Source organism: Durio zibethinus, chromosome 14, assembly GCF_047325235.1.
Source record: "Durio zibethinus cultivar Kanyao isolate XHJ-2024 chromosome 14, ASM4732523v1, whole genome shotgun sequence".
In the NCBI taxonomy this organism is placed as follows: domain Eukaryota; kingdom Viridiplantae; phylum Streptophyta; class Magnoliopsida; order Malvales; family Malvaceae; genus Durio; species Durio zibethinus.
Window position 1 is genome coordinate 20089577 of NC_143175.1, and position 144179 is coordinate 20233755.

Below are 144179 nucleotides of genomic sequence, written 5' to 3' on the forward strand. Positions count from 1 at the left end.
GTAGACCTTTCAATGTTATAAAGCATTCGACAAACTCAAAAAGTTCTTATATTCTTCACCTATCATCTCTAACCTAAGGTCCAGTGAGACTTTGTATTTATATCTGGCTACCATAGATCGACTATCAGCTCAGTCTTAGTTTATGAAAAAGAAAAGAGATAAAGATTGATCTACTTTATGAGTATGGTACAGACGGAGGTAAAAATGAATTACAAAAAGATAAAAAATTAGCTTATGCAGTTATCACATCAGTAAGAAAACTAAGATCATATTTTTAGTTCACACAATTCACTGTTGACTGATCAACCACTGAGACAGGTTTTGTAGAAGCTAAAATTATCAAGGAGATTAATTAAATGGGTAGTAAAACTTAGTGAATTTGACTTGCATATATTTCCCAAATCGACCCTGAAGTCCTAAGCACTAGCAAACTTCATTATAGAGCTCACGTTAGCCCATCCTAATAAATAGCCCAAGAAGAATAAGAAAGTTACAAAAAAATAAAACTGGAAACTTTTTATTAATGAATTAGCCACAAACCATGGCATTGGGGCCGACCTCATTTTGATTAGCCCAGAAAGACTACAGTATCAGTACAACTTGAGGTTTAGATTCAAGACATCCAATAATAAAGTATAATATGAGGTACTAATAGTTGGTTTAAGATTAACATCCAAGCTAAATGTTTAGCATATAACTATGTATATCAATTTTAAATTAATGGTTGGTCAGATAAATGGTGAGTTCGAAGCTCGAAAAGAAAGCATCCAAAGATACTTGGATAAAGCACTAGCACTCATCATCAGTCTCTAAAAAGCCAAGGTAAAGAAAATACCAAGGTTTGAAAACTCATTAACAAACCCCCTATCCAAACCAACCTCAGAAAATAATGACAAAAAATTCAAACTAAGTCCTAGTAAAAGAAATGGTACAAAAAAATTGAGAAAAAGCTCATAGGACAAATTAAGGAAAAAAATTGGATGACCTTGATCAAGACGTACTTGACAACGAAAGAGCTGCCCAATGATATGGTCTGAGCTAAAGCATTAATAAGAAAAGCTCATCAATAAATTATGATAAATGAAAAATTGAATAAAAAATCTTTTAACCTGCTTTATCTGAAATGTATGGGTAACGAAAAAGCAAACTACGTCATGAGAAAAATTCATGAAAGAATATATGAAAATCACCTTGACCTCGACCACTTGCCTACAAAGCACTCAGGCAAGGTTATTATTAAGCCACCATCAAAAGAGATACGAGTGACCTGGTAAAAAGATATGACAAATTTTAGAGGTTCATCTACGTACAACGCCTCCCATCGACCAAGCTCATTCTCATTATTAGCCCTTTGATGTCATTGGACAATTCACCCCAGCTACAGGCCAGAGGAGATTTGTCCTAGTAGCACTAAACTACTTTACGAAGTAGCCTAAAATTGAGGTCTTAGCAATAACAACGAAGGCTCAAGTCAAAAAATTTGTGTAGGAAAACATAGTTTGCATGTTTGGCCTACTTCGGTCCATAATAACGAATAATAGTAAACAATTCAAAAATATGAGTTTTAAAGAATGATGTTCAAATATTCACATTGACCTAAGATTTACATCGATCGTCCACCTTTAATCCAACATACAAGCCTAGGTCATGAATAAGACAATATTAGAGGCCTTGAAAAAAAGATTAAATGAGGCGAAGGAAATTGAGTCGATGAACTCCTCGAGGTACTATAGGCCTTGAAGATGACCACCAAAATTTTCACAAGAGAAACCTCTTTCCACTTAGCATTTGGAACAAAAGTTATAGTACCCATCAAGATCGATCTTTCAAGCTTAAGAGTTGAGTTAGAGTTAGAAAAAGAAAATGAAAAGGCTTTAAAGTCGACCTAGATCTAGTTGAAAAAAAAGAAAAACATGGCTTTAACATGAATAGTAGCTTACCAACAGAGGGTATCCTATTATTACAACAAAAAGGTTTGATGTAAGAACATTAAAAATGATTGCATGGTACTAAAAAAGGTTAAAGCCTCAAGAGTTGATAATTGAGATAAAAAGCTAGCCCGATCGGGTAAGGATCATGTATGGTTAAAAAGGTCATCCATAATGCAAATTACAAATTATAGGATATGAACGACAATCGCCTGTCAAGGATATAGAACACGAACAATTTGAAAATATATGATCAGTAGCTCATATTAAATCAAGCTCGTACTTGTAATCCAAAAGTTAATAAAGTTATGATGATCTCATTCATTAATCAGCCCAAAAATAATGTTTTTGACTTGACGTGTCTGACCTAAAACTTAAGGCTCGAACATGATAAAATCCATCTTAGTTTTTGAACTAAAGAATAAACTGACCTGATAAAACCTAACCTAAGACTTTAGGTTAATTCTAAACTCATACAAGTTGGGCTATCTGAGTTTAATCTTGTATTACTCCAATTAAATCAATTATCTTAAATTATCTTAGATAATCTTAAAATACTTAAGTCATTAAGTCATCTTGTAAATAGCTATCCAAGTTCAAACTTGAAAAAATTTAGACTAAATAAAACTGAACTAAAACTTTGGAACAAAATGTTATAAATTTCTCATTAGTAATCTCAAATTAATACAAAAAGAATTGCCATTGACAAAAATTGATTAGAGTGATTCTTTTAAGGTCACATCAAAAATTCGACCTCATACTTCAAAAAAAATTCATAAAAGTTAATAAAAAAAAATAGCAAAGCATCAACAACATCAACAATAGTAGTAGTGATATCAATATCCCCAATAGCAATAGCAATAACATCGACTTGTTCTCCTTCAGCTATGCCCCCTTAGCTTTAGCACTCAAAATAACCTTGAGCTCAGCATCTAGTACATTACTTTCATCCTCTCCCTCTCTTTTTTCCTCTCAGATTGATTTGAAAAAGGTTTAAAAAATCACTATCAGAGAGATCAAGGTTGAAGTTAGTAAATTTGAACCGCACTTTATCCTTCATCAGCTCAAAGGCACCAATTACATTCTTCTTTGAGAACTTCACCTAGAGCTTGAGAAATTCGCTGAAGGCTTTAAACTTCGTAATGGTTTTTTCTTTTCAACTTTTCTTTATCTTTCTCTCCAACCTTCAATTCGAACCTCAACTTGGCTATCTCAACCTAAGCATCACCAAGCTTCAACTCAACATATTCTTTCATGGACTCTGTTAAGGCCTTCTTAATGTGGATGCTTTCTAGCCTGGCCATCAGCTTATCAATCTTTTTTCTTTACTCGACTTTTTTTTTTATGAGATGCGCTAAGATTGAACCTTATGCTGCCTAAAGCGTCTGAGCTTTTTTAGTGTTTTTCACTCAATATGGTCATATCATTCTTGACCTTGAGTAGGTAAGCCATGGCTAGATAGGCATGATGTAAGGTTTGGGTAGTGTTGTCCACTAGTACAAAAGGGAGTTTTTGAAAGACTGCATAGGATAAAATCAAACTTAGTAAAATAAAAAATAGAATAATGATGAGCTAAGCTAAAGTTAAATAACATTTATTGCTAAAAAGAACCATGATCTTGCAAAACCTGCTGGCCACGTCAAAATTCTTGATGGGTTATCAGTTGAAGTGTATTTCAACCTCGTATAGATTTTTTTTTTAACTAGGCTTTAATACCCTGGACTTTAAATTCTTCAGGGTATTAAAAGAAGTCTCGATCTTCGACTTTTTCATAGGATAAAAAATTATCGAGGTGAGCTCCCAATGTATAGTGGTATTGTGCTTTTGCTGACAAAAGAGTGTTGAGCTGAAAAGCTCAATCACTTACCCATTATGGGGTTGATGACCTTATTCTCTCATAAAAGAGGGCTTGAAACTGAATATTTTTGCTCTAGACCTTCTTGGGCCTAGGTTTTTATTAAGAAATGGAGAAGTTGAAATCTTTTTTGAAAGATATCTCTGTAAAACTAAGCTAAAAGTTAGATAAAAATTAAATGAAACAAAGATCCTACAAGGTTACCTCACACCTACCTCAGTATTTCATCTTATTTATTACTTTGAAAGAAGTCAGTTTGTGAAAATTTATGATGAGCTCCCTTTATGAGTGTATTTCATTATTTTGTCCCAATCTGATAGGTATAGAACGAAGAAAGCAATAGGCACGTCTACAAATTGGTTAGGCTCATTTATTATCTTCTAGGCCTCAACCTCAATATCGACTTTAACCTCGACCTCAATCTCATCATCTTTATTTTGTTTTTATTTTTATTTTTGGAAGCAGAAGAAAAGTAACTTCCAATTTTTAATAGAGCTCCGACAATCAGCAAACAACTTCTTATTGGGGCAAGCTGTAACGTAGTACCACCTCTTATTACTGGATGCTTTTTAATAGAAAAAAATTTTTTTAATAAAAAGAGATCGGGAAAAATATCTAGTGTTTACAAATAATAATAAAGCATATTATGTACCGTATAGAGTTAAAGATGAGATGAGTGATAGTTAAATTATAAGAATTAAAAATTGATACAAATAAAGAATGAAGTGAGAACCTCAGACCAGCCACAAATGAATCTCAATATACCTTAAGCTGATATGGCTCTAGTTTATCAGTGACCTAATCTGAGAAATTTGGCATTAATATGCTATACCCCTATTTTGGAAAACAAAAGTTCATCATTAAAGCATAGATGTGATAAGCTAAACACATATTAGGGCAATCTTTGAGATTGGCTATGCCTTTCAATTCCCTCATCACTTCCTTGAGGGTCATACCGAAGTCGTAGGGAATATATATAGAAACCTCGACCAATTCATCCTACTCTGAGGAACTCCTCTTCTCATCACCATCTTCTTTATCAGGGGCATCTTATTTCTTCTATTCCTCTTTAGAACCATCTTCGTTGTTAGAATCTTCACTATCAAAAGACTCAGACTTCTAAGCAAAAGTAAGATTCCAAGATAGAACAATGCCTGAAAAAAACACAACTTCAGGGGAAGAAAAGACCTTTTAGGAGAAAAAGTGATGTCAACAAAAGTTAACTGAGGAGGAATAGAATAAACAATGGAAGCATTTATGAGTAAGAGAGCAAAAGAAGAAAAAAGTTAATGAGACTAGACCCTAAAAGAGGGAGCAATCGAAAATGAGGAAAAGTTGGCCATAAAAGATAAACATACTTAAAAGACAATGAAAAAAGGTGAATTCTCCAAATCAAAATCTATTTAAGCACATGGCTCTTCCGCGCTTAAGACCCACTCTCCTCTTGCCCAAACATTATTATCATTATGTCACTATTTTTTCTTGGTCATGAGGTTAAGCTAGTAAACGCTCTTGTGATAATCCCAACCAACGATAATTAGTGGGACTAGGTCATCATCATTTTACCAGAGCTAACCTTCTAAGCTTTACCCTAAAACTTTTGATCTCCTTAGAGCTAAAACTAGAAGACATAATAAAGAGAGAACGTACTAAGGAAATGAAGAGAATGAATAAAAAGAAAAAAACAGTAAGGTCAAAAATAAGAAAAGCTTTTGACGTTAAAAATTTGGATTGGATGGAAAGCAAGAAAGTAGAAAAGTGAAAAATGAAAGCCCCAACAACCCTTTATATAGTCGCGTCTCAGATCAAATAAACAACCCAAATTATGCCACGTGTTAAAGTATTGTTGGAGGACATCTTTTCACTTTTCTCACTTTAAATTTTACCATCCAAACTATTTTTCTCCTCATTTAATGCAACCTCAACTGCTAAACCCGATCAGATCGAAAAGCTCCTCATGGTGAACTGGTTGTCAATTCATCACTAGAATTCAAAACAATGACTCAAATCTAAACTTCTAAAAAAATGTTTAAGTCTCACATCAACCAAACGAACTCTCATCTTAATCTCAAATTATCCTAGATAAATGACATTTCAACAACCTTTAAATAACCCATGCACTCAACCTAAAGCACATGTGCAAGATTAGACTCACACCAAGTCGACCCATACCACATTACCTCAAACTGTAGTAAAAGGCCAATTGTCTCTTAATACTGACCTCCGTATCAACCTCGACCATAGGAAATCGAATCTCTTGTGGCTTTCTTTAAACTAGTCGACCTCTATGAAATGAACTAACTACACACCCAACAGTCAAATATTCAGACTACTTGGTGGGAGGATAGAATGATTGAGGTATTTAGTAGTCCAAAAGGCATAATGACTTTTTTCTTCATTAGAGGCCCCTAGCATATCAGACATTTGTGCCGACCTAACATAATAGATTCAGTATCACATCAGCTCAATCATGTCATTATTGTCTCTCATTGGCCCACTATCTCTCATCTATAAATATAAGCTTTCAAGCATTATCACTCTAGATTCCATCTTATCTTAACCATTTATCTTTCTCTCCTTCCTACCTTTTTCATCCTCATTTCTAATTTACACGTCAAAGTACAAATATAAAAAACGCTCCCTGCTTTTGCATATGATCGCTCTCTTCGAACTTTTTGTTCTTTCAAGAATATATTTGCATCAAAACTCAACACAAAAAGTTATGTGTGATATAATAAAAAGTTTTGATTCTTTTTTTTTTTTAAGCTAAAGGGCAATTTTGGAGCTACCAAAAATGATTTACAGAGTTTAATATTTATATTCATCTGGTTAGGGTAATTTGAAACAAAGTTTCTATGAAAGTTCTTGTACATTAATTTATGATTGTTAACTTTTTCTGTGATGTTGAAATTAAGTTGGTTCAGAGGAGCAAATGATGGTTCTAAGATTTTTTTATTTTTTTTTTTGGGTAATTGAGGCTACCAGGATTCAATTTGAACCATGAACACTTAAACTAGGAGTCCAGCAAGGTCGTTGGCCTGCCGTTAAGATGTTACTATATGAAACTGACAGCTGCAGCAGGAGGATCAAGTAAGAATGGTAAATAGAGTTGTAGTTCATGTTTATATTGCTACAATGGTGACTAAAGAGGGAGATGACTTCCTCGTTTATTGCAGTCTATGACAGGGCATGCATGTGACTTTAGTTCAAGGTACTCTGCGTATCTTTTTAATTGTTTCCCATGAGAAAAAATGGCATACGATGACATTTTCAGTGAGTGTATATTGAAAGAAGGAAAAATGTTTGCTACGGAAGACATTGACATTTTCACACAACCACATATATATATATATATATTTTTTTTTTCATTGTCTAAAGCCCAATCTCTAAATGTCTCTGCATACAGTAATAATTTAAATACTTTGAAAACATACTACGATGAAATATATCAATTACTGAATACAAAACATAATCGATGTAATGAGTACAACTTGATTCCAATTCAGCAGTTGTTGCCTCTGTTCCTGTTTTCTGTCCCCTTTATAAACCCGTCCGAAGCAACCTTGCCTTAGTTGCATTTAGTTCTATGATAGCATCTTTTATGCTCATTCTATCACCAGGTACTTCTGCAGAGCATGCCAGTCCAACTGTAGTGAAAGAAACAAGGCACTCCCATATCTGTCCTTCCAAGTTTGGTCGACTTCTAAGTCTCTGGCCGTATTGATCAATTTCTTCAAGCAGGCGAAAATCAAGAATCTCCTTCAACCCTTCTTGCAGTGCCATTTTACAGAAATTATGACGGATTAAGCCATCATGAAAGATATCATCTGTTGGTCTCCTTCCTGTGAAAATCTCCAAGAGTAGAATACCATAGCTGTAAATATCACCTTCTGGAGATACCATACCACCCATGCCATATTCTGTAATAATTTGTTATAAACTCAAAAATCTTTGAATAGAAACCATGTGCATTCACCCCACCCGTAATACTACAGAATGTTCTAATTAAAAGCCAATTAATTTAACCAACTATAATAATTTGATGGAGATATTTTGCGAATTGATAAACTACATACGGACAAAAAAACTTACCAGGAGGAACGTAACCAATTGTTCCTTTCATCATTGAGGAACTTGTTTGATCGGTACCCAGATTGCCGATGTCACTAGACAGAAGCTTAGCCAATCCAAAATCACCAACATGTGCGACCATGTCATCATCAAGGACATTAGTAGGCTTTAAATCACAATGAACAATCGGCCTCTCACAATCATAATGAAGGTAATCTATTCCATTGGCCACATCTGTAGCAATGCCTAACCTTTGAACAAGGTTCAAATACCTTGACTCATGTTGCTCATATAACCAGCTTTCTAAACTTCCATTAGGCATGAATTCAAAAACTAAAGCCTTGCAATCATTGCCCTGGCAATCAATGCTTGAGCAAGAAGTTATAATCTTGAGAAGATTTCGACGTCGAACTTTTCTTAAAGCCATACATTCTGCCATGAAATTCCACGCAGCCCCACGGTTTTGAAGGTTAAATACTTTCACTGCAACAGGCTTTTCTTGTTGATGAAGAACTCCTTTATAAACAGAGCCGAAACTTCCACTGCCAACCAAGTTTGAAGAAGCGGAACCTTGGGTGGCTTGAAGAAGCTCCTTGTAGGATAGACGCAGGAAGCCATCATCGAACAGAGCTACGGGGATAAGTGCACTTCCACACTTCCTTCTCCAGGAAAGATAAACAAGAAGCACAGCCAAAATAGAGCCAAGTAGAATGCTGAATATCATAGCAATAATGACTTTGGTTGACAAAACCTTTGCCTTTCCTTTGTGAAGCAATTTGGAAGCTCTATTTCTGGAATCCCCCCACAAAGTTTTTCATTTCCGACAAATGAAAATCCACTAACATTTTTAAAAACCCCTACTTTTGGCACTTCACCCTCTAGTTTGTTGAAATAAAGGTTTAAACTCACTAAAAATGGAAGTTTTGAAGTTCAGGTGGTATGGTGCCAGACAAATTGTTATTGGAGAGATCTAAGTATTCAAGAGATCTCAAGGAGGCAAAAGATTGAGGAATGTTACCTGGGAATGAGTTTTTCTGCATGAGAGGATTGTTAGTCATGAACTCTCACCAGGTGCCTTGGGAATTTCACCAAAGAAACTGTTATTATCAACGTATAATTCTACGAGATTCTTTAAATTACTCAAATCTGATGGCAGGAGGCCAGTGAAAGAGTTGTGAGAGACATTAAGATAAATCAAACTTTCAAAAGCACCCAATAGCTGATTTGAAATACTCCCATTGAGTTTATTTTGGGCAAGGTCTAACTTCTGCAATTTTTTTGCAATCCCTGAGTGATAAAGGAATTGCTCCTTCAAATTTGTTATTGGATAAATAAAGCTCAGATATTCTAGAGAGATTGCCAATGGAGAATAGTATTTTACCAGTTATGCGATTCGAAGCAAGATACAATCCTTCAAGATTTTGAAGATTTCCAATGGAAATAGGAATTTCTCCAACAAGAAAGTTTCCCTCCATATCCATCCTGTCGAGGTTGACGAGATTGCCAATTCCTTCAGGAATACTTCCAGTGATCTGATTTCCTCCCAATAAAAGATCTTCGAGCCAGGTTGAAAAATTAGCTATAGAGTTCGGAATCACCCCCCAAATCTATTGAAATCTATAGCCAAAGATTGCAAGCTGCTGCAGTTGCTTAAAGAAGAGAGAAAGTTACGGTCTCCTGCTTTCCCACTTCCAAGGACGTTGGCAGAAATGGTCAGCACCAGAAGATTCTTAAGGTTTCCCATATTATCAGGAACTGATCCACTGATACCATTTAAGGCAATGTCAAATACTTGCAAGCTAGAGATATTGGATATTGACCTTGGAATTGCTCCAGTGAGCTGGTTAATTCCGATTAATAGTGCTTCAAGCTTTTGACAAGAAAGGCCGATTTCGGGTGGAAGCCTCCCAGATAATTTGTTGTCTGACGCATCAATAACCGTCATGGAAGAAAGATTATAAATTGAAGGAATTGAACCGAACAGGTTATTTCCACCAATATAAAGGTATTTCAAGTTAGAGAATCTGCCCAGAGCATTACGTATAGTTCCCTCCAAATTATTACCTTCAAAAGAGAGGACAAACAAGGATGAAAGATTTCCAAAAGAAGATGGAATACCCCCAATCAAATTATTGAAAGAAAGCTGAAGTTCAATGAGATTCTTCATATTCCCTAAGAGGAAAGGAATATCTCCTGTAAGGTTATTGTAATTTAAATTAATCACTTTGAGATTTGAGCAATTGGAAGCTCTACAGGTATTATGCCTTGGAGATTATTATGCTTTAAAGCAAGAAACGAAGCCCCTCAAATGACCAAGTTCCTTGGGTACACTTCCTTGCAACCTATTATGAGAAAAGTTAACTTCTCTAAGGAAGGTTAAATTTTCGATTGAAGGAGATATGATGCCGACTAAGTTCAAGTTACTCACGTTAAAGCTGATTACTCTTTGGTGCCGACGACCACATCGAACACCTTCCCACTCACAAAAGTGGAGTGAAGTGTTCCATGAACTTAGAGGTCCAGAAGAACCACCAACGAGCTGTTTCTTCAAAGCAAGCAAAGCTAGTTTGTCATTTTCGTTACTCCTCAAGGCCAAAGCACATTTGGAGAGCAAGGTGAATAGAACAGGGCAAAGCAGAAAGTACTTAACATGAATTATCCATTGGTTTTTCAAGCAGGATATATCCGTCACTAAAGGAAAATGAAGAGATTGGAAAGGGAACTGATTTAGATGAGCAACAAAACTGGTTTGATGAGAAAACAAAAACAAAATAAAATAAAATAAAGAAGGCCAAGCAAAAATAGAGAAAAAATTGATCTCTGATTCTTGTACAAGCTTAATTTGCACTTCATTTAAGTCATTAAAGTAATTGTGCACAAGCAACAAAACAAATTAAAAAAAAAAAAATCAGTCTAGTTAAAGATACTTTGATCCCAGCTAGTATGAACTAGGAAGTTATTTCTCCATGATCTCGTAAAGGTGATTGTATAGAAGTTTAATCGAGTAGCAAAAGCAGTTTTCTTCATTTTATTATAAGAGTGATTGTGGACAACAACAAAGTTAAAAGGAAGAGAAAGAAATTTGAACAGTGCAGTTAAAGCCACTTTAATTTCATCAAGCTAGTAGTGAATTTCTCCATATAGTTTCATGACCATCTAATTACTAAGTCACTCTACAAATATGTAAGTTCAAATAATCAAGCCAGTAAAATACTTTGATATATAGAAGTTACTATTATAATTCGATGAACTACCTAATTTATTTTTTTTATTTACGAATATTCGAACTCATTCTTTGAGTGGAGTACATATATACCATTGAGTCAAATACTTAAGTTTTGAAAATTAAATTTACACAATCGATGAAATTTCTCATGAAATTATAAATCTAATTATGCAATAGTAGTAGAAAAAAAAGTATATAGTTAACCATTTCTGAATTAATTGTATCATTAATATTCAGAATAGATCTAACAATTTATATATTTCTATCATATAAAGTATTGATAGTATAAAGTACTAATAGTTCATGTATTTATATTATATTATATAAAAATTATATATCATAATTTATGTCAACATAAAAATAATTTTTTTTTATTTTGTCGTAGTTGTATATGATTTTATTAAAATTTTAAATCATATCACTTTTATATCTTTTTTTATATTTTTTTCGTATCATATTTTAAATTATCAAATCTAATTTAGAATTGTAAAAATAAAAATATTTTATCAAACTTGAAAAGAGATGCTCCTATCCAACTCTAAAAAACTTCTTTCTCATTACAGGCATAAAAGGCTTTCACTTTGTCAAGTACAAAATCAAATTCCAAAATTTATAAAGAAAAAACATTACAAATAATAAATACAAAAGAAAAGAGATGATTGAAACAAAGATGTTGATGAACACAATAAAGAAATTAAAGATAAGATAAAGAATTAATTAATACAGAAGAATCATAACTTCAATGGAACATATTTAAAGAGGTATACGGACATATAAAAAGACTATACAAATTCCATGTGAAATGGAGACTACTCTTAGTAGAAAGAGAAGAAAGTCAAAAAAGAGGTGAATAAAAAACAAATAAGACATTACTATTTGAAAAAAAAAATGGGTTTCTTAAAGAATATTAAAGAAAGTAATTTGAATGTGATACGTTATGCTAATGGAAAAAAAAAAGATTATATTATTGTAAAATATGGAAACAGTATTTTCTTTTTTTTTATCTATTATCTATTTTTTTAATCAGTTAAAAAAAAAAGCTTTTTGTGTTTTTGGTTAAAAAAATTGCTTTTCAGCATGATAAAATATTTTTCTCGTCAAAAAAATTGAATGGAAAAAAAAAAAATCAGAGTTCATGACTATGAAAGTCTTCACTCAAAAAGGAAGGGTTTACGCTACAATTCAAATCTTGACTATGAAACTTTATGTAAACTAAGATTTGTAATTGAGTTGTTAATTAGAAGAAACGTTGGAAGATCGTCATAAGAAATAGGAGCAAAGCAGGAGGGATTGCTACTGAGACAAAACGATGTTAGATTAACATAAGGCTAATTTGAGAGGATCATGGTTGAGGTGAGAGCATGATTAAAGCCTATTAAGCTCAAATGATAAAGAGGACATTTAGATTTATATTGAGATTGGTTTTGATGAAATTTAAAATAATAATAATAATAATGAGATTAATTAATTTAATGGTAAGATTGGAGTGATGTAATTGCTATAACGATTTTTCAAACCACTAGATGAATTTGAAAATAAAAAAAATCATCATCATTTTTTTTTTTTTTGTTATATGTAATTGATCGCCTATTAAAATTTATGTTTTTAATAAATTTTAAAATTAATTAAAATTTATTAAAAAATAATTTTTTAGATCTGTGTAAACAATTTTGATTTGGGAATCGATTACACGTGAAAAAAATTAGCACCCTCACGACATTAGTTTAAAAAGATATCAATTAATTATGTTTAATAGTCTTAATTTTGGTATTTAAAAATTAATTTTTTTATATTTTTATTGTAAAAAAATATTTTTCTTTTGTATCCTAGTTGGAAGAAATAAATAAAAACATTATTTATTGAAAAATTTTTGAAAATATTTTAATATTTTAATAATATTAATAGGAACTTTTTCATCTAAAGAATTTTTAAGACTCTCTACTCGAAATTTTTAAAAATTTTGTTATCAATTATTCATATTTATCATCAAAACTTATATTTAATAAATAGATTGTAGAATATCAAATAATATTTTTTATACTTTATTTTTTATACAAAAACGAGAAATCATTATCAAAAATTATTCTAAATGCTTAAATACATTTATAATATTTTAGATAACTTTTTTACCTATCATTACTCAAATTTTTTAAGATTTCATCTTCGAAAATTTTTCGTTTACTTTTATAATCGATATAAAAATAATGTACATAAATTAATTCGTGATACTATTATGTGAAAGTTCATTTTTAAAAATTAAAAAGATAAACAAAAATTTGTTCATATTGAGAATCATTCTAAATATTTCAATTTTTTGACAATATTTTAAAAAATTATCTCACTTAAGATATTCTTAGAAATCATTACTCGAATTATCCATAATCTCATCATAAAAAATTCTCATTTAATTAATTTTATTATTAATTTTTAAAAATTATATAATAATATAATTATCTATAAATTAATTTTTTAAAAATATATACTCTTATAAATATTTATATATTATTTTCATCTTTTTAAGAAAATTATTTAAATTAAAAAAATAAAAATCTTTATATTGAAAAAAAATTTTAAATATTTTAATATTTTAATAATTTTTTAAAAAAAATTTCACTTAAAGAATTTTTAAGAATCACTATTTGAAGTCCCTAAAATCCTTTCATTGAAAAATTTATAATAATAATTTTTTTTTATTTTCATTATATTTATAAACATAATTTCATAAAAAATATAACATTATTTATTATTTATTGTTTATCAACAATATGAAATAATTAAATATATATCTAAATAAAAAATCAAAAAATAAATAAATAAATGAATAAGTTAAATTAAAATAAATTTACCGTTAGTTGATCCAATTCAACAAAAGAACCTAAAGAGGTGGGCTGACTTGGATCTTATCTGTGGGTTGCTAAAAAGAGGAGTCCAGTAAGGGGAGGTGAGATGGATCTGGGTCGCAGGTTGGACCCTGTCAAGAACGGGTCGGGTTGTATCTTGGTCATGGGCCGGGCTGACCCCCCGGGTTCCCTCATTGCCCTTTGTTTTTTTTTTTTAAATTCATTTCAGCTTCCCTATTGAAAAAAACATTGCTTCTTTCCTTCAAAAGAAACCACGAGGCAGGTGCCCCACCCCAGCCGTGCCCATTCTGGCGTCAGCGAGCCTCGCTGCCACCCTTCTCGCCGCCAGCCGCCGATACCAGGCTTGGCCGTCATCACTTCTCTCTTTCTCCTCTCTTTTTTTTCTGATTTGATTTTTTTTTTGTTTTAAAAGAAAATGAAACTGAATTTTTCTTTTTTTGTTTCTTTGTTTGCAAGATGGCTTTAGCTCTGGTGGTTATGGCGCTGGGTTCCTCCTACGGTGAGGACTGTGTTTTGTTTTGTGATATTTTTTCGTTGTTTTTTTAGGTATGATTTTGGAAGTGGAAACGGGTGTTTGGCCTTTTGATTTGGTGGGATGCGTGGCTGTGGGTTCTTTTTCTTTTTTTTTTAATATTTGGCGATGCTATTGGTAAGATTTGGGTGGTGATGGCGAAAAGATACTGATCATTTGATATCTAGTCACTAAATTTTACTGTTAACCACAGGTTTTCATATTTCATTTTAATTTTTTACTGAATTAAAATGATCTGATTTGAATTAAAGTGAATATATTAATTTGAACTAATTATTTTATGCCACTTTTTTACGAACATGCGTGATTATGAGAGGTTGTAGATGAAGACCAACGGATAAAGATTAAAAGTTAATAATAGATTAGAAATAAAAAAAATCTGTTAAAAGGAGAAAATTCAACCATAGGCCGAATAAATTTTTTAAAGAAAAAAATGTTAAAAAGAAAATATACATCACGATATTATTTAAGACAAAATCATTGCAAAGATCAAGCGCGTAAATATTTGATAACAAGAAAGAAAATTTTTATGGATGAAAAATTTTTTATGATTAAATATTATAATTATTTTTTTATTTAGTAAAGTCTAAATTTTTTTCGTTATTATCCATTTTCATCTTTCTTCACAGCCAAGATTGCATTTAACTAAAACAAATATATATCTTTTACTCGGAAAAAAACAAGATTGAAAAGGTGTAATATGATAACTTTTTTTTCTTGCTATCATTGCAGGACATACCTGAAGAAAAAAGGAGAGATAGAGGGCAGGCCCACAGATCACAGAACAGCTAGCAGAACAACTGCCACCATTATTTTATCACTGTCCCAAACGGAATTTTTCGTGATGCTTTGGGAATTGCTTTATACAAAGGAGTATTCAATTGGAAAACTATCAGAGAATTAATTGGAAACCCTGCTTTTAGCCTTTACTAAAAAATTATACTTTCCAAAATTATTCAAAACATGTATAGAAAATCAAAGCAGCAAAGCAATTTGGCTTATTCCCTGGTTAGCATAAATTATAATGAATTTGTAGAAGTATGAAAACAAGGGATACTAATGTGGATAAATAAATATGGAACATGGAAAATGATTTTCACCAAATAGTAGATTACTGATACAAACTGATACTGATAATAGGGGATCAAGCGTGGCAGCTGAGCTGACAATAATGCTTCAAAACACTGAAAGACTAAACACTAAAGACTCTAACCAGCTAGCAAGAGACCATTTTTTGGCAGATTTAACACTTATATACGCATGAAGCAGATTAGAGGAGATTATAATGATCATCTAAGTCTTTTTAAAGACAATCAAAGGCCTGAAATCTTCAGATTTAGAGAAGCAAACTTCAAGAATTCAGGATTTTTTTCCAGGACAGACATTCCCTTTTCATCTAAGGTTATCCAAGCCTCAATTCCTTTGCCACATTTTGTTTCAACAAAAACAGTGAGGTTTCTAAACTCATGACCAACTTTTCCAATTAGAGCAAGTGAACAAGGAGGGCCCCATCCGAAATCTACTTTGTAAAAGCCAGTATTTAGTCAGCTTGTGAAGGCCAAAATATCGGGTTTTTCCAAGGAAAACATCATTTCCAGCTGGTTAAAGTATTCATGTATGGCTTGAAACCCTTCTTCACCTTGTAAAGAACTCACGGATTCATCATCAAAAACTGCAATGGATTCTTTCATCAAGGTAGCCAATTCGGATAACTTGGTGCCTGTCTGAGCTGGATTCGAAAGTGCACTTGCCCACCAAAACACATATGCAATGGAACCATCCAATGAATTAGACTTCCCTCTAGGCGTCATGTTCACAGCTTGGACTACTATAGATGGTTTCAAGGATTCTGATATCACCCTAGACGCAGCATAGAACATTTTCAGACGAAACCTGAAACAGCTTCAGTTCGTGTCGGTATAGCAGCATCACCTTCCTCTTTAACTGTAGCCTTTAGTTTGACTATTGCTTGCGCATCAAATGTAAATCTCTTTGTAATGCAATTAGCTTCCATGAATCACAAGTTTTACATCAGCGACAATTAATTTTGGGGCATTCGATTTTTTTGGTGAAAACATAAAGGATGCCTCAGCTAAACTAGGATGACCAACAAATTTATGATGGGATCCACGAGAGATTCTACTCCAAACATTGCAGACAATCAAGCCTGTTTTTGCATCAGTGATTTTGTGAGATAGGCAGAGGCCTAATGCTATCCCACCACGAGCAAAAATTGTCACTCGACAAACCAAGAGGGGAACCTCATTTTTTGCTTCCTTGGAGAAAGGCTGGCATGGAAGCAATTTGTTCAATGACTCAATTTCATGATGCTTGAGAAATTAGGATAATCGACATTTGATTCCAGATGATAATTAAAAATGGAACACCCATATATAATTGATGGATGAACATGTTATCAGTAAATCTTCCGGAGAATGGATATAAGATATTGAGGGTTTCTGAAAGAGATACCTTTAGCTGAGTCAAAATATCGGTGGTGTTACGAAATTGTATCACTCAAGGAGTAGAATGCCATGGCTGAAACATAAGTAGTGGGAGTGAGCTGATAAAAAGGACGGATTTTGAAGGGTTTTCTTTGATGAATAATTTCTTGTGAAGATGGTTTGATAATTTATCTTGGAAGGATCTGAGTTTTCAAGTTCAACAGTGTTTTTTCAGATAAAATAATGCTTCGCAAGAATTGTTTTTTCTCACCAATACGCTGAAGCTACATTGAAAATTGATTATTTAAGGAGGAAAAATAATGAATTGGAATCCTTGATGAGTTAATTTGGGATTTGACCCTCCAAAAATCTTTTACTTTTTTTATTTATTACTTTTTAATATATTTATTAATACTGTTGATGAGTTAATTTGGGATTTGACGCTCCAAAAATCTTTTACTTTTTTTATTATTACTTTTTAATATATTTATTAATACTGTTGCATGTGTAACATTCAATCATAAATTATAAAATTTATACCGTGATTAAAATTATATTTTACTTTCAGTCATGAATTATAAAATTTATATCCTGATTAAAATTATATTAAAAATAATGTAAAAATTAATCATAAACATGAGATAAGATTTAAAATATTTATTTTTTTTATATTTAATATGGTCAAATTTCGAGTTTTAATTATTGAAGTTAAAATTTTTTTTTGAAATGTTTCGTTTCACTGTATATCCTACAGGCAAAATAAAATATTATAAAAAATTTTGACGAATAGTACTTTAAATTTTACATGCCCAATATGTATTATTTGAAGTTATTGTGCCACCTACTTACCATTTTTTTTTTCTTAAGATACTATAGTTTTATACATTTGCCTACACCTGATAATATATTATTTTATAAGATTACAATACAAGTATAAATTACAGTCATTGTCGATTATTAACTTTTAGTAATATGCTTAAATATTGTATTAACTAGGATGTAAGTGCAACAAATATAATAATTTTAAAATTATTAGCAATTTAATTTTAATATTTCGTTAATAAAGTACATTGTTGTTATCGTAACTTATAATATATTTATAATAACATTTGAATAAAAATTTTGTTAAACAAATAGATTTAAGATTGATTAATTTGACGTTGCAATTGCAATAAAATGTAATCACAACAGCAATAGCAAAAAACAAGCAAAGATTTCACGAAAGCAATTAGATAGCATGCAACTTTACGCTAGAGAACAAATCACACGATCATCGTTTTTTTTTTTTTTTTATCACAAATATTATCTTATTTGATATTGCGTTCATGGTCAAATTAATTTGACACTGTCCATGCAACGTGCTCTGTTTTCGTTTAAATTTTACTGTTGCTCTTAAAATCAACTTGAAAGTTCTCGTTACTTCTGTCTTACCCAATTATAGATTCAGTCTTTAAAATGTTTTGAGTAAATTACACCGCATTTTTGTGATTTTTTATAATATTTTTCAATAATATTTGAAACTCAAGTTTTGGATAAGACAAAATATTATGCAAACTTGAACTATTTCATCAATTTTCATCAACTATAGTTAAAATATACTGGAATTTTCTACTTTAACATCATGTGAACATTTCACATGACAAGGAAATGTACACGTTTGATTTTTGGATTTAAATTTATATAAGTTGAATGTTCATGTAATATTAACATGATATATTTTATTGAATTTTTAACAGTGACGAAATTTATGAATTTTTAAAACATTTTAAAAGGTCAATAATCCTAAAATTAAATTTTAAAAGTCGTGGGTGAGAATAAAATTATTGTACAAAAATCATGAATGTTTGATGTATTTTACTAATATATATATAAGTGAGCTGTAATGTTTGTCAGTTGGAAACTGGTTCATGAGGTCTTTTGCTGATATGTATATATATATTCCCATGTTCTGTAATTTTCATTTTCCCTAGAGGAATTGTTTGATATGAAAGTGTTCATTCTCATTTGGGAAGAATGGCCAGTAGAGAGATGATGATGATGAGTTTCTTGCAAATACACTGGTATTCCTACATCGAGGTCATCGATTACCAAGGCAGGGCTATCCTCTCAGGTACTGCTGATATAATCATCAATTCATCGTATTGACGTTGCTTTATGATCAACCTTATTTTAGCGTTCATCATCAACATTGTTTACATGGTCAGCTCTTTTACTTTCTAAATGCCAGGTTGACAACAGTTTCTTCTTACTCTGCACCTGAAATACTTTGCTTCCGTTCCTGCAAGCCCTCCTGCTCTGAAACAGTTTCTTCACATTGTGCATAAGTCAAAAGTTGTAGTATCATACTGAAAACGTTTTGATTTTCTTTATAAATGTGATATATATATATATATATATATGTATATCCATATCAGTTGTTTTAGTATATTATTTTAAATTTTTTAATTTAATATAAATATATTTATGAATATACATAAATTTGTATATTATAATATTATGAATAATTTACAAAATAAATATATAATATCTTAAAAAATTAAATAAATAAGTTTTAAATATAAAGAATAATATCACAAACTTTTTATAATATTTTTAAACTCTTAATTTGGTCATATAATATTTAAATAAATATTTTTTATATAAATATTAAGATAAAAACAACAAAAATGAAAAATTAAACTTGATTTTATAATTGTTAAACTTTAGAAAAAAAGCACAATTGCTTTCTTGAAAGATATTAAAATATTTTATGAACTTTGATTTGAAAAAATAAAGTATAAAAGAAAATAAATTATAATAAAAAATAGAAAAATTCAATTTTTAATAGTTATTTTATTAATTAATTTTATTTTTATTAAGTTAAAAATAATCAAACAATAAAAGATAAGTTAAAAATTACAAAATATATTTCATATTCACGTATCAATCAAAATAAGCTAATCCACAAAAATTTACCAAAATCAAACCAAACCAATGAAAATAACTAATATTACTCGATATCAAATTTGATACGAAATTTTTAAAAAAATATATATCATATTTTGATATAATGAAAAGATATTAAAACGAAATTAAAAATTATGGTTTCACTTAAAATTTGCTAGAGAGCCAACCACTCTAAATTAATATCGGCAAATTTGTAAGTGCTGAATCTGTTGGCAACCTTGGTTAGATCTGATAATTTTTAATATAATATGATAACGTAATATAAAAATGATACTAAAAAAATTATGTATAAATTTAGTGTAATTGTATTTTATGTCTTACTAATGTTAGCATGATTAATATAAGACATTATTTATATCATGTTCATGTCAAACTATATTGATATGCTTAAGACATGGTATTGTTCATAACATATAAAATTTTTTAAAATTATTTTAATTTATTTAAAAAATAAATTAATAATTATATTTATTGTAACATTTTGATATTTAAATATATTATAAATATTCAAAATTTAAATAAATTTTATTTAAATATTAATTTAAAGAATATTTTTATTTAAATTAATTAATTAATCATATTTAATTATGTTATTTGTAAATAATTGTATTAATCGTATCATATTGTGTTATTTTGATATAAATTAATTTTAAATCTATTAATTATGTGTGTTACATATAACACATAATAATTATATTATATTTTATTTATATTATTTATATCATTTAAATATTCACATCATATTTATATTAAAATTATTCATAATGCATCCAAAATTATATTTAAAATAAAACATGACAAAGCCTTACGTTCATACAAGAGTTGTAAATGATATATCAGTATTCACAAGTTATTAAAATTTCACTGAAATAAAATTTAAATTTGACTAAATTATTATCGAATAGAACTCGTGCTCAAATAGCTCAACTTATCGATTAAATTAAATTCGAGTATTATTATATTATATTCGAATAACTCACAAGTTTAATCAAATTTTTATATTTTAATTATTTTAATTAACAAAATATCTTGAATTCGAGTTTAAGATCGAGTACAAATAATCAAATTTTTATCAAATATAAGAATCAAATTTATTTTTATATTAATCAACTTTAATCGAATAAATTCGAATAATTTAATTTTTATCTAAAATTAAACTTTAATTAAAAAAACTAATCAAATTCAAGCTAAATTTTGAATCTCAAATTTAAAATCAAATTAAAACTTAAACTTAATATTATATTTATTCAAACTCAATCAATTACACATTTAATTCAGACAAATCAAATTTAAACTTAGGTCATAGCGCGGTTAACCAAATCTATATGTCTGAATTTAAAAAATAAAAATAAAGAAGCTACAGGCCTGCATTAATAGTGACAACTTTAGATACTAGCTGAATAATTGATAAGACACGTGTAGAAACAAAAACTCATTTTCTTCAATATTTTCTTTTTTCAAGAAAAAGGAAAGTAAAGAAAATGCTGCAAATGACATCTGAAGCCGGTGATAAAAAGCAGTACTAAATCGTCCCAAACCTTCGATTTAGTGATTAAAAATACTTAAAAAATATTAAAATTTTGATTTTAAATTAATTTTTTTATTTGTATTAAAATTTTATTATTTTAATATAATAAAAAAATAAAAAGTAGTACTAAATCTAATAAAGTTATTTGTATTCTTTTTATCTATTGCCTATAAAAAAAAGAAAAAAAAAAAGAAAAAGAGCGGATAAAATAGGATTCAAAGTTTAAAGTTCCGTGTTTTATTTAGTAAGATAAAGAGTAAGATTCGAGATTTACAGTCAAAAAGGTTTGTCTTTTTATCGTAAAAAATGAAACATAATCAGTTTTTTATTATAAAGATTCGGCCAAGTTTTCCTTTTACTTAATTATTTGTCGATCTTAAAGATATCAGTGAAGTGTCATGAAGATATACATCTTATCTAAAACTAATTATTATTCTTATTATTTAAAAATATTAAAAAATAACTTTTTATATTATTATTATTATTATTATTTTACTATTTATATTGACGGAATTGACATGTCGTTTTGAGTGTGACAACTGACAAAGTCCAATTGTAACGTTATAAATTAGAATTATGAAAAGTAACTTTCCAAGTGAATCCTTCTTTTCTTAGTTTAACGGTTAAGAAAAGGTGGTTCCAAGTCTCCGAAGGCAGAAGTAACTGGCTCTCATTTCACTTTGACTTTTCTTTAATTTAATGCGCAAATTTGACTATTCCAATTTTCTTTTTTTAATCATTTTAATTGCACCATAATACACCAGTTTTAGCTTTCAGTAAAATGTTTATGTAATATATAACATATATAATCGTATATTTTGAGTTTTTTTAATAGTTTTTTATTTGATTTAATTTCTTATAACAGTATTTTTAGACATTAAAAATACATTTAATTAATTCATATCATTATTTTAAAAAATAATATAATTTTAAATTGAAACCCCAAAATTTATAATTTTTTTAATTTTAAATTACCAATTTTTGGATAAAAAACACAAAAAAAATAGTTTTGTGACATTTAAGTGAAGAAAATATAAAAAGAAAAAGTTAAACCCCTATTTTTATTGATGGAGTTTAAATTTTTACTGACAGTAATTAAGAGATAGATAAAGTTTTTTTATTTCAATTTTATTTTTTTGCATATAAAATAATAATAATAATAATAATGTAGATATTTCATTGCAAGAATTGGTTTAGGGTTGTGACCAGTGTATCAAGTCTTATGTTGTATTGCCTTTGCTGTTGTTGTGGAATACGACTTGATGCAATTTGTTTTATTATTAGTAGATAAGAAATAATATGACCAAGTTCAAGACGGCACATAAAGGTGATTAGATAATTGATGATTTGACAATGTCCAAAACTACATCTGCATAATTTATGTGATTTGACAACTTTTTTCAAACGATAATAGTGATGGATAAGATTGTCTGCAATGCTAGATTTTTGGCAAAAAAAATATCAGTTGGGATTGGATTTGCTAGAAATATTTAGAGCGAAAAGAATTTATATTTTACTAATAATTAAAGAAATGGATTAGTATTTTAACAAAATAAATTGTTTTGCTCAATTAAAACATGGTTCTTCTCTAGTTTTATTTTTATAATTTTTTAAAATGGGTAATTTTATATAACAAATTAAATAAAACTTAATTGTTTTATCAATTTGGTTGAGTTTAATTGCATTGATTAATAATTTTCTATCTCAAATTATAGTATATTTTTTAAAATAATTAATTTTATGCTTAGAATATTTCGTTCAATAAGACATGCATGAATCTTTTAATTTTTTAAAAATTAATCAATTCATATTATAAATAAAAATTATGTAATAATATTTAACATGACTTGAAATTTTAAAAAATTTTATTATAAAATATTAATCCTTATTTGTATGATGAATATAATATATATACATAATTTTTTAAGTATATATAAAGCATAAATATGCATATAAATATATACATACATATATATATACATATATAAATATAAATGTATGTATATATGAATTTAATGCAAAATAAGAAAAAAAATAAATCAAATTGAGAACATCAAAACTTGATTATAATAGCTAAAATCTTTCTTTCAAAAAGTTAGACAAAATATGATTAAACTATTACAAATTACTATGAAAATTTCAAATAATGCTGCCAACATTTGACTACAACTGAGCCTACCCTAGGCCTTGGTAGCCCCTCTAATAATTAAACTATCTCAAATGTCTGTGCAGACAAATTAAAAAATGGTCAATACGAGTTTGACGTGGCAGATTTTGATTGCCAGTGCGCAATAAGAAAATTGAGGCTGATGCACCGAATATTCTCTCGATTGCCTAGAAAAGCACGTGCTGGGGGAGCATATCATGATTTCCCACTTGGCGAAATCTTAGAAAAGCTTTAGTGGGGGAGAAAATTAGGTGATCAGACTTACCAAACTAACCGTCAATTTATCGCGATAATTTTTAAATTTATCGGGAAACACTAATATCATGGTATTTTATTGCACGATTTTTGAAAGTAATATCCGTTTTAACGAAAGCTTTCCACAGCTTGCCGTTTCGCGCCGTCTAGATTGTCTTGATCGTTGAATTTTTTTTTATAATTTATAAAATTTGTTAAAAGTTTTTAAAATTTTTAATTTATAATTAATTTATGATTTTATAAAAATTGGTTTGATTTTAAAATTTTAAAAAATAATTTGATTTAATTTTAAATTTAACAATTAAAATTTAATTGTAATTCAAGAGTTTGTGGGCCGTTTATTTTGTCTTGATTGCTGACAATATCTTTTATGAAATTAATTGTTAGCAAGTACTTGTATGAGACAAAGAAAAAGGTTAAACAAAATTATAGAGGTAACATGCACTTGAAATAAATCTAATGCAATTTGTCACTAAAGTAATTATGTAGCCCTACTTAGTGCCAATGTCATAATGCAATCCTAGAAACCAAAGAAGGGTTGGTTTAATTAATTAATTCATTCATTCACCTTGGTAGTAAAATCTCTTAAGTAAAAAATAACAATTGATGGGTTCAATTGTTTCGATTAAAATATGATATATTAAAATTATAAAATTTGATTAAATTTTAAATTAATTTTTTAAATCGAAATTATTCAAATTAAATTTTACTAGTTAAGTTGATTTATTGAATTTTAAAAATTATTTTTTAAAATTTGCTATTATTTCATATTATTTTTAATATTTAAATAAATATATATAATAATTATTTTATTTTAAAAATTTTTTAAATTGATATAAAAATTAATAAAAAATATATAATTTGATTTAATTCAAAATTTTTTTATTTTTTCACTTCATGATTCAAAAATTGATTTGATCTAAATTGAATTCTAATTATTAAAATTAAAAATTTAACATTCTACTTATCATTTATAACAACATTAACTCCTTATATTTCACTTATAAAAGAAAAAGATTAATCCAAGAAGAAAGTGTTTTGTCACATGTACGATTAACAAGTTAGCGGTTAATGTCCTCGATTATATGTCGTGAAAATTTGTCTCAAAGCCAATGTTTAACACTCCTCAACTTGATAATTGCTTGCTGTTCAAAAGCCAGATTCCTAATTGTGAAATATCACTAGTTAAAATCTAATTTCTTTATAACTTTGTAACTTCCCATATTGATTGCTCTGTTTAAAAATAATTTAATTTGACAACCATATGCTATTGCCCTTATTGCTGGAGTTTAATTAAGTTATTAAAAGCTTGTCCATAATTGGAAGCTTATCATCTAAAATAAAAAGAAGCATCCATCTATTTATACTAAGATAGTCCTTCAAATGCAAGAATCAGAAAAATTAAATTGGATGATTCCCACATCTCATCCTAAATCTTTATTATTTTTAATTACAAAGATTCAATATTTTTCCCCCAATTATAGCATAAAGATCACTCAAACTAGAAAAAAAAAATCAGAAATTAACATAATTAATTTATACAATTATTCTTAAAATATGACATTCAATATGTTTATGATTTAAATTTTAACACTTATAACTCTCTCTAGATCGTGATTTTTTTATAAAAAAATAAATTGAAAAATATATTACGCATGTATAAGTTATAATTATTCTAAAAACTTTGTTCTCTCTTTATTTTTCTTATAATTGAAACTAAATCCAATTGAATGCAAACTCATATCCATCTTTGTATTCTCTTCTATTTATTCCTCAAGGAAGGATGAATCCCTTTGGCAAGGTTTGACATTTTGGAAAAAAAAAGAAAAAAAAGTGATGAATTGTGGAAAAATTGGACTAATTGAACGTGGAATGTTAAAACTTACAAGATGGGGAAAAGGACAAAGAAAATTAACAGCGTAAGCATAAATGTAAGAAGAAAAGAAAGAAAGCTAGTTAATAAAAAATGCATTTTTATTTTTGCTAAAAAAAAAAAAAAAAACCCACCTACCATCACCCAATTACCAAGCCAAGCAAAGCTCCCATTCTTTTTGAGTGATACCAGAACCACAAGCAAAGAATTTTGTTCTATTGGCTGCCTTTGAACTCCTTTAAAAAAATAAATCACTTCCGAAAATTTTCCTTCATGTCTTTTTCCGAAAAAAAAAAAAAAGCTTTTATCAAAATTTTCCTTCTAATAAACTTTTCTTTTTTCGAGTTAAATTAATTTTTATCCTAAATATTTATACTTTTTAAAAAGACATGTAATTATTGAATAAACTTAATGATAAAATCTATAAATTTATAAATAAATTAATTTATTCATAGATAAGATATTAAAATCAAATTAATAAATTTTTGTAAGTGCATCAAAATTATTGAAATAAAAGTAGGTCGAATAGTATATTTTTATTTTTTTGATTTTAAGACATCCAAGATTTTGACTTGAATGACAATGATCAAAACCAAACAAGCAAAGCTATAATTATTACCACTGGTGATGATTTTTTTTTTTTTTTATGAATATTTCTAACGCTCTAAATTAACATCCAAAAGACAAATTTTTAGGATATAAAATTAAAACAAACGTAAATTTTTTGTGATTCGGCATGGAGTATCTTCAGTTTTTTTTAATATCCTTCAATAAAATTAGTTTCTCTTTTATTTTAAATTATGGACTGAAAAAAAAAAAAACTCAAAAGTTGAAGAAATTGCATTGATTTTTGAAAGTTCAGAATCAAAAAACAAAAAGCCCCAAGATTCAGCTGGAGCAGATCACACTTAACCAATAAAATTAAAGCCTAACATAATAATTATCATTTGGACAAAAAATAATTATTACCCCTTTCATCTCAAATTATTTGAATTTGATTGACTTTCATAAAAATTTAAAAAACTTTTGATTTTGATATATTTAATATTAAAATTAAAAATTTTTATAAAATTAAAATTTCAAAATTTTTAATGTTAAAAAGTAAAAAAATTATTAAAATATAATTTTAAAATATAAAAAATAAAAATTTTAGATATTAAAAAAATATAATTTTGAGATATAAAAAAGGACAAAAAAAAAAAAAAGACAGTGGGAATAAAAAAGAGACAAATTTCCTTGTTTTTTCTCAGCGTCTCAACTCTCAACAACAAATAAATACCTAACAAAAGGGCGAGAATTTGAAAATCCCATGCAAAGAAAAGAACAAGAGAAACAGAGGAAGAGAAAATATCTCTTCTCTTTTCTCAGTTGACAGTTCTGTCTTGTGTTTTGTTTCTGTTCACTGTTTCGGACGGAAACCCCAATCCATTTGTCTCAAAACTAAACAAGAACATAAGTGAGAAGGCAAAGGCTAAAAGAAAGAAAATTGGAAAGAGAGAGTGAGGAAAAAAAACCCATTTTTGGGAGCAAAAAATTAGAGGAAACAGGGCAAAAACAGAGCAAAAGTGGAGAGAAAGTGAAGGAAAAAGAAGAAAAGGGGAAAGATGGGCATTTTAAGAGAAGATGTTGTAGTGATAAGTCCGGCAGAGAAAGCAGGGGATCCCACTGTTATAACAGTGAATTGCCCTGATAAAACCGGGTTAGGCTGTGATTTGTGTAGGATTATTTTACTCTTTGGGTTAAGCATTGCTAGAGGAGGTAAGCTTCATTTACTCACCATTTTTTAAAATTTTTTGGGGGTTTTTTGGAGTTGTAGCAAAAATATAAATGATGTGTCATTGTGATTTTCTTTGTTTTTGTTTTTTTAATCTTCATGGGAAGTTTTAACTGGTTGAATATTAGTCCTTTGGTTTTTTTTTTTTTTTGTAATTTTTTGGGATATGAAAAATGAATCAAACTGGTTACTGTTTCTTTTGTTTTAATCTTTAGCAATCTTCAATTTGTTTAGCAAGCAAAAACACTTGATTGATCATGGTTTCTTATGATATATCCTATTGATTTACTTCTTACTCTATTATTGTTATTATCCTTTTTCAAAATTTTTGTTTTAATATTTTATCTATTGATGGCACACAGATTTGGAAGTGTTAGTCAATTATTGATTGTATTTTTTTTTTTTTTTTGTGGATAAGATTTTTCAACAGATGGGAAATGGTGCTACGTAGTGCTTTGGGTGGTTGGGAAAATAAACACAAGGTGGGATTTGCTGGAAAAAAGGCTACTAGAAGTGTGTCCATCGTATTTCTCGACATCTGGGATTGACTATTACCGGCCTGCAAACCAGCAGCCAAAGAAATTGGATGTGTTTCTTCTGAAGTTTTGGTGTTCTTGTGATAGGAAAGGACTATTACATGGTAAACTTTCTTTTCTTCAGATTTAATCTTTTATAGGAATATGTAGCAATTAGTTAGCTATTTAATTAACATTCTATTTTTTTAGCTATTCTGAGAACTGGATATTGTTTTGCCTCAGTGCTTAATGTTTAAAGTGAGGTTTTGTCTTCTCTTTTAGGAGCAAGATAGTATTTGTGCTGCAATTCAGAAAAGTTTCTTGATTAAATCGTGTTGGACAAAATTTGTATTTGTTTATTAACTGGAAATATGTTCATGAGAATGAAATAGTAATACCTTTGAGAAGGAATATTTTTGGTTTTATTTTGCCTTCGGTTTAATATTATAGGGTTAATTTTATTCTTGTTCAAGATGTTTGAAAAGCCAAAATGCATGGCAAAATTAATGTGAATTGTATGAGTTTTGAAGAATAACAATATGTGAGTATTAAAAACTAAACTTTTTATTTCAATCTTGTAGCTGGATTTTGGGGGAAAGAAAGGAAAATTCGGATTCAAATTTTAAATTACTTTATTTGGAAAATTATCGAATTTAGAAATTGTCTGGTGAAAGGAAACGAGAGCCTTTCTTAAAGTACAACTATTTTAGAAGGAAAACAGGTATCAAAAGGAATGTGAGCATTTTTTCAAAGGGAGACTGGTATCACCATGACTTTTCTGTAAAACATGCAGCCCCTCAACGATAACATTATGAATTTCTACCATACCAGTATGTTTCTCTTAATGAATTACCTTCATTGCCAAGTGATCTGTTCGCTTATATAGGCAAAGAGTTGTGTACTCAAACACAACAAACTGGGTTTTTGAGTGGGAAAGATATATACATATCCTCTACCATCTGCTGTTTGGAATTTTCTTTTAAATTTATTTTTCCTTGTTTAATTGGTTATAGTTACTGCTCCATAACTGAGTGTAGTTTTGTTGATTTTTGAGATTAATCAAGAGTTCTTTTGTGTTTATGGTAATTGGTATGTCCTTGTCATTTAGTTAATTTAAATTTGCTTTTTTTTTTTTGGTTATGATAGATGTAACTCGGGTCCTTTTTGAGCTGGAGCTTACAATAAAGAGAGTGAAGGTTTCTACTACTCCAGATGGAAAAGTGATGGACCTCTTTTTCATCAGTGATACCAGGTTTGTTAGTGTTGAGAACTTTATGTATAACTTGAAAGTAGTTGATCATTCTATTTTCCTCATTGCATTGTTGCTTGGTTCTTTTTGACCTATTTGATTGTCTAGTACATATAGGGAAAAATGAATAGAGTATTTGGATTGTTAAGGGTGTGAATCTTTTCATAATGGTTTCTCCACAAACGGAATCAGTTGACTGGGGCACAAAGTAGTTCTAATAAATGGCATGTGTTTTACATGTGAAACAGGGGAAGGCTGTTGAGGTTAACATACTGAATAATTGAAAATTAGAATTTGGAATTAATTTAGGCATAAATGAACTCTAGTTTCCTTTTCTTGTGAGTCATATTGCTTTAGACTTACACATAAAACTAACTGATCTCTTGAAAGGGAATGCTCTACTTCTACTGGTTTCCAAAGTGAAGTGATTTCTTAAGAAAGCAGATACGATTTGTTTTTAAAGCAATGTCGAGTGGTGATTATCTAATAAAAGACACATCAAAGCACCATATATGGTTTCACGGCTGCTTTATATCCTTGGTTGTCATATGACTATATCCCTAAGTTATACTTGATCTTTTTCATTAAATTGAATGAACTTTTCACAATTCATTACATATGAAACTTAAATTGATGGTATTTCTAATTGAAAGAAAAGAGAAGTTTGATTATTAATTAATACATTGGACCCTCAAATTGGACTTTTAAATAAATAAAAAAAATTCCCTTTTTTGTAGTTTATCTGACATTAAGAGGAAGCTAACTTCTTTTAATGGAAGAGATACAACCTCTTTTCTGGGCACATTGTGATGGAGTGAATTAGGAAAGAAGAGAAGATATGTGGATAGCTTCTGGTATCACCCCGGACTCACATTAAACTTGTACCATTATGTTGATTTATCAGGACAATGCATGTATTTGCTGTTTCCTGATATATATTTGTGTGTGTGCAGGCATGTATGTTTAGATGATAAACAAAAAAGTCAACATAGCTGTAGAAACATGCTATATAGGAGAGAGAGAGAGAGAGAGAGAGAGAGAGAGAGATTGTTGAGATGCTTTTGTAACCTGGTTTCCCCCCTTTTTTATAATTTAGGGAACTTCTTCATATGAAAGAACGTCAGGGTCAAACAATTCTTCACTTGAAAACTGCACTAGGTGATATATTGGAAAGTTGTGAGATCGAATCAGCTGGCCCAGAAATAACTGCATGTTCACAAGGCACTTCATTCCTTCCTTCTGCAATCACCGAAGACATGTTCAGTTTAGAGCTGCTTGCACGATATCCCAGTGGATTACTTGCTTCAAACCCTATATCGATTACAGTGGACAACAACCTTAGCCCCTCCCACACGCTTATTCAAGTCCTCTGCCAGGATCACAAAGGTCTAATTTATGATATCATGAGAACCCTAAAGGACTACAACATCCAGGTACATATCTTAAACTATTAACATTTGTATTGAAAAAGGTTTTCTTTTTTTTTTTCTTTGATTTCTGGGCCTATACATACAGTACTTTGCATTTGCTTGCCATCGGTAAATCTGAAGAGCAAAACCCATGATAAGTTAAATGGCCAATTCCTCCCCCTTTTGATGGTTTTATACTTTAAAATTGCAAGAGATTATCTTCTGAAACTTGAGTGTCTACAGATTAATGCTTGGAATTTCATTTAGACATTGTGGTTCCATGATGGAACCTGGTCGAAAAGAGTTGTGTCATAACTGCAAAACTATGTAACTTGGCTTCTCTCCTTGATTACTCAATTTCCTATAAATGCTTCATTTAAAAATTAGTATTTCATAGCAGGTTTCTTATGGACGATTCTTTGCAAACCAAAAAGGTGGCTGTGAGTTGGACTTGTTCATAGTGCAAGCCGATGGTAAGAAGATTGTTGACCGCAATAAGCAAAATGCATTATGCTCTCGTTTGAGGATGGAGCTTTGGCGTCCTCTTAGAGTGGCTGTGGTAAGCCGGGGCCCTGATACTGAGCTACTAGTAGCAAACCCTGTTGAATTGTCTGGCAGAGGCCGGCCTCTTGTTTTCCATGACATAACCCTTGCTCTCAAGAATCTTAGCATCCAGATCTTTTCGGTATTGGCCTTGATATCCATTATTATTGTCACTAACAAATGGTTGTTCTCCTCAATTTCTAACTGCAATTTGGTTTTTTGAACTTTCACAGGTTGAGATAGGGAGACACATGATCTGCGATCGGGAATGGGAAGTATATAGGATCCTACTCGACGAAGGAGATAGTATTCGTGTTCCCGGGAATATGATCGAAGAGGGTGTTAGAAAAATATTAATGGGTTGGGAATAGTTTAAGATCACTAACCGTGTCAAAAGGCCTCTAAGGTCTCCACAGTCACTGTACAGCACATCTTTTTTTTTTTGTTGTTGTCTTTTGACTAGATACCAACTGTAAATTGTAAAGTTGCCTTAAAAAGAAAATGAAAAGATGTTTGATTCCCATCTCTGCATTGCCTATGAAGAAATTTGGCTTAAGCTCCAGCACTTGCTTTAAGAATAACATGGTGAAGACTTTGAGCGGTCATTGGCTTTCCAAAATAGTGTTTTTGGTAGGCACGCAAACCAATTTAGAAAAGCGACCAGCCGACCAGGCTAAGAATTTCCTTTGGAATAAAAAACAAACGTAATACTCTAAACCAATTTAGTAAATCATCAACTGTTGCATTTAAAACAAAAACATTTCATGAATAAAAAATCTAAATTCAATGCACCATAATAATCTTAATTTTCTTTTCAGTCGAAAAAAGTCATATTTGATGCCCGTACAAATTTGTTACATGCTTTGTATTAGTTGGAAGAGAAATGAGAAAAGTCTTTCCAAAGAGTTTTCAACTTCCAAAGAATCAAAGCCAACTCAAGAACTAACTAAAACAAAAACAAAAACAAAAACCTAAACTCAAACTCTCTTCTTCTGTCTACCACACAAATTTGGTCCAAAATCCAATAGCCCCACGTGTCCTCCAACCAGACCAACCTCTTTACGTCCACGGTCGTTAACTTCCATCACTGTTTGGATCCCACTTTCCCTTCAATCCCAGGGGAGATCCCTCCGAATCATCTCCTTCCCCCTTTCCCTCCCATATCTTCTTTCCTTTCCTTTTAACAAACTAAAAGGAAAAGAAAAACCCAAAGAGAGAAAAACGTACTAAACTAACTTGTTAGAGCTAAAAAAGGAAAAAAATGAGAGCTTTGAAATCGAGATTTGTTCTAATTGACATCACTAATAACGCAACGTCATGGCACCACCGTCAAAAGCATTCCCACTTCATAACAAGGACGCGTGGAGCTCATCAAAGAGCAGCTACGGCATCTATGAGACAATCTCAGCACTCGGTTCTCCGGACCCCACAAATCCGTAAACAGTCTGATCGTACCACATCCTCGAATGGGTCGTCGTCGGATTACCCGAACCCGGCTTCAACTTCCCCGGTCGAGGCTTGTAAGGAGCTTGAGCTGTTCCTGGAAATGTTGCCGTTGAGGATGAATAGCTTGCTTTGCGGGCATGAAGAGATTGGAGAGTTGATTGAGGTGGTTTTGGATTTGGGGAGGAGGTTTCCTTCTGGGGATTGGGTTATTTCGGAACAGCCTGTTATGCATGAAGATTTAAGGCATGCAATATCTAAGGTAATTTTAAGTGAACTAGTAGGTTTAATTTTAATTTTTGTTGTATGTAATGAGGTTTCCAGTAATATGAGCTTTTCACATCAAATAATTTTGGTAATAACATGGTTTAATGTTACTGTGCATAGGAAGATTGAGATCGTGAAATTATTTTAATTGTCCTTTGGAAGAAGTTGACTTTTTTACATTGGTTAATGAACTGGGTAATTCTTTTTTACCTTATTTCGTTTATTAATTCATTTGTTTAGGCTCGGGGTGGAATGGAATGAGGCAGCATCTACCACCTTTTCGATAAAGTTTACTTTTTTAATATTGTTTTTGTTTAGCTTTAACCTGTTATGAACAGGTAGAGATCCAACTACTTTTTTTTTCCCCGTATAATGTCAGTTATTTATTTACTAATTTATATACTATGTAACAAACATGGTCAACATCGGTCGTATGATGATAATGATTGGTAGTCAGATACTAGTAGTTTCTTTTTAAGTGTTGAATTGGGCTTCTCGTGGGTTGGCTGAGTTCTTTTTGTAGTCCAAGTTGCTTCTTTTGGCATAAAAGTGAACTGAAGTTACTCGTTTTTTTCTAGGTTGGTGATTTTTCGGCTCAGGTATTGATGGATCTTTACATCGCATAAGCAAATATTCAAATAGCGGTTTAAAAACAAAATAGCCATAGTAAAATAGCGATAACGTCATCATCCGTTATTATTATTGGATAAAACACGATTGTAAAATTTATTCACAATAAAAATAAAGTGTAACAGTCGTAAATAACGATTTAACGGAGAATAATGACAATAACAGACTGTTATTATTGTTATTTCGTTTTTTTTATACGGATCTAATAGTTTGAGAAAAAAACAAAATTTCAAGTTTTAACCATTTAGTATTTCGGTACTCGAATTCATATCAACATCAAGTTTTCAATCAATATTCAAGATCAAGTAAGAAAAGAAAGTTAAATTATTTTTTTTTTGTAAAATTTTGTAAAATGATATGTTATGAGAGTTTGAGACTTGAGAGAGACGAACGAGATGTATTGAATAAGTGATAATGATAAAAAAATACGAGAAAAAATGAGAGATGAAAAAACAAAAAAAAATTTTGAAAAACAAAGCTTTGAATGTGCGAAAAAGATGAACAGAAGTTGGTTCTAGATGGTTCTGTCGTCTTGCTACAATTAAACATTTGAGGGGCATTAAGGCAAGCATCCGAGGAGGGATTGGGTGGGGTGGGGTGGGGTGGGGTGGGGTGTAGGGTGGTGGGAAGGGATTGGGTATGGTGGGGTGGTGGGGGGTGAGAGTTGAATTTTTTATTTAATTTTGTAATTAATTTTTAAATTTTTTTTAGATAAAATTTAATTAGAGGTTTTAAAAATTTATAATTAAAAAAAAAAGAGATTAATAATTTAATATAATATATATAGAGATTTTAGATGAAACATTTTGATAAATTTTTTTGTATAAGTGAGATTAAAAATAATTAAAATTAAATATTATATTTTAATTGTGTTATATATTAATTTATAATTTTGCATCTGAATTTTAATTTTTTTTTTATTGTTTTGATATTTTATTGTTGTCAATTTTTTTGATATTAGATTAATTCTTGTTATTTTTGTGTAATTATTGAAGATTGTATTTATTATATAATTATTGAAAGTTATTTGTGACAAAAAAATTTATATCAATTAGTGTATAAAAAAGATTAAGTTATTTAATAAATTTAGCATTTTATGATCTATTACTCTTATTAAGATTAAAAACTAAAAAATAAAAAATATAGGTTTGAAAAGTTTATTAAAATATAAGTTTGAAAATTTTTAATTTTTGAAATTTTTTTAGATAAAATCTAATTAGAGAGATTGAAAGTTTATAATTAAAAAAATTAAGGGATTAATAATTTAATATAACATATATAGAGATTTTAGATGAAAATTTTTGATAAATTTTTTTTGTATAAGTTAGACAAAAATTAATTAAAATTAAATATTATATTTTGATTGTGTTATATATTAATTTATAATTTTTATATGAAATTTAATAAATTTTTTTATGAATAAACCAAATATGAATGTTTTTTATAATCTAAATAAAATTATGAATAATTTTTTTAAAAAATAAAAAATATAGTATCATAAACTATTTTTAAAATTATTGAATAAGAGTTTTTATAATTATAATTATAATTATTATATTTTATATAAAATTGTGCAAAAAAAAAAAAAAATACAACTGCGATAACCGCAGTGATTGTAATGATTTTCGTTATATCTGAAAACGCGATAAATGCGACGCGACCAAAAACGCGACCGCGATCGTTATTTAAATCTCTGCGCATTAAGTGCTATTAGAAACGGTAAATTGCAAATAATTGGCCTCACTTGTCGGGTGGGGTCGAGCTGTGTCTGGAAGTGCTGAGATTATACGGGACTTAGTTGAAGGAGGAGGCTCCACCCTGGTCATAGGTCCTCCAGGAGTTGGTAAAACAACCTTAATCAGGTACATACCTGTGCAATGTTTACAAATTCAATCTACTGTTTCTAAGTTCCTCCAAAGTCTTTTTTGTTGGTCGATGCCATTTGCTGTTCAAAATATTATTGTCAGCTTTTAAAATGAAAATAAGTTTTACTTACGTGTTTCAGGTAGGTTAGATAACTCCTCTTTTCATACTTATTCTTGTATTTATTTTCTTTTTCTGACTGTGGATTCGATTTTTATTAACACAGTCTTATTATCTTAATATTGTCTGATCTTGCATCATTGTAACTGACTCTGACTGTTTTTGAGCTTGCTGAAAGTTCTTGAAAGAACTTTATTGGGTTCAATCCTTTGGGATATCTCCATTATGATATTTGACATAAAAAACTCTATTAGTTTTATATGGTATGGGATTTGTGTATCTGAAGAATCTTTGTTTTTTGCAGAGAAATCGCTAGAATGTTGGCTGATGAACACATGAAACGTGTTGTCATTGTAGATACATCAAATGAGATTGGAGGTGATGGAGATATCCCCCATGAAGGAATAGGGCGTGCAAGGAGAATGCAAGTTCCAAATGTAAATATGCAGCATAATGTGAGTGTTGATTTGTGGTTTTGCTCATTGCTATACATCAAAATAACTCATGCTGGGCAATTGTTTGCATTAAGTATAATTATCGGTGGGTTCATCTACCTTGCAGGTAATGATAGAGGCAGTTGAGAATCATATCCCTGAAACCATCATAATTGATGAAATTGGTACAGAGCTAGAAGCATTAGCTGCCAGCACCATTGCTCAACGAGGAGTTCAGCTCGTTGGAACAGCCCATGGAATGACTGTTGACAACATAATAAAGAACCCTTCTCTACAGATCCTTGTTGGTGGCATCGAGGTGCAAAGCAACTCCTATTTTCACTTCATACCACTCATATGGATTTCAATATACTCCAAGTGGCATTATTTTTCCAGTTGGATGCACCACTTAGGTTATTTTACATTGTTTCTCCGAGCCTGTTCACTTGGTTTCATGTTGTAAGGAAATTTGTGGAGCAACTAGAAAATTTCAAGTACAATTGTTTTAGATAGGTAAAATTAGATCAATCTGTGCCATTTTACAGAAGGTTTTTCATTGGATTGCAACAAGTCATTCTTTCATTTGAAAACAGAGTGCAACTCTGGGTGACGAGGAAGCAAAGAAAAGGAAAATGCAAAAGACTATTCTGGAAAGGAAGGGCCCACCAACATTTACATGTGCTGTTGAGATGATATCTAGGATTGAGTGTCGCATTCATCATAGACTTGATGCAACAGTGGATGCTATACTGGCTGGTACATATTCCTTCTTTGAGTGTCTACATTCCTGTATTTGAATTGACGTTTTCATATAAGCAGATGTACTAAGTAGAAACATTTGTGGTTGCCAGGAAAATCTCCTTTGTTCGAAATTCGTCAGATGGAGGCTGAAGCTAATATTCCTCTCAAGTCCAATACCTAAAATTGACATCTTGAGCAATCTGACTTGCCTGATAATAAAGAAAAATGTGCTGAGGTAGATTTTAATGAGGAAGATGAAGATTATCTTCCTAATCCTATAAAGAAAAAGAGGTTTATCGGATCTGTGAGCAAAAGGAGCTCACCAATATTTGTTTTTACTTACAAGGTGAAATAGACAAATTTTCATTTCCATTTCATTTTCATCGTTTTTGCGTTCTGTATCTTAATTTGAGGCTACATTGAGAAAATTGGGGGTGGGCTTCAAGATTACTTGATGAAATGGGCAAAAGGGAGAAGGAAAATATATAATTGGAGAAATACTTAATCTAAATTTATATATAGTTTTAGAAAGTTTTGTCAAAAAAAAAAAAAAACTGATGATTCATGTCTTATTGGATGACACTCCAATAGGATATTGTGGGTGGGTTCCATAGGCTTGATGAAATGTGGTGCCCTGCTGGCCTTTATGAGAAATTCAATGAGCTTTTTGATAATGCTGCTGTCAAGTGTGGCAGTGCTAATATGATTTTTGTTGGTTGGATTTATTGTTTAGATTCTTGAAGCTGATCTCTTACAAGTAACAACAGCTATGGGACTTGAAGATGAAATAGATGTTACTGATGACATTGGGATGGCTGATGCAATTTTAGCATCTGTGTCTGAAATAAAGCAGAACCTCTGGATTCGCGGAACAGCAAAGTTTCACAAGTTTCCAATGTTTGTCATTAAGGTATCTTCATAACTAATTCACAAACAATTGTGCAAAAAAACCGAGACCTACTTCCCTTTTTTCCTGCTACTATCTTTAATGCTGATATGAAATGTCTTCAAAAAAGAAATGGTACCATTCAAGATGTGTTTAATTGATATTAGTTTTCTTGGATTTCAGTCAAATACCATGGTACAAATGGTGAAGGCAGTGCGTATGATTCTTGAAAGGAAATCATACGGCTCAAGATCAAACCATCCTAACAGAAATTCTTTTGATATTGAGATTGAAGATGATGCACCAAAAAGAAAACCCACCTTGGAAGAGATTGATGCCTTAGAGGTGCAATATCTTTCCCTTGTTCTATTTGTTCATTACAGTTCGAAAATTCATCAATTATTCTTAAATGCTTGATGATGAAAGTGCTTGTTTATTGCAATCAGTAGTAATGATAGAGATTATCATTGAAAAGTAGTAATTCTATAGCAAACAATGATGCTCCAGGAAATTTCCAAGCTCTAATAATATCGGTTCAATCATCACCTGTCTGTGTTTTCTTCTAGGAGGTTCGTCTAGCAATTGAATATATTGTAATTCCCGGTGGAGAGCCCGTAGAGCTTCTTCCTAGACGTTCTGAGATAATCGCCCACCAGCTTGAGCTTGTCAAAAGCTATCTGCTGGCTGCAGAAAATTCAGGTACTGAGCTTAACCCAAGGTTGCAAATTCTTCCTCGGAGATTGAAAACTAGTTCAACTTTACAAAACGAAATGGGCTGGAAGCCTCTAACAGATAGCAGAAGTGGGGGAACAAGTGTAACTAGGCTGCCCCCTCCTGCCTGAATAATTTGACAAAATCTCCAATTCTAACATATTTCAGTCATGAATCATTGATTGATACATACACCAGTTCTTATGCGGTTCATACGTGAATTATGTATTTCGTTGTGTATTTATTTAACTTTGTAAAATATTACTATAATGACATTTTATTATTGTTTGTTTCTCAATTCTTGATTTATTGTTAGAGTACTACATTTTTAGTTTTAGTAATCAAAATTTAAATTCTGATAACCGGCAATTTCAAATAAAAAAAACTGATAATTTATTCCAATAATATCAGTAAATTTTTTTTTAAAGCATGAATTAGAAAGTAACATTAGTTCAAACATGATTGTAGCTCAAAAAAATGTCAATGCTTTTTATTATTCATCAAAATTCTAATTTTAATTTTAGTTCCTCAACAATGTTTTATTTAATTTTCTATGGAAAATGAACATTTTGTCAATTTTTTTTAAATGTAAAAAAGAAGTGTAAATGACAAATAAAAACATTTATTTAATTAAATAAAAATGATAAAGGGATAAAAAAAATGATTTCTTTTTGTTTAAAAATTCTCCTTATTTCACATTCATTTTACAGTGGGCTAGTCCTGAACATAAAGGCCCAATCTTTGCTTACAAGTATTGTTCCTAAAGCCCATTACTGGAACGTATAACACCCAAGCAGCAAAAAAATTTCACGTGCCTCGATAACTGTCTAGGGTTTCAAAATCGCTCAAAAAAAAATTGTCACAATTTCACTGCAACCCCAAAAACCAACAGAGGAGAGGTAAACCAAAAAAATAAATTTTCGCATTTTTTCCTGGGAAAGTTAAGATTTTTCTCAGGAAACAAACAAATGTTTTTTTTTTTAAAATTTTTTTTGCTTTATTTGCTCCCATTTTCAGGTTTTTAAAGAAAGAAAGAAAACAGGAATTATATGTAAGGGATGGCAGGGAAAGAAGAGAACCGAATATTTGTCGGAGGATTATCATGGGATGTCACGGAACGACAGCTTGAGCATGCGTTTAATCGCTTTGGCAAAATACTTGATTCTCAGGTACCTGTCTTGAAAAAAAAAATGTTTTCTTTTCTTTGTTTCTGCCTTTTTTTCTTTTTTTGTTTGAGTTATGTTTGGTTGCCTGAAAAATGGAGAGTAATTGTTGGGAAAATAACAAGTTGAAGTTTAAGGGAAAATGGATTGTTGAATTTGCTTTCATTTTGGTTGGATATTGTAGTTTCAGTGTTAGAATTTATGTTATATTAGTGCTTTGACTAATGGGTTCTCCTTGCTTCCTTTTTTTTTTTTTTGGCATTTAGAAGGGTTGTATTTAGTTTCAAGATTGAAGTTTGTGTTAAGAAGGGTTGTTATATTTGCTCACTTGGTTTTCATAATTTTGGACTTTTTGTATTATTTTTATGATTCTTTACAAGTTGGTTTTTCCCCCCATTTTGAAGATTTTTTTTTTCAACATTGAAATTTGTGTTAAAAGGGATTGCCAGAATTTGCCTAATTTTAGGTAGGATGTTTTAGTTATAAGTTCTAGAATTTTTATATCATTTTATTTTCAAATGGGGTTTTGTCATTTTGAATGATAGTAGCGTTCTCAAAATTTTAATTTTGGGTCTATAATTTTAAGTGACTTTGTTTTTAAGTGTGAATTTTGTGCTCAGGTAGGTCACTACCGGTGAATTACTGAATTTGTGAGTGATCTCTTGGTAACTGGTATTTTTTTCAAGTGAAAAAGCAGGTGCATCTAGTTGTTGTTGCATGGGGTCTTTCAATATTTTATTTTTGGATTTGGTTGAAGAAGAAAAAGAAGTTTTGGTTTTGTGCATGTAATTGTTTATATGCATGTCAAGAAGTTTGAATGGAATACTCTGTATTTTCTTCTTCTTCTTCTTCTTCTTTTTTTTTTTTTTTCCGATTTTCATCTTAAAAGAAACAGTTTTTGTTATTATTCAATCTTGTTTTGTTCTATAATTGGTGTTAGAAACTCTTGATTTGGATATGCTTTACGAAGGTAAACAGCTTGGACAGAGCTATTGTGTTTCATAAGGATCTACTCTTCATATACTTCACATATATGCTGGCAAAAACAAAGACTCTGATCTTTTATATAGATTTACGTGACTTGAATATATTTACTAGCACAAGATTTTAACACCCATTTGAACTTTACTCTTTTCCTTTGCCTAAACTTGGTTGTTTGAATATTTTTCCTGGATTTAACCCAAAGCGTTAATAGGGTTTTTAATAATAGAAGGCAGAAGATTGTACCAAATTATTGAAATTGAAACTTATGTTGAAACATTGCGACATTTGTTTGACAATATTAGACCTGGCAATTTGTGTTACCGTATCATGTAAAATATTGTATTCGTGTCATGTTTTACATGAAAATCATGTCATAGTTCGTGTCGACATGAAAACATAAAATACAATATTTTGGTTTTATTAAATTTATTTATTTATTTAATTTTAAGCTGTGTTATCTCCATGTCCTTTATTTGTTCGTATTGTGTCAATGTGTCATGTTTTAAATTGCCAGGTCTGGACAATAGTTTTTAACATTTTTATGTTATGTTACCTTTTTTTCTTGGAAGATGATTATTATGTCAAATTCTCCATGATACTTTAAATATGCCTCCATAATGAGTCTCTTATCTATGTTTCACACAATCATTGCTGATAGAGAGAAACTGCTTGCATATATCAATATCAGAACCCTTTTTACAAGCTTATGTGATATTGGGCTATAATTAATATGTATGGATTGTTTTTTTGTTCTCTTTTGTTACTTGTTTCTTATCTTATTGAAATGCTGGTAAAAACATTTTGACATGTGGTGGAAGGGATTTTTAAGAATTGTTTTTATTCGGAGTGACTGCATCAAGTCGTTTAAGTGCAAGAATCTCTATTTCTAATGTTCGAGCTCAAAGTGTTCATTTAAATTTAAGAGGTATGGTTCATGAAAGGGAGCTGATGCTAAAACTGATTCTTTTAAATTATTTTATGGAGAAACAGTTATATTTGGATTAAAGAATCCTTGCATGAAGCCCCAGGCAATAAGCTTTTTGCTTTATTTGTGAAATTTACTTTTGAAGAGCCTAAAATGATCATTGAGAGTGCCTAAAGAAATAAGCCTTGTTTGTTAAGAGGCTATTCGTGCTAAAGCACACAATGAAGCTTTTGTGGAGTTAGCTTATGAAAAATTTACGGCAAGACCAATTTCCTTGTTCATGATGGACAACAATGGGTAATGATTTGTGTGAATTTGCCTTCTGAGAGGACCCAGAGGTTGTCAAGGTATCTTTTACTGTAGGGTATATGAAGCATTTGTAGACCTTTCTCAGTCGTGAAGAGTACTTGTGGAGCCTTACGATATTATACAGATCTCACATGTCTGACGTTTTTAGTTATGGAGTGTGCTTATGTGCCATCTTTGTCTCTACTCTCTAGCATACTGTTTTCTGGGCCATTATGTTCTTAGTGATGGCAAAGATTCAACACAATTGTGTATACTCATGAACGATTATGCAGTTTTTCCCGAGGTCAAAATTACCTGCTTTTGGATGGGATCTACATCATCGTATCTGCTGATGTGGTAAGCCCATGGTCCAATATCCAGTTTTTCAGCCTTATTTTGTCAAGATTTCTATTTTGATTTGCTTTGAGTTTCCCCATTGATTCAGAATAGAATTGAAGTCACTACCAGATTAGTTGTAACCATGTTCAGGAAAAATTTCGCCATTTCCTTTGGAGTATTGATGAAGCTCTGTTAATCTTTCCTCTTGTCTAACATTTTAAACTAGTTAAAAGTGAATTTCAGATCAGTTTAAGTCCTAATCCATGAATATCCATATAGTGAGCTCAAATCTACCATTTTCATGCCTCTACCACCATTCAGCCAATCAATCTAGCAAATGCTCCAATTTGTTGTTCTTTTGCTTCTGCCTCCAATCGAAGCGTCAGAAACTTGAAATTGTTTTTATTCCGGGATCCAAATGTGTTCTTTTAGTAGGACTGCATCTGTATGGCAGATAATAGATCCATCACTCTCTGTAGCACTAAGTTGGATGATTATAGCATTGCAGTGACTGCATTATCTGCTTCAGTTTTATAACAAGAGCCTTTTCAAAGTTATCTACTTGTGCAAGCCAAAATGCTGAAAATGTAAGATATTGGGCTCAATATTTGTGGCAGTTGGCTGAACCAGCTTTTAGATTTCTCCATCGAAACTGATGCCATGTGGAGATGAGAATTACACCATTTTAGCGTAGCTTGTGTCTGCACATATAATCAACTTCACCAGGATATGCATTTCTATGACAAGTCATGTTGATGAGCGGGACAATTGTTCTCTTGATTTTGATGAGTTATGCTACTGTGACCATGTGTTGTTGTTGATCCTTGTGGTATCCCTGCTGAATGGATTAGCCAATGCCTAGAGTCAGCTAGTTTTGGGCATCGTTTCCAAATTGAAGAAAACTTGTGATGAGGCCTGATGATATATCTGCTTCTTATGTCATTTATAGATTGCACACAAACTGGTTGATATGGGAAACGTTTCTGCTTGGCAAAGATTGATTTTGGCCCAGCATGGAAACCTTATGTTTGTTAACACTGACCAGTTGGAATGTAACTTTGGTTGAATGAAATACTAGCACTGATTACTGGTTTAATCAAGATGTCCAATTTGTATTATGAAGTGAGTGGCAGAGAGAAAAGAAAATCAGAAAGAAAACCATTTGTTTGACCGAATGGGGATTATGATAACTTATGCATAAACTGTTATGTCAGATCCTGTGGGAAATGAGTCAGGTCAGAGTTCTATATTATCAGATCAGAAAAGGAAAAATGTGCAGTATCTTCTGTTTTGTTTTAAGAATCTTTGCAATATCAAACACATATGGATGCTTTATCCACTATAACAAGGAGAAAGTAAGTTTTATTTCATTCTTTTTTTTCCCTTACTATTTAGTACTCTTTGTGCAGACCATGGTTTTGCAGTTCATTTATTTCATTTCTATAGTTGAAATTGATGAATTTTTACTGGAAATGTATTATCTATTAATGAATTTTTTAATTTGCCCAGTAACACCATGTTCCTTTCAACTTTTTTTCTTTTTAAATTAATATTTGAACTATCTAGTGCTATAAGTGACAAGGGCACAATAGTTCAGACACATAATTGTCTAGGGTGATGTTCTTCAAATCTATTAAATGTTTCAAGTTGCAGAGCTTGAGTTCATCATGAGCTTAGGGACTTGATTTACCTCTAGTAATCTTATCTGGAGGGCATTTTATGCATGTTATTTTCTTCTATCCTTTAGCGTACAAATGATGCATGCTACTGATTTGATTCTTTCATGATAAAATGCTAATGTATGCTGTCTAATATATATGTAATACTTGCTTTACATTTTTTCTGTTGTTTGGCATTAGCTTCTTTTGTGTGTGTCTGTAGATCATGTTGGAAAGAGACACAGGACGTCCACGAGGATTTGGCTTTATTACATTTGCAGATCGCCGGTCCATGGATGAAGCTATCAGGGAGATGCATGGACGAGAGTTTGGAGAACGTATCATCTCAGTGAACAAGGCTCAACCCAAAATGGGCGAAGATCTTGACCATGGCTATAGAGGAGGTTACTCATCAAATGGCAGGGGAGGCTATGCAGGTGGAGACAGGCCTGTAGCACAGGATGAATGCTTCAAATGTGGGCGCTTTGGGCACTGGGCACGAGATTGCCCTTCAGCTGGTGGTGGCCGAGGTGGGAGTGGAGGTATCTTTTCTTCACGTTCAAGGTATGGAGGAGCTGATGACCGCGGTGATCGCTTCAGAGATCGGGATCGTTATGTGGATGACCGTTATGATGGTGGACGCTATGGAGATAGGGACCGTTTTGATGGCCGAGATGATAGATATGGAAGCCGTGATCGATATATTGGTGACAGGTATAAGGTTTTATCAAGTATTAATGCAGAATGACAAATTCTCTAGCCATTTTTTATTTTCTGTCATTTCTTATATTTATTTATTTTTACTAAAGGAACTTCCGTTAGTTAAAAAAGAGGTACATTCATTCTCAACTATCAGTTTAATGATATCTTGACAATCATCAACCCAGCATAATTCCTCCGTTTCAGTGCAAACTTGGCCAATGAGCAGCCTCATTAGCATTTCTGCTTACATGTTCAACTTTGGTTTCTCGAAATCCTGACAGCCTCATTCTTTCTTCCTCCATGATGTTACCAATATTGGAAAAGGCAAATTCTCTCAACTGCAACTGTTTTATGATTTCCAGTGCATCCCCTTCCAATAAGATGCGAGTAAAGCCCCAATCACTAGCAAATCATTTTCGGTTCAATCACCCTTTCCATGGTAGTAGACAAAGCTCCCATTAGAAATCCATCTGCGTCCCTAGTAACAACTCCAATCCGTCCCAAATCTTCATATTAACATTAAAAGCGCCATCAAAGCTAAACTTTAACAAAGCCGGTTGGTACAATGTATGCTTTGAAACTTACTGTGTATGATGTTATATTATATCAGGTTTTATGCTCTAGCCTTTAAACTCAACTTCTATTCATGCAGAATCCAGATTTGCTTTCCTTAAGACCTGTTGTATTCTATTTAAAAAATGCAGGTATCCCCCAAGTGGAGATCGATTTGGTGATCGATATGGTGGTTCAGATCGTTTCCCTCAAAATGGTTATGGAAAGGAGAGAGGGTATCGAGATGTTGCCTCGAGAGGCAGTGATAGGTACGGAAGTGGAGGACCTGCACGCAATGATGGAAGAAGCTACAGGAACAGGGCTGGTCCTTATGATCGCCCAGGCAGAGGAGGGCGCCCTTCTTCCTTTGACCGCTATTAAGCGTTCTGAATATGTTCTTTGAACTTTTAGGTCTTAACAGTATGGCAGGTACTCTTTTTTTTTTGTCTATTTATCATGTAGGATCCGTGAATTTCTATGGATGGTAGGATTTGGTTTATCCAAGTTTATTTATATTTGGAGAACGTGTTTCCCCTCTATTTAAATATTTCCTGCTAATATGAATGCATTTTCCTCGGCCGGTAAGATGGCACTTGTGATTTTTGACTGAATGATAAGTGCATATATTTTGTCGATTTGAGCAGGTTCGAATCTGTCTTCTTCCAAAGTCGATAAAATGGAACAAAATAAGTCTGACTGTGGGGTCACAGCTGCACTGATGAGAAGTTAATATAAAAGAGGGGTAGAACATTTTTTTGGAAATTTAGGACACTGGACATCAAACTTCAAACCATTAATGACAACCCAATTGGAATGCCAATCCATTGACTAGTCATTGTTATGTATACTCTGCTAATGACAACCCAATTGGAATGCCAATCCATCGATTAGTCATTATCATGGATACTCTGCATCCAAACTTTTCAACCGTGAGGATTGAGTGTACTTCCTTTTTCTAATAAACTACCAAAAAAACAAAAATAAAAAATAAAACTCACGTGGGTTCTTCACTTCTTTGTGTAAACACACTGACTTTAGATTGCTTGGTGACGGAAATTAGCAGAATATATGAATATATATTGGTGTGCTTGACTTGCTTGCTTTACTTTCACTCTTCCTGTGTTTATATATTTTTATATTTATCCTTCTAGAACAGCAACCTGTTGGGCTGTTGACTGTCAAGTAAGAGGAGAAATACGTTGCAACGAGAGAGGTTCTTTTCCAAATTGATGACGCAAGATGTTCGCAAATGATATGAAGATAACAAAATCGAACTCATAATATCAGGTAATCTTGTTCGTCTCAGGAGTCAAGCAAGAAACTTCTAAGCTGCCGTCTGTTCATGTAACAAGAGGGATTTTATTCAATTCAAGGCATACAAATATTTTCCAAGACATTTTGATTTGCTATTCACATGAAGATTTGATGATTTATTTATTTTATAAAAAAATAAAAATTCATATTATAAGTTTACATTTCAGATATAAAATATATATATTTTAATTTTTTAATTTTAAAATATATTTTTTATTATAATAATATTCTATATTTAAAATTATCATGATTTGAATTCAGAATTAGATTATCATTTTGATACACATCCAAAATGTAAAAAGATTTTTAATCGGCAATAAATCGTGATAAAGACTTAGATATCAAGTTTCTAATGAAGAAAAGTCAGATGCACCAAGTTAGAATCTAGTACGCCACTTTTGAAACGCAAGTGGGCAAAAAAGTAGAGTTAAATTCCAAGCAAGACCTGTTTGCTGGTCCTGAAGGACAGTGATATTTTCTTGTTTTCTACTTATTATTTCCATAGAATATTCAACAATGTCCCCATTTTGATTTGTGGGGAAAAAGGACAAAACAAAAAAAGAATTGATTGCAAAGATGCCGTTGAGAAACTGGCATTGAACTTTAAGCGAAAAGGATAATAAAAGAATAACAAAGCGACACGTAATAATGAACTTTTTTTATAACTTTAATTTATTAATGTGTGCAACGGTAACGTTTAAATGCGATTGAAAATTAATAAATGATTGATATAATTGATTAAAATTATTTTTTTTATAAAAAAATTTTAAATTTAAATTTTATAAATGATTATTTATTTAAATTATTTTAAATATATATTTTATAATTATTTATTTTAAGTTATCATATATGATATATTATATTTTATTATAATTTAAGAAATTAAATAATTTATTTAATTATAACTTTTTTTTTTAAAAAAAATGATTAAAAATATATTTTTTATTACTTTGAGTGTTTAGCGTGACACTTGCTTCTGACTACTACACTTAAATATGGATCTAAAATTTTTTTTAAGACGGTTATGCCCCTTCAACGGCCCTAAACCTCGTTGTTCATTCCCTAGGCTTCTCTAACTACCATTAGAATAAGGGATTTTGCAGTTCAAATCTTTGAATAATTTTTGCTTAATCTTCTTTGACAGCTAATCCAAAATCAATTTTCTCAATAATCTAAGACCTAACCATTAATATGCAAAGCAATAACAGAAGAAATATTCATTGTTTAATCTGCTTATATATAAAAAATAATACATACTTCATCAAGTCAATTTCAGCATCTTTTAACATTTATAACTATGTAACAACTATCATCATTTTTTCTTTTATTTATTTTTAATGAATCTGCACGTTTCTTAAGGCTTTTTTTTAAAAAAAAAACTACTACCATATCTTACTTGGTTTTTAAAGTATTCCCACAGAGGTTGGTTTAAATTGGAACTGCTAGATTCATTCAATTTATTCATATTTTTGTACCAAATACAGACCATGGCATCGGGGGAAAAGCCCTAATTCCCAGTTTTCAAAGTTCCATTTGGCATTCGGTTTTGCCATTGATACGTAACCTTCTCCAAATACTTTTCCAAATGGAATCTTCAATTGGGAAATTAACATCAACCTTTTTCTTTTTTTTTCTTTTTTTTTTTTCTATAGAATTATGGCGAATGCTAGGGACACTCATTTCTACACATCCGCTACGACACTCGAACAATTTAAAAGTCCACGTCATCCTACAAATTGAAACTCAAACTTGTCACCCGAGTTTCTTTCCGGTAAACTTCTCTCTTGTTTGCCGCAAGTAAAGGTATTTGTATTTTTAAGAAATTTTGGCAAAAACAATCATTACTCTTAAGAATTTATCATAAAGACTAAACTACCCTTCATATACACTGGTTCTTTTTCCTTTTTCTTGGGCTAGTCATATACACAGTTCACTAAGGTAGACAGGTAGTGAACTGGTTAATTTTCTAGAGTATACCATATTTTTGCACTATTACTTTAAATTTTTTCTATTTCATTTCAATTTTATTTCAATTAGTTTACAATCTAAAATTTTTAGAAATCTAAATCTAGTGCATTTATATATAATTTTTTGCTGAATATTTTTTGTTTAGCTAAATAAAATATTTTTGAATAAGAAATCAACTAAAGTAATATGAATATAAAATAAGAAAGTTGAAATATTAATTTAAATCATAAAGTATTTTGACATTGTCAAAGGTAGTTTAGCTTTTAACTTAATGTTGATACTAAAATATTGAAAAATTATCCAATATATTGAAAATAGAGTATTTTAGATTTCATAAGCGAAGTTAGTAAGATGGTATATATCCCTTTAGATGTATTAAAAAAATATTAATTAAAAAATATTTGTAATTTTTTTAATTCTATTTATAAAGTTAGAAGCTTTATTGACAGTATATGAAATAGTAACTCATAAATTATTAAGTTATGTCTCATGATTAGTATTTGAATTTGATTTTTTTTAAGTAAACTTTTTAAGTTTGACCTTTGTTTATAAAGCAGTATTAATTAAAAATTTAAAATATAATATATTTTAAAATTTTGATTTTTTAAATATATATGTTTATGACATATCTAAAAATTAAAAAATTTTACTAAATAAGATTAAACTAAGATAATATTTATGAGACAGGAAAAAATGTCATGATAATTTTGGAAAATATATTTATATCTCTTTAAAAAAATATAAAAACTCTAGTCAGGCTTATATTTAAATCATATATATAAATATGAAAAAAAATAGAGATAAATTAATATTTAAATTTTACACCAAAATAATATATAAATATGAAAAAAATATGAAATGTTTAAATAATATATTTTTTATACAAAGGTTTAAGTGAAGGGAGATTATCTCATTTTAGTGTTAGAACATGTTTCAAATCTTAACAACAATTTATATTAGATTTACAAATAGTTCTTAAAAAAAATTATATATATATATATGTTGTCTCTAAATCCAAGAAGAGTAAATTTCTCTTTAGTTATCCTACAAGGCGACCTTTTTACATAATTTTGTCTTTATACTATGTGTATTTTCATTGAGAGAAGGGTAAATGTCCTACAAAATTTTCAGTTGTAATTAAGGAAAGTAAAAATACCTGAAATCAACAAGTTTTGATTCGATTCGATTTTTTAAGATCGATTTTTTTTTTTGAAATTGATTATCGGGTTAAGTAAGGTCAGGTGACATAAAAAAATTTATGATTCGAGTCAAGATTGAGTTTTAGGTAAACCCGACCCTACCCGATCCAATATATATAAAAATTTTATTTTTTAATTATTTATTTAATTTTATATTTATATTTAAAATAATATTTTATTAATTTTAAGTATGATCGAGTCGGATTTGATTTTATATAATGTCAAATCGAATCAAATTTGAATATTAAAAATAAAAAAATTTATTGAATCAGATACGAATACGAATTTTATATGTTTAAAATCGGATCGAATTCGAAACAAACAAAAAATCCGTTGTCATCACAAGTTGTAACTTAAAAAAGGTTACATAACGTGGCTTTTTGAGAGAACCGGTGCTAAAAGCGGCTGACAAAGTTGAGTGGCCTTAGCAGTCCCCGTAGAATTATAGTACACCTCAAGTAATGTTTAAGATATGATAAATTGTGTAACAAATTGACGTCTTATTTTTAAACCCTTTTTTTTTTTTAATTTTCTATCAAACAATGTCATGTTTTAAATAATCGTGTAGAAAAATAAAAATTAATAAATTAAAATATTTTGTTATATCAATTAAGTATATAAAATTTGAAAAATATTTAATAAATTATTATATATTTTTTAGATAAATATTTTTAACTAAAAATTAATAAAATTTTTAACATTTAATAAGTATGATCAAATTTAAATTATAAATAACATTTTAAATATTTTTTACATATTATTAATTTATCAATTTAAAATTTTACTTTCTCTTTTTCCCCTCCCTGAAAGTTTTCGAATTTGTATTTTTGAAAACTTTTTCGAATTTTCAGATTCCACAAGCTTTTAAATGCTTTCAAAATTTTAAAAACTTTTAAAAGTTTCTAAATTTATATTCTAAATGTTTCTAAAAGTTTCTTAAAGTTTCTAAATTTTATTTGTATCTTTTAAAAGCTTTCAAATTTAAGTTTTTATATTTGTATTTTTAAAAAAATTTTGAAATATAAATCTAAAAACTTTTAAAAATTTTTGAATTTACATTTTTTGAATTATCAATTTCATATATAATATTTCATCTCAGATTTTAATTTATTCAACACTTAACAAAAATTTAACAAAATCAATGGCAATTTACTTCTAATTTGAAGTTTAGTGACTTGATTAATTCTGAAACTTATGATTTTAGGATGATTTTTAAGATTAGTGCTTGATGGATTAGATTGAATTGGAAATGGATTGAAAATTGGAGAAAAAAAATTATCAAATATACTGATAGTAAAATTTTTAGATTCAACAAATAAGATTAAAAAGGGTAATACATACCTATTATGATATATTAAAAAATAATTAAAAATAAAATAAAAAATATATCAATCTCTTAATAATATTTACGAAATTAAAAATTTATATTGTGTATCAAATACTAACTCTTAATTGGATTAATCACATAATTATAAATATTAATGCACAACTATAACGGTGAAAAGTTAATCAGGATTGATGAAGAGTAAATTCTTATGTTCTGAACTCAATTTTGAACGTAGAATAGTCTGAATTCAAGTGATATTTGTATTATAATGTATTTTAACTATTCATATTTATTTTGTAAAAAAATATATAAATATTCATTGACCTCATTCATCTAGTTTTGCTACATTATCTATCCCTATCGGTTAATACAAGGAACGTTGACGTACATTCTTGTAATTTTGAAATTCCTGCATGTAGTCCTTGTTCCTAGAAGATTTAAAATAATTTAATTAAGATTTAGATGGTTTAGCTAGGTCTCGAACCCTTATTGGTTAAGTAGTGTTAAACCACTCTTTTTTACAAAAAAAAAAAATTATTAATTACACAAGTTTAATGTTAAAATAATAATTACGATCTATTATCAATAAATTTATATATTTTGGATTCGATTATTTTTTAAATGATTTCAGATTCAATATTTTGTGTTATAATGTAATCATTCATATTTTATTCTTGTAAGTGGCTTATAAATTAGACCTTTGTGTAAAGGAATAAACTAACCATATGTAAATAATGAAAAAGGGCTTTAAAAATTACTTGATTAAGAAATAATTAATTAACAAATTTTTAGTTAGTCAAGCAGTTAAGGAAGGATGGACGACGTCGACAGGGGCAAATAAGTATTTAGGAAAGCTTCCGTTAAATGGCAACCCCTTACCCAAATAATTTATTTCTAAATAACTATATTTGAAACTTTAGTAGTAATTTAAAAAACAAAAAAAAAATTCTAAATAGAAAAAGCCCTTGAAATTTAAGTTAATTACTTATATAGTAATGGTGAGTAGTCGATCTGTCTCGTTGGCAGACAATGAAAATCGGACAAATTAACAGTGCTCTAATAATAATTTTACTAATATAGAATATGGCATCTGGCTAGCTTTATTATAATTTTATTAACTTTTTTTTTTCTTATGAGGAAATTAACTTATCAAATCTACTTCTTTGTCATTAAATATCGCTGTGATATGATTGCAACACATTTTCAAAGGAATGGTGTTTTCCTAAAAATTAATATCTGACCTTACCAAAAAAAAATATATGTATATATATATCTACATCTGATGGTTGGATAAAGCTGTATTTAATGCTTCTGGGAAGTTTGAAAACAACCCTGTCCATAGAACCAAGCCCAAAAAAAAAAAAAAAAAAAGCTGAAACAGGAGAAATTACCGACTTATTTCTTGATTGGCATTTAGGTTTCACGAATAAAGACGAAATAAAAATGAATTTTTTAAAGTTACGAAATAAAAAATTACATTAATATAAAAAAAATCATTAAACTCAATCATACAATTATATAAGTCACGGATCAATACATAATTATATAAGTACAATATAAAATTGAATTAAATTCATGTATAATAAAAATTAAATTTCAATTTCAAAATTTAATGACATATTTTTTGTTATTAAATCAAAATTTCAGTAATACAAATTAATTTTTTATTTAACCCTAATTAAGTTTCCTTTTAAATTTGTAGGAGTCATGGTCAAAATATGGACAAGATAAATTAGGCTCCTTCCGTAATTAATGAATTTTTGTGAATTTTTCGTTAAAAATAATTAAATAAAAGCTTAAATAAAATATCAAAATTGATGATTTTGGTACAATTTCAATAAATAGATAAAAATAATATAAATAACTATTTATTAAATATAATAACAAGTTTTATCAATCTATTAATTTTGAATTTTGATTCAAACTTTTATTACAACCCTTATGATGTTGGACATTTTCCAATACTATAAAGTTTGCATAGGCATTAACCCAATTTAATATTAACTAATAATTCAAATGTAAATCTGAACATAATCCCGATATAAAAAAAGTTATGTGTGCTAAGGCTACCCTGCTGGGTGACTAAATGGAAAAAAAATGATGGCTGTTATTATAATAGTAGACTTAATAATTTAAAACGTGATGTTATAATCTAATAAAAAAATATAAAATTAATATAATTTAAAATTTTAATAAAAAATATTTATAAATTTAATAAAATTTAAAAATATATTTTTTATATTGTGATACATCACTTTTATAAAAATATGACATATAAATATATTAATTATCAATATTTTATACCATCTGAATACTGCCACGCCCATATAACAGCAAAGGTTAAAGTCGGAGCGGGGTGACACTGATCTGTATCCCATCACAATTTCCATCATCCCATTCTCACGCTCCATCTCCAAAATGTGAATGAACAAGAAAGTGGGAAAGAAACGGAACAAGACGGAGAAAAAAAATAAAATAAAAGCCTTGTGTCCAAATTGGCGTCTAATCAATATTCCTGGAATTGACAAGTAAAAAGTAAGGCAAAAACTCCCATATCTTTACTGTTATGGTAAAAAAAAATTTCATTTTGGATAAGATTTCGAGCAAAGGAAAAATTTTTTTTTTTGGATTTACTGACATGTAAAAAATAAGGCAAAATCTCCCAATCTTTACCATTATGGTAAATAAAATTTCATTTTGGATAAGATTTCAAACTGAGTTTTTTTTTTTTTTTTTTGGATTTACCCACAAATTCCTCTACATTTCATTTACGTTTAACCCGCTGTTTTTATTTCTAAATTCTAATTTATAATTTATTCAAATTTCCTTAATAAACTCTCAAAGTCAACTATTTAGTATATCCGAAGACTCTTTTATCCTCAATCCTTTCTTCCCATGCATGTCCACTCAAACTTTTTTTTCCCTCTCAATATATTAAGCGATAAGTTCCCAAAGAAACTCTAAAAGTACACCAATCTTGTTGAAACAGTACTATTTCAGGTAAAAAAACAGAAAAAGAGAGCTGCAAAAATGGTGGTTGTAGGGCCAGGTTTTGGAAGTGGTGGCATGCCAAACATGAAGAGCTTTGCTTTTCATATCCTAACAGGGCCATGGCTAATGGTTTTCGGATCATTGTTGATCATGTCCGCCGCCGGTGCAACCTACATGTTTAGCCTCTACTCCACTGACATTAAAAAATCGCTTGGATATGATCAAACCACCCTCAATATGCTCAGTTTCTTCAAGGATTTAGGCAGCAATGTTGGAGTCATTTCAGGCCTGATAGCAGAGGTCACACCCCCCTGGTTCGTGCTATCGGTTGGGGCAGTCCTCAACTTTTTTGGGTACTTCATGATTTGGTTGGCCGTCACCAAAAGAATAGCTAGACCTCAAGTTTGGCACATGTGTTTGTACATTTGTATCGGTGCCAATTCTCAATCTTTTGCCAACACTGGATCTCTTGTTACCTGTGTCAAGAATTTCCCCGAAAGCAGGGGCGTTGTGCTGGGAATCCTGAAAGGTTATGTTGGCCTAAGTGGTGCAATTATAACTCAATTGTACCATGCTTTTCATGGTGATGATTCTAAGGCCTTGATTTTGCTTATTGGCTGGCTTCCGGCTGTTATCTCACTTTGTTTTGTCAGAACAATTCGGATCATGAAGGTGGCTCACCAGGCTAACGAGCTCAAAGTTTTCTACAAATTTCTCTACATCTCCCTTGGTCTTGCTTCTTTCCTGATGGTTATTATCATTGTAGAGAAAAAATTTGTGTTCACACAGCCTGAATATGGTGGCAGTGCTGCCATGGTTCTTTTCTTGATGTTTTTGCCACTTGGTGTTGTGATTATAGAAGAATACAAGCTTTGGGAGGCCAAGAATAAGGCCTTAAATGACCCTTCTCCATTGAAAATTGTCACCGAGAAGCCAAGTTCAGAGGTGTCCAAGGAGAACCTTGAGGTTCCCTCATCATCAAGCACAGAAAAGATTTTAGCCTATAACGAGTCAAGCAATGATCAAGCCAATGTTTCCTGCTGGAAAACAGCATTCAAGGCACCAAACAGAGGGGAAGACTACACAATTTTGCAGGCACTTTTCAGCCTTGACATGCTCATTCTTTTCCTGGCCACAGTTTGTGGCGTTGGGGGTACCTTAACAGCAATTGACAATCTGGGACAGATTGGAACCTCCTTGGGGTACCCTAAAAGAAGCATAAGCACATTCGTATCCCTTGTGAGTATATGGAATTATCTTGGCAGAGTTACATCAGGTTTCGTATCAGAAATTTTCTTGTCTAAATACAAGTTTCCTAGACCTCTAATGCTCACCCTTATCATGCTTTTCTCATGTGTTGGTCACCTTTTCATAGCCTTCGGTGTCCCTGGTGGCCTTTATATTGCATCAGTAATAATTGGGTTCTGCTTTGGGGCTCAATGGCCATTACTTTTTGCTATAATTTCTGAAATATTTGGCCTCAAGTACTATTCTACGTTGTACAATTTTGGATCAGTTGCCAGCCCTATTGGGTCCTACGTACTTAGTGTGAAAGTGGCTGGGAATTTGTATGATAAAGAGGCTAAGAAGCAAATGGCTGCTTTGGGAAGTGTAAGGAAGGCTGGTGAGGATCTGGATTGCAATGGGGTTGAGTGCTTCAAATTGTCCTTCATTATAATCACAGCTGCCACACTGTTTGGCACTTTTGTATCATTGATTTTGGCATTCAGGACAAGAAAATTTTATAAAAGTGACATTTACAAAAAGTTCCGAGAGGAGGTGAAAGCAGCTGAGATGGAGATGGCAGCTGCCGGAGAAGCAATTGGATTGCCGGATGTAAAGCCTACCCGAAATGGCATCAGTCGTCCGGAGGGAAACAGTACCGGAAGTGGCGTTGGATCCGAGGCCAAGGCAGGGTAGGGATATTTTACTATTGTAAACCTCTAACTAGTAGGATAGATGTAGGTATGGAAAAAGATGGGCGAAAAGTCTCATTGAATTAAAATGCACCTTTGATATAGTGAGATTTTCTTCGGATTTTCTTTTTTTTTTTTTATAATTCTTATTGGTGTTTGTGCTAAAAAAAAAAAAAAAACCTCCTAGGTTTGTTTTATAAATTTTACAGGGTTTTGAATAAACATGGCAAGTCGGCAGCTTAGGCAACACTCATATTAGGGTTGACAAAAGATTGGGTTAAGATAGATTTTTTTAGTCTCAACTCAATTTGATTTTTATAATCATAAAATTTAAATTCGATTTGATTTGAAATTTTTTTTATTTTTTTATATACAAATTTGATTCGATCTAATATTATATAAATCGTATTCAATCTAAAATTAATAAAATATTATTTTTAAAATATAAATATATATAAAATAAAAATTAAAAAAATAATTAAAAAATAATTTTTTATATAATATCGGATCAAATTTATTTAAAATTCAAACTCGATTTTTTTTTTAATAATACTTGATCCGATTCGACAAAAAATTTAATTTTTTTTTTAATGAATCTTATAAGATCGAAATTTATCAGTTACGAACTAAGCTATCAACCCTAATCATACTTATTATACAAGTCTTTGTCAATTTATTTCATATTTCCCCACATAATTGAAATATGATTCAATGTGTTGAAAATATTACCAATTGAATATTCCTAGTCGACAGCAAAGATTAGTTATTTGAAGGGAGGAAAAGAAGAAGAATAAATATCCCTACTTGTTTAAGAAAGAGTTGGGGAGCAATTGAGCCTGGGACTCCTCAATCTTCATTTGTCTTCGCTCACCTGCCATGTTTACTTAATTTTTTGTTATTCATACTTTTAATATGTATAAATATTCATTAATTTATAATCTTTTAATATACATAAATATATATTTTATAAATAAGTTTGTCAGATACTGAACTTTATTATTAAAATTAAAATTTTAATATTTTATCAATAATGCCTACATAAATATACCCTTGATGAGTTAAATATTTTTCTGAAAAGAAAATTCTTTAAAAAATTATACCATATTCGAATCCTTTCCATTTTTAATATAGCACGATATTAATAACATTTTTGAGGATATGTTTTTTGGTAAGAATTGGTAAATTATATTGTATTTAATATTTTTGGTATAATAATATTTTTATATAGAAAGCCTAACTTAAGAATCTTGAGTAAATAATAAAATTAAAAGTTTTAGTGATTGTGCTCATTTTACTCTTAATCCTCTTCAAAATTTTAAATTTAAAATGATTTCATGATAACTTTTTCAAATTCCAATCTTGAATTTTAATGATATTTATTATTTTGATCAATTCTCCTTTTCAATTGACACTGTGAAGGACCCATACAAATCTGTACATTTGGACCTACTCTTTATTATGAAGAAATTACTATTGAAGATACTCTCTCCCTGACTAGCCGGCAACTGCATAAAAAATATTTCTACTCTTTCGATTTTTTTTGTTTATTCGATATTTCTTGCCTTATCAGGAATAAAATTAAGAATTCTCTCACTAAAACATTTCTTTCCAAATAAGCTTGCATAGATATAAAAATTAATACTAATTAAAATTAAGTGAGTAAAAAAAAAAAAGGAAAGAATCCTATGACATCTTTCCAAAGACTCCAAATCCTTCTTTTAATTTAATCATAGATTTCCTCGTTGATCAATTTGAACATTTTCTTAGGGACAATGAAAAAGAAAAGAAGTCCAAAAGCATAGGAAAAAAAAAAAAAACTAAGCTAAATTCCATTTTTTTTTCTTTCATTTTTAATTTCCTTGCACCTTCTAGAGTAGCATCCATGAAAATGACAACGAATTGTAAATTGTTTCATTGATTTTGTCTCGTAGTTAACTTTTTTTTCTATAGAAGTCTTTTTAACTTTTATACCATGTTGTCCACAATTGCATATGCTATGCGTGCCAACTGCTTACAGTTTTGACCATTCTAAATTCTATACAAAAATTATTACCAAACGAATTCGCATATGCCGAATTAAAGTGCATCTACGATCACGTTTTGCATATGGATTTTGATGATCTTCTAGATGAAGATAAACTTTTTCTTCTTCCTATTTAAACGTCGATATAAGAATAAGAATAATTAGTAGTGACAAATAATCTGCCCTTAGATTAAAAAAAAAAAAAAGCAGAATGCAGCCTCAATATCTTGATTATGAAGATAAAGAGAACTTGTAGTAATGGAGGAAAGTCATGGGAGTAAAATGAGTACTATACCAAATCCAATAGTCTATTTTGGAATAACCTAAAGGTTGTCAAAGTTGGGTTGCAGCCGAGGAAAAACTTAAAAGAATCAAGTAAAATGGGCTGCAGCCTACAATGGTAGTTGGGTTGTTGATATAATTTATTTACATTGGGTATGTCGTTTTCTCTGCAAATCTCAGTTGTTGATAAAGCCCAAATATCTACCTAGTTATGTCTAACTTATTTTTTTTATTTCATTTAAGATTTAGTTTTTAAGAGAAAGAATAAGAAAAAAACAATCTAAAAACATGTAGGCATGACCACAAAAGTACATGGAGCTTACGCATTATTACTGACTAGATAATACATACGTAGACATGGCCACATTAAAATTAAGTGATCTAGTTAAATACTTGTATTAGACATTAATGTAGCAATGATTCATCTTTTTTTTTCTATGTTAAGACAATAATATTTCATGAAGGGATTTGATCATTATTAAGTAACCAACTTCTGTTTGCACTCTCTTTTTCTCAACACGTCCCATGCTTATTTACAAAAATATTTTTATATGAAATTATTTAATTATTTTTTAATAAACTATGTTTTAATTTTTTTATATACTCATTTGTCATTGGATATGTACTTTCAATAATTAAAATACATATCGAATATACATATTTGATAATATTATTACATTATCGAATATATTTATTTGATAACATTAAGAATTTATGGAATATCTATATCCTAAAACAAAAGACATTTATCATATATATAAATATATATTCATATCCGGTAATTAAAATTACTTATTTACTCTTTTCCTTTATCTTTTTCCATCTCCTCTCTATTTTTCTCCTACACCAAATATCTTATCCACCCGCCACCTCTTCGGGCTTCCCTCCCATTGCACAATGCATTGACTATCTAAACGCACCTTATTAATTGCTCAATACCATATCAAGGAAACCTTTGCCCTACTTCTGCCTACTCTCTTTAACAGAATGAAACATCATTTTCTAATTCTCCATTTCTAAAAAATTCCCTATTATTGGAAGCCAGATATTACGTGAACTGCAATCATCAAGAGCTTGTGTGTTGCAAGCTCAAAATTAGTTTATGAAAGCTTAAAAAAAATTTCAAAAAAATACAGAAGAAGAATAGGGGATGAACTTAGAACAGAGTAGAATTCTATAAGAAGAAGATAAGATTAGAGGATTAGAGAAGAGAAGAATTTCAATGAGAGAGGAGAGAGAATTCATTTCATTTTTCACATAATCGCATAATGCTTTATAGCCCTTCTTTTATGTTGGACTAACAGCTTTTAGCTGTATCCAAGAATCTCGGATAGTAGTAGCGTTTCATTCATGCATGCTCTAACAACATACTAACAAATGCTAACAAAAGGAAATAAAGGGCCTTGGAAAACATAGGCCTTAGCAAGCAAAATAAAGTAACAAGCCCAAAACAGCAAACACAAGTCCAATTTAACTGAGCCTGTAACAATATTCCTGCCTCGAAGAACATCCTTGTCCTCAAAGATGAATTGTAGAAAACAAGTGCTGTCTTTTCCTTTGGAGCATTAGTGACACCTTTTAGTTCCAGAATTTCATTAGTAACAACTTATTTAGTAGATGGAATCCTATGATAATGAATGTTATCGACATTAAAACCAGTTCCACCACCATATTTGACTTGCTCCCCAAAGACATAGCAAAGCTTTTCATCATTGTTGTTGATCCTAAAGGAGTGGATAATCAACTTCCTAATAAGCAATTACATCAATAATGCTACCACCCTTGTTATATAGAAGATAATGACGTTGAACTCAATTGCTTAAGATATATGTTTTTTTTTTAAAAGATGGTGAGTAATTTCAAAGTGCAATTCATGTGGCCCAACAAGAAGAGATTGTCTAACTTTATTAGAAGTTTCTACACAACTCAAACCTATTGTATCAACGAACGCATGTTCCCTTTCCCAAACAAGCTGAGATGGTCGATGAATTTCTTTTAGAATTGTTGCAAAAAACAAATACCATTATGTAGCTTCATCAAGATAGTATGGAACCAAAATTCCACCATGAAGAGAAATTGAATCAGAGTACAAAAAATACTGTGGGATGGAACAAAAATTTCCATATTTCTCATATCTTATTTGTAAATGCATCATCATATGCATTGTAGGGGTACCACTTTCCTGGCTATGACTGTAGGCATTAGTTGCCCTTTCAAAAATTGGATCAAGAATTTATCAAGCCTGCCTGCAACATTAATCCTTCTTCATGAAGAGTAAGTAGACATTATCTCGCCTCATCTTTTCATCATTTTTGTATCTCTCTAAGCCCATATCTTTCTTTGTTTTCAACAATCTCATTAAACATTTCAATGCACTTCCTTACAAGGTTCTTCCTAATCACCTTCAAAATCTTGTTCTATTATGGCATCTAATTAAGAATGTTGAGTGGCAAGTCTTCATAGTCACTCGAGTCAACAACATCTTTCACAAATCTTGGGTATCCGAGGAGAAGCGCCTTACAGATGTCCATAATGAACAACCTCCTAACATAAAGCTTATTGTTCTTTTTCCTAGCGTTAAAAAGATCAAATGGAGCTCTTTTTGGTACAATTAGAATATTTTTGAACTCAAGCTGACCTTTAATAAAAAAAGTGCTTAACAACAAGGTGCTCTTCTTAATCATTAGTCAAGCTCCTATGGAAGAGACATACTTCTCCTTAGTTATCTCCTCTGGTTTATACAATTAGATTGGTTTTTGCTTGTTGATGAGTTGCCACTCATAAGACACTTCCTTGATCTTACTCTCTTCCAAATATTTTAGAACCCTCTAATAAAAATCCTCACCTCCTGAATGAGTGTCTTTATTTATGAAAAAAACCCCGAATACACCATTACTAATTGAGAAGATGTTGGCATTGATTGTTACCCCACCAAAGTCAAAGACAAGAATGTTTTTCTCACCACCCTTCTTGTTTAACCCATAGGAAATGACAGCTGTAATTGGTTCATTGCTAATCCTTACCACATTTAGCCCAACAACAATGCTAGCATCCTTGGTGGTCTGTCTCTAGGCATCATTACTTCTTTGTTCCATAATCAAAAGCCCAAATCTATAGGGATCAATGACAACAATAAACCTTTTCCCAGCCCCTAACACTATTGAGTAAGCCATTACAAGCTTCCCATTCTCTTTAACAACCCTCAACAAGGAAGGTTTAGCAAAATTTTCATTGCATACTACCCCAATTGACATAAACCTATTCCATTCAATAAAAGGCTGCATATTTTTTAACGTAAAAGACCCAAAATTGAGTGTTCACCATGTTTAATAACCATTAAACAATTTAATTCATTAACCTTAGTTTCATTCAACCCTTGAGATACTAAACTAACCCCAATAAATGAAGGTAAGGACTCACTGGTCATTACAAGATCAGTAGTTAATGACAAAAGCGAGAGGATGGTGGCTACCATGGATGATTTCTGCTCAGCTTCTTATTTCTCCTCCATATGTGCCTTATATTCATTAAGCATTTTACTAACATTGTCCAATCTTGCAGACAGATGGTCGAGCACCTTAGTACAATTAGTAGTAAAATTTTTCATGTAAGATCGAATATTTCTTAGGTCGGATCAAATTTTTGCTTACAAACGATCAAATGCACTATTCAATTTGGATTTTAGGTGTGCCATCAATTGTTGTACATCCATGCCAATATCAAAGCTCTAATACTAATTTTGCAAGCTCAAAATTAGTTTATGAAAGCTTATAGAAATTTTCAAAAAATACAAAAGAAGAACTGGGAATGAGCTTAGAACAAAGAAGAATTCTATTGGAAGAAGCTAAGATTAAAGGATTAGAGAAGACAAGAATTTCAAAAAGAGAGAGAATTCATTTCATTTTCCATATAACTGCATAATGCCTGATAATATCCCATAGCCTATGTTGGACAAACAACTTCTAGTTGTATCCGAGATTCTCAGATAGCAGCAGCATCTCATTCTTGTATGCTCTAGCAACATACTAACAAATGCTAACAAAAGGAGATAAAGGGCCTGGAAAACACAGGCTTGAACAAGCAAAATAAAATAGCAAACCAAAACCAACAATCACAAGTTCGATTTAACTAAGCCTGTAACACTATGATTGCTACCATTGTCATTTGGTGCGACATCGAGCGATTTGAGGGAAGTACGAAGAGATGACGGGTGGAGAAAGTTCTTTGCCTTGGGGAAAAATGGAAAGATGGAGAAGGATGAAGGGGAAAAGTTAAGAAGTGAATTCAATTACTGAATATAAATACCTAGCAAGTGTCTTTTGATATTGGATATGTACCTTCGATAAATTTTTTATATTATTAAATTTACATTTTTGATAAGGTAATAATATTATCATATATATTGGGTACTATTTTAATTTATGAAAATGCATATCCACTAACAAATAAGTGTATGAAAAGACTTAAAAATAATCTTTCAAAAACTATTTAAGTAATTTCATATGAAAATTTTTTTGTAGTAAAAAATTAGGTGTATTAAGCAAAAGGAAGATGCAAATAGAAGTTTTTTTTATTAAGGGTTAGTTTAGTTTTGTTGTTATGGTTTCAAAAAATTTAGATAGAAAGTACGTTTAAAAAATGTGATGAAAAATTGATATTACTCTGAAAAAATATTTTTAAGTAATCAAAATGTCTAAAAAATAAAATATTAAAAATATAGAGATAATAAAGTAATTTTTTATTTGTTTTTCACCACAAAAACACTTTTTAAGAAAAAAAATTTATTTGAGTTGAAAAATTAAAATTTTAAATTGAAAAGCCAAAATTTATTTGTTACTTAACATTGTGTAGGTGTTTGTGAATTTATATAATATAAAATATTAATAATTTCATTCAATTTTTTATAAAAATTTATTTCTTAAAATTTATATTCATAAAAAATGTTAATTATATTTTTTATTTTATTAAATTTATATATAATTTTTATTAAAATATTAAATATGACACCGTAATTTCTTCTTTTTTTTTTTTTTAATGATTTTCATGCGGTGTCGTACTGTCCTATTTTAGATGGCGAGGTCTATTTAAAAGTCACGTCTGCCTTTTTGATCAATTTCTGTCCGTTCCCTCCCTTCTCTCCTTCCTCTACAAGGTAAAGCTTTCCCTTCTCTCTGTCTCTCTGTCTTTCTCTGTCTCTGGTTTCTTCATGGTGATTTTAGTTGCAGCCATACTTGGCCCCAAGCTATTTTCTGATTTAAATCTTTGCAATGGAGTTGATCAGCTAATTTTGATTTGAATTGTTTAATTTTTATGGTTGTTTAATCACGTTTGACTTTAATCTGGAATTTATCGAATTGGCGACTTTAACTTTTATTTTTACTGTTTTAAAGTCTGCATCTCTATATATTTCATCTACTTTGTTTGCAAATTTACCAATCTAATCATAAATTTTGAATCTGTATGTGGAAAATGAAACAAATCATTGCATTTTATAATTTATTTGGAAGGTTTTTGATGCGAAATGATGGATGTGTTCCTTTTCTACTATATTAGAATGATTTATTTGCAGTAAATTATATTTGTATTTGCTTATTCTTTTTTTGCTTCTTTTGGATTTATTCAGTTTAAACGTGTAGGCTTTAAGTTAGTTTCTTTTTACTAATTTTAAACTTGTGTGGAAATTAAACAGATAATCGCTTTGTATTTGGAAGGTTTTTAATGCAAATGATGAATTTGTTTCATTTCATATATTTTAAGTGTGATTTGTTTGCCCTAGTTATGTATTTGTATTTGCTTATTCAGTTATTTATGTTTTTTTTTTTTTTTTTTTCTAATGCAGTTTAAACGCAGAGGCTTTGAAGACAGTATTTTACAAATGGGAACTGCAGATACCGCCAACAAGGTAATACACGTGATGGAATTTATTCTGTTGATGCATTTGTTATTAAAATGAGGGAAAAAGGAATCCTTTGCCATGGAATCATTTTTCTCAGATAACATCAGCTTATGAATAAAGTACCTAAATGCAGGACTTAACTTTTAGCTTGGCTGAGAAAAAACCAAAAGTGGTTTTTGTTTTAGGTAATCCTTTTTTTTTCTTTGCTTTTGTTGTGACTGTTATTAGTTTGGATTTACCTTTCTCAGCCAGTTAATTTTGTTGTTGATTTGATAAGGTGGTCCGGGTAGTGGGAAAGGTACTCAGTGTGCAAAAATTGTCCAACACTTTGGTTACACCCATCTGAGTGCTGGAGATCTTCTCCGAGCGGAGAAAAACTCTGGTTCTGAAAATGGGTATGACATATCTTCCCTGTAAAAGTATGACATGCATTCATTTCTATCTGAAGTCTAGACAGATTTGAGATTAGCATCTTTTTATGAAATCTGCGAATTTTTTTTTTTGTGTATAGGATTGAGAAAAACGTTGCTGCTGATGATTGATTCTCCTCTTTATGTGTCAATAGTTTCTGCACATCGTGTATAGTTTGTTCCTTTCGAGATCTGTTTAGATATTCCAAAATACGACTGTTTACATGAGGATTATTGACTGTTTTAAGTTAAACCTTAACTAGCTATCATTTAGACAAAAATAACTTGTATCCTTGCTAGTTTTCTATAGGCTTGTTTCCATCATCTATTCTATTTAAATTCTAATGGCACATCACTGTTGGATTGCTGAAACTGAACTGCATGTTTTCCATGTTTGTTATTCTTTATTGTAGTTTTGTACTAATTGAATGTGTTATTTTCATCTGGTCTGCAGTATCATGATTCAAAACATGATGAATGAAGGAAAGATTGTTCCTTCTGAGGTGACAATTAAACTTCTTCAAAAAGCAATGGTGGAAAGTGGTAAAGACAAGTTCCTTATTGATGGTTTTCCTCGTAATGAAGAAAACCGTGCAGCATTTGAAGCTGTTGTAAGGCTATTAATCTTTGTTCCTACATTTAGTATTCATTTTTTATGTCCATGTGCATTTGTTTTTTCTAGTCTTCTCACCATCATTCATTTAGGTGTTCTAACTAAAGCAAAGAGTTTAAAATGATTTCTCTAACATGCTGAAAATTTGGTGGCTCTGCAGACCAAAATCGAGCCAGAATTTGTTCTGTTTTTTAATTGTCCTGAGGAAGAATTGGAGAGGCGAATTCTGAATAGAAACCAGGTTAGATGATTTCCTCTCTAATAGATATCCATTGGTTGAATTAGACAATTTCCTTGTTTCCTCTCTCGTGTCATTTTTTTGTTCTTTAAACTATTTTTCATTTTCTCGGTAATGAAGGGAAGAGAAGATGATAACATTGAAACAATAAGGAAGCGATTTAAAGTGTTTCTAGAGTCCAGTCTTCCTGTAATTGAGTATTATAAGGCCAAGGGCAAGGTTCAAGAGGTGAAATACTGTTCCACTGAACTGTTTTGTTGTTTTTTGAATGATTTGAGTGTTCACCTCAACTTAAACGTTGTTGTTTTGGCCTTTAGATTGATGCTGCAAAGCCCGTTGAAGAGGTATTTGAGGCCGTTAAAGTTATTTTCACCCCAAAAGTTGAGGAGAGTTGTTGGTGTAGGTGTGTTATCCTCTAGGTGCTCCTTTTGCTTGAAAAAAACCTAGGAATCAAGATTTGATGTATTTGTAGATATTATAATATAATGTAAAATTGTGAGGTGTATTTATAATTATCTTGATTGATGCTATTGATTAAGGTTTACACTCTGTTGTCATGGAATTAAGACTATTTTGTGAATTTAAACATTAAAATAAATGGTTAGTAAGATCATTTAATTGATCTCTAGCCTCTACTTTGGTTATCATCTTTGCATAAGAAATTGTAATTAGTATTATAGAAGCTTTTAAAAGTTAGTCAACTTTTTTTAAGCATCCATTCCAATCATAGTTGCATTGGTCATAGTATGTTATTAAATAGATGCATTTATCACAGGAACAAAAAGGATGCCTATTTGATTGAAAAGATGAATAGCATGGTATTTTCAAAGTTAATACATGAAGCCATATCTCAGGGAAAGTACTATTATAGTTATCGGTACATTTTTATGTGAAAGAAATTATCATAGTAAAGAAACAGGACACCGGTGTATTAGAAAAAGTACGACACAAAAAAGTTACTAATCCATGTTGCACCTTAGGCTTTAGGAGAAGAAATTCTGTCTCACTGAAATTAGAGATTAGTACAAAAAAAAAGGTTATGGAATCTTGCAAATATGGAAGATAAAATGTCTATTCTAGGTCTTTCTCTAATTTGCGTGAAACAATAAAGTTACTCGTCCATGTTTTACCTTAGGCTTTAGGAGAAGAAATTCTGTCACACTGACATTAGAGATTCGTACAAAAAGCAAGGTTATGGAATCTTTTAGTATGAAAGAAAAAATGTCTATTCTAGTTTGTTCTCTAATGGAATGCCAATTAAATGTAAAGAAAAGAGAATAACAATCTGATTGAGGAGATGCTAAGCATGGTAAGAAACTCGAAAAAGAGTCTCTAAGCATTCCGAGATTTAAGTTGAAATTTTTGCTGAGATATCCAGTGCTGTTAAGAACTCAAGAAATATATACTGCTTTGAGCAATTTAGGCCTCAACAACTGATCTTTGAAGTTGATAAATAAGTTGTTAAGATCTTTAGGATATCTTTGGGTTTAATTAGTATCCAGGAGGATGATTTGAATTTTTTTCAACACATTAATTGTGTATGACAGAAATTGCTTTTGTATAATTGCTAAATAAAAAGTATTTTATATTTGAGGGTTTCAGAGCACTAAACAATTGTTTGATTAGTTAACATAGCTTCTTCAACTTGTAGAATGCAACCATCTTGGTTTGCATCTTAGACTTTTAATTGATATAATTGTGCAATATGCAGGTAACTGCCTTGATGTTGCAACTCTACCAGAGATGAAAGAGTAAATAAATAGAGGTAACACATCTATCTGCAAATGATACTGACTAACAATTCGTGGTTTTTTTTTTTTTTTCTTGTTTTAAAGTATCTTTGATTTGAACTTTTGTTATCCTGCATACTTTTTCTCAGTGATTTCTTCCCTCCAGATGATATTACAGTTTGATTTGTATACTGTACTTTGCTTTTGCAGGGTTTTGTGTTATTTGGCATTTGTTTTAATGCTAGTGAGTTATCATTTATGTGATGAGGTTCATACCTCTTCATTCTTGTCATTCTGCTATTATTCTAATAACACTATCAATATTATAATATTAAAATTAGAATAAATGCTCCCATTTCTCCAATTATATGCCTGGTTCTTATTCTTTGCATGCTAAGTTCCCACTTTGAATGCTTCAAAGTTGTTATTCTTATTCTTTGCACATTAAGTTGCCACAGTGAGTGCTTCAAATCTGAGATTCTTATTCTGTTCACTTTAATCATCATGGCCTGTGTAGCCCCCTCACAATGGACAAACAGCGGAATGTAATATGTTCTTGTTGTCATGATTGAAGATGCTAAAATTTGGCAATAAGTGGTTCATCACCTCATTGTTTGCTGCTTTATCCTTTTCTTGATGTGGAGCTCGCCTCTCTTTTGGTAATACACTCAAATATATTAGCAAGTTGGACATGTGTTAATTATTATTTTATTACCATAGAACATGCACTTCCTTCTACATTAATAAAAAGATCCACTTTTACGACATAAATTATTGTTTTTTTTTGTGTTTTTATTTATTTATTTAATGTTTTCAACTCAAAAACTTTCAAGAATCCAAGACAACTTCAAAATCTTGAACCATTAGGGCAAAGCAACTACAGACTTTTCATTGGTTGGCATTTGCACAACTGCTAGTATCTTTTATAAGATTCAAGCTAGATAGAACGTGGTGTGGTTTTATGTCATTTAATCAAATCTATCTTCCTGAACAAATATCTATATTCATGTGAATTGAAGTAACAATCCTGAACAAAAAAATAAATAAATAAATAAAGAAGTAAATTATAGAGAGAAAGAACTAGGAGATAAAAGTCACATTGCCAATAATAAATTTATTTAAGTTCTGGCACTTTGATGATGATTCCCAACACTCCTGGTGTAATTCATAAGTACATGACATTGAAACCTGCAATTCCATTTCCGAACAGGGGTTAATCCTGCAATTCCATTCTATTACCCGAGTCAAATTGTGTGTGCTGTGCTACCATCCATCTCATTCTTTGAATTTTATCTTTTTTTTTTTTCCCGGATGATGGTCTACTGTAGTAAATAGTAATCAAACCTCAAAAGTAGTTGCAAGTTTCAACCTTGGTGAGTGAAAATGTATGACTCATGTTTGAGGATGGAAAGAGAGATTTTTTTATGAAAAATCTACTCTCTACTATAGGAGCTTTACTCATGACAGTTTACTGTAACATATCCTCCCCCTTCCCCCTGGCCCTGGTTGCCTAAGGCATGTTATTTGTTGCCCTTGCCCTCTAAGATTCACCTTTGGTTGATGTGTTCTCTTACAAACCTTTTTCTTCTTGTTCATCTTGATTGTGCTATTGTTTCTGCATTCTGATCCCGGTCTGCACTTCTATGCAGGAGCTCCTCACCTAGTTTCTATGCCCTTGGCACTTCAGTATGTCCTTAACTTCATTCTCTCTCTCATACACATGCGCATACACACGCACAAAAGCATGCATGCGTGCACACATATGCCACCCACCCAATTAGACCCACTAAAATATACATAATATGCATTCAACACAAGCACAATGTCACGGTCTGTGCCTTCCTCATTCTGAAACCACGCCTCTGTGCAGCACCAAGACTACTCGTAGTCGAGGTCAGCTTTCCCTCAAGTCTAATTTTCCTTGGACAGCTTAATTTCGATCCTTCAAGCTGCTTACTCAAGAGTCTCTTCTGGCTTTGACCCCGTAGGGTTGCTCATTCTGAACTCTATAGGGAGGAACCCAACTCTCGTCACTCATCAGCCCACGATTCTCAAAGTGGCCCCGAGCACCCATCTTTGCCCGTAGGGCTTAAGGTCTCGAGCACCGACCCACGAATACCTGTGGGGCACATAGCCCCGGTTCTCATGATATTATTACTTCTTGACATGGTGAGAACCCAACCCCATGCCCGCTCGTATCGTACGCAAACTCTCGTATCAAGTTTACGCGAGTGCCACACTTAAGCTAGTCAGCAGCCAAGTCGGAGCCTCTAGGCTCATCTCATCCCACGGGACTCGGTTCTTAGGGCTTAGGCCCTTAGCTTCTATGTAGACTGCCCGCACGCATGATTGACACCCAACATCATGCTAGTCCCACAAGGGGGACTTGGGTGGACTGCCCCAGCTGCAACACACCTCTACCGATTAGCCACAAGGGTCTAGCAGCGTGCCTGCCTGCTAGCCCGCACATCCCTCAGGCTCGATGGCGTCCCTCTTTCGCAAACAGCATCTTATGATCCTTCGGCTCAAGGAGGGGAAACCGAGGGGCATAGCGAATTTTACCATGTAACCCCATGGCTCAACGCAAAGGCGCGATACGAGATCCGTCGGCCCCAACCGTCCCCGGGTTTATCATGACCCGAGGAAACATCGTGCCACGCGCGTGACCCTACGATGCCCGCCCACCTAGACACCACTAGTGCCTAGGAGTAGCTCACTTGAGATTAGCTAGGCCCTTGCCTGCCCGCTAGCCAAGGGGGTGGTGGAGAGCTGACACCAGTCATCCCTCTATAAAGAGCGTAAGAGATTTTCCCAATCTCCTACCAGTAACCGTAAGATTGTCTGAAATAGGGACACTTTTCTCTCCAGCCATCTCAGGGCCTTTCTCCGGCTAACTTAGGGCCCCATAACCTTCCTCTTGGTCACCATTATTCCTTGATTCTACTCGTTGCTCCACCAATCCACTCGAAGGTGCCTGTGTCACGGGCTCCGACCTTAGACTCAGAATCCGTGCGGCCTTAGGCTTGGAATCTCCTCCTTTGTGCCGAAGTCAGCTTAAAACACAAGCGTGCGGGCACTAGAACAATGGGAAGGGCTGATTACGCAAGTTAAAGAGAAACAGGATGAACAAGACAGAATTCTGAAAATGCTCTTGTATTCACTGAAACAGAAGTGTTTGATGGTGTACAAATGAGGGTGGAGCAGCCCTCTATTTATAGTTGAGGCTCCAGCTACAACTTAATGGCATATCCCTAGAATAAAGGCTAAAATCATGGGATTACAATCAATCAGGATGCTAACTCCTGATTTTCAGGGTCAACCAAATCTGCCAGGATGCTGCTGCTGATCCTGTCTGGTTCTAGAAGCTTCCCTTGCGTGTCCAGCACCTTGGGCCTTTCTGGATGTGGTGTGGGCAGCTTGTATGCCAGGCCTTGGTCTCATGGGCTGGCCTGCAAGTCGGGCGGGCGTTCTGAACTCGTTTACTAGGCTTTGCGCACAGATACCCGCCAGCACGCCTGGTCTGCGGGCCTCAACCCCTGGCTTGCCTGTTGGTCTGCCTGATGTGCCTGGCGCGCCCGCCCAGGGCGTGACATTCTCCCCCACCTGATTGCGCAACGCGCTCGTTGCGTCTTCTGCATGGTACTGCCTGATCTGGTCCCCGAACTGCCATAAGTCCTCTGCTGGTTCCCAGCTCGCCTCACTATCTGGAAGTCCCTTCCAGCGCACCAAGTACTCTTGTCTTGGTTGATAGTTCTTCCGTCTCACCTCCCGGTCAGCCATGATGCTGTGGGCCTCCTTCTCATATGAGGCCCTTGCTCCCAATGGCGCACGCTTTGACTCTGCCCGTTCTGGATCTCCCTTATCCTCATGGAACGGGTTGAGCATGCTCACATGGAACACCGGGTGTACCCTCGGCTTGGGTGGCATATCCAGCTTGTAGGCAACCTTGCCTACCCTCTTGACTACTCGGAAAGGTCCCTCATACCTCCGCACTAGGCCTTTGTGCAGCCCCCTGTGGCGCACAATGGAATGCAGCTTCACCAACACCAAGTCTCCAACCTGGAACTGCACGTCCCGCCTATTCTGGTCTGCCCACTTCTTCGACCTCTTGGCCACCTTGTGTAGACAAACTCTGGCCAAGTCAGTTTGCTCCTGCCATGCCTTGGCAAACTTGTATGCTGCTGGATTCGGCCCTGTATAACCTGCAGCAATCGAACCGGGTGTTAGTGGTTGTTGCCCTGTCACAACCTCAAATGGGCTCTGGTTCGTTGCCTCGCTCCTTTGCAAGTTGTAGGAAAACTGTGCAATATCTAGCAGCTTTGGCCAGTCCCTTTGTGTGGCACTCACATAGTGCTTGAGGTAGACCTCCAATAGTCCATTTACTCGCTCTGTCTGCCCATCAGTCTGCGGATGCATGCTGGTGGAAAAGTTCAAGTCTGACCCCAACAGCTTGAACAACTCAGTCCAGAACCTACCGGTGAAACGCCCGTCCCGATCACTAACAATGGTCCTCGGCACTCCTTAGTACTTAACCATGTTCTTCAGGAACAATCGAGCTGCCTCCTCGGCTGGGCACTCCTTGGTTGCTGGAATGAAGATTCCATACTTGGAAAACCTGTCCACCACTACCATGATGCTTCCAAACCCTTCTGCTTTGGGTAGACCGACTATAAAGTCTAGAGAAACACTTTCCCATGGTCGCTCTGGCACTTGCAATGGCTCTAAGAGACCCCTTGGTTTCTTGAGCTCCACCTTGTCCTGTTGGCACACAAGACAAGTCTTCACATAGGCCTCCACATCGTCCTTCATGTGCGGCCAGTAGTACCGGTCCTCGATCAGCGCCAAGGTGCGGCTCACTCCGGGGTGTCCAGCCCACCTTGAATCATGGCATTCTTGCAGAACTTCCTTGCGGAGCTTCCCGTGCTGCGGCACAAACAGTCTACTGCCCCTAGTGTACAGCAAGCCATCCTGCAACCAAAACCGCCTAGTCTTACCTTGCTGGGCGTACTCTATCAAAGCCTTGGCTGTAGGATCATGCGTGAGTCCCTCATTGATGCGTGGCACCAGTGACCCCTCTGGTTGGCTAATGGCAGCAAGGTTAGCCTTTCTGCTCAGGGCGTCTGCCACTAGGTTCGCCCGTCCTGGCTTGTACTCCATCTGGAAATCAAATTCTGCAAGAAAATCTTGCCATCTAGCCTGTTTGGGGGACAGCTTCTTCTGCGTCTGGAAGTAGCTGGTCGCCACATTGTCCGCCTCACCACGAACCTCGACCCCAACAGGTAATGGCACCAAGTGCGCAAGCAGTGCACCACTGCAGTCATCTCCTTCTCTTGGACCGTGTACTTGCGTTCAGTCTCGTTCAGCTTCCTGCTTTCGAACGCGACTGGACGTCCCTCCTGCATCAACACGCCCCCTATGGCAAAGTTTGATGCATCCGTATGCACCTCATACGGCTTGGCATGGTCTGGCAAGGCCAAGACTGGCTCCTCGGTTACAGCCCGCTTCAACTTATCAAAGGCTTCCTGGCACCCTGTGCTCCACTCCCATGCTCTCCCTTTCTTGAGCAAGTCAGTCAATGGCGTGGCTATTGCTGAGTGACCTTTGATGAAGTGCCTGTAGTAGTTAACCAGCCCAAGGAACGATCTCAACTTAGTGACCTTGGCTGGCGGTTGCCACTCCAGGATGGCGTTTATCTTGCCTTCATCCATGCTTATCCTGCCACCTCCCACTACGTGGCCTAGGAACGGGATCTCCTGCTGGGCGAATGAGCACTTCTCCCTCTTGACAAACAGCTTGTGCGCCCGCAACACCTCGAACACCTGTCTCAAGTGGTCTACATGCTCTCCCAAAGTTTGGCTGTAGATCACAATGTCATCCAAATAAACCACAACAAACCGATCAAGGAATGACTAAAGTACCTTGTTCATAAGGGTGCAGAATGTTGCTGGGGCGTTCGTGAGTCCGAAAGGCATCACCAAGAACTCATACGAACCATACCGAGTGACACATGCTGTCTTTGGCTCATCTCCCTCCGCGATCCTGACTTGATAGTAGCCCGACCTCAAATCCAACTTGGTGAACCACCTTGCGCTTCCAAGTTGATCGAACAAGTCCGCAATGAGTGGGATGGGGTGCTTGTTCTTGATGGTCAGCTTGTTCAAAGCCCGGTAGTCTATGCACAGCTGCAACGACCCATCATGCTTGCGTTGGAATAGAACCGGTGCACCATAGGGTGCCTTCGATGGCCTGATGAAGCCAGCATCAACCAACTCTTTGAGCTGCTTCCTTAACTCCTCCAACTCTGGTGGAGACATTTGGTAAGGGGCTCTGGCTGGTGGCTTGGCCTCGGACACTAGCTCGATCTTGTGGTCCACCTCCCTCTTAGGTGGTAGCTTGCTAGGCAGCTTTGCGGGCATCACATCACTAAAGGTCTTCAGCACCTTTAGCACCTCTAAGGGTGACTCGGTCTCCTTCTCCCTTGGCTCATCATATTTCATGGCTGCCAAGAAGGGGTCTTCTTGTCTGCTTACCGCCTTGGCAAATTGGATGGCTAACACCACCCGTGACCCAACTCCAGACCTTCTCCTCAATGGTACTAGGCATTGGCACCGTGCATCCAAGATGCAAACACAATCGGCAAAAGGCACAAGGAGGGCGTTAATCCGAACAAGGAAATCCAACCCAATCACAAACTCATAGTCGTCAAGGGGTATTACCTCAATGGTCTCCTTGCCTTTCCAGTCTCCAAGCTGCAACTCCACTCCCCGTGCTACTCCAATGGCTGGAACTTCCTTGGAGTTCACCGTCTTAATGGTACCGGTCCCTTTCTGCACCTTCAGTCCGAGCTTCCGGGCTCCATCACCTGAAATAAAAAGATGTGAGGCACCTGTGTCCACCAGTGCGCTAACCTTTTGACCTGCAACCATCAGATCCGCAAACATCAAGCCCTTTGGCTTGCGGCTCCCCTTACTTTGGACAGCATTGAGCACCAACGACCCAAGCTTTGCTGCCCCTGACTCTGGCTCCTCGTCAGGCTCTTTGTCTACAGCAACCAGCTTGCCCTTCTGCGGGCAATTGCGCGCTATGTGGCTTCTTCCACATAGGTAGCATGCTAGTGGTTCTCGGTCCCCTTGTGCTTTCCACTTGCCTGCTGGTGGCTTCCTCTCGCCATCCTTGGTTGAACGGTCTCGGTCCCCATCCTTGGACTCCCGGTCACGGTCCCCTTGGACTGCTTCTTCCGGTCCCTATCGTCCCTGTCCTTACCCTTGGGCTTGGTAGACTCGAACTTGTTCAGAGACTTGAACTCTATCAAGGCCTCGGCAGTAGTCATGGCTTTAGCCAAGTCATGAACTCCCCTCCTTTGTAGCTCATGCTTCACCCACGGCTTCAGCGCATCCATGAAAGCAAAAAAGGCGTCCTTTTCGCCTAGATCTGAGATCTGTAGCATTAGTTCAGAGAATTTTTGGACATACTCCCTTATGTCCCCTTGCTGGCTCAGCCTGCGTAGCTTTGCCCGCGCCTCATCATCGGCATACTCCGGGTAAAACTGTTCTCTGAACTCCTTTTAGAACTCTGCCCAGGTTCCAATCTTGGCGCTCCCACGCCAGACATCATCACACCTGCGCCTCCACCATAATAAGGCTACATTAGTGAGATACATAGCAGCGGTGCTTACCTTTATCCTCTCGTCTTGCATGCCCATGGCCTGGAAGTACTGCTCCATACCCCAAAGGTAGTTGTCTACTTCCTTGGCCGCCCTAGTCCCCTTGAACTCCTTAGGCTTGGGGACATCCAATCTGGATTTGGACACTCCAGCAAACATGCCATTCCCAATGGCAGTCTTGCAAGTAACGAGCTCACTGGCAAGCTCTTCCATCCGCTGGCGCATGGCTTCCATGCCATCGCGCAAGGTCCGCACTTCAGCCTCCAAGGTCTGATTCTTTCGGGTGAACACGTCCAAGCCTTTGTTGAGAGCAGCTTCCAGCTCACTTTGGATCTCCTCCCCCATGGAGTCTAGCGATGCAATGTGAGTCTCTACTTCCTCAAGCTTCTCCCCCATGTCGCCTACGGTCACCTCCACTTTGGCCAGCCTACCGTCCATGGTAGACCAGATATCTCTAGAACTGGCTTTCTTGCCTCTTCCACACCCATGCTCCTGGGCCTCTGGTTGTTGGCTAGCAACGTCGCTTTGGGATGCCATCTCCTCAATCACGATCTAACCTGCACAACACAAACACGCAGAATCGAACTTGCTCTGATACCAACTGTCACGGGCTCCGACCTTAGACTCAGAATCCGTGCGGCCTTAGGCTTGGAATCTCCTCCTTTGTGCCTAAGTCAGCCTAAAACACAAGCGTGCGGGCACTAGAATAATGGGAAGGGCTGATTACTCAAGTTAAAGAGAAACAGGATGAACAAGACAGAATTCTGGAAATGCTCTTGTATTCACTGAAACAGAAGTGTTTGATGGTGTACAAATGAGGGTGGAGCAGCCCTCTATTTATAGTTGAGGCTCCAGCTACAACTTAATGGCATATCCCTAGAATAAAGGCTAAAATCATGGGATTACAATCAATCAGGATGCTAACTCCTGATTTTCAGGTTCAACCAAATCTGCCAGGATGCTGCTGTTGATCCTGTCTGGTTCCAGAAGCTTCCCTTGCGTGTCCAGCACCTTGGGCCTTTCTGGATGTGGTGCGGGCAGCTTGTATGCCAGGCCTTGGTCTCATGGGCTGGCCTGCAAGTCGGGCGGGCGTTCTGAACTCGTTTACTAGGCTTTGCACACAGATACCCGCCAGCACGCCTGGTTTGCGGGCCTCAACCCCTGGCTTGCCTGCTGGTCCGCCTGATGTGCCTGGCGTGCCCGCCCAGGGCGTGACACCTGCACATGGCTTTGACTGAACTGGTTAGCTGGTCCCAGGGCACTGGCGTACTGCCTCACACTTTACCTGCGTATCTTGGGGTTTAGGGCTCAGACTATCCACGCACAATATCCCAAACATATTCCCATGCTCAGAATGCCCGCACATTGCTTCCACTGATGGCACCCGCCGGGCTACTTGGCTTGAGGGTGCTTGACCACTGTCCCGAACTTACCTGCGTATCTTGTGATCCAGAGCTCTCACTGCCTGCACAACATATTAGTAACATGTTCCAATGCTCCAAATGCACGCCCACATCTCTTGGAACCACTTTCCCGCCAGCTTGGTCTCGACCGCTGCTCAACTCAGGGTCAGTCATGGCAGGACCAAGGCACACCAAGGCCTGACCATGACACAACGTGTACATGACCATGGGCATAGTTATATGAGTTTTGTGATGGTTGCAGCACCAGGCAGAACGCAATCATCCAAGTCTATTTGGTTCTGGGGACACTGATCTGAAGAAAGGTAATGATTAATGCACCATTATTAGCAAATGGGCAGTGCCTGAAAAAAGAATATATCTCATGCTTAAAGGTGTGCTCTTTCACTGTGTACTCTAGATGATGAAGGGAGTGGAAGTTAACCTCAAACCAGAGTTCATCCCGGGGTGCAGCACTTTGTTCTAGGGATATGATAAAAAAACAGGTATAACTGATACATCTTATTTGAAAATAAATAATTAACTGTTCTAGAGAATTTACTTTGTGCTTGAAGCCTTTCCGTTTTGTTGTTTGTTGTAGATGGTGCATCTACTTCTTGGGAAAACATGGCAAGTACAAAACAGAATTCATCTTGGGCTACTGCTGGTGGTGATCAAGTTGGTAGTTAGGACAGTTGGAATAAAAGCTGCTCGTAAGACTGACTCTGGCAGTAGTGCATCTTATGCTTGGGGTAAAGCTATAACCTGTAGTGGGGATCCATCAGGTGCTTCAAAAGACAGTGGGGGCAACTGGGATCGAGCAAAACTTAAATTTGGAAATCGTGCTGATTCCTTAAATATGACCTCTTAGAAGAATGATAAAAGTATAAATGCTGCTAAAGCCAGTTCGAAAAACTCAGAAAGTTGGGATAAAAGAAGGAATGTCACTCAAAGCTCATCTGGTGCATGGGATAATGCAACTGCTGAAAAGAATAAAGTAAATTTGTGGGGCAAAGGTAAAGGTGTAAGTGCTAAGTCAAGTATTAGCGAGGGCCATTGGAACAATAATTCTTTAGGGTAAAACCAACAGGAAACTTGGGGTAGAAAGAAGGATGCTAGTGGTAGTGAAGACAATTCTTGAGGTTAAGCTGCAGAGAAGTGGAGCAATAAAGATGGTTCTGGTGGAAGCAAGGGAAACTGGGGCAGTTCAACACTTGCAGCAGAAGATGCCGAGGGAGGCTGGAGAAGTGCAGGTAGATGTTTGGCCTAACCAGAAGCAGTGAAAGCTGATGAATCAAGTGGCTGGAAGAAAGCCAATGATTCCAGTGAGAATCAAACTATGAACTGGGATAGCAGGAAAGATACAAGTGAATGTACAACAGGTTGAACTAAAGGTGGATCTCAGAATCAGTCTGGTGGCTGGAATAAAGGAAATGTCGCTGATGGAGGAAGTTCTTGGGGCAAACAAGCTGGAGGTTCATCATGGAGCAAACAACTTTGGGGATCTTCATGGGGTGAACGACCCTGTGTAAATGCGGAGGATGATTTCAAGGGATGGAAGAAACAAAATGATGGTTGGAATAAGCCAAGTTCTGGCAGGGATCAGGCATCTGGTGGTTGGGACAAGGGAAAGATGGGAAGTAAAGATGCTACAACTCTTCAGGATTCTGGTTGGGATAAGAGAGGCAATTGGAAATCCAAATCTGGTGGAGCAAGACAGGATTCTAATTGGGCTAGGAAAAATGATTCGCACTTGGGATCTGGTGAAGCAATGCAATATTCTAGTTGGGGAAAGAAAACTTATTGGAAGTCAGGATCTGCAGATGCTAATCAGGACTAAAACTGGGGTAAAAAATGTAGTTGGGGTGTTGGAAGCGTTGATTCTGGTTGGGCAAAAAAGGGCAGCTGGACCTCTGGATCTAGTAGTGCAGGCCAGGACTCAGGTTGGGGCAAGAAAAGCAACTGGAATTCAGGATCTGGTGATGCAAACCAGGATTCCGGTTGGAAACAGAATAGTGATTGGAAGTCCGGAAGCAGAAATGAAGAGCAAAAGAAGCCTTTTAGTAATAGGGTTAGTGGTGGAAGTTGGAGGGGAGGTTTTGATGGTAGAGATAGTTCAGATAGAGGCTTTAGACGTAGGGGGGATACAGATAGTGGAGGTTTTCTGGGTAGAGGTAGATCAGATAGAGGTGGCTATGGAGGACGAGGGAGATCTGACAGAGGAGGATTTGGCAGTAGAGGAGGTGATGGAGGAGGCTATGGTGGTAGAGGACGTGGTAGGAGGGTTCAAAATAGGGGGAACAATGGTGGTGATTCTTGTGAAAATAAGCCTTTCAGCTGGAACAAAGAGGCAAACAATAGTGAAGGTTGGAAAAGTAATGATGAAGTGAAGTGTAACCAAGGCTAGAATGGTGGAGCAGGTCCCGAGGATAGAGCTAAGACTTGGAATCAATCAAGTGCTGAGCAAGGAGGCCAATCTACCTGTTGGAATCAATCCAAAGATGCAAAAGGTTGTGGCTGGAATAAAGGCACCGGGGTTCAACTAATGAAGCAGGTGGGGATCAGGATAACAATTGGAAGTTATCTAATTCATCTGATGGTACCGAAATGGTCTGGCTGGAACCAGTCAACCGGTGGCAAGGAAGTTAAAGAAAGTAACAATCATGGATGTGGATTGGATAAAAGTTTAATTACTCCTGCTGGAGGGTGGGATGATCAAGGATCAGGCTGGAACTGAGAAGCTGGCTCTGGAGATCAAGCTGGGATTTGGAATCAATCAAATGCTGCTGATGAAGGGCCTTCGTCCTGTCGGATTGAGTCAAAGGATGTAGAAGAAACTAGTGGAAATCAAGATCCATGGGGTAAGGCAGCATCAAGTTCATGGGGACAAGGGAGTAGTAGTAGCAAGGGAGGATGGTCATTATCTTTGAAGTAGTTACATCTTGCTTACCGAAGGTTTTCAGTGCTGTAGATACTTTATTTTGTTCTGTTTTCCACAGTTAGGTTCTAAAGCTGCAATGACCTCTTGAATGGTTGCCACGTGTTATTTTCAGGCATTAGGCGCGCTGACTAGTGAGGACTTGTTTTCTGTAGTTACAGCCGACTTAACGTTTATGTTACTTTCAGTCAGTTATGCTAGTATTCGCCTCTTGTGCATTTTGAGCTTGTCTAGGGCTCCTTGGGCATGGATGATGCTCAAAATACAACGTGTAGAATTTCGGGGTTTAATATTTTCACAAAGTCGGAATGTTTTCCGTTTTCTATGTTTTTTTTTTTGGATTAAGCTTTGATGAAAACAACTAAAATATGATTTATCTGAGTTTTTTTGTTTTTTAACAGAAATAAATTGACAGGTTTGAATTATGAACAACCACCATCAAAATAATCTTGGACTAGGGTTTGGTGTATTGGCGGTGAAGAGCACGAACATTAATATTTGAGTGTTTTTTATTTTTTTTATATATTATCTTAGGTGCGCAAAGTCCATTAAGGTTAAACTTAGATTTTAATATTTTTTTAAATGGTGTACGAAATTATGTACAAAGCTTAGCCGTCTTAGCTCAGCCGGTAGAGCGCATGGCTTTTAACCATGTGGTCGTGGGTTCGATTCCCACAGACGGCGTCTTATTCAGTTTTTTTTCTTTTTGAATTTTACTTTTTACCTGCAAGAGGACATAACCTAATAGGAAGAAGGGGAGGAGGTTCGAAATCAAAACCTCAAAATCCTCTTTAAAATTTCTTTGGCCGCTAGACAAAGAAGAGGACGATACTTTTAAAACTTTGGGTGACTAAGAAGGTGTCTTTCATTTCAATCAATCAGCTTTTTGTACGTATGAATCAATTTTTGTCTTGCCTTTTGTGCTTATTCACACTAACCAACGTTTCAAGTCTACCTCTAATATTTGGTGCATTTTCTTCAAGATCAATTATCATGAATCTCTTAGTTCATCATTGTCTTAGCAACAAATTTTGCTCCTAGTTAGTATCCCCAAAAAAAAAAAAAAAAAAACTCCTTAAATTAGAGGATAGATAAATATTTTTTAAAATAATTAATAGAATAAAAAAATATATAATAATTTTTAATCCACTTATGAAAATAAACCTACAGTAACTGTACAAATTAATAATTCTAACATATTATATACTATAAATAATTTAGTAGTTTAAATTAACCTCTTAAATTATTTGTTTCCTTCATCTTTGCCATGATTAAGAATCAGACTTAGGTCCACTTTGACCACCAACCCCATTAAAAAATTTGTTAGCGCTGATGTAAAAATCAACCTTTAGTGGTCTATAATTGGATTCTTTTAGAAATATACAAGACAATATTGTTATACACTCGTGCATGCACGCTCAAAACCTAAGAAAAAAGCCTAAGAAAAAAAGGATTCTAAAGTCACGATACAAAATCTACTATGATAGACTGGAAAATTTTCCAACAAGGAGACATGCCATGTTGAAATGCTCATTATTATTATCCAAAGAAAAAGCCAATCAATAGCCAAAAATAGAAAAAGGCTGAAACGAGCTAAAAAATGGGGACCCAAAACACTGAATTTGATGTGGTATCTAACATTTTGCCCCAGCATCCACACCATATTCATATCCTCTGAAAATTTTGCTGTCTTTCCTCTTTTCTTTTCCTACGTAAAAACATTAGCTAGAATCAAACTTAAACCAATTAATTGCAACATATTGTCTGTGTCTGTATGCATCTGCTTTCTGTGTTAAGTAAATCAGACGGGGACTAAGAACCCAATCATCAACGAAAATTTTCCTTTGTTTTGTAATTTCTAAAACAATAATAATGATAATAATGGTGGTAGAGCACCTTGGTTGGTGATAGAGTACAAAATTAAAATAATTAGAAGAGACAGACAGATTAAGGCTATAGATGTGGCTGGTGGAGGCGGTGGTGCGCCGCTCCCGAATATCATTCCAAAGTAATCACCATCATCACCGGACCCTGCACTACTGGTGTTGTGGGTGCCGGTGCTGCTGGACCCACCGCCAGTAAAGCTTCCAGTCTCTTCCCTGTACAAATAATTAATAACCAAAACACAAAGCTCATACATCAGACATAAGACATAATAAGAAGATAAAAAGCTCTACATTAAACAAAAATAGATGGTATTATCATAAATGTTATGCCAGATTCCAAGTATTCAAACTTGAAAGGTTGTTGGGTCATTAAAAATTGTAAGTTTAGCCTAATCCAGATGCATATGTAATCAAATAGAACCTTTTCAATAGTGCCAACCAATGGCAGCAAATTTCAGGTGGGGATAGTAGCGGTAGGAAGCAGAAGAAGTGGGTCAGACATGGGGAAGGAACATCTAATGGAGGCAAGTTGGTTCTTTTGAATAGAACTTTTCATGACATAATTCGAATTGCAGTTACCATTTTGAGATGCAAAGCAAACACACAATGGCAGTTTGAGAGAATACAATTTTCCTTCATTTAACTTCTCTTTCTGAGACCAAAAAGGTTTTACATCAAAGAGAAATAAAATTGGGGAAGTTAAACCATGTATAGGCCCCCTCAAGTGCAATGTAAAATGACTAAGACAGAACAAAGTTACAATCCTGTTGATTAATTAGTAAAAGACACAACTGTCAGACAGAAAGATTTCGTTGCCAAATTGCATTAAAGTCATTTGAATTTCCACGTTAAGATTTGGCTGTAGCCTATCTGAGTCGTGTTTTCATACTAAGACTAATAATTTAGAAAACATCTAAACTTTGAAGACATGCTTCTCTTGACCTCAATCAACAAAAGTGAAAAGTTTCATTTCACACACAATGTAAGGCAAGAATATAGTATCTCCTACTGCTATGAAAACGACTACCGGTAAAGGGACCTTATATAAGCATACAATCATACTAACAATTACAGAAAACCTCTCTCATAATTTTCTTCAACTAATAATGCTTAATGCATCCTTTATCACCAAGGAATATCGCATATGCAACCAGTGACAATAAATGTAGCGATCATTATTAACTGGTATCATTGACCAAAATAACTAAAGAAACTAATCTAAGAAACCTAGGATAGTGCTTTTTTTTTTTTTTCACTTGCTCCTAGCCCTCAACTTCAATTTCAGTTCCGAAACCACCCTGTCAACCAGGTTTCATGATAGAATTAAGGGGTTAGCCTCAATATATATAGTTCATCCACTTCCTTGGGTGGTGACCAAATCACATTTGCAGCTTGGACCACCCTAAGAAAAAGGTTGGTAACATGCATAACAACAAGAGGAAAAAGGGCCTATCATATTGCCAATAAGTCAAGAGGGGAAGCCGTCCTTTTTTTTCCCTCCTAATACAACTACTTGTCATGTCCAGCTTACATCAACATCAGTCGGGCCCACACTGATATACGAATAAACATGATGGGTCCTATTCTTTACTAGCTGTAAAGAAGATAAAAAGGGAATATAAATTGAGTCACCTGCCTCCTACACGAGTAGAACACCAAAACATGATCCTAGTGGGTCTCCTTCCAATAATCCCCAAGCAAAAAAGGCCCACCCTTATCCCCTTCAATTCACCTCTTGTAAACTAAACCCCTCCTTTTCTCATTGTTTTCACACAGGTGCACATACGGTTTCTGATTTGGAAGTTCCTTTTGATAAAGACACTGCAACCTTGGATACCCGTTATGAACATGCTAAAAGTATATCTGAAGTAGTTATAAATGAAAAGAAAATTATTTTTCTTGTTCTTTTGAATATGATGAATCTAATATTATGTGCTGTAAACCATAATACTATAGATATAAGTTATTCAGGGAAATGTCATCACAAACAATGCATTTTTAGTAAGTAGTCTCAATGGAAAACCTAAACAATCATTTCATAGAATGAAAGGAAAAAGAAATAACAAACAATTACTAGTATTTACTATATCATTACTTTTATCCTATTGAAAAAAAGAAAAAAGAAAAATGGAAGTGATGTTAGGAAAAGACATAGAAATTATAATAAGTGGGGATAGCACAATGACAATATAAAACTGTTAGTTTTTGCCAAAGAAATAGAGTATTAGATTTGATCTTTAATTATAAGATCGTGAAAAGTAAGGTCACATTCTCTTTTTCGCAACAAAATCAACTTTAAAAGTTTTGACTTACAAAGGGTAATTTCAAAAAATCAGATTTGAGAGCTTTTTAGGCTTTTGTAGGAAGTGGTACCACCTATGGTTAGCTTAGCCCAGAGCTGGTCTGAAGAAGAAAATAGTTACTAAAAACAAACACGGTAACCAAAGAGAATCCAACGGTCAAAAACCAGGAATCAAAGAGTAGTTACACCTTAAAAAAGAATGTAATGTTACATAATTAAAAAAGAGGACGATCATGCAAGCACTGGAGACGCCTATGGATTAGGACAACTGAACTGTAACAAGGCTGACAGCTTGACTCAGTCTCAGACAGATTCGTAACACAAGCATGATCACGTGTATCTATGAATAAAAAAAAAAGTCTAATGCAAAACTTTCCCCCTCATTCAAATAAAAGAATATATTTTTAATTGTCTCTAAACTAATAGCAAAGCCAAAAGTTACCACTCATTAACTAAAAGCAGAAATTGGGTTTTATCAGGACTTTGTCTTCTGACCAACAGGGTTAAAGTTCAACAAAGCAATGGATTATTGCAAAAAATGACCTTGCAAGCAGTAGTATTTTTGTCCTTAAGATATGAAAAGACTAAAATAACCTTCTTCATAAACCAACCACTACACTTTTTTCACCAAGGTAATCTTTAAAAGGATTTTAAGTTCAGAGCAATTTATTTCAAATCAACTTCAAGCCCAAATATCAAAGAAATAATGACAGTTAAAAAGTGATATGTAATTCAGTTATTAGGCCAAATACTACCAAACAAAGGACATTATTGGGATTTCAGATATTTACCTAGCTTCCCCAAAAACGCCAGCGTTGACAGTGAGCTGTTCAACGAGGGAAGCAGATTTGGGATCCAGACTTGAAGCTTTTTCATACTGAGCACTTAGGCCAGCTCCAGAGGGCACAAAATATGCTCCATTTACCATTATGTCCCCATCTGTCCTCCAGTTCCAATCTGTCCAATCTTTCTCGTCCGTTTCTACTCTCTTTGTCACCTGCTTACAAATGCATAGTGTAAGGAGATTGCATTATACGCGCCTACACAGGCGAGTTAAAATATGTAAAACAAGGTGCTAGCAATAAAGGGCTGCTACTGCTGTTGTCCAAGGTGGATTTGAGTAGAAAGGAGAAACTGTGAACCAAAAAAAATATCGGCTTCACGCCTCAGCATTGCTGGCATGCACTACCATCCCCGTCAGATAATAGTATATCTCACGCGTCACCGCTGGGAGTGGGGATTATGAATGAGCCCCACTTGAAAAAGTATTCATCTCCCATAACAAGTCAAAAAGGTTAAGGAGACACCACCAAGAATCATGAATCGATCATAAATTTAATCCATCTCTTAAAACAATCTAAACCAAAATCTAAAATGAAAAGAAATTTTTAAAAATTAACCAATCAAAAAAAAAAAAAAAAAAAAGAAGAAAACTACTACCTCTTTAGCATCGGGGTTCCCTGGTGCAGTATATCGATTTCCTTGACTGTTGATGGTAGGGTTAGCACTACCACCGATAGCATACATTTCCCATGCAGTAAAATCATTGTTCACCACGTGTATATATCCTCGGCGGCACCTTGGCATTCTTTGCACCAACGCTTGTCCGAAATGATTAAAAGCTATAGTCACCTGCATACCTGAATCAGGCAAATACCTATACAAGAAAAAGGTAAAAAAATAATAATAATAATAATAATAATAAGAACTTGAAGCAAGATTCGTTCAATGCATTTAAATTCATCGTATTAATTGTTTTTGACACTCTAAACTATTAGAGGAATTGTGAATGTAGACATTGAAATGAAAGTACCTGTCATCATGGCCTAAAAGCATAACTTCATCATGGTGAGAAAAATAGCTATTACTAATAGTAATCCCAGTGGACCCCATAATAGCATCAACCAGGCCATCAGTGCAATAACTAAGGGAACAATGATCAATCCAGATCTTCTGAGAACCAAGAATGGAAATCCCATCACCATCTGATCTTCCTCTCCACCCAACATGAGTTGGAGATGAAGCAATGTCTGTGTTCCCTGAAGGCTTACAATGGTGAACATGGATGTTATGGATAATAACATGGGATACAGACTGCAAGGTTATACACCCATTTCCAGTTATATGAACGTTGGCGCCGCGGCCATCAACGGTTTTGTAAGAGTTGAAGATGAGCTCGTGTTTGAGTTTGATGACCATGTTGGTTGAGAAGATAATCCAAAGGGGCTCGTTTTGTATGACAGCATGGCGGAGAGTGCCTGGCTTGGGGTTAGCAGGGTCGTGGTCGGAGGAATCGGTGACGGTGTAGATCTGGCCACCTTTGCCACCTAGTGTGCCTTGAGCAAAGCCTATGGAGCAGTCGGCTAAGCGCTGGCGGTTGTTGTACCAGTTGGGGTCGCATCGCCAGCAGTCGTCTATGGGGTTTCCGGTTAGGCATTGGTCTTTTTCGGTTACAGACAGGGCTTGTCTTCTTGATAAGGACACATTTAACCTCCTATAAGCAATAAAGTAAAGATTTTGAGTAATGTCGGCAGATTTTTCAGGAAACAGGGGAGAAAAACAGAGTATTCAGTTTATTAAAATGTGGTATATGGGAAAATGGGGCTACATTTTTACAGTCAGAATCCTTAAAAAAAACAAGGGTTTTGGCCTTTTGGATTATAGAACCCTAAAATTGGTAAGAACAGATGGAACTTTTTTTCCTTTACCTGAAAATGCTTTGGGATAAATCTTTTGAGTATGAAACAATGAAGAAAACAGTGTAGAAAAACATGGTATCTAAGAAAATGGGAAGACTATGTTTTTTAGTCAAAATCCTTAAAAAAAATTAGACCCCATGACAAAAATCTTGAAATGTCCAAGACCAAAAAAAGTGGGCTTTTGGGTTATAATACTCCAAAATGGGTAAGAAAAATGGGAATTGTTTTTTCAAAAACAAAATCTTGACAGAAACCAGACGGCCCCAGAGAGTTTGAATTATGAAAAGGGCTTACCTTTGAACATCTTGAACAACTGATTCAGGGTCAGGGTGCTGGTGAGGGAGGCTAACATTGAAGGCAGCTCTGGCAGAGGCAGGGACAGAACCCAAAAAGCATATTAAGAGAAAGCAGGTGAAAGAAAGCATCTTGGGAGGGAAGGAAGGAATAATAATGGAAGGGAGGTTGGGGTTTTTCCTTCTTTGAACAGTCTTGCTTTGCGCTTTGCTTGTTCTTCAAAACCGCAAAGCAAAACTTGGGAGGTTGCAAATCCTTCGAAAATGTGAAGTCATCAGTGTAATATTAGCGTTAAAAACTGCCATGATGTGACAAAGAATAATTTAAAAAAAAAAAAAAGAAAGAAAAGAACCCTTATTATTATTTTTTTCTCTTTCTTTTCTGTTGGTTTACATAATCGGAAAGGAGAAGGAAAAAAAAGGAAAAGAAAACTACGGCTATAATGGAGGAAGAGGAAGAGAAAGAAGAGAATAGCGCCCTTCTCAGTACTCTCTCAGTGTTTCCCTTGTTTTTTCCCTTTTGGAGAGTCCCTCAAATACTCACATTCCTACCTCGCTCTCTAATTATTCTAAAAAAGAGTTAATCTAGGACGAAAGAGAGGGAAATAAAAGGGGAGCTTATCCAAAATGTTAAAGAAAAAACTTAAATGAAGCTTTTTTTTTTTTTTTTTTTTTGGGTAAAATTGATGAAATTTTTAATTAAAATTAAAATTAATAGATTAAAATATGTCGTTACATAAATTAAATATGTAAAATTTAAAAAAATTTATATATATTTTAGATAAATATTTTTAATAAAAATATTGATAAAATTTTTATTATTAAATAAATATCAATCAAATTTATATTATAAATAATATTTTAAAGATTTTTTTACGTATTATTGATTTTCACATTAAATTTTATCAATTTATTAATTTAAATTTTTTATTAAAGTTTTTATTAAATCATTTATGAGAAGGAACTTTACAAACTTCACTTAAAAATTTTTATGTAAGTTTTTCTATAGTGCTGAAAACCCTTTTTATTCCCTTGAAAGAAAGGTGATATGTTGCCTTTGTATTTGAGGATTGAGGTTTTTTACCGTGAGTGTTTCTACATAAATATATAAATAAAAAGGATTAACTTATATCAGTTTTATATTTTTTTAATTTTTAATTTTAATAAATTAAAAAGATAAGATTAAAACTTTTTCCTTTATTTATTTTAAAATTTTATTAAAATTAATAATTAGAAAATATGTAATTTTTTAATTTATATTAATATAAGTTTATCTCTTTTTTATAAGTAATATTATTTCTTATTTTGCCCAATAAGCAAAGCAGCTTACGAGTGTAGATAGAAATTTGTTGAAAAACATTTGAAGAAGCGTTTGATTCACAAAATTTTATATTTCGAGAGAAAAATGATTCTTGAGAAGTGTCAATTCATGGGAATGGATGACTTTTCCCATCATGGGAATGTTAGAGTCCATATTTAGTTTGCGGAATCTTAGGTTGTGTAATAAAGATTTTTTTATTATAATATCCTTCATTATGTGTAAATAACACATAATATTTCAACTGCTAATTATGTTATTAAAATTAAACATGTGACAACCATTAAACAACTAAAAATAAAAATGATTTTCATTTTTCATTATGTTAAAAATAAGGTGGTATATTATGAACAAATATATATATATATATATAATAAAGTTCAAAAACAACTTTTTTTTTCATTATAAATGTAGTATTTGATAAATTAAAAAAATTCATTATAAACAAGCATGATAATTTTTTTTATATAAATGCTATAATAAATAACAAACATGATGTTTCTATCACTATAAACACTGTGTTTAATAAAAAACTAAGTACTACATTTTGATTTATAAATAAGCACATAAGCACCACGTTTTGGTTTTATAAATGTAGTCTTTTAATCAAACACAATGTTTATGGAATTATAAAGTAATTGACAATTAAACAAAGGCGACGTTTTGAAACTATAAACGCAGTCTATGTATGTACAAACACAATGTTTCTACCATTATAAAATTAGTATTTTACAAATCATAAAAAAGCTTTTAATATAACAAAACATTTTTTGATACAATTTCTTACTTAAGAATGTTTCATATTGTAGTATTCTTGGGGTGTCGTAAGTTGGTGTGCTGACTTTCAATCATTTAAATGGTATTTTTAACATCTATAAGGTATTAAAAAACTTTTTTCATTTGCGTATCTAGCATCGCACAAATAGTAAAAACTTAATTCAGTGTCATAATATTAATATACATTTAAAATGTGTTTCATGGTATAACTAAAACCAAAATATTAAACTAATACTTTATGGGATCCTTAAACCATTTTTACGTATAATGGCATCGCTAAGCACTCTACCATATGTTGAAGAACCTTCCCATCCTAGTAGAACATAAATGAATTGCATGTTTTGTGCACAAACACCAAGAACATTGGTAGTAATTTTATTTTTCCTAATCTTGTACCTAAGCCTATCAACTGAGTCTATATTCACCCTTATGAATGTTTCATCTAAAACACCAAAACAATTTTAAACCCAACAACTCTGATTAATATATTGTACAAAATTAAGATTTATTAATATTTATTTAGAACAAACAATGATTAATGTATTATTTTGAACCATTTTCATCTATTATCTGTTGAATTTTCTGCTATCAGTTTTGGTTTGTTAAACAATAATAAATGTAATTTCAAAATAGAATTCAATACAACATGAAATTGTCTACTAATTGTCTCTTCAGATCTAGCTACTTGATGCTTTATAACCTTATATTTTATATGATAGGCAATGATATGAATGAAGCTAATAATCATTTCTTTTATTGGCATATGTTTAGATGCCTTTAATTTTCTTTGTGTTTGAAGCAATTGAGATAATTTTACAGAATCCCTCTTATCCATTCTACAATTATCCACATCCTATTTATCACTCTCAAAGACCATTTTGTTTAAGTTCAATGATTTAATCTGAAGCCTATTAAGAGTTTTATCCGTATAAAAGATTTTATGTCTTTTTTCAAGTATCATAACAACTAATGTCATAGTAATAATAAGTAATAGTTGAATACTTTATGTTTGTTCATTTACAAAATAAGTATTGTTATAAATTGTATCTTCTTTTTTATTGATAAATGAGTCATAATTGCTTTTAAAAAATATTTTTGTTAATGTTGAAAACATGTGTCGAAAGTAATAATGTGCATTTAGTAGATCAAGATTTAAGTCACATAAAAAAAAACCAAATAGTAAGAAAATATTTGAGTAGATCAAGAAATAGTAAGAAAACATTTGTAGATCAAGAACAAATAACCAATAGCAAGAACACATATGATAGATCAATAACTTTTTAATCAAGATCTAACCTAGATCTACCAATATAACAAGAAGACATTTGACGCAAACAAATAATATAGAACAAATCGTACAAAATAAAAAGTAAACTGATCATATAATGATAAAAGATAAGCTAAAATGAATCGCATGAAAATTGAATCACAAAGCTAAAAGGTGATGCTGTGTGAAATAGAAAAAGATGTAATTTCGGGTTTGATTAGAGCTCTATAATATTGTTTGGAAAAGGAAATATGGTTTTATATCATGTTCATATGTCAATTTATTTTGTTTTTTTTTTTATCTATTGTCAACAATGTTTTAAAACTAAAAAACATGATCATTGTTAGTTACTATGTTTTCAGGTGATCAATTACTATATTTATCAATGACTACGTTTCTATAATAAAAAACATAATTATTGATATAGACAAAAATTTTATTTTTATCAAATACTATGTTTTTTACATAAAAAAACATAGTTAAAATTATCTTAAATATTTTATCATAAATATTAATCTATTATTACGTTTTCATACTAAGAAACATCATTAATATTGAAAATATCAAATTTATTTTGTTATTTATTAAATGATCAACCACATTTCATATGTAAAAAATATAGTGCTTATAAAAATAAAAAAACTACAGTTTATAAATGACTATGTTTCCATAACAAGAAACATAGTTATTGATATAAAATTTTTTTTATATATATCAAATACTACATTTTTATATAAAAAATGTAGTTAAAAATACCATAAATATTCTATTATAAATATTATATCTATTACTATGTTTTCATATTAAGAAACGTTATTGATATTGCAAATATCTAATTTATTTTGTTATTATTTTAATTGATCAACTATGTTTCATATATAAAAAACATAATGCTTCTGAAAATAAAAAATTCAAAATCCTAAATTTGCAATAATCTGCTATGTTTTTTTCTTTTAAAAATATTGGTTTTTATTATATTTAATCTACTACGTGTCCAGTCGTTGTCAGGTGTCTAATCGTGTGGCTGAAAATGCAGTTTTACTCAATCGTATGGCTATGAATGCAATTTTTCATGTTAGAATAGGTTTTGATTTATCATGTAATTATGTTGATTTTCAAGGGTAAAATAGATTGAAAAAATTTATTATTAAGGTTAAAAGTGGGACAAAATTTAAGTTTCTTCAAGAATCTTAAAAAACCTCAAGGGCCTTCTAAATACACCAAAACATTTTCTCTACACACCTCCAAAATTTTCTTCTAAAAATACTTACATAGTAAATACCAATTTTAACCTTTAGTAAATGATAAAAATACCTTCAATAGCTTATATACCTAAAAACCACCGTCACAAGTCTTAAAAATAGATTTTCAAGAGTTATATTATATTATTGATAATCCATTTTCGAAAAAAAATATAATTCTTAAAAATCTATTTTCAAGAACACAAATAATTCTTGAATTTGATTTTTGAGAATTATTTACGTTTTCGTAAGTGAATTTTCAATAGCCATCTTGTATTCTTGAAAATTTAATTTTGAAAATATATAAATTTTTGTTTAAATATATATAATTATAAACTTTTGATAACGTTTAATTTTAATTTAAATAAAATAAATACATTTAATCTTAAAATAAATAATACTAAAATAAATAAATCTGATATGCTAAGATCTCCAGATGTCTCTAATGATTCTCTGAGGCATGGCTTAATTTCGACAATAGGGATCTCTAATCTTTAGGCCACCAACATCCTGGTGGTCAAAAAATATTGGTGGCAAAAAACATAGAGGTTCTTACTATCGAATTTGTTAGTCTACTGATAATATTGTCAGGGTCAATGTCCTATAAAGTATTTAAGCTCGGATTAGAATACATGCATGCACACATATGAGTCATCGATATGCCCATTCTTACCTGATCATGTGTGAATAGAAGAGACATGTTAGTTCACAAATATGTATGGGTATAAAAGTATTTTTTTCTTGATACCAGAAAATAAAAAAACACTTTTTTGCCTATATAAAACCAAAAAACCAAAAAATGGTGTTATTGGTTTTCTGGAGTCTTAAAAGAAAGAACAAGTTTATGCCATGCATGTTAAGAACATTGATTTGAGTTCTATTCTCACACATGAGCAAGTAAATAGGTTCATAAGTGCATGATTAAGATTTTCAGTGATTAAAAGTGAAATTGAGCTTCTAAAAAATAGATACCAAAGAAGATTCAAAACTTTTTAGATGTTCATTTCCAAAAAGACTTATGGCTTTTCATAAATAAATATTCGAGAAGTCTTGAATATTTTTGGATATAAATATCTGAGAATCTTTGAAACTTCTTGAAATGGATATCTGAGAATCATTAAAACTTCTTGAATATTCATTTTCAAGAAATCTCAAAACTTTTAAGATATTTATTTTTGAAAAGCTTGAGTTCAAAAAGTGAGAAAAAAGAAGAGAGGAAGAGTATGAATGGAAAATAAAAAGTGATGGGTGTGGATGTATTTAATAGAAATAGAAAATTACATTTTGAATTTGGGGTATATTTAGAAGTGAGGTGTAAATAGAATTCTCCAAAAGCTTATAGAGAGAAAATTTTTATTCCGGACTATTTGAAAATTATTAAAAATTTTTGAATACCTTTAAAAATCAAATACTACAAATCAAATTTGTCATAACAAATAGATCTGGGGATCTATCGTTAGACATTGACTTAAGGAGTTGCCACCAATCTTTTTTTGTTTAGATGTAATTGATCACCTAAGGAATCTATCCTTTCAAAGAACATCTAAGCTTAAGGGTCCCTAAAAAATAAGTTCGGGTCTATTAACTAGAACAAGGTTCAGGAGTTCGGTTACGATTGAAGAAGGTTATAGTACCCTCATAATGCCCATCAAAAGATGGTACCAACTTAATTTCGTATTATCTATTAAGCTAAAAAAATTTACAAAAAAATTAATTATTAAAAATTATTCTTAATTGACTCCAATACTTTTGATAAAAAATTAAGAAAATTCCCTCATCTTAAGAGTATACAAGAAAACTACTGTTTCCCTTACAATGGCTCAATCTTCGAATTATTTAACATTAAAAATTTTCAAGAAAAGAAAAAAAATAAAATAAAAAAGAAGGAATAATGGTTCAACTTTTGATATAAATAATTTTTTTTCATTTTATAAAAAAAAACTCATTGTTTTGTATAAGGAAAATTGATACTTTCAACTTTTCCTTAAAACATTTTTTTTGACAAAATTTTTTTAAAAAAGAAAAATTGGTACTTCCAACTTTTCCCTAAACTGTATTTTTTTAAAAATTTTATTTTAAAAATTTTACTTTAAGAAAAATTGATACTTTTAACTTTTCTTCAAAATATTTTTTTTTGAAAATTTTATTTTAGAAATTTTATTTTAAGAAAAATTGATACTTTCAACTTTCTCTAAAATACTTTTTTTCTTGAAATTTTATTTTCAAGAAAAATTTATACTTTCAACTTTTCCCTAAAAATATTTTTTTAAACCTTTTTATTTTCAAGAAAAATTGATACTTTTAACTTTTCCTCAAAAATATTTTTTTGAAAATTTTATTTTAGGAAAATCATTGAAAAAAAAGAAAATAAAAATAAGAATAATAAAATAAAAAATTAAGGAATATCAAATAATTTTAATTTAGAAATAATAATAACAATAATAATAATTAATTAATTAATTAAAAAAAACTTTGGAACGACTTGGCTCGGCTTGGATTTGGCTCAGCTTGAGAGACAAAAACGGCTCAAAGGTGTGGCTCGGCTTGGCCTTAAAACCTAGGTAGAGACGCGAGTCACTAGTTCGGGTCATGCTACGGGTCGAGTTAGATCTTGACAAAACACGTGGATCCTAGGTTTATTAATGCCCAAAACGATGTCGTTTTATGCAGGTATATAAAGCTGAAATTGGTTCTCTCTTCAGATTTCCCTTCCTCTTTCTCTCTCTTTCCTTTTTTTTTTCTCCTCCTTCTCTCTCTACCCGTGAAGAACACCGATGAAATTCTCATTAATTTCTGGGTTTTTCCATCGAAAACTGGGTTTTTCACCAGAAAAATCACTAAAAAACTTGAACTTCATCGAAAAATTGCTAAGAATCTGAAAACTTCAAAAATTTTCCAAAAACAAAATCACCAAAAATTCCTAAAAAATCTTAAAAACACTTTTGAATTTTCTAAACACCTTTTTTTTATGTTTTTTTTCTCTCTGTGTCCCTTAGCAAGCTTGGTTAGGATCTGTATTTATAAGACAAAATCTAAAGTCAAATGGGAATCCCAACTCCTCTAGACTTTTAGTCTCATCCAACCTCTCCCAATTCAATCCAAACTCCTTTGCCTAATTTTACACCAATTCATCTACCTTTTTTTGTTTTTTTATTTTATTTTTTGATTAATCAAAAGGTAGACCCTGGATAGATTGGGTGTCTATAGCTACTTCTTTTTGCGTATTTTTTATGCAACATGAATTGTGCAAAGACGTAGACACCCCACTTATGTCGACACATTCATTTTTTTTAAAAGGACACTCGAAACACCCCTGAGGAGAGGTTCACAATTCTTGGAAAAAAAATAAAGCTCCTCTAAACAAAAGTTCAACGACTTTTGAAAAATAAACAAAGCTCCTCTAAGCAGAGGCTTAACGACTTTTGAAAAATAAACAAAGCTCTTCTAATCAGAGGCTCAACGACTTTGAAAAACATAAACAAAGCTCCTCTAAATAGAGGCAACAGAACTTTGGGAAAATAAATAAAGCTCATATGAATAGAGGCAACAAAACTTTGGAAAAATAAATAAATCTCCTCTAAATTGAGGCAACAGAACTTTGGAAAAATAAATTGCTCATTGATAATCATGTCTAAAGGAGTCAAAGATCGTGTTTGAAGAAATTTCAGGAGATTATGCCCAAGGCTCTTACAAATCAATCATGATACCGAGAGATATCCTTTTTCAAAGATTAAAATCTTACCTCATAAGCTTTTTCTCAAATTTGAAACTTTTACATCGAAAAAGTCTTCACATTTGTAGGATCTTGGAATACCCCTACTTTTTGAATTTATGCACTATACTTTCTTAAATGCATATACTATGTGAAATGCAATGCATGCTAATGCAAATTCTTGCTAATTAATTTTCATTCAGTTATGCTACTTAAGTTTCTCAAGCTCTTTTTTTGAACCATTTTATTTTTCAAAGACCAAGTCAGTGTAACCTCGATCATCTCTTTCATTTAATTCTCACATTCTTTCTGTAAGAAATCCCTTCCAAATTCAGTGTCCTTATCAGGAACTGAACATCTTAATTTTGCCCTTATCACTATTGACCTTTCCAATGTAATGTAGAAATCTTTCATGCTATTATTCATTTATTAATCATTATCTCAAACTTAAAAAAAAGTAAGAATGCATTCACACATTTCTTCCATTGTAAGGTATTAAGAAGAAAAGAATAAGAATGGTTAGGAAATAGTCAACAGCAAGACACACAAAGAATGAAATAGAATATCTTTTATTAGCAAAAATGTTGGTAAACTTTGGCCATGAAAGAATTACAAAGATAGGTATGGGAAACAATGCCCAAAAATGAACAATCAGACAATCATGATAACACATCTCAAGATCCTTTTCAAAAAACTTAACCACTTAATGCACTTAACAACTTAGAGCTTATCAGAATATGCTAGTTTTCATGCCAATGAATTTTCGTATTTGATGCTGTGTTCTCCTTATCTAAGCTATTTTTTTAGGTTTTCAACTTAGATAAACTCCTTATGACTCAAATCGCCCTTTTACAGTTTTCACTTTGAATCATCTTTTTTCATTTTTATTTTTTTTATTTTTTCATTTTTTTCATTTTTTTAAGCATAGTACCTCTTCACAGCATTAAAATTTATAGGATGACGCAAATTACTTCCATCCATCTCAGTTAGTACCAATGTTCCACCCGAAAAATTCAGTTTCACAACATATGACAATTTTCAATTCAAAATCCATTTTTCTCTATTATTGTACTGACTTGAGAGAATTCTTTTCAAGATCAACTCTTATTCTCGAAAATATTGAGGTCAAACTTTTTTATCATAAGCCCTCATCATTCTTCTTTGATATAGCTGACCATGGCACAACGTTGTCAATCTCTTTTCCTCTATGAAATTTAACTGTTTATAGTATTCTCAAATTTATTCAACCTTTTCTAGTTCAATTTCTTTTAGAATCCTTAAGGATGAGATTTCTACTTCTACTGACAATACAACTTCCATCTTATAAACAAAAAAAAATGAAGTTACCTCGGTAGAGGTGCGCACTGATGTTCGATATGCATGTAGTGTAAATGATAACTTTTCATGTCAATCTTTATAGGTCTCGATCATCTTCTCAAGAATTCTTTTTATATTCTTATTAGCTGTCTTAACTGTCCCATTTATTTTCGGATGGTATGGCACCGAATTATGATGCTTGATCTTGTATTGGGTACATATTTTTTGTATCATCTTGCTATTCAAATTCTTAGTATTATCTAAAATGATTCTTTCTAGAAGTCTATATTTGTAAATGATCTCTTTTTTTTATAAACTTGCAAACCACAGATCGTGTTACATTTGTAAATGATGCTGTCGCTACCCATTTCGTGAAGTAATCTATCATCACAAAAATAAACCTATGTCCATTAAAAGCTTTTGGGATAATAGGACCAATGACATCCATGCCTCACATAAAAAATGGCTAGGAAGGTGCCAAAACATGTAAAGCAGATGACAGAGCATGGATCTTATCAGCATATATCTGGCATTTATGACATTTACGAGTATAGTCAATACAATTACTCTCAATTGTCAACCAATAGTACCATATTCTTATAATCTATCTTACTATCATATGTCTATTAGCATGTGCCTTACATATTCCATCATGCACCTCTTTAATGATTTTCTTTGCCTTAGCCTTATTTATGCATCTCAGCAATACTTAATCATGGCTTTTTTTGTACAGAACATCCTTATCCAGGAAAAAGCTCATAGCTAATCTTGGGATGACCCTTTTATCATTCTTCGTTACTTAAACTGGATATTACTGATTCTTAATATGCTATAATATTTCATAAAACTAGGGTTTCTATCCTCATATTCTTCTACATTGGAGTAATGAGTTGACATATCTTTGACATCTAACTTGATAGGCTGAATGTTAGTATTATCATTAATTCGGATCATTACCGTTAAAGTAGCCAAGGCTTCAATAATCAGATTCTTTTCTCAAGGTAAATGATCAAACTGGACATCTTCAAACTGCTTAATCAACTTTAAAATATACTTATGATATGAAATAAGTTTTGAATCTCTCACCTCTCATTCTCTTTTTATTTGATATATAACTAGAGTTGAGTCCCCAAACACTTTTAATACTTTCACTCTTCTATCTATAACAGCTTGTAGACCCATGACACATACTTTATATTCAGTGATGTTATTTATTTAATTAAAATTTAATCTCGCTGTTATAAGATAGTATTATTCTTTTTGGAAAAATCAAAATTACCCCAATTTCATGTCCTAAGGCATTGATCGCTCTATCAAAATACATCTTTCAACACTTTTCTTTATGCTCCCCCTTCTTTAATTGGGAAACAGTCATCATATCTTTATCAAAAAACTCTAATTTCATTAGTTCATATTCTTCAGTAGTACGATCTGCGAGAAACTCAACTATAACACTCTCTTTTATTGCCTTTTAACTTATGTATATGATATCATATTCTGAGAGCATTACTTGCCACTTAACAATTCTCCCAGACAAAAAAAGCTTTTCAAAGATGTATTTAATTGGATCCAATTTTGCTATAAGCTAAATGGTGTGATAGAGCATGTAATGTTTGAACCTTTTGGCCGTCCAAGCTAATGCACAACACATTTTCTCCACAGAAGAATACTCGAACTCATATTCAGTGAATTTTTTACTCAGATAATAAATAGCTCTCTCTTTTTTTTATCATATTTATCTTGCTGCCTCAGCACACATCTCATTGAATTCTCGTACACTGTCAAATATAAAATTAAAAGTTTTCTTGAAACAAGTGGTACAAACACTAGAAGATTTGATAAGTATTGCTTAATTTAATCAAAAGCTACTTGGCATTTCTCGTTTTATTCTCCAGGGTTATTCTTATGAAGAAGCTTAAAAATGGGATCACATTTATAAGTAAGCTGAGCTATGAATCACGAAATGTAGTTTAACCTTCCCAAAAAACTTCAAACTTTTTTTAGTGTACTCGGAGGTGACAAACTTTGAATGACTTGTATTTTGTCTGGATCAACTTCAATTTCTCTTTAACTAACCACAAAGCCTAGCAACTTCTCTGAATTTACCTCGAAGGTACACTTGGTTGGGTTCAACTTGAGTTAAAATTTTTTCAATCTCTCAAATAACTTTTTAAGGTTGGTGACATAATCTTCATTTTTATGAGATTTTGCAATCATATCGTCCATATAAACTTTATCTCTTTGTGCATCATGTCATGAAAGAGTGTCACCATGGCTTTTTAGTATGTTGTCCCAGTATTCTTTAACCCAAAAGGTATGACTTTGTAGTAAAAGATCCCTCTTATAGTCACAAAAGTGGTCTTTTTCATATTATCTGCAGCCATTTTTATCTGATTATACCCTGAGAATCCATCCATAAAGGAGAACATTGAATGCTTAGCCGTGTTATCTACCAGTGTGTTGATATGAGATAAAAGAAAGTTATCTTTTGGGCTAGCCCTATTCAAATTATGATAGTCTACACATATTCGTACCTTTTTATCTTTCTTAAGGACAGTATATTGGTTACCCACTCTGAATACTTAGCCACTTGCAAGAAACCTACATCAAACTACTTTTTCACCTTTTCTTTAATCTTTAGTAGCATTCAGGTTTTATTCACTTTAGTTTCTGTTAGACTGGCTTATATTTTGGCTTTAAGGGTAATTTATGCTATACTATCTCCGTACTCAGCCCTGATATATCTTGGTGAGACCAAGCAAACACATCTATGTATTCTTGAAGTAGATCTTTCAAATGTTACCTATCTCTTAATGAAAGTGAAGTACCAATTCTGACCTCTTTTTTATTCTCCTTATCTCTTAAATTTACTAAGTTAGTTATCTCTTGATAAAGCTCAATTGGCTTACTTTCTTATTTAATCAGTCTCATTAGGTTCAGAGGTATAACAAACTCTTCAGAATCACCTTCATTATCAAGTTTATTAGTGTTGATTGAATTTTTAAAATTAACCTCTTGATCGTTATCATAATTATCTTCTTGTTCATTTAAAGACCTAAAATTGAATGAAATAGAATATGTTGACAAGATGTGTTTGAAAAAATAAAAAAATGACAATAATGAAGCCACAAGAAAAAATGAATGAAAATACATCATTCTTATTCTTTATTAAAGATAATAAAAGATAATGACCCAAATAAGAAAGATCACCCCAATGCCTTGGACGATAATTATTAGGATGTATAATTACATTGAATTAGTTTCAAGGGTAAAAGGTATTTTAATGGTATTCTAATTGTTCAGCTCATAATTTGACAAACAAAAGCAGACCCGACCTTCTTATTCAAGCTCCATTTCATCTTTAATAGCATGGATGGTTAACTAGGTGAAAGTCTCATACAAATATGGGATGATCATTAGTCTCGCTATTTTACTTGTTGGTTTTCTCTTGATCTTCCATTCTACTGCTTCATAGCCTAGGCTTAGCCTTTCACTATTGTTCACCACTGTTGATGGCTCTCTTATTCCTTGTAAGTTCTTATCCAGCCCCACTCCTGGATACCAGCCTTTATTGATGACTTAGCACATCACTATCTTTGAAAAAGGTTGACTTTTAAATCATTCACCCACAGATTTGACTAATTTGAAGGATCGATAAGAGCATTCCATTGTATATTCAATAGCTTCCATATATGAAACATTCAATGGCTGAGTCACCAACATATCTTTCTTTCCAAATACCACAACCAATTGACTTTCTATATTAAACTTGATCTTTTAGTGTAGGGTAAAAGGCATAGCACCTGTCATGTGAATTCATGACCTTCTTAACAGACAGCTGTAAGATGAAAAAATATCCATCATTTGAAATTTCATATTAAAAGTGCACGACCTAATTTGTAAATGCATCTTGATATCTCTTAGGATTTCCCTTCTGGTCTTATCAAAAGCTCGCACGACCATTTGACTGTCTTTTATATAAGAGTAGTCGATAGGTAGCCTTACCAAAGTTGACATAGGCATGACATTGATAGCAGAGCCATTATCAATAATGACTTTGGCTATGATATAGCTCTTTCACTTGACTGTGATATGCAAAGCCTTGGCACTTCTCTTTTTTTTTGGGGGAATCTCATCATCACTGAATGATATATAATTTTGCATGACTAGGTTTTCAACTAAATGGTTCACATATTCAACAGACACATTATGCATCAATATGCTTGGTTTAACACCTTCAATAGAGCATTTTGGTGTGATTCTGAATTCAATAGTAGCGATAATAATGAGATTCATGCTAGCATTTTGTTCAACTATTCAACAACTAAATATTCACTATATTTTATCAGTTTTAAGAATTCATAAGCTTTCTTTTCTGACACTAGCTTTGGACTATCCTTTTCAGGTACCACTTTGAGGTTATTTCACTCTTCTCTCACCTTGGCTTTCTTTCTTCTAACCTTTTTCAATATTTTTAAAATGTAACATCTTTCATTTCGAGTAATGCCTTCTACACCAATTATATTAGAGGCGTCAGTCTTAAGGTATTCTCCTCTTGCCCGTGAACTATTGTATCGTAGCCATATTTTCAGGGTATAGCTTTATCATCTTTATAAGGGAATAGAGTTAGAACTTTAAAAGTTACCAGCCTGGGAATGAGTTTGTCTATGACTAACTTTGGCTTGTTCCCACAGTGAATCGTCACTGGCTTTAGAAATAATTTTATAGGCTTGTCAGTCATAGATACTTCAACATTCTTTGAGTATCTTCTCTCTTCATAAACTTTCATTTGGTATGAATTCAAGAGCTTTTGTACCTCTTAACGAAATTGCTCATAAGTTTTGATAGAGTGACCAATTGCCCCACTATGATATTTACAACTAATGCTTGCTATATACACTCCATGATAACTATGTGAACTCATTGGTTGTATCATGTCAGCTCATCATAAAGCATCAAACAATTGACTAAGATGTGTCTTAATATCTGTCACTTTTCTCTTTAAATGACACTCTTGTTCCTTACTCAGAGCATTCATATTGTGATTAGACAAAGGATTACCACTAACATTTGATGCAATTACCCTTTCTGTATCAAAGCTAATCATTCTATCCTTGATCAACCGTTGCACTTTGTGTTTCAAGGCAGTGTAATTTTTAGTGGAATGATCAGCAATCCTATAGTGATAGTCACAATGGGTTGTGAGATCATACCACTTAAGCTAATGTGGCTTGAGTGGCTCTAATTTGCTAGGAGTAATTAGATGACTGTTGTAAAGTTCACGAAATAACTCTGTATAGGTCATGGAAATTGGATCAAACACAAGCTTTTCGTGAGTAGTTCATTGCTCCCGTGATCCACCTATTGGGTTAGCTGAATAAGTTTGAGATCTTGAGATAGGTTGAGTGTTAGGACTGTATGTGATATTTTAAGGCCTAAAAGATGGTTGATATGTTTGAGGATAAGATGATTGTGAGAATGGTTGATATGGGTAAAGGAAAGTGTTATTCACAGTAAGATAATATAGAGGGTATCCTTGTGGTGAGTAGGGTTGATAACCTCTGAATTATTACTTATCAAAGCTCACAGCTTGAGCTTCGATCTCTTTTTTCTTTAAGGCTTTTTTACTTGATGCCTCCCCTCTTTCTAATTTGCCATTCTTGATTGCACTATCAATAATTTCTCTTGAAATCACCATGTCAGTGAAATTCTTGGTTACATTTCTTATTATCTTTTCATAATAGAGAGATTTCAGAGTGCTGACAAACAGCACTATAGTTTTTTTTCAATTAGAGGAGGTTGCACTTGAGAAGCTACATTCCTCCACCTTTGGGCATATTCCTTAAAGGACTTATTTACCTTTTTCTCCATGTTCTATAAAGGCAAACGATCATGAGCCAAATATATGATATGCCGATATTGACTAATGAAGTCATGGGCCATATTGCTCCAAGAATGGATGCGAGTTCATCCAGTTGGACATACCACCTAGCAGCGAAGCCTATAAGGCTATCCTAAAAAATATGCATTAATAGTTTTTATTATGAGCATGGGTTATTATCTTCCGACAGTACATGGTGATATGAGTCTTTGGGCACTTTGTACCATCATATTTCTTAAATTTTGATACTTTAAACTTTGGTGGAATAACCATAGCTGTGACTAAGCGTAGCCCAGCAGCATCGATAGAATCATAAAACCCAATTCTTTCTATAGCCCACAACTTTTGTTCAAGCATACTAATCTTTGAATTTTTTTGAGATTTCATTACCTTTGCCTTTTCTTTCTCTTTCTTTTTCAAGTTATCTAGATTAGAAACTTGGATTGGTTCTACTATCTTTTCAGTAAAGACAGAGTTCACATAGCTATGGTAATGCCCTAGATTTAAAGTTGATGGTATTTTAGGGTATACAAGATATGTGAACTACTGTGACAATATATATTATATAGACTAAGCTTGTTATGGACCAAAACCTGAAGGATATAGAGGGTCGACCACTTCTTATGATTGAGGGCCCTGTTGGCTTGTGTTCTCTTCTATCCCTTTTCCTTTGTTCAACTTGTTGATAGCATCCAGAATCCTACTCAACTCTTTTCAATCTTTTCTTGTGATTTTTTCAAATTTTCAACTCGGTGAGAGTTTTCTTGCTTCATTTGTTTAGCTCTGGCTTTTGTATTATATTGGTAAGCGGAGTTCTTACTGAATGGAGCTATCCTTGAACCCATATTTTAAAATTAGCAAGTTTATATGACTATCTTATGGTTACTTTGTTAAATATATGTAGACACCCAATCTGTCTAGGGTCCTTTTTTTAGTTTTGTTATTTAATAAAAAAATAATAATAATGAAAAAAATGAAAAAGGGTGGTTGAATTGGTGTAAAACTGGATTACGAATTTGAGATAAACCGGAAGAGATTGAATAGGACTAAAAGTCCAAAGAAAATTAGGATTCCTATTCAACTTTTGAGTCTGTGGTTTTAAAGCTTATAAATAGATCCATAGATCAAAAGCAGAGACACACGTAAAATAAAGAACGAAACAAAGAGGAGACGAAATAGAAAGAAAAAAAGAAAACAAAAGCAAAAAAAAAAAAAGCTCAAAGGTGTTAGTAGCAATCGTAGAAGTAGTTTAGGAATTTTTCTCAAATTTTTAGGTTTTTTTTTGGAAAATTTTTAGAAAATTTTCAGAATTCAATCAATTTTTCGATGATTTTTTCAGCGAAACTTGAAATTTTTAGCGTGTTTTTCCAGATTTTGACGTGATTTTCTAGAATTCAGTGAAAATTCAACTCGATTCTAGGTTCTATTAGAGAGAGAGAAAAAAAGGGAAAAAAGAGAGAAGAAAAGAAGAATTCTTAAGGAAAAGATCAGATTTGGGCTTTTATATCATGGCAAAACGACGTCGTTTTGGCATTAGTAACTTCCCAAGATCCGCGCATCTTCATTCGGGTAACTTGACCCATAGCACGATCCATTTTAGACCCGCATGTCAGCTAGCTTCTCGAGCCATTTGAGTCGATAAGCCACATCCCTCGAGTCGTTGATTTTGTCTGGAGCCGAGTCGTGATCCCAACGCAAGCCTAACCATTTTTTTTTAGTATTTTTTTTTATTTTTTAAAATTATTTTTTTATTTATGTGTTGGTTTATTTTAGAAATATTTTTGCATGATTTAATAAAAATGAAATAAACAAACAATAAAATTTTTGAGAATAAATATTAATTGTTCAATGATAGAATTTATAGAAATTTCAAATGGTAAATTTTTGTAAAATTCTTAGGTGAGAAATTTTGTCTAAATTTATCCCAAATGGTGGAATAATTTAGATAAAGTTTCAATAACAATAATTAATATTTATTTTCAAACAAAATAATAATAATAAAAAATGAAAAAAAATATAAAAATTGTAGGAATTAAATACAAATTATCCAATGATGAGATTCTTAGATATTTCAAATGGTAAATTCTTATGAAATCTGTAGGTAAAAATTTTTCTCTAAGTTTGTCCCAAATGGTGGAATAATTTAGATGAAAGTTTCAATAAAAGTAATTGTATTCTTTTTCCAAACAAAAAAATTTTTGGTTGAAAATATGTGATAATTATCCAAGGATGAGATTCTTAGAAATTTCAAATGGTAAATTTTTAAGAAATCTTTAGGTGAGAAATTTTTTCTAAATTTATCCCAAATGGTGGAATAATTAGATGAAATTTCAATAAAAATAATTGTCATATTATTTTTTTCCAAGAAAAAAAGAAAAAAAAAAGGGAATTTCTAAATAGGCCCAAATGATGAAAATTTTAGAAATTCAAAAGAGAAAATATTTCTAATTTGGCCCAAATGGTGGAATAATTAGATTTATTTTCAACAAAAAATGATAATAATAATAAATAAATAATAAATAAATCTTTTTTCGAAAACGAAGCCTTTTCAAGAAATCAAATAAGATTGTTGAATACTCTTGAGGTAATAAAATATTTTTAAGATTTTTGTCAGATTGATAGAAGAATCTTAAGAATTATTTTCAATATTGAACATTAAGTGTTAAAACCATTAGACTCAAGACTATAGGATAAATTCAAAATAATATGGTACCATCCTATGGATGGGCATGTGGGGGTGATATAACCTTCCCTACATGTAACCAACTCCCAAACTCTATTCTGGTTAGTAGACTCGAACCTATTCTTTTAGAGATCCTTAGTTAAGCTTAGGAGCTTCTTAAAAGAATAGATTCCTTAGGTGACCAATTACACTTAGATAAAAAAGATTGGTGGTGACTTCATCCATTTTGTTAAGTCTAGCTATAGATTTACGGATCTATATGTTATGACAATGTATTAAATGAGAATGCAATGAATGAAAATGCATGCATGAAAAGAAAATTTATCTTAAGACAGTGTTCAACCAAAAGATTTCATTTATTCCAAAGAACTTTCGTTTACATAGAGTTTATCATCCTAGAGTTATAACCATAAAATCATTTGATTTGCTCATACAGGGCTTTGGCTTCCTCGATGAAGTTTAAGAAATGTTGTCCATGTTCTCCTACTAGGGCCTCCACTTGTTTCAATGCCTTTGCCTCTTCTACCATCTCTTTTGCCTTACATACCCTTTTGTAAATTTGGGTCGTTAAGTACTCAATGTACTTCTGTCTTTCTAGGTTTTCCCTTTTACCATACCAAACTTGGTATGATAACTCTCTATGCTCTCTAACCAATACAATAATGTAGTCTTCTTATTCATTCAACTTCTATTTTAACCTGCTTAAATAACTGTTCAACATGTTATTCTCTGTCTGTACTTGGGTATTTTTTTCCTCTAATTCAACATATTCTTGCTTCAATCATTTATTTTCATCTGTCAACTCAGCGATTGTTATTTCTTTGGCTTTTACCCACATACATAACTTTTTATGTTCTTGGTACAGCTTTGTTAAGTCTTCAACAGCTGTATCATGTTTTCTAGCGATCTTGCAGACTTTAGCTTTTTGTTTTTTAGCTCTATCTTTTCACTGATCTTTTTTCTTTTAAAGCTTTTGAATATCTTACTTTAGCTTATCTTTTTTTGACTCAAATTTTTTTGTCACAAGCTCTAATTCTAATGGTGTCTCTTCAAGCTTTTCTCTTGTTGGTGGTTGAAAGCTTTCATAAGTGAATACCATTTTATGTCTTCGTATTGCTCTCCAAACCAAGTGCCCCTGAGTGATCTTATCAGTGAATGGTCCATGACTCACTCTACGAGGATTTTTTCATGCTTTAATCATCTCATTCATCCTTTGAAATGTTTTTGGCTCACTGTAAGAAAAATTTGATTGATGAAGCTTATAAGTCATGGGAATGAACTGTTTAAACTGCTTCTTCATTAGAAGTGGCACATAACTTGTTGCTCCTCATAAACCCAGAAATGGGACCACAATGTTATCTCCACGCTAATATAGCATAGGTTTACGATTTATCCATGGGATCAACCATCTTACTTGTCAGTTTTTGTAAGAAAACTACCCATTCTTTTTTAGACTTTTCTTCTGATCACCCACTTTTGTGGAAATCCTTGATCGAAGCTCATTGCGGACATAAAGCTTTGAGAAAGCACCTTTTCTCCATTCGAAGTGGCTTTTCATCTATAGGTATAATAACTGTATGCAACATATAAAATGCTCTCCATTCTGATGACAATAACTTAAAGATCTGATAGTCTCTGCTAATATTATTGTTGAAGGGTTATAGCCATTGATCACACTTTCGAAGAAGTCAATCACTGCTAGTTCAATATAACCCAGAACCTTTGGAAATATCACCATTCCGTATATGGCTAAGGCAAATATGTCTAACCCCCATTTTTCGTCGGTATGTTGCACTAGAAAATCATGAAAGAACTTTCAAGGTAGGCAAACTTGTTCTTGTTTTTTCTCTATATGAGAATCCACAATCTCCTTGTCTATCCCCATGAGATGGGCCAAATCCTTACGAAATCCTGACTTGTGTTTTTTGACATATATTTTGTTAGGAGCCTAGAGGTGCAGGCCCAACAAAGTCGAATATTTTTCGATGGTTAGCATCATATCAACTTCATTGAAGATGAAATACTTGTACACAGGATCCCAAAATTACACTACAGCTCTAATTAGTTGATTGTCAATATTTACTGAAAAAAAGTGTGCTATATGCCCATGTTTTTGGCAAAACTCTTCTTGCCTTGATGGACTCATCTTCTTTCATATATCAACTAAATCCTCTAGATTGTTTTGTTTGAAGAGGATAAATGTCTCTTAAGATAAGGTAGGAGTATATCTGATTGGTAAACAATCACTCATTTTTAGTTGAATCTTTTGTTACTAGACCTTTACTTCATTGGGTGACTCACAAGGCGCTAATATAGATAAAGAGCAAACTAGTCGTTCTGTGAAGTCCATGAAAAACTTGTTGTTGAAGACCATCTTTCAAGCAAATGTTCTTTATGTAACTTTATGATATGAGTATAGATCATGCAAACATGAATAAGAGAAGAGGTTAGTACATTAAATAAAGAGAAATAAACAAATAAATAACTAAAAAAGTCACATACAATAAAAAAAATGAATCTTATGCTTTTGGTCAATTCTAAAGGGAAGGAGATGGCTCTATCTATAGGTTAGGCACTTCTAAGGTTCACTATATGTGATTCGAGATTAAAGTCTAAAGGTTCCAAAATTGCTCCTTACATCATTGACCATTGCAGACTAGTAAGATACCCCAATCCACACCCATTACAGGCTACAAGCGAAAAAGGTTCAATTTGAGTGAGAGTATTTTGGTAGCCACTGCAGAGGCATTAAAATCTCACGAAAGCAATAGGTACTTTACTCTCTCCTAGGGGGATGGAGCTCAGGTATAGATCTTATGTTATGCACATGCATATGAATGATAGAATTAACAAAATAAATAAATATGAATGAATAAAAAGTTTATACAAAAGTTCAATTTTATTAGGCTTTTGAAAAACACGAATTTATTCGCTAGCCTGACTCTCAGCATCTCCAGTGAAGTCGCCAAACTGTCATAATAAATAGATATGGGGATCTATCACTAGACATTAACTTAAGAAGTCACCACCAATCTTTTTTTTGTTTAGTGCAATTGGTCACTTAAAGAATCTATCCTTTCAAGGAACACTTAAGCTTAAGGGTCCCTAAAAGAATATGTTCGAGTCTATTAACCAAACAGGATTCGAGAGTTTGGTTATGAGTGAAAAATGATATAGCACCCTCACAATGCTCATCAAAAGATGGTACCAGTTTAATTTCATGTTATCCATTAAGCCCAAAAAATTTACCATATAATTAATTATTAAAAATTATTCTTAATTGACTCAAATACTTTTGGCAGAAAATTAAAAAAAAATTTTCACCTCAAGAGTATACAAGAAAACTATTGTTTCCCTTACAGTGGCTTCATCGTCGGATTATTTAACATTAAAAATTTTCAAGAAAAGAAAATAAAATAAAATAAAAAAAGAGGAATAATGATCCAACTTTTTATATAAATCATTTTTTTCATTTTATAAAAAAAAACTCATTGCTTTTATAAAAGAAAAATTAATACTTTCAACTTTTTCTTAAAGCATTCGGAAGTTTTTTTTTTAAGAAAAATTGATATTTTCAACTTTTCTTTAAAACGTTTTTCTTGACAAAATTTTTTTAAGAAAAGAAAATTGATACTTCCAACTTTTCTTCAAAATGTATTTTTTTGAAAATTTTATTTTAGAAATTTTTCTTTAAGAAAAATTGATACTTTCAACTTTTTCTCAAAATATTTTTTTTTGAAAATTTTATTTTAGAAATTTTATTTTAAGAAAAATTGATACTTTCAACTTTTCCTCAAAAATATTTTTTAGAAGTTTTATTTTCAAGAAAAATTGATACTTTCAACTTTTTCCTAAAAATATTTTTTAAAACCTTTTTATTTTCAAGAAAAATTGATACTTTCAACTTTCCCCCAAAGATATTTTTTAAAATTTTATTTTCAAGAAAAGTTGATACTTTTAACTTTTTCACAAAAATATTTTTTTAAGAATTTTATTTTAAGAAAATCATTGAAAAAAAAGAAAAATAAAATAAAATAAAAATAAAAAATTAAGTAATACCAAATAATTCTAATTTAGAAATAATAATAACAATAATAATAATAATAATAAATAAAGAAATAAAGAAATAAATTAACAAATTAATAAATTAATAGATTTTTTTAAAAAAAACTTTAAATGGCGCGGCTCGACTTGAGAAATAGAAACAACTTAAAGGTGCGGCTCGACCGGAAACGGCTCGACTCGACTGAAGCCCAGGCAGAGATGCGGGTCGCTGGTTCGGGTTGCTCTCTAGGTTAGGTCAGATCTTGACAAAATGCGCAGATCCTAGATTTATTAACGCCCAAAATAACGTCATTTTATGAAGGTATATAAGATTGAAATCGATTATCTCTTCAGATTTTCTTTCTCCTTTCTCTTTTTTCTTTTCTTTTTTTCTCCTCATTTTCTTTCTACTCGCGAAGAACATCGGTGGAATTCTCACCGATTTATGGGTTTTTTTGTCGAAAATTGGGTTTTTCACCAAAAAAGTCACCAAAAAACTTGAATTTCGTCAAAAAATTGCTCGAATTCTAGAAATTCCAGAAATTTTCTAGAAAAAAAATCACCAAAAATCCTTAAAAAATCCTAAAAACACTTCTAAACTTTCTAAATACCATTTTTTTTATGTTTTTTTTCTTTGTGTCCCCTAGCAAGCTTGGTTAGGATCTGTATTTATAAGACAGAATCCAAAGCCGAATGGGAATCCCAACTCCTTTGGACTTTTTGTCTCATCCAACCTCTCTCAATTCAATCCAAACTCCTTAGCCCAATTTTACACCAATTCATCTACCTTTTTTATTTTTTTATTTTTATTTTTTAATTAATCAAAAGGTAGACCCTGGACAGATTAGGTGTTTAACAAAATTAAAACATTAAATTACAAAAAATAAGATTCTGACTAATGGTTTAACTTTCTCCTGAACCAAACACTCCAAAAAAGAAGGTTTGATTACATATTAACTAATGATTTCAAGGATTCTGTGCCCTTCTTCTAGTAAACTTTTTTTTTTTGTTTTTAGCCTTTGCGTAAAACTTTTTTTTTATTTGTAGTGAAAATAAGAGATGCTGGTACAAAATATCGTTATCTTATTTAATTGAATTGAGATATATCAATTACACAATACAAATAATGGTTAATATTATTTAATTGAATTAAATTTTTTTATGTAATTTTGAATTTTTTTATTTTTTGAGTAAATTTTTTTATTTGTAATAATAAAATTATATATTTATTTACTGCTAATAAAAATTCAAAAACTTAAATATATCTTATAAAAAAAATTTGGCTTTTACCCAGTTGCTTGACTAGTTCTCTTAGAAAGTTTTACTTCAATTAGACCATTCAGAACATTTTGTGCACCTCATGATTAGAGTTATGCTAAATATTAAATAAAATTATTGTTATTCTTGAGAAAGAGTAGGAAGAACCATATTAATAAAATGCTTGCAAAAATCAATCAATTGGTTTTAAAATCAATTTGTTATACTCTATAGCAACTGTTAAGGGCATTTTTTTTTTTTTTTGCATACCCCTTTTTCATCTCTTTTTGTCACTTCCTTTTTTCTTTGATCCATGATACTTTGATCAAAATCTCAAATAATCTAATGACAAATTATGTCTTAGTTCAATTCATTATTCTCTAATTTGAGCATTCACATTCGATCAAAATAGATTTTTAAGGGATGTAATATATGTTAGGATAAGGGGTTATGAAAGAAATAGATAAGATAGGCCTAAATTGTATTTGAAGGGTTATCAAACCAAGAATCATTTTTCATGTGGAACATATTGACATTTTGCCCCATCAATTTCTTTTTCATTTTTTTTATTTTTATCATTTTTTAAGAAAAATTTGAGCACAAAATGGTTTGCCCTTGAAATCATTAAGGATAAACAAGCTTCTCAAACTTTGCCCCTAATATGAGGGTGATCTTTGGTTAGAGTTCCTTAAATAAAATTGTCAATAGGCTTAAATGGGTAGCAAAGGATAATTTTACTATTCTTTTTTTTAAAGGATAGAATAAAGATTAGTCATTTCTCATCTCGAACATGAATACTCTCAATGAAGAATATTTATTGATCAAGAGCAGAGTTGAGAATTAATAATTACAAAGATCATTTTTGAAACTCTTCACTAAATTTATCTTCTTTTTATTCAACAGTCCCAATTAATCAATAATTTTTATCTGTTAATCAAGTCATCATGAATGATATTTTCAAAATCAAATATGAATTATCATCATAACTGTTTGAACATTTATTATTTGGAATTAAAGAATGGACATGAGGATATAGTATGAGAAGGTAAGAGTAAATAATGGTGATTCACACAAAAGTGAAATGTCATGAAAATGCATCAAATCTATCACTTTTATTAAAATGATAAAAAATAAGATAAAATTCAAGTATATAAAAGATATCTATATTCTCAAAAAATCCTAAGATAATAATTAGCTTCAATCAGCCTTCCCAAATTCCTGCCCCTGGACGATTAGGCAAAAAGTCTTTATTGATATTTAGTTCTCTTGATTCGTTGAAGCTTATCAAGCTTGCTCGAATCAAACTTTGCACCTTAAACTTAAAAGTATGGTAGGTTTTTATTGAATGACCCATATTCCTGTTATGGTAGTCGTATGTGGCATTAACATTATACCATTTGGGATAGGGTGACTTCAATGGTTCCAAAAAGATTGAGGATTAGGTCATTCTTGACCAAATAGCTCAGTATAGATTATAAGGATAGGATCAATACGAGCTCTTTCTTAATTGCCCTTGGATCTTTCCAAACCATTCGTTTGATTATTAAGCTTTGAAAATGGTGTAATAATAGGATTAGGTTCATATACAGGTGTAATAATAACGATGTTGTTCATGGTTAAGAAATAAGGTTCGTAATGAACTTTTGCAACATTATTGGCTATTGGGTAGTAAGCAAGATAAACATATGATGGATATGGAGCATAACTTTTAGATTGCTGGCCCTCAAAATTCACAGCTTAGGCTTCATCATCTTTTTTTTTAGGCATCCCACTTTTTTTGACATTGTCGACCTTTCCCTTATCAAGCTTGCCACTCTTTATGGCACTTTCAATAATCTCCCTTGAGTTCACTATATCAGTAAAATTCTTTATTATGTTCCCTCTCATCTTCTCATAATATGGTGATTTTAAAGTGCTTACAAATAAAACCATCATTTCTATAGACATCAAATTATCCAGTTTTGATCAAATTTGTTATTAAATAATATATATTAATAAGTTAACATTATTATTATTAAATATAATAATACAAAAAATATAAAAAAACTAAAAAAACAAGAAAGGAAAAAATGAAAAAATATAAAATATAAACAAAAAAATACATAAAAAAATAAAACAAAAGCTAAGAAACAAAGGGAAAAAAACAAATGACTGATGGCAATGGGTGCCGTGCACAGCGCCACTGCTACCCCATATTCATTCCTATTCATCCATGTTCACACCCACGCCCTATGCTCACTGCAATCATGCCCTACCACTGGATAAGGCATAAGAAGAAAATGAGGGCAGATAGGCTGTGCTAGGGTGCCATACATGGCATCCCTCTCTGCCAAGCCTTGTGCCGTTCACTCAGGCATAGGACATGGTCGGAGCTTTATAAATAGAGCTCATGGCCCAACCAACAGAAAAAAAGAAAAGATATCCTGCAAAAAAAAAAGGAAAAGCTTTTTGCCAAAAACAACAACAACAAAATATAAAAAAGTAACTCAGTCCCCTGGAACGGGGAACCCAGTGCCGAGATCACCTACAAAAAGAAAGCAAAGTCAGTAAAAAAGAAAAGGGATTAGAATACAAAAAAAAAAGTTTGGCCTAAAGTTTGAAGGTAGATCTAGGGAATCAAGGACCTTTTTTAGTGAAAAAAGGCCAGATCTATGTTCAAGGAGTCGAAAGGAGTATTTCAGGCTTTTTTGAGATTTTTTGATAACCGTGTACGACGATCGATTATCGATAATCAACCCCTAACGGCGACCAATGGTGACCGATCAACAGGGTAGAGAGAGAAGCTTTGAAAGTGTAGAGAGAGATGGGGAGAAGAGAAAAAGAGAGAAAAAAATTTTGGGGTTTTATAGAAAGCTGAAAGCCAAAACGACTTCGTTTCATTAAACGGTCGAAACAATGTCGTTTTAAGCCCAGGATCCGCGCGTCAACCCCACGACCCAACCTGGGGTCCGTGCAATCAATCCGATAACTCGACTCACCCTTTGACCCTAATCGATCCAGATAAATCGGGTCAAATTGAGCTAGATAGCATAGAATCGTTGAGTCACATAAACGAATTGAGCCGTCGGATCGGATCGGACCCAACATTGATCGGTCTGGTTCAGGTAAAAAAATTTTATTTATTTATTTATAATATTTATGCATATTAAAATAATTATATTTGTTAGATTAAATGATGAAATATGTAGTTAAATTTTTATAATTTTGTTAAATTTTAAAAACAAACTCTAAAAAATAAAAAAATAAAATAAAAAATAAACTTAATAATAATACAAATTAATAAAAAATGTAAGAAAAAGAAAACTTTTCTCCGACAATAAGATTTAAAAATACTCCGAGTAGTGATGCCTATGAAATCTCTAGGTAAAATTTTTTTTTAAAATACTACCAATGCGTTGGAGTATTTATAAAAAGTTTTCAATACAATAAAAAAAAATTTTTCTTTAAAAAAATAATTAAATTAATTAATAAATTAAGAATAAATAATAAAAAATGAGAAAAAATTTTTTTATCCAATGATGGGATTCTAAAAGTATTCAAAGTAGAAATGCTTTAAAAATCCCTAGGTGAGAAGATTTTTTAAATATTATCAGTGTATTGAAATATTTATAGAAAATCTTCAATATAATAAAATTTTCATTTTCTTCAAAGTTTTAAATGAAAAAAATTAATAAAATTTCTATATAAAATAATAAAATGTGTGCATTAATAATAAATTTAAACCTCCAAAGATGAGATTCTAAGGTATTCCGAGAAATGATACCTAAGAAATCTTTAGGTGAGAAAGAGTTCTTTCAATGTTACCAACGTATTGGAACATTTTAAGAATTATTTCAATAAAAAGGTTCTGATTTATTTTTCTCGAATAAAATTTGAATAATAGACTTTTTTTAAAAAAAATAAAAAAATCAATTTCTAATAAATAAAAAAAATCAAGAAAATTATTTTTCAAACACCCAAAATAAGATTGTTTTTATTAAAATCAATGGATAACACATAGTTAAATGGTACAATTTTTAAACGGGCGTTGTGGCAGTGCTAATCCTTCCTCATATGTAATCGACTTTCGAATCCAGACTGTTTCAAAGATCATAAAATTATCTTTTTAATAAATTTTAATTAATTTTAAAATCTTATTAAAATGATAAATTTTAAGAGGTAGCCAATCACACCTACCCAAAAAAGATTGGTGATGACTCTATTTTTCGTTCTTTTATTTTCGTTTCCAAATTCGTCGGATGGCTCCAAAACCGTTATGACAGCTTGATGACTCCACTAGGGATACCATTCGAGAGTCAGGCCAAAATTAACAATGTGTTATTCTTAAATTTTGATTTAAACAGTCCTAATTATTTTTAAAAATTTTTATTTCAATAAGAAAAAAGTAAAAAAAGTAACAAATTGAAAATAAAAAAAAATTCACACATGTTTCTTTTACTATGCCTCTTATGCTTTATTTTTTTGTATATATTACTCTTAATAAATTAAGAAACATATATACACACAATGACACAATGCATCTCATGCATGAGCTCTATATCCAAGCTCTATCCTTTATAGGAGGAAGTAAAATACCTATGCTCTCGTGAGGTGATAACCTTCATAATGGCAAGTGAAATACTTACACTCAAATTGAATCATTTTCATTCGTAGCTTATAATGAGTGAGGATCGAGATACCTTGCTAGTCCAGCATGGTTAACAATAAGGAACAATTTGAGAACTTCTAGATGCATGTCAACCCAAACCAAGCATGTAATAAGTCGTAAGAAGCTAATCTTAGGTAGAGCCTTGCCCACCCTATTGTAGAAAATACCTAAGTCCAAAACGTATAGGAATAAAAGTTATGTGTAATACAAAAATAAAACAAAATTAAAAAAAAATCTCATCACACTAACTCAAATTTTTTTTGTTTTTCTTTTTACATTAATCATATCATATAATTCTGCATAAAAGTATTTGCTTTAAGATATCTTTCTCCTGATAAGTCTTCATGGATCCTATAAAACTATAGACTTACTCAAATCTCATAAAGAATTTCTAGTGTTGAAATTTATCCAAAAGTAAATATCTCTCACTTGTATTCATGCATCATGTGCACCATTTTTATTTTAAAAAAATAAAAAATAAAAAATAAAATTTTCAACATATGGCATTTTAATTTTTTTTCTTTTAAAATTTTTTTTTTCAGTGATGAAGGTTCAAGAATAGCTCGCCCACTAAAAAATTTTGACTCAACCTACTTGCCATTCATACAATACTAGAGCTCAAACAATAATCATGGAATAAGAACAAGTCAGTTGATTTGAAAGGATTGAGAAGGCTCAAGAAGGACTAAAAGAAGATCTTAATATGATGATGGACATGCTCAAGAATCTGGATAAAGAAAAAGCAATGGAAGGAAATCCTAGCCTCTAAAAACAATCGCTAGACATGGTGGATCCTACATACCCTTCAGGATTTGAACCACAGCCAACTCAACGTTTTCAAGAAGTCAGAATTCAAATTCCTACCCCCGAAGGATATGCCAATCCTTATCCAGGGATGACGTCCACACCTGTTCCAAGACAATTCTAAAATTTTACTAATCCGATCATGGTAAGAAAATCATCTGAGCCAATCTTGATTCCAGAATCGGATGATTCCAAAAGAGAGAAGAGCTAGAGATAGAGACGTATGAGAAAGTAAAAGATACCAATGCTCAACAAAAGATGAAATTATTAGAAGAAAGACTTAGGGCCATAGAGAGAATGGATTTTTATGGCTCCATGGATGCAACTGAGCTTTGTTTGGTTTCAAATGTGGTCATTCCACCTAAATTCAAGGTCTCTGAGTTTGAAAAATATAATGGCATAAAATGTCTAATTACTCATGTCACCATGTATTATCGTAAGATGATAGCACATACTCATGATAAGAAGTTATTGATGCATGTATTTCAAGATAGCTTTATAGGATTTACAGTCAGATGGTATGTTCAACTAGATAAAATTTATATTCGTTTCTGGTAAGAGCTCTCAAGGGCATTCCTTACACAATATCGGTATGTCATAGATTTAGCTCCAGATCGTCTATCTCTACAGAACATAAAAAAGAAGGTAACTGAAAGCTTTAAAAAGTATGCACAGAGATGGAGATATATGGCTACACAAGTTCAACCTCCCATCATTGAGAAAGAGATAACTGTCTTATTTGTGAATACCTAAAAAACATCGTACTATAAGAGATTGATAGGTAATGCCACTAAAAGCTTTATAGATATGGTGATGTCCGGTGAAATTATTAAAAATATCATAAAAAAAGGCAAGCTTCCAAAAAAAAAAAGAATAAAGCTCAAGCAATGAACTATGTGGGGCAACAGTTTGAAGGTTTCACTCTACACCCTACACCAATGTACCAAACCCATTACTCTCTCATAAACAATGTCACATCCATCTCTTATCCTTGTCAACCGTATCAGTCGCTACAATAACCAACTTGTATACCTTATTTTCAACCATCTTTGCAGACACCTAACTATTCATACAACCATTTCATTGCCCTTACCAGATTAGAACAAAGATCCAATCTAGGTAGTGGTCCAAGAGCCCTAAAAAATACCAAAAAAAAAATTTATTTTTGACCCAATTCCCATATCTTACACAGAATTATTACCCTAACTTATCCATAATCAACTTTTAGAACCTGTGCATCTAGAACCCCTTTAACCCACTTACCTAAAATGGTACGATCCTAATGCAAAATGTGATTACAATAATGGAAATTAGGGTCACTTAACAGAGAACTATCCTGTACTGAAATACAAGGTTAGAGATCTCATTAAAGCTAAAAAAATAAAATTGAAAACTAATAATGATCATCATGTTGTTGAAAACTCTCTACCTTGATATATTGAAAAAGAGGTGAACCAAGGGTGTTAAAGCATTGATATGAATAATTTTGATACAATGGACAGATGAAGAATTAGAGAATGATTCTATGGCTTTTCTTGAAAAATGATGGATATTGTATTTGGTGTTACAAATAGGTGGATTGATTCAAAATAAAAAGTGTGCCCCTTTTATTTATTTTTTTTTTCACTTCTATATTAGACATGTGTATGAACTTCATAACTTGTATGAAAGTTGAATTTGAATGCTAAAAGCCTTATTTTTCTCTTTTTGTCTCATGTTTTTTTTAAAAAAATTTTCTCTTTATAATAAAAAGTCTCAAAAAAATTTGGTGGTCATTATTATGAATCTACCAGAATAAAATATTCCCATGTCCTTTTCATGTCCCAAAATCACTTGAAAAAGAAACCTTAATGCTCCAAAGGATACAAGTTTGAACTTTGTGATGCTTCTCTCAGAATAACAAATACTGAAATGATCAATCTGAAAAAAAAAAAACTTTTGAGTTCATTGAAAATCAGGCAAATATGATGCTTTTTCTCTAGATGTTGGTGATTTAATAGGTGTCAAGACTATGCTTCAAACAAAAACTCATCTAGATAGCCATGAATACCCAAACACACCATTTTTTTTATCTAGGGGGCATACTGACAAAAGAGCATGATTTTTAGTTGTCCTAAGATTATCTAGTTTAAGGCACTAGGTAATTTCATGATTGGAATCCAAATAAATCTTTTCAACATGATTTTCATTGTCACATAAACCTTATTGCCTTATTGACTTATCAAGATGGGATAAAGATTAGTTGTGATGTGAGCTATGAAAACAAGAAAAAATAAAAAAAAATAAAAATATATTGATGGTTACATTGTGCACTCTAGATATTTAAACAATCCCAAAAAGAAAAAGAAAAAGATAGGCGATAAAAATAAAATTTTGATTTTTCAAGGAATCACTCTTCAATACAAGTGACCAGATTTGAGATGACAAATTGCCATCTTTCCTTATCCTTTCACAAATAAGAAATTATCCATTTGCTACCCCTTTGAACCTAGTGAATTCTTTGTAAATGAACCTTGATCAAGGATCACTTTCTACATTTGGAAAAGATACAAAGAAAGATTTATTTGATGAATTCATGATTCAACAAAGAAAGAATGCCTTAAGTTGTTGGGGCAAATGTCAAACAAATTAAGTTTTGAAGTTTTAAATATATTTCAGTAAATGTTGAAATATACAAGAAAGAGCAAAAGTGAAAGCAAAAAAAAGGTAAAAAAAAAAAGAGATGATTGGATGTTATGACTGAAGAAATAAAAGGGGTGAATGCCCAAAAGAAAGTCCTGCACATGATGTAAAATGGTCATTGGTTTGATCACTTTTGAATACATGTTTTGAGGCTATTTATCCATTCCCTCAGAACCTCGAATCCTGACCTATCTTACATACCTTAAAAAGTCCATTTTGATTAAACATGGATGTTTGAACTAAAAAGTTTGTTTCTTATAGAATCCTTTATAAACAACTTCTCTTTTATCCATTTTTTTTTTCACAAGAATACTTGAGTGCATGATGAAATTGTCAAAAAAAAAAAAAAAGAAAAAAAAGAGAAAAATAAAAGAATGAAGCTCTAGGGTAAAAACTCAAAAATGGGCAATCTAGAGCAAGAATGGGATTGCAACATGAGAACTCATCTCAACCAATGATTGAGATGTATGTAAGGGTTATCATAGAAAATCTTGGCCTTGCCCAATATGATCTTGAATTAACCACAGCCGGTCTTGATATCTATTAAAATATCATATTGAGATACTAAAAATGGTGTCAAATCTGATTTAACCATTATAAAACCTCCTAAAAAAATTTTTGTTGTTGAGCCTAGATAAAAATTCAAGTTTCCCATGCGGACCTTAATTTGACAATTGATCATCCCAGCTTTTTGAAAAGATAGAATTGCCATGTGCATAACAATGATCACCATTTTTTTTAGAGACTTAAGAGTCACATTGTTTCATAAAGGTTGACTAAGGCAATTTTTTTTTAGAATTTTGTCATTAAAATAAAATGTTTTTAGAGAGGAAAAATAAAATTTTAAAAATTTTTTTGAGTAAAATAAAGGACAATATGGGAACACAAAAGTATATTTAATCATTTGAGTCTTTACCATGGTTCAGTGGCTTATTTTCTTCAATTCCCTTTCATCGAGTTTGAATTGGTCATATGCATGTTCGATTTGAAGATGAAAATGTAAAGAAAAATTAAAAATTCCAAATTATGAAGAAAAAAAGCAAAATTGATGAAAATGAACAGCAAAAAAAGGATTTGGAATTGAGATGGAAGATTCGAGATTGAATGAAAGAAAACTTTGAAAAAAAGAAAATTGTGGGTAGTAACATATCTTGACTTTTAAAAAAAAAATTTTTTTTTGAGCATTTGAACCTTTTGACATTGTATTTGCATCATTAGATTGTCCTTCATTAATAAAGCATGTGTGTTTATAAAAGAGATATTTGCATTTCATGTGCATCATTTTAAGAAAAGACATTTGTATTTTACTTTAAGAAAAGATATTTGCCTATCATATGCACCATTTTAAGAAAAGATATTTGCATTTAATTTGCATCATCATTTAAAGAGAAGACATTTGTATCATAATATTGTTCACCAATTTTGAAAGCATCAAAAAAGAGAAAAGAAAAAAAAGGGGTAAAAACATACTCAAAAGGTTAAGATGAGAGCTCTAAGCCCAATCTAACTGGCAAAAAAGTTGTTAACCCAATGAAATCAACATCAGTCAAGAAAAATATTATGATAAATTATTTTCAAAGTTTTCGGTGGTGATATCTGAGTTTAAAGTTTGAATTTGCACTTACATTTTCTTGGTGGTGAAATCCAAGACATTTTCAAAATCACTAGATGGTAATATTCGAGTATTAAAAAAGTCATTTGCATTTTTTTGATGGTGATATCTAAGTATTAAGATTTGAATTGCATCTTCTTGATGGTGATATCCGAGTTTAAATTTTAAATTTTCATTTGCATTCTCTCGGTGGTGATATTCGAGTATTAAAGCATGAATTGTATTTTTTCGATGGTGATGTTCGAGTTTCCTTTGGTGGCAATATCCGAAGACATTTGCATCTTCTTAGTGGTGATATCCGAGTTTAAAGTTTGAATTTGCATTTGCATTCTCTCAGTAGTGATATTCGAGTATTAAAGCTTGAATTACATTTTCTCGATGGTGATATTTGAGTTTCCTTCAGTGGCGATATCCGAAGTCATTCATATCTTCTTGGCGGTGATATCCGAGTTTAAAGTTTGAATTTACATTTGCATTCTCTCGGTGGTGATATCCGAGTATTAAAGCTTAAATTATATTTTTTTTAATGGTGATATTCGAGTTCCCTTGGGTGGCAATATTCGAAGTCATTTACATTTTCTCGGTGGTAATATTCAAGTTTAAAGTTTGAATTTGCATTTGCATTCTCTCGGTGGTGATATCCGAGTATTAAAGCTTGAATTACATATTCTCGGTGGTAATATCTGAGTTTAAAGTTTGAATTTACATTTGCATTCTTTCGGTGGTGATATTTGAGTATTAAAGCTTGAATTGTATTTTTTCGATGATGATATTCGAGCTTCATTCAGTGGCGATATCCGAAGTCATTTGCATCTTTTCGGTAGTGATATTCGAGTTTAAAGTTTGAATTTGCATTTGCATTTTCTTGGTGGTGATATTGAGTATTAAAGTTTGAATTATATTTTTTCGATGGTGATATTCGAGTTTCTTTTAGTGACGATATCCGAAGTCATTTACATATTCTAAGTGGTGATATCTAAGATTATTTATCCTTTGATGGTGATATTCAAAGTTATTTTTTAATGGTTTAATTTAAGGTTGTTGAGCCTCTGCTGAGAAGAGTTTTTTTTCAAGATAACAATTTAAAGTTGTTGAGCTTCTACTAAGAGGAGCCTTTTTTTAGATGAGATTTTTTTAAAGTTATTGAGCCTTTACTGAGAAGAGCCGTTTTTTGATTTTAAAATTTCAAAAGTTGTTGAGCCTCGAATAAGAGAAGCATTTCAATTTGATGAGAAAAACTTTCTAATTAGTTTAAGTAAAAAAAAAAAGCCTTTTTTAAATAAAATTGATGTCTTTGTCTTTGCACTATTCTTGATTCTCAGTAATATGCAAAGAGGAACAATTATAGACATCAAATTTATCCGATCTTAATCAAATTTGCTATTAAATAATATATATTAATAAGATAACATTATTATTATTAAATATAATAATACAAAAAATAGAAAAAACAAGAAAGGAAAAAAAAATACAAACAAAAAAAAAATACAACAAAAAACAAAAGCTAAGAAACAAAGGGAAAAAAACAAATGGCCGGTGGTAGTGGGTGCCGTGCACGGCCCCACTGCCACCCCTTGTTCATTCCTATTCATCCCTGTTCACACCCACGCCCTATGCTCACTGTAATCATGCCCTACCACTGGATAAGACATAAAAAAAAAAATAAGGGCAGATAGGCTATGTCGGGGTGCCATACATGGCATCCCCCTCTGTCAAGCCTTATGCCGTTCACTCAAGCATAGGGCATGGCCGGAGCTCTATAAATAGAGCTTCTGGTCGAACTAATAGAAAAAAAAGGGGATACCCTGCAAAAAAAAAAGAAAAACTTTCTGCCAAAAACAATAACAAAAAAATACAAAAAAGTAACTCAGTCCCCTAGAACGGGGAACCCAGCACCGAGATCACCTATAAAAAGAAAGCAAAGTCAGTAAGAAAGAAGGGGGGTCAGAATACAAAAAAAAGTTTGGCCAAAAGTTTGAAGGTAGATCTAAAAAATCAGAGACTCTTTTTGATGAAAAAAAGGTCAGATCTGTGTTCAGGGAGTCAAAGGGAGTATTTTAGGTTTTTTAAGATTTTTTGGCAGTCGTGTACGACGGTCAAAGACTGGTGATTAATCCCCAATTGCAGTCGACGGTGACTGGCCGACAGGGTAGAGAGAGAAACTCTGAGAGTGTAGAGAGAGAGAGGGAGAAGAGAAAATAGGAGAAAAAAATTTGGGCTTTTATAGAAAGCTGAAAGCCAAAATGAAGTCATTTCATTAAACGGTCGAAACAACATCGTTTTAAGCCCAGGATCCGCGTGTCAACCCATCAACCCGACCCGAGGTCTACACATCCAACCCGGTAACCCGACTCACCCTTTGGCCCTGATCGATCCAGATAAATCGAGTCGAACCGAACTAGACCATGCCAAACCATCGAGTCACCCAGGCAGAATCGAGCCATCGGACCAGATTGAACCCAACGTTGATCGGACCGTTGACCGGTTCGGTTCAGGTAAAAAATTATTTTTTATTATTTTTATAATATTTATGCATATTAAAATAATTATATTTGTTAAATTAAATGATGAAATATGTAGTTAAAAATTTTATAATTTTGTTAAATTTTAAAAACAAACTTTAAAAAATAAAAAAATAAAATAAAAAATCAACTTAATAATAATACAAATTAATAAAAAGTGCAAGAAAAGAAAACTTTTATCCGACAATGAAATTTAAAGGTACTCCAAGTAGTAATGCCTATGAAATCTCTAAGTGAAATTTTTTTTTTTAAATACTGCCAATGTATTTAGGTATTAATAAAAAGTTTTCAATACAATAAAATTGTTTTTTCTTTAATAAAAATAATTAAATAAATTAATAAATTAAGAATAAATAATAAAAAATGAGAAAAAATTAAATTTTATCCAATGATAGGATTCTAAAAGTATTTCAAGTAGAGATACTTTAAAAATCTCTATGTGAGAATTTTTTGAAAATATTATCAGTGTATTGAAATATTTATAGAAAATCTTCAATATAATAAAATTTTCATTTTCTTCAAAGTTTTAAATGAAAAAAATTAATAAAATTTCTAAATAAAAAAATAAAATGTGTGCATTAATATGTTAGCATTTGCATTGCATGCATGGCATAAAATTTTTTACGAAAAATAAATTTAAACCTCCGAATATGAGATTCTAAAGTATTCCGAGAAGTGATGCCTAAAAAATCTCTATGTGAGAAAGAGTTCTTTCAATGTTACCAACGTATTAAAATATTTTAAGAATTATTTCAATAAAAAGGTTTTGATTTTTTTTTCTCGAATAAAATTTGAATAATAGACTTTTTTTAAAAAAATATTAAAAGAAAACCAATTTCTAATAAATAAAAAAATCAAGAAAATTATTTTTCAAACATCGAAAATAAGACTGTTTTTATTAAAATCAATGGATAACACATAGTTAAGTGGTACCATTTTTAAACAGGCGTTGTGGGGGTGCTAATCATTCTCCACACGTAACCGACTCCTGAATTCAGACTGTTTTACAGACCATAAAATTGTCTTTTTAATTAATTTTAAAATCTTATTAAAAAGATAAATTTTAATAGGTGGCCAATCACATCTAGCCAAAAAAGATTAGTGGCGACTTCGTTTTTCATTTTTTTATTTTTGTTTCCAAATTCGTTAGGCGGCTCCAAAACCATTACGACAATTTTCTTTTCAATTAAAGGTGGCTGGACCCGAGCAGCTATATCTCGCCACCTTTGAGCATGTTCTTTAAATAATTTTGTCATTTTTTTTTTATATTATAATTGGATGTAGGTCTTGTCCAATTGAACACACCACTTTATAACAAAACCAGCTAAACTGTCTTGGAATACATGCATATGTAGCTTCTTGTTACTAGTATAAGTTGCATATTTCAATAGTACATGATGAAATGAATTATCGGATACTTACTATCATTGTACTTTTTAAGCTTTGAAACTTTAAATTTATGAGGAATCACAACATTTGAGACCAAATAAAGGCTAGTGGCATCCATAAAGCCATAAAAATCTATTCCTTCAAGAGCTTGCAACCTTTCATTAAGCACATTCATCCTGTAATCAACTTTTGAATCTTCTAAAGCCTCAACCATTTTTAATTTCTCTTTTGGAATGTCTCAATTAGGAACTTGGATAGGTTTAACTACATTTTCAGCAAAGCTAGGGTTGTTGTAGCTTGGACCTTCCCTTTACTAGGTGCAAAAGATATTTTTGAATAAGTATAGCTAGTTGAAAATGCAAACTATTATGATGAAAGACTTGGAGTGGATTAGGCTTGATATGGACCACAACCCAGAGATATAAAAGATCAACAATGTCACGTGAAAAGTCTTCTTCTATCACATTTTTTTTATTCAACTTGCCCCATGCCTCAAGAATTTTGTTCAATTCTCCTTTAATCTCTTCTTAGGCTTTTTCTAATTTCTCAACATAGCTAGTATTATCTTATTCCATTCTTCTAGCTTGGGCCCTAGTATAATACTAGTGTTAAGCTAACCTTGATTTCCTACAATTATGGTGCAAATTTAGAATGATGTTTATGGAATCATTAGATTATGCATGAAAATAAATGCAAAAAAAAAAATTATGAAATCCAATCTACATGAAAAATATGCAGTCTAAATGTTTGTTTATGAATAAGCATAAAAAGAAAAGAAATAAAAGAGACAAGAAAATTGATTAATCACCTCAATAGATAATACAAAACAAACACTATAAAGCAAGTAAAATAACAACATGACCCTAAATTTGGATTAAATATAAAGGGTGGAAGGACATGATTCTACTTATGGTTAGGCTCTTAAAGTTGACTATATGTGGTTTGGATCATTTTTAAAAGGTTCCTAAATTGTTCCTTTCATTATTGTCCATCATAGACTAGTAAGGCACCTTGATCCTAGCCCATCATAGGCTACAAACGAAAATGGTTCAATCTGAGTGGGAGAATTTCATAGGCTCAAACAAAGACATGAAATCTCATAAAGGCATAAATACTTCATTCCCTCATAAAGGGCAAAGCTCTAATGGAAAGCTTATGTTATACACATGCAAATGAATGACAGATATATAAATATATAAATGAATAACTAAACAAAATATAAGTAATGAAAAAAAAATAAGAAAAAAAAATCTCAAATTTATTAAGCAAGGTTTAAATAGTAAGATCCATGGTCTGACTCTCGATATCCCCAGTAGAGTTGTCAAACTATTATAACGTATAGATCTATGGACATATCACTATATATGATTTTTAAAAGTTGCCACCAATCTTTTTTATTTAGGTGTGATTGACTACCTGATCAAATTTGTCTTTTTTAAATAGGAGTCCCAATATTGACTTAGGTATCTTTAAATAGTATATTCTGATCCACGAAATCAGACTTTAGGTTTGAGAGTACGGTTATGTGTGAGAAAGGTTATAGCACCCTCACAGCGTCCATCCAAAGGATGGTACCAGTTTGATTTCAAATTATCGAAACCTTAAATATGTTTATATTTTACCAAAATATTTAATATTGAAAATTAATCCCAAATTACTCTAATAGTTTGGTAATAATTTAAAATAATTCTCTTACCTTATGAGTATTCATGGAGACTAGTGTCCCACCCTGAAGAAGCTCCATCGTTGGATTCATTAATGTATTTTATTTAGAAAAATTAGTAAAGTCCTCCAATAGTTTAGTAGAATTTACTTTAATACAAATCTCCTAATAGTTTGGTGAGATTTTATTATGAAATATTTTGTTTTTAAGAAAATTCATTAAATCTTCTAATAGTTTGGTAAAATTTAACTTGAGATATAATCCTCTAATAGTTTGGTAGGATAAAAATTATTTTTTATTTTTGGAATTTATTTATGAAATTTTTCAATAGTTTGGTAGATTCTATAAAATTTAAATCTAGAAAAATTCTCCAATAGTTTGATGGAATTCATGAATTTATTTGAAAAGATTTTTTTTATTTTTCAGAAAATTTTTTTTATAAAATATTTAATAAATAATAAATTACTCAATAAAAGTAAATAAATAATAAAAATTAGTAAAATAAAATAAATAAAAAACTAAAAATAAAATTAAAATCAAAATATAAAATGAATCAAAAAATAAAATTAAAATAAAAAAGCATGTGATTGGGTTGAGTTGAACAACGGGCAACACACGGATCTTATTTGGGTTACGTGCAGATCTAGCACTTAAAAATGACATTTTGTAGGGGTGATATAAAAGTTAACTTCATTTGTTTTCCTTCAAACGTTCCCTACTCTCTTTCTTTCTCCCTCTAGTTGAATCTTCTCTCTTTTCTCTATAAAAGGAACCTAAGAACACCCGCCATAAATTTGGTTTGACCACTGGTTTCTAGAAAACTAGTCAGAATCCTGTCAAAAAATTTAAAGTTTGTCGAAAAACTCGTCGAAAAATTCAAAATTCATTGGAAAACTCATCGAAAAATTGAAACCTTCTACCTTAAAACCTAGAATTTTCCAAAAAAATTTCAAAAAATTTCAGATTTTTTTAAATTCTTTTAGAAACCTTCTAGAAATTTAACCTTAATCCTAGAAACCCAAATCCAAACCTAAAAACTTCAAACCAAACCTAGAAGTCTAAATCTAAAATTCCCGAAGCCTAAACCCCAAAATCCCAACAACTTAAAATTCTAGAAACTTAAACATCGAACCTTTTTCCAAAATTATCTCCGTACCCCATTGTTCTGTCATATTGCCTCTAATTTATAGGTTGTCCTCAGTCAATTTTAAGGATCCGACAGAACCAATTCAAGTTTGAATCTTGGAATTAGATTTTGTCTGAATATGATTTTAGATCTAAGCTCTTGCTAATTTTTTTGGTTTGAATTGAAAGTTTTTTGATTTGATTCTGCATTAAGACTTTTGACTTTGAAGATCAAATTCTATTGATTCGGCACTTTCAGATTTCCATTTCCATATCCAATCGCAGCTTAGGAAAAAAAAAAAAAGAGAAATAATAATAATAATAATATACTTTAATATAATAATAATAATAATAATATACTTTAATATAATAATATTATAATAATATAATAATAGTATAATGTAATAATATAATAGTGTAATAATAATATAATATAATATAATATACTATATTAATAATAATAACAATAATAAAATAATAACAACTAATACTAATATTAACGACAAAAATAAAAGCAATAATGGTAATAATAAAAATAGACTTCGTTTGATCCCCAGATGAATGTCTACAACTAGCAATTAAAGAATTATACCATTGTGTTCCTAGTTCTAGATTTTGACGTCTCACTTCCTCAAGGATAGGTAATTAAGGGTCCTTAATATGTTCGGCAGCCTTTCAAAATTGGATGATAAAAGAGAATAAATTACAATGAATTAATCACTGACGGGGTGATATATAGAGTTGTTGGTTGTTTTAACTTATGACTCATCTTTTAGATAGTTATTTTACAAAATAAAAAACAAAGAAGAAAAATGTTATGAGTTTCATTTGTATTTACTGGTTGGAGATTTCTGTTTCCACATTTGTAACCTACTGGGGTTAATAAATAATCTTTTATTGGTTGAGAAAAAAATTTAATTTCGATTGGACAATTAGAGCTTATAGAGACAATGCTTAAGGGGAATATCGATGACGTAACCAACTCAAATGTATATTTTTATTCCAGTCTTGTTAGCGGGCATCGACATAATCTTATTATATTTATTAAGTGGAATTCGTAGAAGAGATTTATAATTAATATTTGAACTTTAAATTTATTTAATGTTATTTTTTAAATATGATTACATGAATCGATTAAATGAAATATTTTATTCAAAAAAAAATTGTTAACATTACAATTTGTAACATCGTACGGTATTACATAGAAACTTTTTAGTTAATCATCAAATTCTTGAAACGAAGGACGTGATGTATCCTAATTTGATAGTTATATCAATTGAATTAGGGTTCATTCAAACTGGAATTATAACAATCAAGATTTGTCCTTGTATACTCTTAAAGTAGAAAAGGGTTAAGTCTAATTGAAACTGTTAGATCAGAAAAGAAAGCTTGAGGTAATTGACTAATTGGTTCATGCAGCAAACTCAATGCGCACATAACTTATAATCACCTTTTATATTGTCTGGTTTCAATTTTTCCTTTTGTTACACCGAATGCACTTTTCAATACACTTAACTAGTGGCATTTGATCTAAATTTGAGTTGAAAAATTTCATGCCATTAACATATTCGATTCATAATTATGTCCATTTCCAATAAGATTCCATGTAAATTAGTAATGATTTGCAGAAAGAAAATCCTGCCTACCATGAACAACTTTGTGATCATCTAGTAATGAAAATACATATATATACATACATACATATATAAATATGGGCATTTTTAGTGCTAATAGTTAATGGTTCCACCATTGCTACCTACAATTAACTTCAGAAACTAGCATTTTTCTACTTCTATTACTGCACCCCACTTGCATGAAACATGAAAAAAAAAACATTTTCCTTGATGGGTTTGACTCATAATTAATATTAAACATAATCTTATTAGGCAATAAGAGACATACATGCAGCAATGTTTTACCCGAGCAACACAGTTTTATCTCATAATCGTCCACTTATAACATTAATTTCCTGTTATATTCTCTTCACACAAAAAAAAAAGGCTCTCTCCAACCAACCGAGAATTTGTTTGCAAATAAAAGGTTCAGTGATTCAGCCCTTTGATGGTTTTTGTCTTTAGATACGTTTCTTAGTAGAAAGCTTGCTTTTTGATTGCAGATTGCAACTTTTAGGCTTCAGCATTTTATTTATATATTTATGCTTTTCCTGTAACATGTTAACACCATCTATAGATAAATAAATAAAAGACTAGCTAGCTAGTACAATAAGAAGTGTTTAGCCCTTATAGCTGAACGAGGATCAGCTATTGATTTTGTGTATTTAGGATTGCTTGATTCAAACTGCCAGCATTTATTCATTTGTTCTTAGTTGGACCCTAACCCCAAACCCCACATGCACAACCAATAAAGCCGAAGCTTTTGGTTACATCCAGCATTACCTAGAAAGGGTCCTGGGTAGTGGGTACCTTTCCCTAGTCTTGGACTGATATCTGAAACGCCCGAGTTTCTCCTTCCCAACATGGGCCTTCTGGCTAGTATTATTCAACTCTCTCATTTTTTTTTTTTTTAAGTATAAAAACAAAACAAGGATTAAAAACAAATCATATTTAAATTATTGCACACTTTTAGATTACCTTTTAAGATTGGTTAATATATTATTTATAGTAATATTTTTGTATTAGGTGCACTAGTTGATAGTTAATATGATAATTTCAATGTATTGAAAAACGATATTTATAGTTAATATAATAATCTTAAAAATTACCCTTAAGTCATTCTTAATAAAATCTTCAAATTTTATTTATTCACTTATAAAAATATAATAAAAATATGTACCAAATTCATGATATAAAGATTTTTTGGTATGTTATTGAAAATTAAATGTTTAATAGATTTTTTATTAATCTTTTATATAAAAGAGATATAATTTTATAATTATTTTTAATTGATAAAAGGTAAAAAAGAACAGCATAAATAATTAAAAGAAAGAATATATGATTAATGTAATAAAATAACATTTTTCTTTAAATAAAATTGATTTAATACATTAAGTAACTAATAAAAATTACTTAACATTTTCAAATTTTTATTGAAAATCTTCCATAAATGGTTTCTAAATATAATTTATCAAAAGCAATGAAAAAATCAAATTTTCAACCGTTTATCAAATACTCCTCAATGTTTAATATTTTATTAAATTAAATGTACTCTTTTGTATTATTTTTTAATCAATAAAGTTTAAATTAACATAATTAATTCATGGAAAGTACTTCTCTTTGGATATTTCCTGCATTACCTAATTGTGCTGGACAATCAATTTGCCTATTGGATTTTTTTTCCTTGGTGTGTAAAGCTCAATTAAAACCTTTTTAATTTATTCTGTTTTATCATTGCTTTAAAGCATTCCCTACCCAACAAGCAATGGATCATGAAAATGTTATCAGGTAGAAGCATTTCCATTCAAATGTATACAATCTTTTCTTTTTGAGAGGAATATAAATAACTTCTTTGAATTTGGTGTAACTTGGAAGAGCATATTTGTATAATGGTTTTTTCCAATGCCTTGACTATGTTTAAGAACTAAGAGAATCACAAGAATGGTATAAGTAATCATCAGCAGAAGCATATTAATAAATGGAAAAACAGATAAATAAAATGCATGAACAAATTAAAGTATAAAAGAGAATAAAGATATATATTATTGAATGATTTTCTAATTGAAAAAACTCAAAGAGTCATTGTCAAATCGAAAAAAGAAAAAAAAAATCTCAATGAGTCACACATTTGTAAGTAGGACTTTTAAAATTAGTTCAAATTTGAAAAATTCATTCAACTACTTCAAATTTAACCTAATCTAATTTGATCAAGAAAAATTAACTACTCAAACCTGAATTACTTTAAATCTAAAATATAAATATTTGAATGACCCAAAAAATTAACTTAAAACAATTCAAAATAAAATTGATTTGATTTTAAAACTCAACAATTTGAACATAAAATTATTCAAATCTAATGTTATGAACTTAATAATTCGAGCATCAAACTTGAAAATTTCAAATTTGAAATGACTTAAACTCAAAGTGACCCGATCCAAATTCAATTCTTCTCGCCCAATTGACATCCCTATTTGGAAGGATGTTACCAGAATTTTGGTGGCATTTTCATGATGGACAAGGCTAAACAAAACTAGATTACTTATAAAATTCTTTTCAATATTGAGTAAATATTATTATATGGTTTTAATTCGTTTAAAAAAACATATACACATTTTATATAAGTAAAATATGTGTATGGAAAAAAGATGATAATTACATTAATCATTAAAATATTGTTATTACATTAATCATTAAGATATTGATAAACATGTTCTAAAGTTTAATATTTAATAATAATGAATACTATTGTTTAAAATAATTAAAAAAAAAGTATATGTGAAAGTAAAATAAAATAAACTCAGAATTAAATCTTAAAATGAGGTCGGTGATTATTCAGTAGAGAATTATATATTTAAATTTGATTCTTTAATAATTTTGCACTTTATATAAGTTATCATGTAAAATTTCAAATAGCACTTTATTCTGTAGAACTAATTTAACAAAAAGAAAGTTGCATAACTCAAGCCTCGAATATAAAAAGAAACAAACAATTCAAATAGCAATGTCATTCATGAATTCAAACTCAAACAAATCAAATCAAATAAGAGAATAACACAAAGTTAAAAGCGATGCCAAAAGTCACAACCCAATCAAGCAATACTTATAACAAACATTTAACATCAATTTGCCATATAAAATGATCATTCCCACATCATCAGAAATCCCAAATCCTAAGTAATCTCCTCAACTCAAACCTTCCAATTCAGCCAATTATAAGATGTACCAAATGCCAGCAAAATGCATGGGTAGCAATATCTGGACAAGACAAGACTCTATTAATAAATCTCTTCAGAACCACTCATGTGCCTGCATGCCTTCATTCTTCTCACAACTCTTCTCAATTACAATCAACAAGACAAAATTAAAGTTAATTGATAGTAATTAATATTAAAGGGAATAATATCATATAATTAATAATGACAATATTGATCAATAACCTAAAACAGCTTTTAACATCTGTACTCCTACTTACCATTTATCAGTTTCTATACCGACATTTGCAGAGGATAAAAATGTTGCATCTAGAACACTTGAGAGCTTCATCTTGGCAAAGCTTACCACAAAAAAATGCATTTATGAGATATTTGGTTCATGGAATTTTAGATTTTGGAAGGGAAAGTAATTTTTGGGTAAGAATGGATTCCTGATAATAGATAATTTCCTGTGTTATGAGAATATTAGATTCTTATATTTGATTCGAGGAAAAGTTAAATTATATAATAAAGGTTTTTGTACTATAATGACCTTTAATATATGTGAATAATATGTGATGTTGTTTGAAAAAAAAAATTACAATGACTACGTTAATGAAAGTGAAAACATAGTCTTTTATTGTTGTTTATAAAACCACTCATCAAACTACCACTCAAACCAAAATCAATTTCCTCAAACTCAAAACCAAAAATCCTACGTTATCGACTCGCCATCAGATTTTTTGCCATGTTTGTTGCCACTATCATTGACTCTGTCATTGCCGTCATTTTTGTCGCCGTCATTTCAAGTAATAATTAATTTCATGCTATGTTCTTATGTTATGAAACCCCAAAAAAATCAATAGTATACAAATATTGTATATATTTATGATATTGTATATCATAACATAATTGCATACAAATATTGTAAATATTTTGTTTGTGATTTTTACTACTACTACTACATGGAAAGTCAATAAATATAATTGTATACAAATATTGTATATATTTTTGTGATATTGTATATTGTATGAATCAATAAATATATGTTATGAACAATATATACAATATTTGTATGGAATAGTTGATATAATATTCTTATTTTATTTGTATTTTTCCCATTTCATATTTATTTGTATTGATTAGTTGATATAATGAATCCTAAAGAACATATAACTATCTTAACCAAACATAACAAAGAACATTTAGTTGATACATCATATTTGAAAAAAAAAAAAGGTAAAGGACGACTTAAGTTGTTTCAAGCAACAAAGAAGAAAATACACATTGAGTTAAATGCCAATGGCCAACTTATCTTAAATGGTGCATCGAAGATGGCCAACCATATCGAAAGTCTCATCCAAAAGATAATATCAATTAACTACAACAATTGGAGGAACATTCCAATAAATAAAAAGGACCATTTATGAGAATTGGTTATGATAAGTTATATTAATCAAATTGAAATTGTTGATTGTTGATGTCTATTGCTTATGGAATGCTATTACATTGTCTTATTCAAATGTTTTAATTTATTTTTTATAGGAACACTTTAACGTTCGAGTTGAGTATAAGAAAGTTGTATTATAATCTGCTAGGTTGAAATTCAAATACTTTAAAGACAGATTGACTCAAAAATATATATTACCTAATGTTGATAATTCTGAATTGTTTGCTTATCCTCAAGTCATATATTTAGATGTAATAAGTGATATAGAAAGGACAAAGTTTGTTTTAGCTCAGTTGTTAAATGAATTTAGTGTATGTATATTAGTCTCTTTTTTTTTTTGGAAAATTATTGAAGCTAGGTTATTTGTTTCATGTGGTATTAAAATTGTTTGTTTCATGTGTTCTTAAATTTATTGGTTGTAAAAAATAAAAGAAATCCAACAAAAAATAAAGGCCCAAAAAAGTATCATCATCAATCATAAAAAAGAGGTACAAATGTGAAGCATGAACTTGTAAGTTTTTTTGATTATGTATTATACACATGGTTTAAGGAATTTTAAATTCAATTATTTTCAAGTTGCAATCTTATATTTTGATCTAGTTTTAGGAAACATCCGAATCAAGCAACGAAATATCAAGATAAGATGTTTGGAAAAGACACATGCTACAAAAATTGAAGAGTATTCTAATGAAACAACTAAAGAAATGGCTAAGAAAATGATAAGTTCATATCGGATTTATATCTCATTTGCTACTTCCATCTATTTATGCATGTTAATATTCATTTTTATTTACATATTCATTTTGTATTTTAGAACGAAATAGCTATAAGATGCACATCTTGTGAATTTGAATCAGGTAGATGGCATAGATGTGCTTACCTTAGCTTTTGATTCAAAAGATAGACTTGGCCATGTTAAGGGCATTTGGAACTTTGTTTGTCTAAAAAATTATTTTAAAACAAAGCCTAAACCTCACACAGTTAAATGTTTATCCATAATAGCTTAGCAAAATTAACGAATTGCTGAATTGGAGACACAATTGGTCGCTATGGCAAATAACACATTAGGTTAGTCATTTACCAACAATGTAGGAAATGAATTCATAGATGAAACTTTTGACTAATCTTTTACTTGATAATACACGTTTTGAACTAATTAATTGAATTCTTTGGTAATTGTGATTTGATTTTATATGAATACACTTTTGTATGTAATAAATTTTCGAGATTGAGATTATCCAAAATCCACTTACAGAATCAAGTATGATGCGCTTCTCAATTATGCCCTACAAAGTTTACTTGGTGGATCGCTAATAAACATAAAAATCGAGAATGGACTATTTACCTATCCATCGTGACATGGATTGGGTAAGAGCAGATTATTAGATTTTGTTCAATGATGAAGATTTCAGTTATAAAAATATTGGCATACATGAGATTCGCTTATATGTTAATTTAAATATATATATAATATATATTCATTCATATATAGTGTATATCAGTATTATAATTTATTTATATTTATCATGTAGCCTCATTTACAAATGTTTGAAGGAAAGATAAATAACTTATACCAATAGATTCATTGACCCAAGTCATATATAAAGTGGTGTGGGCAATATACCTGATCATGCATTTACTTTGGCATATGCAATGGAAAGAGAGTCACAATACTTTATTGCTTCTTATAATCCTATGTATGTGTTCATTATTTACTTTGTTAATTACTTTATCATAGTTTATACAAAACTGATAAGTGTTAAAAGCATTACATTCATATATTGGTCTCAATACTATTTATTCAGGGGTCGTTGGCAATTGGTTGTCATTGAATATGCAACTTAAACAATTTACTTGTTTGACTCAGGAAAGTGTAACCCAAAATCATCATAAGAATTAACAAATGTGATAAAGAGGTACTTATCTTGGTTATGTTAAGTAATTTATATTATGTTTATGGTTTATTTATTAGTAAAATGTTATATTTATGATTTTTTTTAAGGGGATTGATTACCCGTAATAAAGAGACAAAAGAAAAAACATGGGTTATGTTTCTGGCAAGTTTGTTTATTCTATTGTTTACAATTTAGTGAAAAACACTTGACAACACACTTGCAAATCCAACAATGATTTGTAGATTCCTCATCAACCATAAACTTCAGAATGTGGGTATTATGTCCTCCGTTTCATAAAGAAAATAGTTTGCAATGATCTTATAAGTACACCATATAAAGATTAAAATAAATTTAAGCACAGATACATGTTTTTACCCTAAATACAATTATGAATTACATATTGATTGACATTCATTCAATTTTTTACAATAGGGTGAAAAAGAAGAATTCACACAAGAGGAAATAGACAAAGTGTGCCATGAATTGTGTGACTATATATCCATACTTTATTGTGAGGACGTAAGGACAAAGAGTTTTTCCCTTTGTTGGTTTATGTAAATTTCTATATTGATATAAAACTAATGTAAATTTTTTCGTTTATACAATTTCAAATTTTGTAATTAATACAAGTCCGACTTTTTTTAATTAAACACGTTCAAATTTTACGATTTATACAAGTCCAAAGTTTTTCATATATACAAGTCCAAAATTTTTCATTTATACAAGTCCAACTGTTATCAATCATATGTGACTTATGTCCAAATTTAACATATGTTAGATATACATAGATGACATTTTAAAAAAATATATAATTAAAAAAATCAATTAAAAAACATTATTATATGTCTGGAAATAAAAATTATAAACCATCACATTTTGTAGTTATAATATTTTAATTTTTAAAAATGTAATTATAATATCTTAACAATACAAAACAAATACAATGTCAATAAAATAAATCAGTTACATATGTCCTTAAGCAGGAAAGTTAAATGATGATCGATAGGCATTACATTTATTCAATTGCTTTCATATATAATCTTTTCTAAATTCATGTGGCAGCGCAAAGAAGAAATCAACTTTGTGAATAGCTTTTAAGATATACTCACCAGCAAAAAGTATTTTATCTTAAGAGAAACTATCTAGTTGTATGATTTCAATGAAGAGCAACATCCGCCTATCATTGCCCTCAAGCTTATTTATTGAAGAAAGATGAAATGCCATTGATTTTTTACGTTCCCTCACAATATACAACCTTGATATTGCAAATTTGCTCAACCAATTCAGCTAATCCATCATCACTTTTAGAATGCTTCTTGTTTGACAACGTTCTACTTGTGGTCAGGGTTGTCACACAAATTAAACCCTCAACTTCATCATCATTTAGTCTCTTTCCCTCTTGATTAATGTCAACTTTATTCTCATTATAGTCAAAGTCAACATTATCATTAGCATTAAAAGATTCCATTGCATCAGCAGTTGTTTCAGCTCTTTGACCAGTAGCTCTATCGGATCCAAAAATAATTTTGAAGTCATCAAAGTGAAGAAAAGATTTATTCTTTCCCATCTAGCATGAGGATGAGTAAACAAAAGTTAAATTATATATCTATAAAATATTTTAATAAAAAATCAACAATCAAGTAACTTATACATTCATGTTAACTACTTAATCTAACACATTGATAAAAAAATATCTTTGTCAACAATTAGGCATTTGTCCCTATCATTCCAGCTAAATCCACTTACATTGGCTACCATATCACAAATAGCATGATATTTATCTCTTCAATAACTTTACCCTTAATTTTATGAGTGGATTTGCTTTCAATTATGCTTGGGGAATTCTAGCCTCTAACATTCTTTCCAAATGTCCTAGATAGCCAATTCTAAATTTTTTATTATCAGCTTTCCATCTAGGATCATCAATCAAAATATGTAAGCATTGAACTAGTATGGCATCCTCAGCCCTTGTCCATGTATGATTATCTACTGATGAGGTTTATTTTCTTCTTGTAGATGTAGTTCTTATGTTGGCATCAGATAATGACATTTTGATATCATAATCATATGGTTAGACATCATTCAACAAATACATATCAAATCAACAACCAATAATGAACCAATATTTAGTGCAGGAATAAAACCAATTGACATGGTAACAAAACAAATATTATTGCAAACAATGGTAAACTACATCGTACACTAAAAAAAAAATGGAAAACAAATATAAAACAAATATAAAAAATAAATAGTATATTCAACCATATTGTACACACATCAATGTTAGCAATCAAACAAAAAAAAATGTCATTAACCTTTGGCTTGCAACCAATTCGTGAACATCTCATATGCTAAGTTTCTAAACTCAATCCAAGCATCACTTAGCTCAATATGCCTAATCAAATCTTGATGCTCATATCATTTTTCTTGGCTATTACTCACTTCAACAATATCACCATTAATAGGATCAATTACCAAATCAAACTTAATAAAATTATGGAGAAGGTAACAAGCAAAAACGACTCTACAATGTGTTTTAATTAGATAAAATTATTTCTCATTTAAAATTACTCATCTAACTTTCAATACTTGAGAGTGTTTCATATTGAAGTATTCTTGGGGTGTCGTAGGTTGGTATCCTGGCCTCCAATCATTCAAGTGGTATCTTTGACCTTTATAACGTGTCAAAAAAATCTTTCCCATTTGGGTACCCAACATCACACAAATAGTAAAAACCTAATCTAGTGTCACAACATGGATATATATTTCAAAATATGTTCCATGCAAACTAAAACAAAAGTATTTAAAGCTAATACTTTATGGGATCCTTAAACCATTTCTATGTGTGTAGACACCCAATTTTGTTTAAAGATTTTTCAAAATTCATTAGGTTTCGAATTTTGATTTTGATTGTGCAATTGGACCTTAATTAAAAAAGTAAATTTTGGGCCTAAAGATTAAGCCCTAAATTTTATTTTTATTTTAATATTTGTTTAATTTTTAGTTTTTTAGTCAAAAGAATTAAAGTCAATTGGTGAAAAAAAAGGAAAAAATAAAAAAGTGGGATTTTGCATGAAAAATCTTGGATTCAATTCAACTCTTAAATTCTATCTCAGATTTTAACTTTAATGGTTGAATAATTTTGAAAAGATTTGAGGCTCAATCTATTGAAAATGAAAGATTACACAAAGAGAATAAAATTAGGAGAGAAATCCTAAATTCGATTGAATTAATTTCTTCCAAATAAAAAAAATTCAATCCCTATATAAGGACTTAAATCTGCGATCAAAGAGGGGCCTCAAAAGTAATTTACTTTAAGATTAAACAAAAGTTTTTGAAAAGAGAAAAAAATTTGAGCAAAATTTTGAATCAATAAAGAAGAAGCAATCAAGCAAAAAAAAATTTGCAAGAAGATCCAATTAGAGTTTTTAGAAAGAAGACTAAAATTTACAGTAGAAAATATCACTTTTTAAAATGTAAAAAATTATTGGAACTCGTGATCCATTGAGGTAATGTTTGCTTTCATTTTTTTATGATTTTCGCATAACTTTTATAATATTTAATTACTTACTCTTATTTTTATATTTATTGCAAGGTATTTATTTTTACATGACTAATATTATATTTGCATGATAATTTATTTGCCTAATATATTGTTTGCATGATTAATATATTTATTTGTGTGATTTATTAATATGTTTGTATGATTATTAATATATTTATTTGTATGATTATATTTAATTTGATTACATGAGTATTAATATATTTAATTGCTTGATTAATAATATATTTATTTGCATGATTATATATTTAATTACATATTTATTTGCATAACTTATATATTTTTATTTGCACGATTATATATTTAATAACATGTTTATTTGCATGATATACGTTGTTAATTGCATGATTCTTAATTTATTTATTTGTGTGATTGTATGATTATTAATAAATTTATTTGCATAGTTATTTATTTATCTGTTATTATTATTATTACATGATATGATATTATATGTTATTGCATGATTAATATTATATTTGAATGATATTTAATTGCATGTTTTTATATTTACTGTGTGCATAATTGCATGATTATGCATAATTACTAATATATTTGTGTGATTATATTTGATTCATGATTATATATTTGCATGAATGGTTATTAATATATTTACATGGTATTTTATATTATTTGTTATATCATATAGATTAGTGGACCTACCGTTAAATATGGATTAGAGGAGTCATTACTAATCTTTTTTTTATTTAGGTGTGATTGGTCACCTGATTGAATTTGTCCCATTTAAAAAGGAGTCTCAAAATTGACTAAGGTATCTTTAAATAGTAGATTTTGATCCACGAAATCAGATTTTAGGTTTGGGAGTATGATTTTATATGAAGAAGGTTATAGCACCTTCATAGCGTCCATCAACTAATTTGATCTCCAATTATTCAAGTTTTAAAAATGTTTATGTTTTACCAAAATATTTAATATTGAAAATTAATCCTAAAATTACCCTAATAGTTTGGTAGCAATTTAAGATAATTCTTTCATCTCAAAAGTATTAATGGAAACTAGAGTCTCACCCTGAAGAGGCTCTGTCATCGGATTTATTAATGTATTTTATTCAAAAAAATTAGTGAAGTCTTCCAATAGTTTAGTAAGATTTACTTTGAGGTAAATCTCCTAATAGTTTCATGATATTTTATTTGAAAATAGTTATAAAAATTTTATTCTTTTGAAAAAACTCATTAAATCTCTCAATAGTTTAGTAATATTTAACTTGAGATACAATCCTCTTTGGTAGGATAAAAAATTATTTTTTTCATTTTTTTGAATTTTATTTATGGAACTTCCCAATAGTTTTGTATATTCTATATAATTTAAATCCATTAAAATTTTTCAATTGTTTTGTAAGATTCATGAATTTATCTTTTTTAAAAATTATTTATTTATTTATTATTTTCCAAAAATAATAAAAGGAAATTTTTACAAAATATTTAATAAATAATAAATTACTCAACAAAAATTAAAAAAATCAGTAAAATAAAATAAAATAAAACAAATACTTAAAATATAAAATAAATAAAAATAAAATAAAAAAGAAAAATTTGGGATTGGATTGAGTCTGAAAGCAGGCGCACGAATCAACCAAATCACAAACGGGTTAGAGCCTCTCCCAAAATGGCGTTATATTACTTCTCTGGAGAAATAGTAGCACTAATTTGTTTAAAGGGCAAGAATATGTGCTTTTTAAAAGGCATTCGTTTGATAAACTATTCCCCAAGCTGGAAAACAGAGGCACCCAACCATAATGAAGCGAATATGACCACAAAAAATATAAACAATAAAGATGTAATGAACCCAAGGCCAAATATGTCAAATCCAAGCCTGGCATAGATTGAACTAAAAAAACCATCGACAAATTGAATAAACCACCATGTCACTAGAAATGTAATAGCAACTGGAAAAAGTACCATGCATCCAATTATGAACTTCTTTAAGACCCAGCTTTGTAGAACAACATAGCAAGTTTTGCAAGTGGAGGAATTGGGAAAGCTAGGAGAAGATTTGGGGAGATTGTCTGGGTCCTTGGGAACAAGTTGTGTGTACTTAAATCACAGATTTTATAGAAATTCATGCTAAATCAATCCTTTTTAGATCTATGATTTTTTATATGAATTGATTTTGGAATAAAATTTCAAATATCTCTCAACATCATTTTAATGCGAATTGATTCTGGAATTAAATCTAAAAAATCTTTCAACATCATTTTCACTAGATTTCATTAAAACTTTTTTCTTGGACAAGAAAATTAAACCAAAAATTAAATTAAAAAATTTTCAATTACGCCCAATTTATGGTTGAAACTTGTTTTCAAGTCTAAAAAAATTTTTGAACAAAATGGGGTGTCTACATTATTGCATGATAATATATTTATATGATTGTTATTATTGTATGATAATTAATATATTTGCATGACATTTTTGCATGAATATTTTAGCATGATCTATGTATGTTATTATTACATGATATTTGATATGATTTATAATATAATTGCATGATAATTTTTGCATGGTATGATTTAATATTTATTGCATGATTGCTTGACATTTTGATAGAATTTTTGTATCACCATGTTTTGTAAATAAATAAAAAGATTGGAATTGATTTATTTGCATGATAAAACTATCTTTGATAAGGCTTAGATAAGATAATACACAATTAACTTGGTTTCAATTTTGGGATAAATGGGTGTTAATACCTTCCCTACATGTAACCAACTCCCGAACCTTAGTTCTACTAATATAGACCAGAATCTATTTCTTTTAGGGATCCTTAGTTTACACTTAGGACAACCTTAAAAAGGATAGATTCACATAGGTGATCAATCACATCTAGATAAAAAAGATTTATGTCAATTCCATGATTTTTGTGTCTAATGAGTAGGTTTTCTCATCCTAAACGTTATGACAACATATAATGGCATCCTTGAGTACTCTGTCATCTACTACAAAACATTTTCATCTTGGTAAAATATAAATGAATTGCATGTCTGGTATGCAAACACCAAGTACATTGGTGACGATTTTATTTTTCCTAGTCCTGGACTTAGACCTGTCAACTGAGTCTACATTCACATTTATGTATATTCTATCTAAGGCACCTAAATAACCTTAAACCCAACAACTCTAATTAATACATTATACAAAATTTAAAATTATTAATATTTATTCAAAGCAAGTAATGATTAATATATTACCTTGGCCCATTTTCATCTATTATCTGTTAAATTTTATATTGGTTCTGATTTTTTAAACAATAATGAATGTAGTATCAAAACAAAATTCAACATAATATGAAATTGCCTACTAATTGTCTCTCCAGATCTTGTAACTTGACACTTCATAACCTTATTTTTTGTATGATGGGCAATGATATGGAGGAAGCTAGTAACTATTTCTTCTATAGACATATGTCTAAATGCATTTAATCCCCTTTGTGTTTGAAGCAATAAACATAATTTTACAAAAGCTCTCCTATACATTATGCAATTATCAACACTATATCTATCACTCTCAAAGATTATTTTGTTTAAGTTCAATAACCTAATCTAAAACCTATCATGAGTTTCATCAACATAAAATATTCTGTCTTTTTTTAAGTTTCATTGCAACTAATGTTACAGCAACAATAAGTAACAGTTGAAACACAATCTCTATCTGGTTCATTTGCAAAATAAATACCGTTACCAATTGCATATTCTTTTTTACTAATAAATGAGCTATAACTATTTAAAAGAAAAATTTTTGTTGATATTGAAAACATGTGTCAAAAGAAAAAATATGTATTTGGTAGATCAAGATCTAAACCACATCTAAGGAAAAATAAATAGCAAGAAAACATTTAATTAGATCAAGAAATAACAACTAAACATTTGTGGGTCAAGAACAAAAAATCAATAGTAAGAACACATATATAGATGCAACAACTTTTCAATCAAGATCTAACTCAGACCTTCCAATATAACAAGAAAACATCTAATTTAATGTAATATACAAAATAGATTGTACAAAATAAAAAGTAGAATGATCATATATTGATAAGCTAAAATGAACCATATGCAGATGAAATCACAAAGGTTGAAGTTGATGCTATGTAAAACAGAAAAAAAAAAGTTTGACTAGAGCTCTACAACGTTGTCTGAAAAGAAAAAGTGGGTTATATCATGCATAATGTAATTTATTATATTATTTTTTATTAATTATCAATCACATTTTGAAAGCAAAAAACATGGTCTTTGAATTATTATCAACCATATTTTTTATATAAGAAACATGGTCTTTACAATGTGTTCAAAGACTACATTTTGAAAGCAAAAGACATGGCCTTTGAATGATTATCAACCATGTTTTGTATGTAAAAAATGTGGCCTTCGTAATATGTTCATAGACTATGTTTTTTATGTAAAAAATGTGGCCTTTGTAGTTCAAAGACTACGTTTATGATATAAAAAAATAAAATAAAATAAAAAAACATAGTTAAAACGATTTTTCAAATGTAACTTTTTTATTCATTATCAACCATATTTTGAAACAACAAAACATAGTTTTTGATAAATTATCAACTATGTTTTCAACTAATAAACACGGTCTTTGTTAGAAAAAAATACATTTTTAAATATTATATATTTTTTTATATTATATCAATTACAACAATTTTCAAATAAGAAATGTCATTGATATGAAAATGTTTAATTATTTTATTATTATTTTAATTGATTTAATACGTTTTAATTATAAAAACGTAGTGTTTTCTAAAATAAACATAAAATTGTAGTTATTCACTACATTTGGTCTTTTATAAACGATGTTTTTATTATATGTAATATACTATATGTCTAATCATGTGTCAGGTATCCAATCGTGTGGCTATGAATGTTTATTTTCATTTCAGAATGGGTCTCAATTTATTATATAATTACGTTGATTTTTAACAATAAAATAGATAAAAAAAATTTATTATTGAGAATAATATAAGACAAAATTAACTTTCCTTTCAAAATTTTAAAAAATTATGAAACGTGAGTTTCTGATTTTGAAATATTTGAACACTATGAAAAATCTTAAAATACCTCTAGGAATTAGATATTGTAAACTAAACATGAGATTTCAAACTACCCTTTAAGATTATTTTTATATTTTAAGTAGATAAAGTTAACAACTTATCTCAGTAAAAATTATGCATAAGTGAATCAAAAGATGTTACATTGAAAGTTATTGGAAACCGCGTGGGAACACGTTCAAATATACCAACTTAAACCTGAATCTTAAGTAATACAAAATGGATTAACCCAACTTTTTTACTTGGTCAAAGCCCAAATAGAAACTTATTTTGTATTTACAAATTCTTTTTGTGGTTTTTTTTTTTTTTTTTGGTATTTCCTGCATTCATCTCTTTTTGTTTTGTTCCAATTTATTGCATCATTAGAACTTTTTTTTCTTTTGTTGCTACAAATGCGTACATTTGCACTTCTTTTTCTTAAATCCATGGAAAAATTATTAATTAGGATTACTGCCACCAACTAGATGAAAATTGTTAGATTTGGATGCCTACTTGCTGATTTTTTTTGGTGAAATTACTTAATGATTTTATTTCCATAGTTTCCTTTCCAAATTTTGATTGGTTTTGTCAGTTCTATTGTTGTTTTCTTCTTATTGGCTTTACAGTGGGTTTTCTTCTTTATTGTTGAATTGTACAGTTTTCTTCTTCTGGTGTTTGTAGTATAATAACATTGCTTATTTGGCTGACAAATGAATGTAAACTAAAAATCATTCGAAGACTGTAAACTAAAATGAATCTCACCTAGGTTATGCATTAACCCATAATCCTAAATAAAATCCTTTACTCATTTCATCTTTAAGCCACTAATCAATTGTTGTGATTTATTTCACTTTTTTTAAAACCAAAATTATAACGCCATGATAGTATAATAAAAAAAATAATTTTTGTAATTGGAAAAAGAAAGAAAGTATCTAAATTGTAAGAGAGATTGCAAATAATAATGAAAAATGGGTGGTCAGATAATTATTAAATAAATTCCAAATTTGATGATTTCGTCTAAGACAGTTGATTTTTTTTATTCAAATAAATTCTCAAAATTAGGAGAAGATTATTCTATTTCAATTGGAAGTAACATACCTTTAATGAAATATTTTTCATGAAAAGATTGTTGAAAAAAAAGGTACTCGATAAATCGTCAGCCAAACCCGAAAGGAAAAAAACCTAAATCTAATATAGAGAATGAATTTTTTAAGAAAAACTAAGTGAAAAAAAAATTATGCTTACAATCAAAGTTAAATAAATGAGTTTTTGTTGGATAATGAAAATTGAAAATAATAAATAAATAATAATGAGCAAGAAAGACAATTGATTATTTACATGAAGAATTTGAATAGTACCAATTCATCTCGTCTCAAATTGAAAAGATTCTTTTGAAGATTCATTATCTCTTAAATAAGGAAATAAAAAAAAAAATTGAAATAAATGAAAGCGTAAGTCATATATTAAGGAGGCAGCCAATAATGATGAAGAACTATTGGCTTTAAATCTCAAG

The 144179-nt window shown here is 31.4% G+C and overlaps 7 protein-coding genes, 1 non-coding gene and 4 pseudogenes across 25 annotated transcripts; 8 read left to right on the forward strand and 4 right to left on the reverse strand.

The window, feature by feature from the left end:
- Positions 1-6659: 6659 nt before the first annotated feature.
- On the reverse strand, positions 6660-7703 carry LOC111297675 (receptor kinase-like protein Xa21). The gene has a single exon (XM_089743723.1). It carries the CDS (start codon positions 7693-7695, stop codon positions 7324-7326), a length of 372 nt encoding a protein of 123 aa, XP_089599849.1. The 5' UTR covers positions 7696-7703; the 3' UTR covers positions 6660-7323.
- A 52-nt stretch (positions 7704-7755) lies between these two features.
- LOC111294859 (receptor kinase-like protein Xa21) lies at positions 7756-10881 on the reverse strand (annotated as a pseudogene).
- Positions 10882-26997: 16116 nt separating this feature from the next.
- Positions 26998-31697, forward strand: LOC111295542 (ACT domain-containing protein ACR10-like). Its single transcript, XM_022889071.2, has 6 exons — positions 26998-27444; positions 27879-28100; positions 29122-29227; positions 30321-30657; positions 31034-31318; positions 31410-31697. The coding sequence occupies exons 1-6, from the start codon at positions 27291-27293 to the stop codon at positions 31545-31547; spliced, it is 1242 nt and encodes a 413-aa protein (XP_022744806.2). The 5' UTR covers positions 26998-27290; the 3' UTR covers positions 31548-31697.
- Positions 31698-32010: 313 nt separating this feature from the next.
- LOC111295527 (protein SEEDLING PLASTID DEVELOPMENT 1-like) lies at positions 32011-38569 on the forward strand (annotated as a pseudogene). Its single transcript, XR_016327667.1, has 10 exons — positions 32011-32881; positions 33465-33509; positions 35218-35378; positions 35804-35954; positions 36061-36252; positions 36527-36689; positions 36785-37020; positions 37408-37584; positions 37744-37905; positions 38127-38569. The product of XR_016327667.1 is annotated as a protein SEEDLING PLASTID DEVELOPMENT 1-like (transcript).
- Positions 38570-39024: 455 nt separating this feature from the next.
- LOC111293922 (glycine-rich RNA-binding protein RZ1C-like) lies at positions 39025-46350 on the forward strand. 7 transcript variants are annotated; one of them, XM_089743724.1, is made up of 6 exons: positions 39025-39170; positions 39289-39440; positions 43185-43325; positions 43852-44342; positions 45035-45311; positions 46034-46350. In XM_089743724.1, exons 2-5 carry the CDS (start codon positions 39330-39332, stop codon positions 45261-45263), a joined length of 972 nt encoding a protein of 323 aa, XP_089599850.1. In that variant the 5' UTR covers positions 39025-39170; positions 39289-39329; the 3' UTR covers positions 45264-45311; positions 46034-46350. The 7 variants fall into 7 exon arrangements, with proteins under 7 accessions (XP_089599850.1, XP_022742716.1, XP_022742715.1 ...); XM_022886981.2 differs by having other exon boundaries at positions 46039-46350; XM_022886980.2 differs by lacking the exon at positions 46034-46350 and having other exon boundaries at positions 45035-45406.
- Positions 46351-53584: 7234 nt separating this feature from the next.
- Positions 53585-55718, forward strand: LOC111294115 (protein NUCLEAR FUSION DEFECTIVE 4-like). Its single transcript, XM_022887294.2, has one exon. It carries the CDS (start codon positions 53721-53723, stop codon positions 55599-55601), a length of 1881 nt encoding a protein of 626 aa, XP_022743029.2. The 5' UTR covers positions 53585-53720; the 3' UTR covers positions 55602-55718.
- A 7223-nt stretch (positions 55719-62941) lies between these two features.
- Positions 62942-79115, forward strand: LOC111293607 (UMP-CMP kinase 3-like). 11 transcript variants are annotated; one of them, XM_089743728.1, is made up of 15 exons: positions 62942-63054; positions 63742-63804; positions 63932-63983; positions 64076-64193; positions 64663-64819; positions 64982-65062; positions 65180-65287; positions 65377-65462; positions 66771-66824; positions 67000-67057; positions 67307-67448; positions 68439-68475; positions 68660-76178; positions 76274-76358; positions 76454-79115. In XM_089743728.1, the coding sequence occupies exons 2-9, from the start codon at positions 63778-63780 to the stop codon at positions 66772-66774; spliced, it is 633 nt and encodes a 210-aa protein (XP_089599854.1). In that variant the 5' UTR covers positions 62942-63054; positions 63742-63777; the 3' UTR covers positions 66775-66824; positions 67000-67057; positions 67307-67448; positions 68439-68475; positions 68660-76178; positions 76274-76358; positions 76454-79115. The 11 variants fall into 11 exon arrangements, with proteins under 11 accessions (XP_089599854.1, XP_089599856.1, XP_089599857.1 ...); XM_089743730.1 differs by having other exon boundaries at positions 67000-67033; XM_089743731.1 differs by lacking the exon at positions 67307-67448 and having other exon boundaries at positions 67000-67033.
- LOC111294861 (uncharacterized) lies at positions 76060-79115 on the forward strand (annotated as a pseudogene).
- LOC149515109 (uncharacterized) lies at positions 77142-79115 on the forward strand (annotated as a pseudogene).
- Positions 79116-79401: 286 nt separating this feature from the next.
- On the forward strand, positions 79402-79474 carry TRNAK-UUU (transfer RNA lysine (anticodon UUU)). The gene has a single exon. It is a non-coding gene; the product is annotated as a tRNA-Lys (tRNA).
- A 1042-nt stretch (positions 79475-80516) lies between these two features.
- LOC111293932 (putative pectate lyase 12) lies at positions 80517-86536 on the reverse strand. The gene is made up of 5 exons (XM_022887003.2): positions 85972-86536; positions 84792-85472; positions 84419-84635; positions 83770-83975; positions 80517-80889 (listed from the first exon to the last, which is right to left on the reverse strand). The coding sequence occupies exons 1-5, from the start codon at positions 86100-86102 to the stop codon at positions 80649-80651; spliced, it is 1476 nt and encodes a 491-aa protein (XP_022742738.2). The 5' UTR covers positions 86103-86536; the 3' UTR covers positions 80517-80648.
- A 1765-nt stretch (positions 86537-88301) lies between these two features.
- Positions 88302-88813, reverse strand: LOC149515110 (uncharacterized). The gene is made up of 2 exons (XM_089742984.1): positions 88674-88813; positions 88302-88491 (listed from the first exon to the last, which is right to left on the reverse strand). The coding sequence occupies exons 1-2, from the start codon at positions 88811-88813 to the stop codon at positions 88302-88304; spliced, it is 330 nt and encodes a 109-aa protein (XP_089599110.1).
- Between the last annotated feature and the right edge of the window lie 55366 nt (positions 88814-144179).

Coding starts and splice junctions, on each gene's coding strand:
- LOC111297675 (XM_089743723.1), bottom strand. CDS start 7,695: ATGGGTGGTATGGTATCTCCAGAAGGTGATATTTACAGCTATGGTATT.
- LOC111295542 (XM_022889071.2), top strand. CDS start 27,291: ATGGGCATTTTAAGAGAAGATGTTGTAGTGATAAGTCCGGCAGAGAAA. Junction 29,228..30,320: donor TTTTTCATCAGTGATACCAG/GTTTGTTAGTGT, acceptor TTTATAATTTAG/GGAACTTCTTCATATGAAAG. Junction 31,319..31,409: donor TTAGCATCCAGATCTTTTCG/GTATTGGCCTTG, acceptor GAACTTTCACAG/GTTGAGATAGGGAGACACAT.
- LOC111293922 (XM_089743724.1), top strand. CDS start 39,330: ATGGCAGGGAAAGAAGAGAACCGAATATTTGTCGGAGGATTATCATGG. Junction 39,441..43,184: donor GCAAAATACTTGATTCTCAG/GTACCTGTCTTG, acceptor CTGTTATGTCAG/ATCCTGTGGGAAATGAGTCA. Junction 44,343..45,034: donor GATCGATATATTGGTGACAG/GTATAAGGTTTT, acceptor TAAAAAATGCAG/GTATCCCCCAAGTGGAGATC.
- LOC111294115 (XM_022887294.2), top strand. CDS start 53,721: ATGGTGGTTGTAGGGCCAGGTTTTGGAAGTGGTGGCATGCCAAACATG.
- LOC111293607 (XM_022886399.2), top strand. CDS start 63,778: ATGGGAACTGCAGATACCGCCAACAAG. Junction 63,984..64,075: donor AAAAGTGGTTTTTGTTTTAG/GTAATCCTTTTT, acceptor TGATTTGATAAG/GTGGTCCGGGTAGTGGGAAA. Junction 64,820..64,981: donor GTGCAGCATTTGAAGCTGTT/GTAAGGCTATTA, acceptor GTGGCTCTGCAG/ACCAAAATCGAGCCAGAATT.
- LOC111293932 (XM_022887003.2), bottom strand. CDS start 86,102: ATGCTTTCTTTCACCTGCTTTCTCTTAATATGCTTTTTGGGTTCTGTC. Junction 84,636..84,791: donor CTTTTAGGCCATGATGACAG/GTACTTTCATTT, acceptor TTTCTTGTATAG/GTATTTGCCTGATTCAGGTA. Junction 83,976..84,418: donor GGAACCCCGATGCTAAAGAG/GTAGTAGTTTTC, acceptor ATTTGTAAGCAG/GTGACAAAGAGAGTAGAAAC.
- LOC149515110 (XM_089742984.1), bottom strand. CDS start 88,813: ATGATTATTAGCTTCATTCATATCATTGCCTATCATATAAAATATAAG. Junction 88,492..88,673: donor TTGAAATTACATTTATTATT/GTTTAACAAACC, acceptor AACATTCATAAG/GGTGAATATAGACTCAGTTG.